We start from the raw sequence: 144,179 nt of genomic DNA on the forward strand, positions 1-144,179 counted from the left end.
ACACACAGAGGAAGCTGCACAGTTATGCTAGGCCCCATGCGGGTGGCCAATTGAATTACAGTTTACCCCATAGTAGCTATTTGAACTAGCCTATCACCTTGGTCAGAATTGGCACCCAAAAGGCGGGGCCCAAACTCCTTGGTTCCTAGGGAGATAGTATGCGTGCTTTACTGATTGGATGTCTCCACCTGACCTGACTCACCCTTGTATTTGGGCTTTGTTACCTGGGACTGGTTTCCTGGACTTGCTTTTAAGTAAGTTCCCCTGGGGGGGCAGGGGCAATTTAAGTTTTACTGCATAAACAACAAAATGGCTGTTCAACCGGGGTGGGGCCGCTCTGGCTGAATAGGCCCTTACACTACCCAGCTAGACCCACCTAGACACTTAATGATTTGGTTATTTGCTTGTTTTTGCTCTGAAGAGTTTGGTATTTAAACATTTTCATGGTGGTAATGATTTTGAAGGCAGGGAGCTATTTGCTTGGGATGTCGTTGGTTAAAATACTTTGGGCTGCCCAAGTTCTCAGACCTTCTAGAGCTATCTGATGACAGGGCAACCTGGAGAAGGATTGAATTACAGTGTGCTGGAGTCATAATTATTCTTGAGATAAGCACTTGGTTTTCCAGCTTTTCTTTTTAAATTCATTTTTCTTGCTTGGTTGTTCTTTTCCTCTGTTACACGTCTTTTTTTTTGTTGGTGGTGACATAAGATGGTGTGTTTTGGGTTTTATTTTAAGAGAAGGGGAAATGTAATCCAAAGATGTCTCTAGATTTGTGACCCAAGAAGGACCATGACATGAGCAATCTAGAAGACAAAGGTGATGCTAGATGCCTGCTGTGTATCTAATTCTGTGCACGACCTCTGGTAGGTGTCTACTGTGAGACCAGAGTGCAAAAAGGATTCAGAGCCTTGGGCTTCCTAAGAAATGCATCCTTACAAACAGCCCTACATACACTTCCCATGGAGTAGCACTTCCAATGGAGTAGCACTTCCAGGGCTTTGTCCTACCTGACCTAAGAACTCTGATAAACCTCAGAAGCACACAGGTCTGCACTGGATTGAGCATCATAAAGTTGAATTCTTGATATCTGCAGCCTTCAGCTGGGGTACAGCAGCAAAATGTTTCTCCCACTCCCACTCTACTCCCACCTATACTGATGTAGTCTTAGAATATAAGTGAGGTTTGGTTGAGTGAGGTCCAGAGCTGATGACCAAGAAAGAATTGTTGAGACATCTTTGGTGCAAAATTGTGGTTTATTAAAGCATAGGGACAGGACCCATGGGCAGAAAGATCTGCTGCCCCAGGGTTGTGTGGAGTGGTCCATTATATACTTGTAAGTGGGGAGGGGGTCAGGGATGGCATAAGTCTCTAAGGAAATTTTGGAAACAAGTTTACAGGACCTTGAGGGGCTAGCTATTATTGGGAAAAAGGTTATTCATCACTGGTAATAAAACCTTTGTCGTGAGACCCTTTAGATGTACATCAGTGGGCCATGTGCCTGGGAATGATTGTCAACACTATCTTGGAGGGTTTAGAGATAAAAGTAGTTTCCAAAGGAATTGTTAAAGTAGACTTACAGGATCCTGGTTGGGGGTAGGGGTAGGTCAGACTAAGGTTGCCCTTTGCCCTTAGCAAAGCCTTAAAGTGGAGGTAGTTGAGTCGCTAGAGGAATGTCACTCTGCCTGTTTCAAGGATTTGTCAGTGGGTAAGGAAATTTAATAACATTTCTTCTGTCTCTGTTTCCCAAATCAATACCCAGGACTTGAAAATGAAGTTTCCTCTGAGGATAAAACCCTAAAATCTACCCACACGGCAGCCACAGGAGTGTATCATATAGATCCCCCTTCAGGAGAGAAGCTGCTGTAAGGACTAGCATTAGTTGGCAGCTTCCAGGGACCATAGTTTCAGGCTCTGCTGCAGGATGTGTGCCAAGACCCCCTCTACCCAGGCTGCTCCTGGCCAATGGCTGAGCAAGGCAGGTGGACTAGAGCCATGCCATTCCTACCCAAAGCAAGGGCTCCTTGCTGGATCTCCTGTCACTGCCTACTCCCTCTTCCTCTTCCCTTTGTCCTCCACAGGCATTTCCCCCAATATATCCCTTGTACATCTAAGTCTGTGTTGATGTCTTCTTCTCAGAGGACCAACACAATACGAAATGAGTGGAGTCAGTTATTTGAAGAAATAACCTTAAAGAGCATTCCAGTCTGTGAAGATGCCAACTGAACCAGGTCTGCTCTACTCCAGGGCCTACCTAGGGCAGCCCTGGGGAATAAAGCAAGTTCTCGGTAACTTGAGAATGGAAAGAGGCTGGAGAGGGAAGGCAGCAGGGAGGGAGAGGAGAAAAATTTTGGATTAGCTGTGATTAAAACCTAATGGAGCTTTAGTAATGCATAGAAAAACAAAACAAAAGCTGTAGCATTAGAAGGAAAAAGTAGTAGAACTAGTAGATAAGACAGAAGAGGATGGTCAGTTTAGAATTTAGAAAACGGAACTTCACAGGGTGAAACTATGTTCGTATGCCTCCTGCACTGACTGTGCAAGACTCGTGTACACACACACACACATGCATATACATATACATCTCACGCCGGCATCCACATCTACATATAATAAATAATAACATGCAGGAAATAATATGTATATGACACATATGTGTATACCTCTTATTTTCCTCAGAACTCTCAATATACCCAAGTAATACCGAAATATGCCACAAATAAAAGGAAAATGAAACAAATACAAAAGTCTCTAGATGCTGCCAGTGGAAACGTTACCAATTGAGAAAACAGACACAACTGCCAGCTCCAGGCTGTGCTTCTCCTGCTACAACTTCCCATTTGTGCAATTAGTCCTACCCAGTGGGCCAGGACACTCCTGTCATTAGCGTCTGGCAAATATCCCTCCGTTAAGAAGGAGCAATTGCTGTAACCCTCAGAAAAGACTCTGGACTCCATCAAGAGATGTAATCCTATTAAATGCCACCAAAGTCGTCTCATGTTAATTTTTAAAATTAATAACCTCTTAATACCCACAATAAATATATGTTGATGTTGGGGCATTTTGGCTTTATTGAGAATTTACTGAAAGTGATGTTTCTCCACATATGTTTTCTTTTGCAATTATCTTAATGGAAAAATATGTATTTGGAGTTCTATTTGTTTCTTAGAAGCATGTTTTTGTTGGGGTTATTTCAAAAGCACTTACAGGACTATAAAATGTTTTTAGAATCCTAAGGGGAGGGGCGCCTGGGTGGCTCAGTGGGTTAAGCCACTGCCTTCGGCTCAGGTCATGATCCCAGGTCCTGGGTTCAAGCCCCGCATCGGGCTTTCTGCTCAGCAGGGAGCCTGCTTCCTCCTCTCTCTCTGCCTGCTTGTGATTTCTCTCTGTCAAATAAATAAATAAAATCTTTAAAAAGAAAGAGTATTAATTTCTTAAAAAAAAAAAAAAAGAATCCTAAGGGGAAAGGATTGAGGGCTTATATTTGAGACTAGTTTTATTAATACCATGGATTTAGGACTCTGTTCATAGCCATCATTTTGTATATATGTAAATTATATACACAATTTATAATGTAAATAGCCATTACTTTACATATATGAATAATATACATAATTTTAATTATGTATATATTTATATAAATTTAATTTTATATAAAATTAATATAATTTAATATAAATAAAGTATATCTGTAAATTTTAATATAAATAAAGTAATTTAAATATAAATTTTAATTTTATTATAATTTAATATAAAGTATTTTAATATAAATAATTTTAATATAATGTTAATATAAATAAAGTTAATATACATTTTAATATAAATAAAGCATATCTGTAAACAATGTATAAACTACATACATAAATGCTTTATATATTGTTTATATATAATTTTATCTATGTATTTAAAATTATATAATCTTTTACAGAAATTCTCATATTTTAATTTAATTTTAGTTCTTTAATCCTTAAATTCTTTACAGAATTCTTAAAAGAAATCCAACTGCAAAGGTATGCTTTTGTGAATTTTGCAGTTGGTTTTCTTTTAACCTCAGAACTCTGAAGAATCTCTTAATGGCTCTAGTGCTTTTGTTTGCATATAAATTTATTTGGATAATACCTTTTAGGTAGCTGTCTTATTTTTCAAAAGCAATAACCCTTTAGCAATCTTGCAACTCATAACCAGGCTCAAACTGGAAATGCAAACTCTTTTATTCAAGATGTTTAATGAGCAATGTGAATGGAATGTAAACGAATGTGCATCTATTCCTTGAGGTAGACTTATCAGCTCTGTCTGCAATTAGAATTGGTTTCTTTAAAGAACATTTAGAGTAGCAGTGAGTAAACAGGAAGTTACTCGTGAATGGTCTTTAAAAGGAAAAGATCCACTCTCACTCTTCTCAGGAAGTCATTCTTCAGTCAGCTGTGATTGCAGCAATGTTGACATTATAAAATCATTATCATTGATCTTCTTTATTGATGACTTGTCCAAAAGCAAAGAAGGACATGGAATTAAAGCATACTCTTCAAATCCCTAGATATAATTTTATCATAGAAGAGACACATTAGAAAGGAAGGGGAACTAAAATGGCACTAGTGTTGTCTTTAGGTGGCAAAGTCAATGGTTTTTCTTTTCTTTTTCCTTTTTTACATTTTCTAGATTTTATTTAATGAGCATGTATTTCCTTTATACTAAGGGAAATCCTTCCTTAAAAAAAAAAAAAAGAAAGAGATGGTGATCAAAAATGGAAACACACACAGCTTGAGAGAGCTTCCATTTTCATTCCTTGGTGTAGTTAGGGTCCAAGTGCTGATGCCAAACTCTTGCTTCGAGTTTTGAGAATCTGTGAGGAGGGCACAGGGAACCCCAGGCACTTGGGCATGTTTTGTTCCAGACTTCTGGATCTTTGTTAACAGGCAGTTTTGGTGGTCTTCCTCTCATCTTTGGCATCCCAGGACTTGCCCCAGTGGCCCTATTGCATTGTCTTCTTGCAACAATTACCAGCTTGGTATGACTAATAATTATAGTAGCATTCAGTCCTGGTGAGATAGCCAGATGAGCTAGCTATGGAAGAACCCAAATGGCTATCTGGGTCAATATATTGGATAAGGTTACTTAAATACAGGAAGTTTATCTAACAAATAAAAAGGTATTTCTTATCTACATTTAACACTAATCATTCATAAAGGCAAAGTTCACCCCAAAGGTCAACATAACAAAATGATTCCAAGGTGTTTTGGTTTGGTTTGGTTTTGGTTTGTTTTGGTGTTGTTAATTATTACATAATAAGTACTCCTTACTTTATGGTCCTTAATACTATCAATGGCTCATACTTTGAAGATTTTTTATGATCAAAAAAATTTTTTAATTAAAACTTTTCTTTCTTTTTTTTTTAAATTTATTTATTTGACAGAGATCACAAGTAGGCAGAGAGGCAGGCGGGGGTGGGGGGAGGCAGGCGGGGGTGGGGGGAGGCAGGCGGGGGTGGGGGGAGGCAGGCGGGGGTGGGGGGAGGCAGGCTCCCTGCTGAGCAGAGAGCCCGATGCGGGGCTCGATCCCAGGACCCTGAGATCATGACCTGAGCCGAAGGCAGAGGCTTTAACCCACTGAGCCACCCAGGCGCCCCTAATTAAAACTTTTCTTTATGTTTTTTCTCATGCCCAAGTCTCTGTATTATATGTTAGAATCTGGGTTCTCAAAAGACTCTTTTTCAAATTCTTATAGGTCCATCTCTTTGTGGAAGGGGGGTGACTTGTCACTCTGACCATTCACGTTGGCCTTTCTCCTCTTTCCCTAGGAAATGACTAGCTTACACACTGCTTCCAGTGGGAAAACAAAAGGAGTAACAGAAGAACCTTTTCCCCAATATGTCCAGTAGGAAAGTCCTGGGAGAGCCCTCTGATTGAACAGTCCTTGGTCATATGTTCTATCTAGGGTCTGGAGGAGCAATGAATGAAATTAGTGATCCTGGGGGACAAACAGCATAAGTCTGTCCACCACACCTAATGTTTCCATGTACATGGAGTATTCATGGATCCCGAGAGAGGCTCTGATGAGGGACTGGCATGCTGCAGTATTTTTGAATGCATGAGCTTTCTGGGCAGACTAGGTTCAAATCCTGGTATTTCATTTACACAATGCAGGTTTTGGATTAGTGGTTAACCTCTATATACCTCAGAATCTTCACCTGTGAAATGGTGATAATTATTCTCACCTCATAGGGTTATTGAGTAAATTAAATGAAACCTTATTAGAAAGTACTTATCACTGTTTCTGGTATATAATAAGTACTCAATAAAATTTAGGGATGATGGTGATGATGATTCATTATGAAATGGTTCCATTGGATAAAGTTTCATTCCAAACCAACTCCTTTGTCCAACACGGGCAGGTGAGTGGAGCTGATTTCATTCAACATCCATTACATTGTCTTAGCACACTTACAGATAAAGACCCCCTTGGGGCTGTTTCCCTCAGCAAGGGCATACAAGGAGAGGCTAATTGAATTTTATGGACCCTGTCATGGGCATTAATCATATTTGTGCCTGCCCATTATGTTTTGAGTAGTCTTTGAATATTAGGGGAAATCTCTACAGTATATGGCCCTTTCTCCCACAAACAGTTGAATTCTTAGCCTCTCTTGCAGCTGAAATACACTCGTGTGACATAGACATTACCAATCATATAGGATTCCATGTGATTTTGGATTTAAGAGATTAACATGAGGAAAGAGGGTCTGTATTAAGCTTTCCTTCCGTAGGTGGCAGCAGAGCTATCTGGCCTTTGAGGTAGAGGTATTACAAGGTTTAGTTTCCCAGGGCAGAAATGCATCTGATGTGCTCATAGCCGTCACAATTATAGTGAGCTGGAATACTTCCATTATTGCTTAGTCTTGGTAGCAGCAATGGCAACCGATTTCTCACTGGGCCATTTCGGAAGCCAGGTGTTGGCCATTAGCCTTGACATAGTTTCTTCAGTGCTCTTATTGCTTCTATGAACTACCTTCCATTTTAAAAAATGGATCCCTTTTATGGCCTGTACTAGCCAGAACAGACTCAGTTGTTTGTGGCTAAAAAGACTAACCAACACAATTCCCTTCCAATATTTCATTCTTGGAAGTGGGGGAGGTGTACTTACTAATGCATGTTTACAAACATCAAAAAAAATTGAAATAACATTTAATTCTAAAAAGCTTTGTTCATGAGAATATTTACTAATGAGTCTGTACACAAGAATTCAAAGATTCTGGGGAGTTCTTAAATGTTGACAGCATCCAAAAGCTGAATTCAGAAGAGGCACTTCTATCACTAAAGTATTAATATCATAATGCTACACTACTGTATTTTCCTAGTTAAAGAAAGCAGGGGAGGGGCACCTGGGTGGTCCAGTCCATTAAGTGTCTGTTCGGCTCAGGTCATCAAGCCCCGCATCAAGCTCCTTGCTCAGCGGGGAGCCTGCTTTCCCCTCTCCCTCTGCTTCTCCCCCTGCTTATACTCTCTCACACACTCTCTCTCTCTCTCTTTATTTATAAATAAATTAATAAATACAATCTTAAAAAAAATTTTTTTAAAGTAGAAGAAATTCCATTTTGATGGTTTTATAGAACTACAGATGTTAGGGAAATAGCACAAACACCATCTTGTCACATAGGCGACATCAAAGAATTTCCACACTAATTGTTTTCCAGATATTTTTCATTCTTTTTATACATTTGTAGCATTTATAAATCTAGAGCCCCATGTGGTACAGTTGGAGTAGTGTCACTTTCAAGGAAGCACAGACCATACCCAAGTTTCAGATAACGGTCCTGCCTCAAAGAACAATGGGAGTGACCCAAGGATAGAGTCCAGCCCCTCATTATCTCCTATCCTACCTTCTCCCCCTCAATCTGATGCACTGCCCTGGATTGTTGCTCAAGCACCTTTCAAGTTAATTGGAGATCATCCATATCTGAGATTAACTGTACTGGAAAAGGGCACTTAAAATGTACTTAACACAGGTTCCAAATTTTCAAAGATATTGAAAAAGTGTTCAGGATTTTATCTTCAAAATGGAAATGGAAATTCAAAAATTTATTTTGTATTTAATAAAATTTCATTTATATTTGCAACTATGTGCCAATTTTCATAATGAACAAACAATGAGTCAAATGTGGATTTTTTTTTACCATAATTTTCCCTGCAAAAATGCATTCTAGCAAAATACAAACATCATTTATTCTTGACTTTCACAGCACTATATTGTAGAAAATTAATTTTGAAAAATTATCATAGGGTTTCTTCATTTTTCTCATGGACACCTTTTTTTTTTTTTTTTTAAGACTTTACTTATTTATTTGACAGAGAGAGATCACAAGTAGGCAGAGAGAGAGGGGAGGAAGCAGGCTCCCTGCTGAGCAGAGTGCCCAATGGGGGGGCTCAATCCCAGGACCCTGAGATCATGACCTGAGCCGAAGGCAGAGGCTTAACGCACTGAGCCACCCAGGTGCCCCTCATGGACTCCTTTTTAATATTTTGGCATTAAAAATCATTCTTTTTTTAAGGGACTTTGGTCAGCAACCTTCTTTAGTTTTTTCCGTCAGTTCATCAGAGTAACTCATCCAAGTCTTCATTCATCAAAAGAAGCCCATCATCCTCCCACTTCTTTCAACCTCACTTGCAATCATTTTATAAATTCTGGATCTTTTACAAGATCAATACAGCACTATGGATTGAAAGTGCACTGTTATTTACATTGCATTTTCAGATGTTTACAAAGCTGATGAATTGACCAGAGACTAACCAACAAAGATGTTGACATATTGGGCCTAGCTAGATGCTAATGTTGTGTAGCAAGAAATGTTTGGGGACTAATTTTATAAGTGGTCGGTTCATTGGCGAATATTTCCATATTTCCATGACTTAGATTCTCTGTGCAACCTACTTAACTGCAGAGATTGGGTAATATATACCTTGGAAAATAAGGATCACTTCACTTAACACTCTGCTTTTCTTTCTAGAATCTACCACTGGGCTTTCATCCTCTCTACCCCTGTCCCTGACTAGGCCTGGAGTTCTTTGGCTCCCTGCCCATTATGCCAGTTCTGCATCACTAAAGTCCAGAAATCAGTCTCACAGAAATGGACCCTACACACACGTTCAAAGTCCACTTGGGTCTATCTCAATTTTAACATGTTAAGCTTCTCAGGACATTTAAGGGTTATAATTTTCATCTTGGAGCTGTAGTTCCAAGACAAATACGTTTTTCTAAGAGCAAATACTCTTAAAATCATATGGTAACATCAATGTCTTCCTGTGGGTCTCAACAACAACAGAACCATCGGTGTTGCAAGCCTGACTCTTTAGTGAGGATAGGAACACAGTCATCATTCTATAAATTAAGAAAAGAAAATACTGTTGCATACTTATGTTCAAATAGTTTTCTATGTATTGGGACAGGTTTAATACTTTGTTTTTGAATTTTAACGTTTAAAAACTTAGCTTAGTCCTAGGACTGAAGTATTTTCTGGCTATGATGACTTCAGATCATTACCAGAAAGTGAATTGAGCAATATTTTCACTTTATAATTTAAAACTTTGACTTTTTCACAAAATATCATCTAAAACACTTATGCTGTTGAATAGCATATTCTTGAAATGTGTGCAAAATAAACAATCATTTATTTTCCTTTTTGGTGTTTTAAAGCAATTTTTATTGGGTTGAGGGTGTAGGTTTTAGGATATAATGTAGTTTGCCAAATTCTGTAATCTTTTCTTTCTTTCTTTCTTTTTTAATGTCATAAACAGGGTGTGGTGCCTTTAGAGAACTTTTTACAAGTTGTAGTTCTTGGTCTTTTTTTTTTCCTTCATTTTTTCAAAAATAGTAAGATAATCTAAACCCCATAGGGAAATTCTGGTTTCTACTATTGTTTCCTGGGTTTCTCACTATTAAAAGACAAATTATTCCCTGTAGCTAGTTTTTACTTATTTTCTTGCTAGGAGTGTTTACATTCTTAACATTGTAAGTTCATTATTAGAAATGAAATCTTGGCAAGAACTATTTCAGTGGTGGTTTTTGGTTTTTGTTGTTTGGTTAGAAAGGCAAAAATAATTTAGAGGGAACAGCATATATGGGGCATCTAGATTCAGCTATATCCCTCTTGTGGTGATGTGGTTGTTGAGTATCTCAATGAATCCATTCTGTTCTTGTTTTTCTTTTATTAATTCCTAGCTATTGGAAAGCACTTAACAAAATAAGGTGTTTAAAATTCTTTTTCTTTAATTAAATAAAGTCTTGATTCCACAAGGCTGGAATTGTTCTTCTTAGAAAAACAAATTTTCTGTGAATTCTAACTCATTAATGTTACAGAAAGAAATTGTTGGAAAAGATTCTTTAAGAACAGAGAGATGCCGGCAACTAAACACCATTTTCAGAACAGAACATGGTGAGATCTCCTGATCTGGGTTCCATCTTCATTATCTGACACAGTTGACATAGTTAATGGCAATTCACTCACAAATCGCTTGGCTGAAAATACAGTTTTAAATCCCTGCACAGAAAACAGTTTCCCTATTCTCACACATCAGTAAAAACAGAGAAGAATCTATTGAGGGAGCGTTTAAAGTAAAAAGATAAGAGCAGGAGTTAAAATTTGATAGAACGCCCCTCTGGTTCCCCCTTTTCTTGCCTTAGATCTGTGTGTTTGAAGGCGACAGAAATAAAGAGGAAACCCCAGTTTTCCAGCAACCAGCAAGCGCTAACACTTTTTTTTTTTTTTTTTTAAGCAATTAAGTTAAACCACTCTCCAAAGCAAGCCATGACCCCCTCTCTGTGAATCGTCTGTGGATACCGAAGTCGGGTCCCGCTTGGGTACCACTCGGCAGGTTTCCCCCTCCCTTTCTCCCCACAGGCCCTGCGGGCGGGATGTGACAGGCGCTGCGGGTCCCGGGGGGCCAGAGAGGAGACGCCCGCCGGCCCCAGGAGAGGAGGCGGCTCCGGCCTGAGAGCCGCCCCCTCCCGCCGCCGGAGAACAAACGGGATATTCAGCAGTGGCCTGTGGCTGCCAGAGCAACTCCTCTGGGGAAATTCAGCGTCGAGGCAGCGTGCACCGTGATTGCCTTTAAAAGCGCCCCACCCGCCCGCCGCGCACACCCGGATACCTGGGCTGTCCCGCGGCTGCGTGCGCACGTGTGTGTGCTCGTGTGTGTGTGTGTGCTCGTGTGTGTGTGTGTGTGTGTGTGTGTGTGTACGTGTGTGTGCTCGTGTGTGTGTGTGTGTGTGTGTGTGTGTGTGTGTGTGTGTGTGTGTGTGTGTGTGTGACAGAGAAAGGGCGGGGAAGCGAGCCGGACGTGTGCGGCGCGCGAGCCTGTGTTTCTCCCCGTGTGTGCCAGAGTGTGAGCCTTGGGAGGTGCGACCCGGTGTGCGGACCGGCGTGCGCGCTGGGGTGGGAGCGAGCGGAGCGCGTCTACACCGGCCATGAGGGGCGCGGGCGCCTGGGCCGCGCTCTGCCTGCTGCTGGCCGTGGCCGCGCAGCTCTCCCGGCAGCAGCCCCCGGAGAGGTAACGCGACCCCCGCCCGGGCTCCCTCTCTCCCCGCCTCTGTCCCGCTGTCCTGCAGCCTTGCCCCGTGGTTTTACTGCAGCCGCGTAGGGGCGCCCGGGGATCCGGCGCGCGACCCCAAGCTCACCCGGGCTCGGGCGCCCGCTGCCCCCACGAGGACGGCCCCCCGCTCGGCCGCGCGCCCCCGGGGAGGCCAGCCCGACCTCCCGCCGCTGGCCGCACCACCACGTGGCGGGGGCTGAAGGGGACCGGCGCCTCCTCTCCCCGAGTGCGTCTGCGGGCGGACGGAGGCACGAGGGCCCGAGGCTGCGGTCTTTGCTTTTTCACTTCTGCTTTACTCCCCCGGGAGGCTTGGCCCAGAGACTGAAAGCCTCGGGGAAAACCCGAGTCGCGCGGCGCGCGGGGAGCCACTCCCGGAAAGTTAACCCTTCGTCAGCCCCCGTCAGGGCTGCCAGACCGCCCAGGACCTGGGCTGGGGGACCCGTCCCGTGCCCACCTTTGGCATCTCCTCTTCCACCTCCATCACCAGCAGCCTCCCTTTATAAATGCGAGGCTCTGCCAATGGTTAATGGTTTTCAGAAAAGGGGAGGAGAAGTAGGCATCTCTCCACATCTAGGAAATTAAAACTTTTTAAATCTATTGCTTGTCTGTCTTTAAGACCATGTACCTCGCCTAGCTCTCACCTTCTTTCACTCACCTCCACTCCCCGGTTAAATTTTCCATTGACTATTTCCCCATCAACTTTTACCCCTACGTGGAGCATTTGATTGCTTATGGATAGATGGATAAACAGATGTTGTGTTATGAGGATGGAGATGGCAACTGGACAGAATGTTTTATTAGACTGTAATTTAAAAATTCTCAACTAGCAAGTTTCAAATCCCTTATATTTCAAATCCCTTATATGGTGCAAACATTTATTAATCAATATTAACTTTATCCATATTTAGAAGCTACAACCTTTCTGAAGTTGACATTAGATTGTTAAATCCAGTTTCAAATTAAGTTTCCTTCTTTTATTTTCCCAGACCTGTTTTCACATGTGGCGGCATTCTTACTGGAGAGTCTGGATTTATTGGCAGCGAAGGTTTCCCTGGAGTGTACCCTCCAAATAGCAAATGTACTTGGAAAATCACAGTAAGCGTTTTTGGTTTTTTTTTTTTTTTTTTTTAAGGGTATTCTCCTGGAAGTGGGTATTGGAAACAGTGGAAGGCTGCTGCATTTTTCCTCTGGTGTGAGGATTTGGGTAGGGGGCAAATGCCTGAAATAGTAAAATGTTGGATTTACCTCAACTGTTTGGGAGATTTTTATTAATAGAACTAGTGGTGTCCTGCATTAGTGATTAGAAAGGGCACAAGATAACGGTTGAAGGAATAAATTCTTAAAGCAGATGTGTTCCTGAAAACCCATCCTGATCCAGCTGAGTTTCATGGATTCAAAATTAAGGCTGTTTTCAAAGTCCTGTCCTAATGACTTTTAGAATCCATTTGTTACCTGTGCATTACATAAATGTCTCCCAGTGGGGAATAGAAGAGCAAAGGTAATGCTCATCCCTCATTACTTTATACCCACTATGGGTGAAAGGGAAAAGAAAAAGGAAAAAAGAAAATCCCACTTAATGTCCCTGACTTAAAACCACCACTAAAGGCAGTTTAAGAATAGAGAATAATAATAATTGTGGGGTAGGGTGGGAAAGTGTAAACAGCAAACAAAGGCTAATAAAATGCCCATGCAGTGAGCAATGACATAGATTATGCTGAGTCAAAAACTCGGATTTCCAGACAGCCATCTTAAAAAAGAAGTCTGGATTTAGAATCAGCTAGAATGAGTCATCTTACCAGTCAGTGTGATAGTGAGTCTTCTTCATTTTTTCATTGTTGGGAAGTTATTTGGTAATTGAACACATTGGTTCACTGAGAGCTTTAGTCCATCAGATTGTGCTACCCACTGATTATAATTTTTAAAAGTAGCTACCTCTCTCTGCACACTTAATGTGTACTAGACACTGTACCAAGTAGCTAACAAGCATAACCTCACTGAATCTTTGAAATCACTCTGAGAAAGTGACCCTTATATCCCCATATTATAGATGGGGAAGCTGAGGCCTAGAACAGTTATGTAAATTGACTTGATCAGACATTTGGTAAGTCCAACTTTATGTATGAATGAAACCTGTTTTGCAGTGAGGCATTCTTACCAACAGGCAAATATTTGGGGTCCCCCTCCTTAATAGAAGGTGTGGCTTCTGTCTACACTGATACTTTCCTATAAAATATTGACTGTCTGATGAACTGATGCAAATTTCATTGTGTTATTGCAACACATGGGGCTAGGAGAGAATATGTCATAAAAAACAGCTTTGAAATATTGATATTAGCATAAATGTGAAATAAGGCTTCAAAATAAACATGTAACTTGGTTTTCATATTATAGTTGTGTTTCAGTTGCAATTTAATGGATTTAAGTTATAAACAGTCCAAGGATATTAATAACTGAGGGGCATCGTGTACCTAACAAGTAGAAATTCATGGTTGGCTATATATTTAGGGTATTATGGGCATTGTTGGTGTGGCATCAAACTTTGATGGGTGAAGGGTATCCAGGGGGCTTTCCTTGGTAAAGAAGTGGTAGGCTTCTGGAGAGGACTGACTGACTACCATATTCTTATGTGGGGGAAAGGAAAGTATAGTGGATGTTCTATTTGGATGCTGTGTAAAGGTAAGGCATATGGGCTCAACAGTCAGACTTCTCTGGATTCAAATTCTCATTCTGTCACCCATAAATTGTATGACCAGGACTCCTCTTTTTTAAACCTCGGAATTGTTGTGAAGATAAAATGGGTTAGTACATGTAAAGCCCCTTGGCTCAGTGTTGTGGTTGTAATAAAGTACTTAATAAATGTTAGCCATCACCATTATCATTTTCATTATCCTCATTATTGTTGGTATTGACTTCCCATTCCTTCTGACCCTTGGTCAATTTGGCAGATCACTGTTACCCCCTTACCTCACTGGCTAAGCTGTGCTTGGCATCAGCTCAGAATAGCTCAAATCTTGCCGAACAATCTACTTTGTCATCTATATCTAGGAAGAATTATTTCTGTGTTGGGTTCTCCTGTAATCTTACTGAAAAGATTCCGTGTGAGTCAGAATTAGGTCAGCTTCCAATAACAGTGGCCTAGAACAACAATGGCTCTGACAGAACTTTGGTTCTCTCTCACATAAGGGAATCTACAGGTAAGCAATCCAAGATTGGGGGGGCAGCTTCAAGCCAGTAGGCACTCTGTATCTTTGTCTCCCCCTGCTTTGCCATACTCAGATGTGTGCTCGAGTTCCAGCCATCATGTTTACATTTCAGCCAACAAAAAGGAGGCAAAGAAGAGCATGTGTCTTCCCTTTAAGGACATTGTGCATAATTACATGCAACTCGCTGCTTACATTTCATTGGCTGGTTCTTAGTTACACCGCCACTTCTCTCTGCAAGAAAGCTGAGAAAGGAATGCTTCATTTCAGGTGTCCATGTGCTCTGCTAAAATTCAAAAGCCTTCTTTTGAGTAAAAGTTTTCTATCAGCTGTGGAAAGAAGGGAAAACAGGCAGACGACAAGCAGTCTCTGTGGCATATTTATTTGTGGTTTTCTCAGGCTGTCTGAAGTGATGTTCATGAAGTTGAGTAACAAATATCAGCCTTTTTGGAAAAGAAAAAAATTTTTTTTAAAGAAAGTATAGGTAATATAGAAGAAAGGATTACACAATTTGCTTTTCTAGTCGAAAGCTTAATAGTTTTCACTCTTAGTCAGTTGAGTTTATTCTACTCCAAGGGGCTGGGTCTTCTATGTTTGCATGAGTTGCCACCAAGAACTTCCAGAGAAGCCCAGCATGTTCTCCTGGTTATAATTACTGCCTCTGTTGTGCACAAAGGCCATGGGTGCTCTCAAGGTCTTAGTTTGACAACATTTTTATTTCTTTGTATTTCACAGAGAATAGCACTAACTCATTTGTTAAAATCTTCTTAATTCTTCTTCACAGTCCTCTGGCTTGTCAGAGTAGCAGAAGGGAGCTCCCCAGCTCCCATATATCCTAGGGAACATAAAAAGAGGAGAACTGTGGTAGCTCTAAAGCTGGTGACCCTGAGGTCTCTCACTCATTCAACAAATGTGCTTTGAGTGCTGGGTGCTATTTGGGTTATGGTAGCAAACAAGGCAGCCAAACTCCTTACCGTCATGCAGCTAGCATTTTAGTTTGGGGATATAGGCGATTAATGTTTAAATAAACAAAAAAGAAAATATGAAGTAGTGATAAATGTATTATAAAAATAAAATAGATACTGCTTCATATCTATTAGGATGGCTATTATAAAGAAATAGAAAATAACAAGTTGGCAAGATATAGAGAAATTGGACCCATTGTGTATTGGTGGTGGGAATGTAAAATAATACAGCATGCTGTGGAAGGTATTTCTCAAGAAATTAAACATTAAAAAAGCAGAATCAGACCTGTACATACAGAGAACAAACTGATGTTTGCCAGAGGAGAGGGAAGGTGCGGGGGGGCAAAATGGGTGAAAGGGAGTGGGAGATACAGGTTTTCGGTTATGAAATGTTAAGTCATGGGGATGAAGGGTGCAGCACAGGGAATGTAGTCAAAGGTATTGTAATAGTGTTGTGTGGTGACAGATGATAGCCACCTAGCATGATGTATAGAGTTGTCCAGTCACTGTGTTGTACACCTGAAACTAATATAACATTGTGTGTCAACTATAATCCAACAAAAAAAAAGAAATTAAACACAGAATTACCATATTATCCAGCATTGCCACTTCTAGGTCTATACCCCAAAGAAGTGAAAGCAGGGACTTGAGCAGATATTTATACATCCATGTTCATGGCAACATTATCACAGTAGCCAAAAAGTGGGAGCAGCCCCAGTATTTATCCACAGATGAAGGAATGAACAAAACGTGGTATAGACATGCAAGAAAACATTATTCATCCTTAAAAAGTAAGAGAATTCGGGGGCACCTGCGTGGCTCGGTCGGTTGGGCGTCTGCCTTTGGCTCGGGTCATGATCTCAGGGTCCTGGGATAGAGCCCCGTGTTGGGCTCCCTGCTCATCGGGGAGTCTCTTCTTCCTCTGCCCCTCCTCTGCTCATGCTCTCTCTCTCAAATAAATAAATAAAATCTTCAGGAAAAAAAAGGGGAGGGGAATTCTGACACATGCTCCAATAGGGACGAACCGTGAAGACATTGTGCTGAGTGAAATAAACCATCACAAAAGAACAAATAGTGCATGATTCTATTTATATGTGGCACCTAGAGTAGTTAGGTTCATAGAGACAGAAAGTAGAATGATGGTTACCAGCCTGGGGGTGGGGAGTTAGTATTTAATGGGAATAGAGTTTCCCTAGGGGAAGATGAAAACGTTCGGAGACAGATGGTGGTGGTGACTGTTGCACAGCAGTGTGTAAAGCTTGTTCTGGCTGCTGTCTAGAGGATGCGTTGTGGGGAGTTGAGAATGGAGCAAGGAGACCAATTAGGAAGCTAATGTGGCATCCAGGAGAGAGAAGATGGTGGATTGAACAAGGGCGGTAACAAAGGAGATGAAAAAACATGGAATATTCTGCCCAGAGCAGCTCTCTCAGCAGTTATGAGTGCAGTTAGGATATAGTGGCTCCAGCCGAAAGGCTGGATACACCAGGCTTTGGGCCCTGGCTTGGCAGCTGCTCCAGATGCGGCTGAGCTCTGGTATGACCTCATCCAAGGCCGTCTATTAAAGTGTTTCCCAAAGTGGAGGATCTAGTCCATCTTCCTGCTCCTGCAGACAGTAAACCAAGAATAGAATTTCTACTGGGTGGTTCAGTATCACTTTTATTAAACATCACAGAGATGCTTCAGGGCGCCTGGGTGGCTCAGTCGGGTAAGCATCTGCCTTCAGCTCAGGTCATGGTCTCAGGGTCCTGGGATTGGATCCCACATTGGGCTCCATGCTCAGCCAGAAGTCTGCTTCTCCCTCTTCTTCTGTCCCTCCCCTCGGTACTCCCTCCAAATAAACAAATAAAATCGTTTAACAAAAACCATAGAGATGCCTCAAAATGGGAGTCTCAGAGTGGCCCTAAAATTCTAGTTCCTGTAGTTGGAGAAAAATATACTGCCTCTCACTCCTTACCTGCCTCTTATCCTATTCTCTCAGATTAGAGTTGTGTTCCAAGCAAGGTGGCTTTCCTCACCAAATGGTTTTCCTTGAACTATATCTTATCAGTAGGATATTGAGGAGAGTCTAACATTAGTATCTGTATGCTTTGAGAAAGTTGAATTCTAGTTGTCACAGCCAAACTTCCTAGCCAATTGTAATGGACTTTCTGGTATGAAAATATAGCCTACAGATTGGAAATTTAGATTTGTCCTTATATTATAGTACTTTAAAATTTTCATAGCTATTTCTTGGACAGCTACACTGTCCCATACACTGTCTACATTGGCTACTTAACTTAATTGACTAAATTAATTACAAATTCAGTGTCTCAGTCACTTTAGCCATTTTTCAAGGGCTCTGTAGCCACATGTAGATAGTGGCTATCATATTGGACAGTATATAATATAAATATTTCCATCAACACAAAAAATGCCTTTGGACAGTGCTGTTCCAGAGAACTTCTGAGGTTCATTTTACTCACATAAAGCTATGATGAGGACATGGTGCTCTATGCTGCTTAGTTGTACTTCTGTTTTGCAAGTGGGGAAGCTGACCCTTGTTCTGTGTGGTGTTGAAATTGTGACTGGAACTCAAACCTCATGACTTAGCTCTATCTTTCTGGGTACAACTCTTGGTGACCTCAACTAGTCTTAGGTTTTACTAATTAATTTTGCTGACTATGAAAAAAATTTGCTGAATATGTTCTCAAAAACATATGGTTAGACATTAAAGAGAGAATTTGAGGGTGAAGAAATTGTAAGATATTTTGTAATTCATGATGAGGTTGAAGGTTTCTTAGTTTCCTGTGAGGGTCAGTTTTCAGAACTGGAATTTAAGGGACATCTGCATAAAATACCTACTTGACGTGGATGATGGAGGCAGGAGTTAAGTATGATTTGAGAGCTAAGGTATGTATAACCCTTTGGAAAACAGTGGTTGATCTAAGCAGGTTTGGAAGGACAGCCAGACTGGGTTGAGACAAAGGTCACCTGAATTGATCTCCATGCCATTAATGGTGTCATTAAAAATTCAGTGCAAATGTGGCAAATCACCAATACCTTTTCTGTTCCTTGGTCTTTTCATCCATAACTTGTTCACTTTATAATCCCATAGTAGAATTACAGATTCGTATTGACGGTTCAACACAATTTTTGAATGAAAAAATAGGCATAGTAGCAAAGTAATACCTTGTGAAAGCAACTATTCAGAGTTTGATTTGGGCTACATATGTTATGGCTGGTTAAGTGGAACCAACAGAATCTTTGTTTATAGCAACTATGCAAATTAGAAGAAACTGGAAGCCTAGAACCTTCTGGGAAATCACCTTGAATAGGTATGTAGGAATTGTCATTTTAAATCAAAGTTAAAACTAAATGTCACATCTGAATATGTTGGGCAGTTGCTGTCATTAGGTAACAGAAACAGCAGTTGGTATGTAGGTTAAGGTGAAGATGATTTTGTGCTTGGAGTTAAAGCGGGGCGTGATTTACAAAATTTTTTAAAATGAGATACTTCACTTATGTTGTCCTGTTGTTACAGATCATTATTGAATTACAAAGTATTTACTATTTATATCTCTTCTTTAAATTTAAAAGTATTGAAATTAGAGAGCCAATTATTGAAGGCTTCAGTTATTTTCTTCAGTAGAAATCTGAAAAATCAGATTTTTTTGCTGATAAAAATCAGCAAACATTTGAGGAATTTAAAATTTTAGAGGCATTAGAGGTTCTTTTAACTCTGAATTAAATAATGTGGGAGGGTCGGAAAGTCACAGACCTTTGCCAGAAATGGGAGAACAATGATAACAATGAATGGACTCACTCCCATTTAAACTGGAAGTGTCTGGCAAAGTTTTCTTTATCTAGCTAATTCATGCAGAAGATAAAAAAGCATAAATTATCACATGTTGAAGATCTTTGGGCTCTCAGGTAATGCATATACTATTATTTTGATAACTTTTTTTTTCTATTGAGCTGGAATTAAATATACTAGTTATTATATAGATTATAGATATAAAGTAATATAGGATAATATAAAGTAATATATAAAGTAATAATGTGTGGTTTTCAGCATACCTTCAAATATATTGTATCATTTTATTTCATTCCCATCCAATTCTGTGATGTCAGAGGATGCCCATTTTGTAAGTGGTGAAACTGAGTTCTAAAGAACTCCTAATATTGTCATTCCTGCAAAGGTATGAAAAGACTAGAGAATTTTTCGACCAGTTGATACAAAGGCACTGTTACAGACTTATTGAGCAAATAAATGGACATTCACCCAACGCTTATTGAACATCTATGAGCTGAACATTGTGGTGGGCTCAGGAGGTAAAAAGATAAGGCATGGTTTCTGTCCTCGAGGAGTTTATAATCTAGTATGGAGTAGTTAGACGAGAAAACCAGTAGCAGTTATGTATGTAAATAACTATGATGCTCACGGTAAGTCATTTTAAGTACTGATCATGTGGAATGAGTCTTATTAACATTTTTAATTATTGAAATTCTTAGATTCAGTAAATGAAAATAATTACTGCCTCATGCTAAGAGTAAAAGATGTTACGACCCATTTTACATCTGTCTTACTCTAAGACTTGAGAAATTGTTACTGTATCCTTTGTTTGGCATCCTAGGGCCATTTTCAGTTAGCAATAATCGCGCCTCGGATAAACCTCAGTGGCTATGATACTGCCACTGCGCAAAGCTTCCTAGGACCATTTTATAGTGCTTGCCTTGATATTTCCAAATATGAGAATAAACAATTATATAAGGGCATTCCTGTACCATTGCCTTCGGGGTGATTGTGCCACTAAGGTATGTTAAAGTCATCATTCTGAGTCCATCCTCCAAAAGCCTGATCAAGTTTAAATGGCATTCACATTTAAAGAAATGATAGATTAAAAATGTGGTAGGGATATATATTTTCCCAATAACCTTCATATGGCTTCATGAGAAGAAAGACAGCAGTGGTGGGGCATGGGGTTGTGTGAAAATTGAAACAAATAATGATGTTCTACTAAGATCGGTACTAGGTATATAATTTGAGAAAACAAATAGTGGATTTAGACGGGAACTCAACGTTTAAGTCACTTAATTATACCTAAGGTATGGCAAGGGGTTCTAAAATTACTGTAACTATTATTTCCCTGGCATAACCACAGCAGGACAGATAGGGGAATGGAATTTTTGGCCTTAAACACATATTTCCTGGCTTTAAACTACATGTACAATTTAGAATTATATAGAGACTTAAATTCCAATCTTAACTATAGGTTTTTTTTTAAACGTACATATACATTTGTTGGACTAGGCTTGGTTATTTCAGCTGCCTTGAATAGTAATTTAACCCCCTGCTTGACTTAATATTATTTACATCTGATCCCTTAGTAAAGATGTGGATAATTAGCAGAATGTCTGTATACCCAAGATTGAGGACCATAAGAATGGGACGAGAGCACTAAAGCTGGTTTTTGTTTGCTTTTTTAATTAAGAGAGTATAATTCAGATACTTTGTGATTCTTAGGGCACTTAAACTGTCCCAATTAGGTTTCAGTTGGTAAGACACTGGAAGAACTAAATAAAATCTCTTTCTTGCTCCCTTAAATCCTCCTGGGAAGCAGGGAGAATATAAATCCTAAAAAAATAAGCAAATAGGTGACATTTTCCCACTGGGGCCTCAGTCTAGTTTTTCTAAACTTGTTTAGTTTTCTACTTGTTTTTTAAGGACCTTTATTGCTTGCTTTTGTTTTGTTTTTCTTTGTTCTTTCCATGAAAGTCAAATATATTTTTATTGATTAAAAACCTAATGTTTTATAAATGCTCTTATTTGTTCTGCCTGTATTTTTTGTGCAGGGGTGAACCAGAAGCCTTAGAAAGGGCCTAATGAGGAGGGAAGAAAATGAGAAACCATGAAAACAGTCTTCATGTTTTTCTGAAGAAAATTCTCTTTCATAACATCTTAATGACGAAAAAGTCATTCTTTCCTGAAACATCACTTTAATAACGGAGCACCAAAATAACACATTTAAAACCTCTCTATTAAAAAGCACTATAAACAGAAAAGGCATTTAACAGAGGTAGAACAGCCAGAAAGAATCTTAAGGCATATGTTCTTAAAAGGACAGATGGAATTACGTTCCCATTCCTTGCCCACCTCCAGAGTTCAATTTATGATGTGAAATTATGGGCAAGTTAGAATTGTTTCATAAATTTGCAGATTCCTTACAATCTATCATGTATTGACAATACAGAGAGAGAGAGAGAGAGAGAATTCTCATCTGTTGGTTACTCTGTGCTGGAGGCCAGAGAAGCATTTAGGGGGCTCCTAATTCTCAAGGTTTCTCTTTTCTCCCCCGCCTCCATTCTTCTGCTTAGGTAGGAAAGCATTTTTGTGACGGTTGCTGTCCCATGTTCCTGGCGCGGTGAAGTTTTATACGTATGGATTATTGTGTCTTGATCCTACGAGAAATGCAATCACTACCTTCATCTTACACAGTTGCACCTTATAATTTAGCAGCTTTAACAACAGTGGCAGTAGCTGTTTGGGGTACACTTGACTGTCTTACTCTAGGAACTTTGGAGAATAGAAGTGTTTTCTTCAGATATATTATTTGTTAGATCATGACAGTCAATGTGGCAAGTCTTTGGAAAACCAGTATAAACATCTAAAAATAAATGGAACACCCACAGAGGAGTGGGGAGATGGAATTAAACCAGTACAAGCTCTGCCACTAAATATCACCTCTCGTTCATCGCCTCACCCCCAGGACAGTCTGGAGCACCGCATATAATAAAACAGTGTTTCCCAAAATGTGGAGGGAGGAGAGACCGTTAGGTCAGAGATGGGCTGTTCTGTGGGTGAGACTGACAAGGACACAGGGAAGCCAGTGGACATTTTATCACTGCTTACTGTTCCTAGAAATGAATTGATAAGAGTCTGATTGCTAGACACAGATTTCTAAAGGCCCTAGGCTACAATTTACCTTTCCTGGAAAAAAAAAAATCACAATTTATTAATTCATTAAAACCATTTTTAAAGTACCTACCAGAGATCAGATGCTGGGTTGGGCCCAGAGATGGCAATAAGAAGAAAACCACATCCCTGAATAGGACAGGAGGAGATAAGGAGGCTCTTACTAGTCAAGGAGATGTCCCCAAAGTGAATGACCCTGACACAAGGTGACAGGTTTCATGGTTAAAGGTTGTAAATGTGGCAATACTCAGTGACTAAAGAATGGATATTGGAGAGTCATACTGACATACTGACATGTGGTCAGACCTGCCTTGTAGGGGTAAAGGGAGGATCGAAGGAGATAGTAGATGAAAGGTCCTTGGCTTGGTGCTTGATATAAGCATGAACTTGTAAACGGTGGTTATGGTGGCGATTATTTTTCTAACCTCTCTTCTAGGACTGTAATAAGGCATAAAAGGGTGATGTCTGTGTAGAACTTGTCTACAAGCCAATGCATTTCAAGCTGGATGGTAATCCCTTTGGGGCATGGCTAGCTCCCGTTGGAAATACCCACTCCTACTCACTATGTCCTTTCTTCATTTAAAATGTGATCTTTCATAAGACTTTGTCCACAGAAGTACTTCCAAACCTTTCCTGCTTCTCCTCAAGCCATGTCCCCTTGACCAAACACCTCCCATTCCAGAACCAACCCAAAATGCTCCATAACTTTTGAAACTAGGATGTTTAGAAACAGGGAAAGGATTGTCACTTAAAAATTGCCAATAATTTTCTATCTTTAGAGATCGGGACTTCAGTTTGCCTTCGAAGCCTCAATCACCAGAATAGTCTCCACTGGTCACACAAATTGAGTAACAAATTTATTCATTTATTCCTAATAGAGACACTTCATGATAGAGTGGTTAAGAATGTGTAATTCCCAGAGTCAGACTGCCTGCGTTCAAACCCCAGCTCCACTATTGTCGTGTAAGTCCTTAAAGATGACCCCCCAATACCACACCTCCTGGTATTTATGCCTTTTTCTAGTATTCCCAAATATTGAATCTGGGATGGCCCTGTGAAGCAGATAGAGTGGGGCAGAAGGGACATGCATGACTTTGCGGCCAGAGCATAAGAAGTCTTAAAGCTTTTGCCTTAGTCTCAGAACATGCACTCTCGGGGAACTAGTGGCCATGTGAAGACCACCATGCTGTGAGGAAGCCCAAGCCAACCATGTAGAGGGGCTTCATGATGGGGAGTGGGGACAAAGAGGGAGAGAGATGGGGAGAGAGAGATGCCTAGGCAGGCCCCGGTTATTCTAGTCTTCCCAGCTGAGGTGCTAGACACGGGCGTGAAGATGTCATCTTGGACAACCTGCCCATTTAAGCCTTCAGATGACTTAAGCCCTAGCTGATAACTGATGATAATTATGTAAGATGATTCAAGCCAGAAACCACCCAGCTGAGGGCAGTGAACTCACAGAACTGTAAAAAATAATTGTACAGTGCTCCTGGGTGGCTCAGTTAAGCATCTACCTTTAGTTTAGGTCATGATCCCAGGGTCAGGTCCTGTGGGGGGCTCTCTGCTCAGCAGGAAGACTACTTCTCCTTCTACCCCTCTCCCCTTCTCATGATCTCTCTCTCTCTCTCTCTCAAAAAAATAAAATCTTAAAAAAAGAAAAAAGGGTACATTGTTTTAAGCCACTGAGTTTTGGGGTGTTTTTTTTGTGCAGCAATAGGTTACCAAAACAGTTACTTACTAGCTGTATGGCCTTGAGTTTGTTAGTTAACCTCTCTGTGCCCCATTTTCCTCATATCTAAAATGTGACTAATGATACTCCCTGCCTCATGGGATAACTTTGGGGATATAGTTATTGAATGTGTGGTATTAAGGTGACTTCATAGGGAAAGAACCGGGGAAATAAATGTCCTGACCCAACTCCCTTTCTTATTTTCAATTCCTTTTGTGCTTCCCACAAGCAACTGGAGGACAACTGTTGATCCATTCATTCAGGTCAACCACCCAGGAAGGAGAGTAAAGTGGAAATGGAAGAAGAACAGATCTGGAGGGGCAAATAGAAGCTATTTGACACAGGAAGCCTATGTCAGGGTTCTCCAGAGAAACAGAACTGGTAGGAAATATATATGCATATACATGAAGGCATGTGCACATACAAACATCGACATGTGTCCTTCTAAATAACATATGCACAAATACATAGAAATACACATGTATATATACATACATACTTAAAAAGATTTGTTTGAAGGAATAGGCTTATGCAGTTGTGATGGTTCACCAGTCTGAAATTTGTAGGGAATCTGTCAGGCAGGAGCTGATGCTGCAGTCTTGAGGCAGAATTTCTTTTTCCTCGGCGATACCTCAGTTTTGCTCTTAAGGCCATTCAGCTGATTAGATGAGGCCCACCCATATTGTCATATAGTCTCCATAAAGTGAGCTGACTGTAGGTGTTAACACATTTATGAAATACTTTCACGGCAGTACCTGGATTAGTGTTCGAATAACCATGTCAACCAAGTGGACATGTGAAACCAACCATCACAGAGGCACTGCAGGTTTGGAGCAGGGGAGTGACAAGGGTCGCCCTGGATACTGTGTTGAGAGCAAAGATTGGGGTGCAGGAGTGATAATAGGAGGCTAGTTAGGAGTCAACTCCTGTAATTTAGATGAGGGAGGACGATGGCTTGAACCAGCATGGGAGCCATGGAGGTGGTGAGGGCTAGTCATTTTCTGGATATACTTTAAAAGAGAGCCAAGAAGTGTGGGTGGGTGAGGGGGGAAGAGGAACCAAGGATGGCTTCAAAGTTACCAGCCGGAGTGAACCAGAAGGATGGAAGTACAATCCATCAGCCGTGACGGGGAGGCCAGGGTACAGCTGCTTTGGTGGGGGAGGTCACATGTTGTTTTGACAGAGTTAAGAGGAGGTGTACATCAGATCTCACAGCAAAATGCCATTCCGAATACTACGTCTCCAGCAGAGAGACCAGGTGGCAGCTAACGGTTTACTCCCTATTCTTGAATCAGTGCTTTAGGAAGTAACAAAAGGTAGAAATGTGGTAAGATGGCAGTGGGTGAGCCCCTGTCTTTAAAGTGTGAGGTTCACAAAACTGGGTGCAGACATGGCTATGTTTAGGTGTGGTGGCAGCTGAAGATAAAGGTGCTTTTTGAAATGAAAAATGGTACATAGTAAACAGTGATAATGCCAGTAAAGGCCTTTCTTCTATTTCAAATACACCGGCTCTGGTGTATTAGAGTAATAAATCCTGTTTCTTGATAGCCTAAACCTGTTATTCAGAGCCAAAATACCACTATTTTATATTGAAAATAAGGTATTGGAATCTTTTGAGATTGAACCCTTTTACAAAGGGTTTGGTCGCTTGGCAGTTTGGCATGCTCCCAACACTGGATGTTTTTCTTCACTTTTCAGAAAAATAAATCAGTAACTTAATATGGGGCGTATTTTCAAGCCACACCTAAATGCTGGAGCAGAACATGAAAAATACTCTCTAGAGCTAAATGTTATCAAAGATGGAATCGGGAATCCATTCACTGTTATTGCCCAGATTGAAACAGTCAGCTTTCTAGGTCTTGATTGTGATCTGTCCATCAGCCTGACATTTTACAGAATGCTGTAGTTTATAATGAGAAATCACCTCATTATTCTGGGTCCTAATTTGATTTGAGTACCCGGAACTATCTGACAAAGCCAGAAAATACTTGCTGCCATTCTTGACATCCTGTTATTCTTCTCAGTTAGGCTTTTCTAACTTGTCGTGATAAGAATAAAAAATCAAACTGACTGCCTTTCAGACTAGTACCAAATGTATTGGCATACTTTACAATCATCTCTCTTGTTTATGTGAAAATACTATTAAGTGTAAATTAATTTTAGGCTTTTTTAGAAAAAGACTTTATGTAATAGAGAGAGAAAGGGAGAGAGTGAGAAGGAGAACACAAGTGGGGGAGGGGCAGAGGCAGAGGGAGAAGCAGACTCCCCACTGAGCAGGGAGCCCGATGCGGGGCTCCATCCCAGAACCCTGTGATCATGACCTGAGTCAAAGACAGGCGCTTACCCAACTGAACCACCCAGGAACCCCTTGATTTTAGGCTTTTAGAAACAGACCTAAAATTGGCTAACTGTGTATATTCCCAATATCCATTAAATGGTACATGGAGAGCAAAAGTTGGAGAAACACTCTCCTGAACAATGCTTTCCTTAAGAGCAGAAGCCGCAGTTACCTTTTTCCTCTCCTTAGACCCCAGCACAGGACCTGACACATAGTTAGGTAGTTGATAAATATTTGATTATATTGGAAAAAATTGGATCGCCTTTCTGGGAAAAACAAGAGAGTATCATTGTTTCCTTACGGTCCTTGCCCCACTTTCAAGGAACTTAGATTGATTTGTCAAGAGCTTTCAGCCATTGCACTTCTGAGTTTGACCGATGACAGGTTTTCATACCAGTCACAGTTGATGTTCTCATCAACATTCTGCTTCAGTTTTCTCACCTGCATCAAGTATTTCTCTGAGCAGAGACCAAGAACCACAAGTCACAACCCTCCATGACAATCCAGCTTTAGCTCCTTTGGGAAACTGTCAAATTACCCAATTGATATTTTCTACATTTATTTATATATGGAGTGGCTGTTATTTCTAATTAAGGTTATAGTTGATATTAACAAGACAGCATAAATTGGATGTGGCATGTAAAAACTTGTAAGATTTTTATGATAGGTCACAGGGTGATGGAGGATGACTGGGTTTCATAGTAATTCGTATCAATTTCAGACTTGTCACAAATAGCAGGTTTCACGTTTGCACCGTGATGTGGATGACACTTAGCTGGTAGCTTTGTTGTGATAGATAATACTTATAATTTTAACCAGCATTTACTGAGCATTAAGTAAGTGACAAGCACCATCCTAAATGTAGTAAACTGATAGAATCATGTTTACGTCGCCTGCACAGCACTCTATTTCTGCTTGTTTTAGTTTGGGGTTTTGGGGGGTATACTTTACATATAGTGCGCAAATCTTAAATTTGCAATTCAGTGTATTTGACAAATGCAAACATATGTCTAAATCACACCTGTATCAAAAGAAACATTTTCAGCACTCAGAACCCTCCCTCTTACTCCTTTCCAGCCAATTCCCCATCCCTCCAAGAGGCAATTAGCATAGATTAGTTTTTCCTATTCTAGAACTTCATAAAAATGGAATGATATTGAGTGTACTCTTTTTTTCCTTCATAGTTTATTCAGTATAATGTTTTTGGATTTGTCTATATTGTTGAGTTAGTAGTTTGTTCCTTTTATTGCTAATTACTATTCTATTGTATAAACATACCACGATTTATTTATCCATTCTCCAGTTGATGGACATTTGTGCTTTTTTCAAATTCGGGCTACTACGAATAAAGCTGCTCTGTACCTTCTTGTGCAAGGCTAATTATGCATGTATGTTTTCTCTTCTCCTGGACGCATACCTGGGAGTGGAATTGCTGAGTCATGGGATATGTATATGTTTAACTTTATAAGAACCTGCCAGATCAATTTACAAAATGATGGCCTCATTTTACCCTCCTACCAGCAATGGTAGAAATGTGTTTGCTCTACATTCTGGCATTTGGTGTTGGTCAGCCTTTCTGATTTTAGCTCTTCTAGCGGGTGAGTAGTTAATGTCTTATTATGATTATTGTAATTCTAGTTTGCATTTCCCTAGTGGGTACTGAGGTTGAATGCTTTCTGTGTGCATATTGGTCTGTGTTTTTGAAGTAAGTGTCTGCTCAAGTCTTTCACCCATGTTTTTTGGGGGGGTTATTTGTCTTATATCATTAAACTGTAGGAGTTCTTTATTCCAAATATAAGCTCCTTGTCAGATATATGTGTTGCAAGTATTTTCCTCCCATCTGTGGTTATCTATTCATTTTGTTAACAGTATCCTTCAATGAGCAAAAATTAGGACATTTTTGAAGTCCAGTTGATCTAGTGTTACTCTGTAGCTAGTGTTTTCTTGCTGTCCAGGATTATAAAGTATTCTTCTATGTTTTCTTCTAGAAGTCTCATAGGTTTAACATTTACATTCATGTCTGTGATCCTTCTCAAATGAATTTGTTTAATGGTTTGAGGTGGGAGTCAAGATTCATATTTTTTCTGTGTGGATTTCCAGGTTTTGCAACATCCTTTGTTGAAAAGACTGTCCTTTTACCCGTTGAAGGGCTTTGCCGCCTTTGCCAAAAATTGACCATGTAAGTGTGGCTCTATTTCTGGACTGTCTATTCCACACCATTGATCTATTTGCCTTTCTTGAGGTTTGCTATTGCTCGCAGAAGTCTTTTGAACGTCGTATTATGGTGATAAACAACAAATGAAGTGAACTACACTTTTACAAAGAGAAAAATGAGCCTTAGATTAAACAGTCTTAACATATCGACATTTTCATTCTTCCCAGTCACACAGATTATTCTAAGCTGACCACAGTTCAGTTTGATTTTGCTGATAACATTGTCGACCCTTGGACAATGCCGGTTTGAATTGCATGGGTCCATTTATAAGTGGATTTTTTTTTTTTTATAAATACAGTACAGTACTGGAAATGTATTTTCTCTTCCTTATGATTTTCTTAGCACTTTCTTTTCTCTAGCTTTATTGTAAGAGAACGGTGAATAATGCATAGGCAAAATATGTTGTCAATCAACTGTTTCTGTTTTTGGTAAGGCTTCCATTCAGTAGTAGGGCCATTAGTAGTTAAGTTTTAGGGAGTCAGAAGTTGTATGCAGATTTTCAGCTGCACAGGGAGTTGGCATCCCCAACATATAGAGTTCAACTCTATAATATCATGACTTAGCATGCTGATTACAGTGTTTGTATTTGTAGTTATTTCTAAAACTTTCCTATGTCTTTGAATTGTTGCTCTTTCATACTATCCTCTGCAAAGCAGTGAGAGGCTTCCCATCCTTAGCGGGGAGTTAGTTCTTTTTATACTTTGTAGAACGGTTGCTTGTGGAGAAATTAAAAAGTGAGAAGCCCATGTTCCTAACCAGTGGTTTCTCAGAGAGTTGTCAGCTCGCTGTTATTCTATGTAGAGTAACTTCATCAAACAGGCTTGTTAGGGAGGCCTCGCCTCTTCCTCTGGCCTTAAATTGGGTATATGAAGCCAGATTTTACAGTGTGACTTAGATGCTTATCTTTATTTTGAGACAAGTTTTGATGCTTTTCAAAGTGTTTTAGGATTGACGATTTAAAAAACAGCAAAAGAGGGGCTCCTGGGTGGCTCAGTGGGTTAAAGCCTCTGCCTTCGGCTCAGGTCATGATCTCAGGGTCCTGGGATCGAGCCCCGCATCGGGCTCTCTGCTCAGCGGGGAGCCTGCTTCCCTCTCTCTCTCTCTGCCTGCCTCTCTGCCTACTTGTGATCTCTCTCTGTAAAAAAACAAAAAACAAAAAACAAAAACAGCAAAAGATTTGAAGAGACATTTCATCAAAGAAGATATATGAGTGGCCAATAAGCAAAGGAAGAGATAGTCATTAGGGAAATGCAGCCCAAAGCACAATGAGATACTGCTTCACCTCTGCTGGCTGGCTGGATGGTTTATGGATGACCATAAAACAACAACAACAACAACAACAGATGATAATAAGAGTGGCTGAGGATGTGGTGAAATTGTAACTCTTGTACGCTAATGGTAGGAGTGTAAACTATTGTAGCCGCTTAGGAAAACAGAGTCTTTTAAAGTTAAACATTTACCGTAGGACCCAGCAATTGTATTCTTAGGTGCAAGAAGAATGAAAACATGCACCACATAAAAGTTTGCACAATGGTGTTCATAAAAGCATCATTAATAATAACCAAAAAGTAGATACTTCTCAAATACCCATCAACTGATAAATGGATAAATAGTAGTGGTATATCCATACAATGAAATATTAATTACCCATAAAAAGGAATGAAGCATTAATTAGCACTACAGTATGTATGAACTTGGAAACCCTGTGCTAAATGAAAGAAGCCAGATGCAAAAGAGCCCAGGTGATATGATTCCATTTATAGAAATGTCCAGAAAAAGAAAGTAGATTAGTGGTTGTCTGAGGCTGGGGGTGGGAATGAGGACTGACTGTGAACAGACAGGGATCTTTTTGCAGCAATGAAAGTGTTTGAAAGTTGGATTGTGATGATGCTTGGCCAAACTCTAAAAATTTACTAAAAATCATTGAAATGTATGCTTCAGCTAGTGTGTTGTATGGTCTGTAAACGTTACCACGATGAAGGTTTTTGTTTTTGTTTTTGTTTTTTCCCAAGCAGGATTAGAGGGAGGGCCAGAGAGAGAGAGAGAATCTCCAGCAGACTCCACACTGAGCACGGAGCCCTGTGCAGGACTTGGTCCCATGACCCTCAGATCATGACCTGAGCTGAAATTAAGAGTTACGTAATACTTAACCAACTGAGCCACCCAGGCATCTTGAAAGGTGTTTTTTGTTTGTTTGTTTAAGTGTTTTAGGATTGAAAAATTCTGTTCTGAATGGGGTCTGGGATATTAAGGAAACACCAAGACTCACCTGAGACATGTGACCAAGTGGGGAACGATGACGGCAGAATGGCTGTGTCTGAGGCATTATAGGACTCTCAGTTTTAAGAATCAGCTCCTTGAATTGAAAAACCACAAAATAATGCCCCCTCTTCAACACCAGCCATCACTTCAGGCTGCTGAGGAGAGGGGGCTTGGTGAAACTTGGGTTTTCTTATTTTATGAGCAATTCCAAAATCTGCAGTTGAAGGAACAAGGACAGATAGGACCTTTAAGGACCACGGAGGAAGTGCCAGGCATGTTTGAACATAATTACCTCTACCTCGCCAAAACTTTTCAAGCCATCTGTGCCAGTTACATGCATTCTAGACGAGTGAGTTCATTCGGAGCCTCTCCGATTTACTCTTTCGTATCTACTAATATCTTCTTTTTTATGATTTGTCCTAAATGTGTTGTTGTCACAGAACATTTAATTTAAATGTCACAGCATTGGAGCAAAATGACTCACTGTCTTTTCTCTTTCTGACTAAACTCTCCTCTGGGAATCTAAAGGTTTTTCTTAAATAGCATGTTAGTTTATATCCACTTTTCTTTTGTTTTTCATCTCATTGACATTTAAAAAAAAAAATTCTTCTCTTGGGGTGGTCTGAGTGGAAGAGAATTTGTAAACAAAGTTCTTTAGGTTGTTGGTAGGTTTGGGACTGGGTGGTTGGAAATCATGAAGGTGCCTCCTTTGTTTATGCTCCTAACCACCACTGGCAGCCGTGCCCTATGGGTTGTGGCTTCTGGCATCTCTGAGCCCTTCCCTTCACACACCCTCTTTCTCTCTTACCCTCTCGTTGTGGCTACACATTTGTGAGATGTCTGGCTATGGGAAGAGTCTTCTGTGGCCTCAGACTGTTTTCTCTTGTAAAAGTTTTTCCATGTCCTCTTTGCTGACAGAACTACACCTTTTAAAATCCTCCTTCCTCAAGCCATCATTCTAACTGACTTTTAATACAGAATTGCATACCTCTAATATCTTAAACTTGACCTATTCAAGACCAAAATTATTACACCCTCTGTCCTTCCACAGTACCTTTCTCTAAAACAAAACAACATGAAACCTCTCTCTCCTCACTGCCTTTCTAGTGTGGGCGGTGCCTATGGGACTTGAAACCTTGAGGTCGGTGTCGATGAGGCTTCTCTTACCAGCTGCCCCCTGTTCCATCTCCACCGCTTAAAGGAAGCCAGCTTCCCCTTGCTAATGCCTAGTGTGACATTAAAACAACCATGATGTCCCATTTTTTTTGCCGACCTGATTAATCACTGTTGGAGCATCCGTGCAGTTGAGGGTGTGAAAAATGGTAATGTGAATTAATTTAGCTTTTCTTGGGAGTGTGCTGTTATAATCTAAAATGCCTATATTCCTTGACTTAGCAAATCCATTTCTAGTAATTTATGCTACAGAAATATTCCCTTTAACAGAGGATGGTTTATATAATTGTGTTCATATTATATAAACATTGTTTATATAACAATGTCAGCATTGTTTATATTAATGAAAAATTAGAAACATACTAAATGTAGAAAAAAGATGTGATTGTTTCTATAAAATATGGTATAGGTGTACATTAGAGTAGCATAAAGTCATTAAAAATGGTAATATACCTGTCTTGCAGTTCTTTTGAATCCTCTGGCATCTGGCATCATTGCTGTTATTTACAGGTGCTTCATAGAATCTGGCTTTTATTTTTAAATATGCTCTTACATATAATTTTATAATGTTATACCTTATAAACTGTTATAAATAACCTCAGAGTATAGTGTTATATCTTTTTTTTTTTATTAATTTATTTGACAGAGCAGGAGAGCGAGCGAGAAAAAGCACAGGCAGAGGGAGAGGCAGACTCCCCGCTGAGCAGGGAGGCAGACGCAGGGCTCTATCCGAGGACCTTGGGATCATGACCTGAGCCAAAGACAGTCACCTAACTGACTGAGCCACCCAGGTGCTCCGTGTTAATGTTCTTATTACTTCTTAATAAAAATCACATTAGTGACTGCTGGTTAAGCATGGTAAATTAAACACGTGTGTTTATTTCTACCCTTTCTCAAAATCCCACAGAAATTTCAGTGAGGAAATGAAAAAGTTTAAACTCACAAAGACAAAGGGAACTGGATTGGAATTAACAGCAGATGAGAGATATCAACAAAATTTCAGAAGATAAGAAAACAAATGGTCAATGGTAACTGTTAGCAAAAGAGAGAATGAAAAGCAGTGTTGTCTGCCAGAGGGGAGGGGCATGCCCCAGAATCCCCGAAAGGCTCAGGAATTGGAGGCACCAGATTTCCTGGAAGGCAGCAGAGCAGGTGGGGTTGGAGTTATGATTAAAAACCTTTTAAGAGCAATTAGCCTTCCAGGTTCCCTCCTCCACTAAGAGCAGCAAGGGGCCTGTCTCCCTTCCCATTGTGGCAAGGCTTGTTTTCTGGGAACCAGAGGAGCTCCGGACTTGAGAACTTCGACGCCAGTGGATGGGGCTGGGCTGAGGTGTGGCACTGAAAACAGGTAATGAAATTAAATCCACATCCTGAACCCTGAGGCCCTCCCAACCTCCTCTCTTCCTGCTCCTCCCAGGAAAACTGCAGCAAAGGTTTAACCCTCAGGCAAGGTATTGAAGGATTTTAAAGAAAACATCCCTAGAGATAGGACCCCCAAATAATGACTATTGAGAGGCCCTGTGAAAACACCGGCCTGTCCCCAGTCACATGATGGTGACACGTCCTCCCATAGAGCATCCAGTCAGCCTCCCCTCAGCTCTGAATATGGATAGTCAGGGGTTACTGGACATTTGAGGAAAGCATCTTACATGAAGAGGTGGAGCCCCAAACGGGAAAACAGCAACAACAACAAAACACTCCAAGGAAACAGAGACAATACAGAGGGCTGAAGAAAATTTTAAGATGATTATTATTATCTTTAGATCAGAAGAGGTATAGTGCATGTAAAATAAAACAAAATGCCAAAAAAACAAACAAATACGTTATCAACAATAGCCAAACTCGGGAGAGAGCCCAATTGTCCATTGATGATGAATGGGTAAGGAAGATGTGGTGTGTGTGTGTGTGTGTATCATGGACTATTATTCAGCCTTAAAAAAAATGGAATCCTGGGACGCCCTGATGGCTCAGTCAGGTAAGTGGCTCAGGTCACCTGAGCCTTCAGCTCAGGTCATGATCCCAGGGTCCTGGGATCGAGTCCTGCATCAGGCTCCTTGTCCAGCAGGGAGCCTGCTTCTCTCTCTGCCTCTGCATGCAACTCTGCTTTGCTCTCTCTCTGACAAATAAATAAATAAAATCTTAAACAAACAAAAAAAATGGAATCCTGCCATTTGCAATCATGTGGATGGAGCTAGAGTGTATTATTCTAAGTAAAGTAAGTCAGTCAGAGAAAGAAAAATACCATGATTTCACTCATGTGGAATATAAGAAACAAAACAAATGAGCCTTTGAAAGGGGGGAAGGTGGGGGGACAAATCATGAGAGACTCTTAACTATGGAGAACAGAGTGAGGGTGATGGAGGGAGGTGGGTGGGGGATGGGCTAGATGGGTGATGGGTATTAAAGAGAGCACTTGTTAGGAAGAGCACTGGGTGTTGTATGTAAGTGATGAATCACTGAATTCTACTGAAACCAATATTGTACTGTATGTTAACTAACTAGAATTAAATTAAAATTTGAAGGAGAAAAAAAAGAAACAAGATTAAAAAAACACAATCAGAAATTAATAACTTGATAATGGAAATAAAAATATTGATAAAAGTACTGGAAGATGGGGCACCTGGGTGGCTTAGTGGGTTAAGCCGCTGCCTTTGATATCAGGGTCCTGGGATCGAGTTCCACATCGGGCTCTCTGCTCAGCAGGGAGCCTGCTTCCCTCCCTCTCTCTGCCTACTTGTGATCTCTCTCTGTCAAATAAATAAATAAAATCCTTAAGAAAAAAAAAAAGGTACTGGAAGATAAACTTGAAGAAGACACCTCAGAAAGTGGAATATTCAGAAGAGATGAACTATTAGAGAGGAAAGATAAGAAAATTAGAAGGGTGGGGGCACCTGGGTGGCTCAGTTGGTTAAGTGTCTGACTTTTGATTTCAGCTCAGGTCATGATCTCAGGGTCTAGAGATCAGCTCCACATTGGGCTATGAAGTCTGCTTGTTCCTCTCCTTCCCTGATGCCCCTCTCTCTGCTTGTGTGTGTGCACACACATGTGCTCTTTCTCTCTCTCAAGATCTCTCTCAAATAAATAAATAAAATCTTAAGAAAGTTTGAGGATCTATTCAGGAGTTCTAGGGAAAGAGAACAGAGAATATGAAAGGGAAGGAATAATCAAAAAAGTAATACTCAGCACAATGAAAGGAAAAAGACAAACACCAAGGCACATTTTTATTCAACTTAGATGAGAAAATCCTACAAGCTTTTAGAGGAGGGGAAAATCACAGAGAAAGGAAAGAACAACATCAGCTTATTGGAAGCTAGAAGACAGTGGGACGATGCCCTAAAAATTCTGATGAAAATTACTTTAAAGCTACAATTCTATACCCTACCAAACTGGTACACCAATGTGAGTACAATTAAAGGTGTTTTTAGAAATGTCAGATCTTCTTCTCCCTATTCACCCTTTGTAAGAAAATTGCAAGAGAATGAGCTCCAGCAAAATGAGGGAATAAAACAAGCAAGAAAAAAGACATAGGAGCCCTATGGGGACTTCCTGAGTTGAATAAAGCCAAGTCCCAGCCTCTTAGCTGTGTAGCAGGCATTGAGAGCAGCTAATCAAGACTGGACAGAGAGATGGCAGGAGGATGGAGAGCTCTAGATTGGATGTTTCCAGGAAGAAAATGGAAGTGACAGGATACCAGTTCCTGGCCATTATTTAGAGGGGTTTTTGTGATAGGTAGATAGAAAACTAAGGAAACTTAAAGAACAAGGCAACTATTAACCTTAGGAAAAGCAAAAAATTGTATAAGAAGTGTAACAACTCAGTTCAGCAGTGAATAATATTTATGTAGTAATGGATATATTTCCAGTAATGGAAATCCTGACTATTGATTTAACCAGAATTTTGATGAAGGATTTGGGCAATAAGAGGAAGCAAAGAGATGTTTAAAATGGATAAGTTAAGAAATAGCAGCACAAGTATGTTATTAAGCAAAGAGGTAGATGCCAGATAAAATAGCTGAAAGAGTTAAAATTGATTGCTTCTGAGGAGGGGGACTCAGGGACCGGAAGAGGGGTGAGGATTCATTTTTCATTAAAATCTTGTAGTACTATTTTAGATTATAAACTATAGACAAGAATTTCTTGATTTAAAAAATGGGTTTAAAAACAATTTTAGTTCCAGCTTGTAACAACCTAATGCTACTGTGTAAACCCTTGTCTCTTACTCATTCAGGAGAACATTGGCTGCTCACATTTCCATCTATTTTGCTTTAAATGTGTTGATTACCTTACTGTGATTCTTCTCATCAGAGCAAGGAAACTAGGAGCTGATTCTTTGAAAGAATTAAGATTAATAAACCCCTGTCCAGACCTATCAAGAAGAAAAGAGAAAAGACCCAAATAAAACCATGAATGAAAGAGAAGAGATCACAACCAACACCAAAGAAATACAAAGAATTATAAGGACATATTATGAGCAACTATATACCAAAAAATTAGGCAATCTGGAAGAAATGGGTGCTCTCCTGGAGACATATAAACTACCAAAACTGAAACAGGAAGAAATAGAAAACCTGAACAGACCCATAACCAGCAAGGAAATTGAAGCAGTAATCAAAAATTTCCCAACAAACAAGAGTCCAAGGCCAGATGGCTTCCTAGGGGAATTCTATCAAATATTTAAAGAAGAATTAATACCAGAGCACCTGGGTCACTCAGTCAATTAAACATCTGCCTTCAGCTCAGGTCAGGTTCTCAGGGTCCTGGGATCTAGCCCTGCATCAGGCTCCCTACTCAGTGGGGAGTCCACTTTTCCCTCTGCCCCTTTCCCCCACTTGTGCATGTTCTCTCTCTCTCTTTCTCTCAAATAAATAAGATCTTTAAAAAAGAGAGAGAATTAATACCTATTCTTCTGAAGCTGTTTCAGAAAGTTGAAATGGAAGGAAAACTTCCAAACACATTTTATGAGGCCAGCAACACCTTGATCCCAGAACCAGACAAAGACCCCATCAAAAAGGTGAATTACAGATGAAGATCCCTGATGAACATGGATGCAAAAATTCTCACCAAGGTACTAGCCAATAGGATCCAACAGCACATTAAAAGGATTATTCACCATGACCAAACGGGATTTTTTCCTAAGCTGCAAGGCTGGTTCAACATCCACAAATCAATCAATGTGATAACTACGTTAAAAGAAGGGACAAGAACCATACGATCCTCTCAATAGATGCAGAAAAAGCATTTGACAAAGTACAGCATCCTTTCTTGATCAAAACTTTTCAAGATGTAGGAATAGAGGGAACAAATATCAATATCATAAAAGCCATATACAAAAAGCCCACAGCCAATATCATTCTCAATGAAGAAAAACCGAGAGCTTTTCCCCTAAGGTTAAGAATGCAAGAAGGATGTCCATTCTCACCACTGTTGTTCAACATAGTACTAGAAGTCCTAGCCTCAGCAACCAGACAACAAAAAGAGGTAAAAGGCATCTGAATCAGCAAAGAAGTCAATCTCTCACCCTTTGCAGATGACCTGATCCTCTATGTGGAAAACCCAAAAGACCACCCCCAGATTGCTAGGACTCATACAGGAATTCAGCAACATTGTAGGATAGAAAATCAATGCACAGAAATCAATTCCTGTGAAGGAAATGATAATTTCCTTCAGTGAGACAGAAGGAAATTAAGGGGTTGATCCCGTTTCTAACTGCACCCAAACCATAAGATACCTAGGAATAAGCCTAACCAAAGAGGCTCTGTACTCAGAAAACTATAGAACTATAGTTCTATATATAGAACACTCATTAAAGAAATTGAGGAAGTCACAAAAATAATAGAAAAACTATATAGAAATCTATAGAACTATAGTTCTATATATAGAACACTCATGAAAGAAATTGAGGATGTCACAAAAAAAATAGAAAAATGTTCCATGCTCATGGATTGGAACAACAAATATTGTTAAGCTGTCTATGCTACCTAGAACAATCTGTACATTTAGTGCAATCCCCATCAGAATACCATCAACTTTTTCAGAAAACTGGAACAAATAATCCTAAAATTTATATGGAACCATAAAAGATACCGAATAGCCAAAGGACTATTGGAAAAGAAAACCAAAGCTGGTGGCATCACAATCCTAGACTTCAAACTCTATTACAAAGCTGTAATCATCAATACAGTATGGTACTGGCACAAAAACAGACACATAGATCAATGGACCAGAATAGAGAACCCAGAAATGGTCCCTCAACTCTATGGTTCAACAAAGCAGGAAAGAAGATGGAATGGAAAAAAGTTTCTTTAAGAATGATGTTGGGGGGCGCCTGGGTGGCTCAGTTGGTTAAGTGACTGCCTTTGGGCTCAGGTCATGATCCCGGAGTCCTGGGATCGAGCCCCACATCAGGCTCCCAGCTCCATGGGGAGTCTGCTTCTCCCTCTGACCTCCCCTCTCATGCTCTCTCACTCTGTCTCTCTCTCTCTCAAATAAATAAATAAAATCTTAAAAAAAAAAAAAAAAGAATGATGTTGGGAAAATTGGACAGCCACATGCAGAAGAATGAAACTGGACCATTTCCTTACACCATACAGAAAAACAGACTCAAAATGGATGAAAGATACCTCAAAATCCCAGAGGAGAACACAGGCAGCAACTTTTTTTTTTTTTTTTAAGATTTTATTTTTTTGTATTTGACAGAGAGAGACACAGCAAGAGAGGGAACACAAGCAGGGGGGGTGAGAGAGGGAGAATCAGGCTTCCTGCTGAGCAGGGAGCCCACTGCTTGGCTCAATCCCCTGGGATTGTGGCCTGAGCTGAAGACAGACGCTTGACAACTGAGTCACACAGGCGCCCTCACAGGCAGCAACTTCTTGCTAGATATGTCCAAAGACAAGGGAAACAAAGGCAAAAATGAACTAATAGGACTTCATCAAGATAAAAAGCTTTTGCACAGCAAAGGAAACAGTTGATAATATCAAACCAAAAGATAACTGACAGAATGGGAGAAGTTATTTGCAAATTACATCAGATAAAGGGAAAGTATCCAAAATCGATAAAGAACTTATCAAACTCAATACCCAAAAAACAAATAATCCAATAAAAAAATAGAAGATATGAACAGACATTTCTCCAAAGAAGATATCCAGATGGCCAACAGATACATGAAAAAGTGTTCAACATCACTTGGCATCAGGAAATACACATCAAAACCATACCTCACACCAGTCAGAATGGCTAAAATTAACAAGTTAGGAAATGACAGATGTTGGTGAGGTTGCAGGGAAAGGGGAACCCTCTTACACTATTGGTGGGAATGCAAGCTGCTGCAGCCACTGCAGAAAAGAGTATGGAGGTTCCTCAAAAAGTTGAAAATAGAGCTACCCTATGACCCAGCAATTGCACTACTGGATATTTACCCCAAAGATACAAATGGAGTGATCTGAAGGGGCACGTGCACCGGAATGTTTATAGTAGCAATGTCCACAATAGCCAAACTATGGAAAGAGCCCAGATGTCCATCAACAGATGAATGGATAAAGAAGATGTGGTGTATATATATATATATATATATATATATATATATATATATATATATATAGGAATACTACTCAGCCATCAAAAAATGAAATCTTGCCATTTGCAGTGATATGGATGAAACTAGAGGGTATTATGCTGAGCAAAATAAGTCAATCAGAGAAAGAATTATATGATCTCGCTGATATGTGGAATTTAAAAAGTAAAATAGAGGATCATAGGGGAAGGGAAGAAAAAACAAAACGAGATGAAATCAGAGAGGGAGACAAACTATAAGAGACTCTTAATCTCAGGAAACAAACTGAGGGTTGCTGGAGAGGAGGTGGGTGGGAGAATAGGGTACCTGGGTGATGGGCATTAAGGAGGGCACGGGAGTAATGAGCACTGGGTATTATATAATGCTGATGGATCATTTACCTCTACCTCTGAAACTAATAATACATTATATGTTAATTAATTGAATTTAAATTAAAAAAAATAAAATAGCCTAGGATGGGCTTGGTAGAGCTCACTTTGAAGTCGCATCTTCTGCTGTGGTCTTGTCTAGAGGTGTATCATGCACATATGTGGTGCCCAGAGTTCTCTGTTCAACACACGGTTCAGTGCTAAAGACAAATGTGACAACTCACGTCTTCACTTGACACAATTAACACATTTCAAGGACAGCATTTAAGTAAGACACTAATCACATGAAACAGCTTGGGCACTGGCCACTACGTTCCTGTCCTGGGGGGAGGGGTGATAAGGGTTCGATGCTGCTGTTCCCATCAGCCACGTGGTACCAGTGCTGTGGTTTGCACGCTGGTCAGGGAGATGCCTGATGCCACCAGGCTACCCGTTGACTGATTCAGTGGACAACGCGGGAAGTAAAGATTTGCTGTACAAGGGATAGATGCTGGGAAATGGAAGCTGAGCCTCCCTGTTGGGGAATAGTCTGACTGCTCTCGCTACAGCGGTTTTGTTACTTACTGCTTGGTGTAAATTTACAGCTCTTCGTTTTAGAAATATTTATTTTCTTGTGTGGCAGGGCTTTGAACAATTGTATTGTTTGGTAATGCTTTTTTTTATTTTGCAGTAAACCCTTTCGGAAACAAACAGGTAGAAAGCTCATGTTTAATGAAAATCAAATAGTGAATTTCCAGTTTTTCAAGGAACTTGACGATGCATGCATAGCTTGCTCAGATTTGTCATCCCTTATATCCAGCATCGGGTCCCTGTGATAGTAGCCACAGGGAAACCAGAAGATGCACCTCTGTGGAAAGAACACAGTAGTGTCCCTTATCTGCAGCTTTGCTCCCCATGGTTGCCCACAGTCAGCCCTGGTCTAGCAGCCTCCAGCTATGCCACTCGCCTGCGTCGTCCCCCACCCTCCCTCTCATCCTGGAGCCAATCTACCATCTCACGTCATCGTAGGAAGAGAAGATGACGGAGATATTTTGAGAAAGACCACATTCACATAACTTTTATTGCAGCTTATGTATAATTGTCCTATTTTATTATGAGTTTTTGTTAATGGCTTACCATGCCAGTTTATAAATGAAACTTTATCGTAGGTATGTATGTATAGGAAAACACATAGTGTAGAAAAGGCATCCACTGGGGGTCTTGGAACATATGTCCTATGGATGGAGGGGGACGACTGGACTCTACATTTAAACTTTATCTCCTCCCCCAAGCAAGACCTAAACCGCAGCTCTTTGCCCCATTGCTTGTCCCCCAATCCTGGCTAAAAGTACCTCGGGGGTCCCATTGTTTTGGTGTTCCAGTGTTTCCCATCTGTGTTTTCTCTTGGCAGGGTTGAGTTCGGCAACCCTCACAGCACTGGGGTGGGGGGCGCCAGCCCAGCCTCGATCTCCCCTCTGGCATTTTCTTCTTCACCCTTAGGCAGCATTTGCAAAAGAGGCATACTCTGAAGCCCAGTTTCTGGTTCATTCCACAGCCAAACCTCTGGCTAAAAGGTCCACGGCTTTTCTCAGTTCAAGAAGCACTCACAGCTGTTGATCGCCGTGTCACCCCAGCTGACTGGCTACACAGAAGGGACTCAGAGGGTCATGGTAGTGGTGCCAGAGGCGTGAGTTACACTTTTGCAGTGGCCACTGAAATTACAGATGTACCTCAGTGAAGCCGAGTTTACTCACTTTTGCAATCACTCCCAATTGCCTGCTGCCTCCCCTGCTGTTCACACAGCCCAAGACAGTCTGCCCTTTGGATAGATAGCTCTATTACAGCGTTGATTCATATAGAATTTATATGCAGCAAAAAGGACAGAGACGACTCCACAGTTGCTGTCACGGCGCTGGTGGGTAAGGACAACAGGTGAATGAACATAACTAACCGTTTGTTAACCAGGGTTATTAACACAAAGTGCAGAGCTGTAACAAATGACACCCCAAGTCTCAGTGGCTTGACTCAATGAATGGCTATGTCTTGCACCCTTCACAGCTCAGTGCAGGTGGATGGCTGTCCTGGGCAGCTGGCCTCTGAGCATTAACTCCTCTGTGGCTCTGCTGTCTCCTAGAATGTTCCTGTTTCCTCTGTTGAATTCTCTCCGTAGAGCAAAAAGAGAGCTCTAAAAAGATTGCACTGGACGTTCTGTGGCTAGGCCTAGAGGTGGGTGCGTCACTTCTACCTACGTGCCATTGACCAGGACCCAGCCCATGGCCCCGACCTAACTGCAGGGGAGGCTGGGAACTGTTGACTTCCTGTGTGCCCAGGCAGAGGAAACAAGATGGCTGAGCGTCTCCTCAGCCCTTGCAACAGGCCATGGAAAAACAGCTGGGTAGAAGTCAGAGCTGGGCTTTGCGGCTGATGTGCTGGGTGGCTTTAGGTAAGTCACCAGAACCACTCTGAGCTGTTTCTAACTTCCGGTAAGGGTGCTGACACTGCTTGCCTTGTTTCTGTAAGTGAGTTCACGTTGTTGTATAAATGTATGTGCTGGTAATAGGGGTTCTGGCCTGCACTCTTTTTTTTTTTTTTTTTTTAATTAAGAGTATAGGGATCCCAGTTATCAATTCAGTAACTACATTTTGAACTCCTATAATAGTCAGGCATTGGATTAGCTACTGGCAAACTCTGATCCCTGGATCTTACATTCTGGTGGAGAGACAGACAATAAATAATCTATAAAGAAATAACATGGTTTTGCGATCTACATGATCTAAAGCAACTGAAGGGCTCAGGATAGGCTTCTCTGGAAAGGCAGTGCTTGAGCTGAGACCTGAAGGATGGCCCAGAGGCAGACACGTGAATATTGGGAGGAGATTGTGCCCAGCGGAGGGGCCAAACTTCGCAAAGACCCTGAGGTGGAAAACCGGTTTGGAGGGATCCTTGCATGGCCGAATTGTTGTATGAGAGGGAAAGATTAGGTCAGAGATAGGGGCCATGTCATGCAGGGCTTTAACCTGTCTGTGCCTCAGTTTCCTCACCTGTAAAATAGGGCTAATAATAGCAACTTCATAGAGTGACTGTAAAGGATTACATGAGATCATGTGTAAAGCGCGTAGAAAAATATCTGGCATGTGATATATGCTAAGTGTGTACAGTGAGTGAGGATTTTATTCTAAGCACAGTGGGAAAGTTTTGGACACTTTATAGCAAGGAGTGTGACCTATTGTCCACAGGTGCAGCCAGGCTGGGCTTGAGGTGGGGGTGTCTTCCCTTCTTCCAGCATGAGATTGTAAAGGGTTTTTTTGGGTGAAATTACCAATCTCCCCCCACCCAGAATTTTCAAAATATCACGTTTCCATTAATGAAAATGTATGTTTTATTTTCTAAACATTTATAAGATTCCCTCTAAAGATATCTAAATATACAAAGTATTTAAATATACAAATAATATACATGAATAAGCTTTTGTAAGCTTCTGGTTTATCCCCTCCACACCGCCCCCCCCCCCCGAAATAGAGCCAAATATTGGTGCATAGTTTGCACGGAAATTTCTCTGCATTGCATTTGGGGGTATGTGAGATGACACCAAGGTGCACACCTCTTGAACTTCATGTACATAAAAGGCGGCCTTGTATTTTAGAGCATGTAGTTCCAAAGGTCTGTTTGTGGAGGAGGACAGTTTTAGGAGATTAAAACAATGGCTTTAAAAAAAAAATCAGACATGCTGCAGAAACAGATCTTTTGGCTCAAATTAGTAAATGGTGTGTTGGGGGAAGAAAAGCTGCAGACACGAAGGAGAATTACCATTTCTACAGAAATCGATTCCGTACAAAAGAGGCTGCCCTCTTTGCATTTTGCTCCCAGGATCCTGAAAATGCAAACCATCAGCTTAAAATTTACTTCCCCTATTGGTTCTCTGGCAGCAGCTCCCGCACTTGGCATGTTGGCCAGTGACAGTAAGGACATCCCAGGGGCTGTGGGGTGAGCTGAGGTCATTGTTGCAGCATGAATGAGGCTTTGGCCCACACAGGACTCAGCTGTTGACAGGGAAAAGCATGAATATAGAATTGTTTTTCTACAGGCAGATAATGAATCCCCTGGTCTATATAATCTCACAAAACAGCAGCTTTTTCTCCATTGCCACCAAAAAAAGCATCTTAATGGAGTTTCTGCATTAAGTATTAGCATCCCAGCAGATTTGAAATATAAGGTTTCCCAAAAGATCTGCATCTTCTTTTGTTTGTAAAGAATGACCTAGAAAGGAGAGCAGCCTTCTGGAACTCTGCTGCTCCTGGGGGTAGGAGATACTAGGACACAAGAGGTGGGGCTGCCTAGTAGGTGCCTTGTTCAGGGTTTGTGCAAAGAAGCTGGTGTTCCTTTGAGCACCTGGCAGATTCATTCACTTAACACGTCTTCATGAGACCCCTCTGCTTGGGGGCATACGCTGTCCAGAAGCTGGGATGCAGCAGTGACCAAGGCAGGAGGGAGACTTGCCTCTTAGAGCTCCATCTTTCAGGGAGAATAGACAGTGAGGGAGTAGGTGGGTTGAGTGACCTCATGCTCAGGGACAAGGGGCAGGTAGCTCACTGGGCAGAGCCCATCGTGGGAGGAGGAGCTGGGGTCTGGGAGTGCCTCCAAGAAGAGGTGACCTTGAAACTGAGACCCTCAACATCAGTGAAAGAAGGGCAGAAGTGGGAAAGTATTCTAGACAGAAGGAATAGCTTGTGAAGGGCCTATGAGTTTTTGTTTTTTAAGATTTATTTATTTATTTTGGGGAGAGAGAGGGGCAGGGGCACAGGGAGAGGCACAAGCAGGGGGAGGGGCAGAGGGAGAGGGAGAGAAGTCTTAAACAGACTCCACACTGAGCGTGGAACCTGGGCTCAGTCTCAGGATCCCGAGATCATGACCTGAGCCGAAATCAAGAGTTGGCCACTTAACCAACTGAGCCACCCAGGTATCCCCTGTGCGGTTTTGTTTTTATTTTTATTTCTCCCCCTTCTCTTCTTCCTCACCCAGAAAACTCAAGGATGCCCAGGCTGCAGAATATGTAGAGCATTATCCCATCTTCATTAATTTTTAATACAGACACAAAAACACAACCATGTATTTGGCATGAATACAGACATATTTATACAAAAGTATTTTGAATGGCACAGAAGGAAACCCACTGAATTTATGACAGTGGTCCCTTCTGAGAAAGGAGGGGGAAATGGGTCCTGGGATGGGGATGATAAACCTCATTTTATCTGAAAACTTGTATTTATTTTATTAAAAGAGACATTAAAAATGTGTTGCCAAGGGTGCCTGGGTGGCTCAGTTGGTTGGGCGACTGCCTTCAGCTCAGGTCATGATCCTGGAGTCCTGGGATCGAGTCCCGCATCGGGCTCCCAGCTCCACGGGGAGTCTGCTTCTCCCTCTGACCTTCTCCTCGCTCATGCTCTCTCTCACTGTCTCTCTCTCTAAAAAAAAAAAAAAAAAAAAATGTGTTGCCAAAATGTTAACAATAATTAGTTCTGGATGGCTGGTACCTAGGTGTTTGTTATATTACTCTATCATATATATATTATATATATACATTTGTTCTTTTAATATCCTTAACAAAGGAAAATCAAGAGTATAGACTGTAGATTCTTCAAGTGGAGAGGTCACCTTTGAAGAATATGCTTTACAAAGTCCTTTAGAATGACCCTCTAGGAGCTCTAAGCAAAGTTCACATGGGAGGGCTCCAGACAATCTTGATTACTCACATTAAAATGAAGAACAGCTGTTGTGTGGTCGTGAAAGGGTTCCCTGAAGTATGCATCTCACCTGCAACAGATTGCCCTTGGCCTTTGGTGCAAAATGGCGTTTGTTTCTGGTTACAGTAGACCCACAACTGATACCGACCGATTTCTGCGTCCTTCCTTCAAAAGGGTTTTTGCCAGGGGATGTTGTTGGGATCAGCAGGTGTTCAAAATTTCAGTGACGTAATCTCGTTTCTATTGCTGAACAAGTGCTGCTTTATCCCGTTGGAAATGAGTATCCAGCTTGACCTCAGAAAGGAATCAGCAGAGCTTTCTTAGCGCCAAAGAACTGAGAACTTGCAAGTGAAACAAGACTCTGCCCTCCTCTTCCCCTCTTTGCTCATCTTGTTGTAGAAAATCCCCAGGGCAGTTTTCCTCATTTCTTAAAAATTTTAGCCCCTGGCTCGCTGCCACTGTCTTCAACACTCTTCCTTGTCATAATTCATAGTAATTTGGGTGCCTACATGGGGGATCCTGTTGGGTCTTGCAGCTCCCATCCTCCATAAGCTTATCCTCCATTGTTCCTCGGCCACCCACTTCCATTGCATTGTCCTGTCTCCACCACAACCTAGGTTGTTACTGCCCTCACCCCACTGATTCAAGGTTTCTGTCCTTCCCCAGCTTAGATGCCATGGCCCATCATTATGGTCATTCCCCTGCCTATGTTCTCAACTCTCTTGGCTCTCCCTCCCTCCATAGTCCTTGCTTGGCAAACTTACCCACTCCACCAACCTCCCATGCTCTGCTGCTTAAGTCCAGCCCTCCACCTGCTCTGCATCTTCACCCAGGGACTGTGTGTGGCTGGGGGGAAACCACGACCATGCAAAGAGGCCTCACTTTTGGTTTATTTGCCTCAAGTGAGCTCTCAGCACTCCTGACACTCCTGCTACACTTCCTTAATCCATTTACACACCTCTCCTCTGCTCCCAGGCTCCTGATAGCTCCTCTCACATCCATGTTTGCTGCTGATGACCTTGTTTCCTATTTCACAGAAGAAAAATTTCATCTGCTCTCACAGCCTCACCTACAACCCCACCTGCAGGTGCCTTCCCTCCTCTCTCTAGGCACAACAGTCCATGCTCCTTTGGAAGGCTGACCCTCCCCCCACATCTGTGCCTTAGAGCAAATTTTCCCTTGCCTACCCAATGCCATTTCTCCAGCAACTCTATCTCTTTCCTACTTTATCAGTTTTGCCCTCTCTGTGGAATTATTCCCATTGGCATGCAAATGAGTCTTAATAGAGCCCATTTTAACTATCCTGCCTTGACCCCCACCCCCTCTTCCAGCTACCCACCTATTACTCTGTTCATCTTTCCAGCAAAGCTCCTTGAAAACTTTGTCCCTATTCCTCTCACCCATTTTCTCTTGATCCTTCTCTTACCAGGCTTTATCCCTACTGCTCCACCAACCAGAGACTTCTGGTTGATAAACCCAGTGGCCATCTTGCAGTCATCTTCCTTGACTCAGCAGCCACTCCTAACTCAGCAGACTACTTCCTCCTTGAACGCACTCTTTTCACTTGGCTTCTGGGCACCACAGACTTCTGATTGCGTCCTACTTCCTAACTCAGTTTGACCGTATCTGGAAGACCTGATGGCATCAGAGTCCCCCAGGGGTCAATCCTTACACCTCTTCCCTTTTTTACTCACTCTGTACATGGAAGAGTCTCAGAGCTTTGAATTACCCTCCATACAGTTTATCTACACATTTACACGGTCACTCTTCATGCAGGGACAACCAACGTTAAATTAATGTAGCTCAGAACAGTTTTGGGTTTTTTTTGAGCTGGAAACTTTTCAGTGATTGATAGCTTATATTTACGATTACAGATGTGGTGTCACATTTTTGTAATTTTCTGATCATAGGCTAACTAGAGATTGCATGCAAAAAAATAAATACAACAAAAAAACCCAGGGGAGTTCTCCAAGAACTATCGCAGTGAGAATGTTTAAAAGTTAAAATGCATTTTCTGCTATCAGCTTCATAGACTGTGGCTTTGGAACTTCTAATACACTATTAAGATAAGCTCCTAGCAATTAGAATACAGCCATGACAAAGCCAAAATATCCTTTTGAGACTCCTGCACTACGGTTTTTGCCATAGGGTGTATATGTCTTTGACACCAAAGGCAAATAGTACTGAAACACTGCTTCTTATCACAGGGGAAAAAAACAACAACAAACTATGGCACTGAACTCACCAGCATAGGAAGCCATGTTTATGTTAAAGCATCTATTGACCCTTGAATAGGAGATAATTACTTAAGATGAATATAAACCAACTACCGTTGGCTGTAGTGGGTTTGTCTTTCAAATCACTGACTTTTTGTCATCTGTAAAATGAAATTCTTACATCATACAGTGGAGAGCTCGTCGAGTTGAAAAGATAAAATGCATCTGGTTGTGAGACTTTATGATCAAATGCTTGGATGAGTAAATTAAAAGATAGTGTGCACTGGAAAAGAAATGGGGCTTTTGTTAGAATCCTGCCGAATGCTTTTGTAGCCATTTTTTCTGCCTGTTCAGGGAACAAGGAGGGAAGCATCATAAGAATTCTATGGAGGAAATTAGGTGAAGAAAGTTGTATAAGAAAGTGAAAACTCAACTTTTTCATCAGTGCATTGTGTTTCAAGGATACCTGGTATATAAAGTTTCCATGCGGAAAACAAAAACTCAGTGATTCTGAGAAGAGATGATTCGGTAATTACTCAGCGTCATCAGGATAAAGAGTTGATCTGGATTTTTCAGGACCCAAACTGAAGTATCTGTAAATTAACTGCACAATTGCCAAACAATCCAAACTTGATAGACGTATTCTACATATTGAGATTATCCTGTTGTATTATTTGTGAAGAATGCTATTTCAAATATTTCTTTGCCAAGCAATATCTCTGGGTGCCATGGTGTTTTACAATTTGCAAATGGGGTTGCTAAGGTCCAGTCAGAACTGGTATTCTTTGTAAGCAGTGACTTACAAATTTTAAGACTAACCCAACATTTTGCAACTTTGTTGAGATAAACTCTCTAGGAATAAGATTGTGTTCCCTCATGAATTGTAGCATTTGTCCAAAGACAATAAATACTTATATTTTATTAGGAATTCATTATGGTAGAAAACCTTTTCTGGGTTAGTTCAGATTTGTGGGAAGAAAAACATTGTCTTGGGTATATTATATTTTAATCTGCTCACTTCAGGCTAGATGGGAAGACTTCAGATACTGTTTTCATAACATGGTTTTCCAATTGGTAATTTCTCTCCAGGTTCCTGAAGGAAAAGTGGTAGTTCTTAATTTCCGATTCATAGATCTGGAGAGCGACAACCTGTGCCGCTATGACTTTGTAGACGTGTACAATGGTCACACCAATGGCCAGCGTATCGGGCGCTTCTGTGGCACGTTCCGGCCTGGAGCCCTTGTGTCCAGCGGTAACAAGATGATGGTGCAGATGATTTCCGATGCCAACACGGCTGGGAATGGCTTCATGGCCATGTTCTCTGCTGCTGAACCAAACGAAAGAGGTAGTGTTTCCACATAATAGCAATCACGGTGGTAATAATGGCTTACGGGTTAGTGGGTGCCTCCTGTCCCTGGCTGAGCCTCTGTCCCAGGCTCTTTGTACGTGTTTACTCCTTTAGCCTAAAGTTGAAGAGCAGTTCTTCTCAGGCAGAGCTAATAAATGCTGTTGAACCACCAAGAGACCATTCAAAAAAGTCTCTTTTTAAATTTTATTTATTTATTATAATTGTATATTATTTATTATTATTTATATTTAATATATAGCATTTATTATAATACTTATTATTTATTATTTTATTTTGTTTATTTTTATTATTTTTTTCAAAAAAGTCTCTTTTTTTAAAGCCCATGTGATTCTTATCAAAATTCAAATATAGAAATTCCTGGAGTAAAAATATGAAGCTTACATACACATACACACATACAGATATCAAAACATATCCCTTCACTCCATTATAGTCCCATCTTGGAAAGAGACGTGGTCGGTGATTGCCATCCCTTTCTAGGTACAATTCTGCAGTAGCTTTTTAAAAATCTAAGTGGGATCATACATTCATATTATTTCACAATTTTTTTTTTCACTTAAGAACTACATATTGGGTGTTTTCATGTCAGTACATATGAGCACCGATGGGTAGAAACGTCTACCCTGAAGAGATAAGTTTGGGCAAGATCTGTTAAATATGCAGCCTTTTCCCGGAGGGCATTTCCTAGTCTGCTCTTGCTTTAGGTTGTTGCGCTGCATTTCGGTTGGAGATGTCAGGGAACAGGCTCTGGGGCTGACAAGAGCAGCCAGAATGTTTGGGAGGAAATGCTGGCTGGGAGCTACAGAGGAACTGAGGCACAGAACGTACATGTAAAATCCACCGAGATCTCTCTTTGGGTGACAGCCAAACTCTGTGTATACAGAGGGGAGTCCAGCTGACCCGTCACAAAAGCATCAGCTGAAAGGTGAAAGTGAACAGAGATTACAGCTGCTGCGCGGCCAGGAAGACCCACCGTGAGCTTGAGTCTAGGCAAGTGAAATGCCTGCTGGAACCCAAATCCTTTTTCACACGAACACAACAGAATCTAGAGTCTCTGTAAGGTATCACTCATAATATCCAGTATCTATGTGGTAAAACCAGAAAAGTGTGTCTATATTCAAGAGGAAAAGCAGTCAGTAAAAACCAGTCCCAGGGGGCACCTGGGTGGCTCAGTGGGTTAAGCCGCTGCCTTCGGCTCGGGTCATGATCCCATAGTCCTGGGATCGAGCCCCGCATCAGGCTCTCTGCTCAGCGGGGAGCCTGCTTCCCTCTCTCTCTCTCTGCCTGCCTCTCTGCCAACTTGTGATCTCTCTGTGTCAAATAAATAAATAAAATCTTAAAAAAAAAAAAAACCAGTCCCAGGATAACTCAGATGTGGCAGTTAGCAGACAAGCACTTAAAGGAACTATTGTAACTATGCGTAAGGACTTCAAGGGAAACAGATGTGTAGTAAGTAAACAGATTGAGAATTTCAGAAGAGAAACAGAACTATGAAACTATAAACAAAACAAAAAAAAAAAGGAATAAAAGAGCAATTCTAGAACTGAAAGAGACAGAATCTGAAATTTAAAAATTTACCTGGTGGGCTTTCAAGCAGATTGGAGATGGCAGAAGAGCCAATGGATCTACATAGAAATGATCCAATCTGAAGAACCAGGAGGAAAAAGATTAAAGAAAAAGAGCCCAAGAGCGTGAGGCAATGTCAAGTAGGACAGGAAAAATGTCTGAAGAAATAATGGCTTGAAGCCACCCACATTCATTGAAGAACGTTAATTTTATAGAGCCAAGAAGATCAACACACCCCAAACAGGATAAATTTTTAAAAAGCCACACTGAGGAACATCAAAATTGCAGAACTTTAAATATAAAGAGAAAGTTTTAAAATTAGTGATATGGAAATCAAATCACATACAAGGGAAAGATGGTGTGAAGGATGGCTTTCTTTTCATTAGAAACAGTAGAGGCCAGAAGGCAGTAGAGCAGCATTCTTAAAGTAGCTGGAGTAAAACTATCAGCCTAGAATTATATACCTGGTCTTTAGAAATGAAAGTGGATTAAGGACATTTCTTGCATCCCAATAAATATTGAAGGAAGTTCCTCAAGTTGAAGGGAAATGGTCCCACAGGGTAACACAAAGGTAATAGGATTGACAGCCACTGGAAATGGTAAATATAAAAAACTACTGGGATGCCTGGGTGGCTCAGTCATTAAGCATCTGCCTTCAACTCAGGTCATGATCTCAGGGTCCTGGGATCGAGCTCCGCATCGAGCCCCACATCAAGCCCCACATCGAGCTCTCTGCTCAGCAGGGAGCCTGCTTCCCCATCACTGCTTGCCTCTCTGCCTACTTGTGATCTCTCTCTCTGTCAAATAAATAAAAATAAAATTTTTAAAACCACCCTGAGGAACCGTTACAAACCCACCAGATTGGCAAAAATAACTGACATCGTCAAAGTACGACCAAAGTGCTCGTACCTGGAGACGTACAAAATGCTGCAGCCTCAAGGGGAAATCATTCGTGTTTCTTCTGAAATTAAACATTGACAGCTGTTCTTGGCCCAGGAATTGCTTTCCTGGGTACTTGTGCAAGAAAAATGAAAATGCATGTCCACAAAGAGATATGTACAAAACAGTTCACAGCAGCTTTACTCACAATAGCCTGAACTGGAAACACCCAAAGGAATGTCCAGCAGAAGAAGAGGGAGACAAATTGTGTTTCCACACCCGCAATCACCCGGCAGAGTAAAACAACAAACTATGAATACAAACGGCAACATGAATGCATCTCAGACGCCGTGCAGGGGAAGCCAGATGCAGAAGAGTCCACAGTACATGAGTCCATGTTTGGGAAGCACTAGAATAAAACTAATCTAAGGTAAAATTTTTCAGAAAAGCAGTGTGACGAGTTGGCCGACTGGGAAGGAATACAGGAATTTGGTGGGAAATGGATTCTGTATGGTCACAGGAGTGTGGCTAACACAAGGAGATTGATTTTTCAAATTAGTACAGCTAATATTTGTGCATTTCACAGTACATGAAATTACCTCCCTGAAATCTCTAATAATAAAGCAGGTGGTGGGGATTGGATAATGGTATTAATAAAAAGAACAGTAGAATGATAATTAATTGTTGAAATTGGGTGACGGATACATAGAAGCTCATTATATTATTCTATTTACTTTGTATCTGCCTGAAATTTTCCATGATAAAAAGTTTTAGAAATTATCCAGCCTCAATTGTTATAGTGCATTTTCTTAGAGATGGCTTTTAAGAATGATTATCTTCTGTGTCAAAGAAATAATATAAAGTATATTAAGTTCTCTTAGTTTCAGTTCAGTTTTTGTTAGTTTAATTCAAATAAAATTAAATTTAGAACTTTGTATTAAAATACTGTTTTGGGGCACCTGGGTGGCTCAGTCATTAAGCCTCTGCCTTCGGCTCAGGTCATGATCTCAGGGTCCTGGAATCTAGCCCCACATCAGGCTCTCTGCTCTACGGGAAGCCTGCTATCCCTCTCCTACTCCCCCTGCTTCTGTTCCTGCTCTCACTATCTCCCTCTCTCTGTCAAATAAATAAAATTTTAAAAATATATATATATTGTCCTGAAATTTTTCCTGTTGACCTATCAGTATATATGCATGGAGATGTCTGAAATGATGTTTCTAAAATATTAATTGTGGTTAGTTTTAGGTGGTTGGATTTGGGGTAATTTTCTTTGATGCTCTTTTGTATTGCTGAAAATTTATAAACACTTTTTACAAACAAAATCTGTTCTTAAAATTATTAAAGATGCGTAGCATATAGAGTTTTCTGGTAATGAGAGTATTCTCTGCCAACATATTCAAATTTTGTCCGTGGGCATGCATTTTAATCCTATTAATAAACACCTCTGTCATGAAGGTTCTTTAAAGTCTTTATGATTTGTTGAGCCAGCATGATTCCTGAATGTTTCATGCCCAAATGTCTTGTCTTCACTTGCCCAAAAAAACAGAAAGAAAAGAAGTTATAGGCCTGACTCCACTCCTGTGTTCTCTTGTGCTCATGTGATAGGTCAGGTAACAGAGATCATTCAGTGTGTGGCTGGTGGGGGTGGGGTGTGGGGAGGAGAAGGCTGTGTAACCATGTTTTAGGAAAAAATTGAAGAGCTTCTGCCATTGGCTTTATTCACTGTATTATTACCAATATTCTAAATCCCAGTCTTCTTACAGTTGCATTGCCATAACCTGGATTTTTTTTTTTCATACTTTAAAAATTCAGGGGATCGGTATTGTGGAGGACGCCTTGAAAGACCTTCTGGCTCTTTTAAAACCCCCAACTGGCCAGACCGAGATTACCCTGCAGGAGTCACTTGTGTGTGGCACATTGTAGCCCCAAAGAATCAGGTAAGATTCCCTAAAAACATGAAGAAAGCGTGCATGTGTGAATTGCTTAGATGATGCAAGGGGCCCATCTCTCAAGAGCTTAGCATGCAGGGTGAGGAAGGCCCTGCTGGACGCAGGTATCTTTTCATACAAAGACCCAGATTAAAATTGCTTTTGCACTATTTGACTTACAAAAGTTGTGCATTTAATTTCCTAGTATATAAATATGATTTTCAAATTTCAATACAAATAGTAAGCAAATCCCTGTGAGATTTCTGAACCCTGGGGGAAGGTGTTATAAACAGCAGTGACTGAGTATGGGAGGACTGGAATCCCCAAGTATATGTAGGTTTCAGGTCACCATTTGTTCACGTGGCAGATAAACTGTGATGCCTTCACCTGGACAGAGCCGAGGCAGGCACACCACATTTTCCCCTCAGAGAATGAGTCTGAAGGCTAATCTGCCTTGCGGGTATTTTTTTTTTTGGTTGTTGTTTAATATAAAATTTATTGAGGTCCCCCACAAATAACTTCATTCATTGCTGTAAAACAACCAACAGAGAAGGTCTGGTTTTCCAGTGCTTATTAGTTTGTGGTTATATGAAATTTTACCATTTCTGGGAACCACTTTCAGATATGAATTGCAGGACAAAACTTAGCATGGGAATAGACCAAGTCTACTTTGTGGACTTGGGAAAATAACTTTTAAAAAATTATTGTTATAAACACTACAGACTTTACTCAAACACTAGAGGGTGAGTGTTATGATACTGTCTAAAAAAAACTTTTCTAGACACCTGAGTGGCTCAGTTGGTTCAGCAATCCACTCTTGATTCTGGTTCAGGTCATGATCTCAGGTTCCTGTGATGGAGGCCTCAGACTTCCTACTCAGCAGGGAATTTTCTCCTTCTGCCCTTCCACTCGTGTGTGCACACATGCTCTTTCTCTCTCTCTAAAACAAATAAATAAGTCTTTAAAAAATTTTCTAAGCTGATCTTTTGTATGACTTACACAAATACTATTTGTCATATATTGATTTTTTAATGGAAAATTATTCAGGCAAATATACCATGCAAGTTAGTGATTTGAACTCTCTCTCTCTTTCTCTCATACACACACACACACACACACACACACACACACACACACACACTTTGATCATAATCTCCAAACCCAGTTTTATTTTCAAGAATAAAAATATGGTCATTTACTTAATGATGAAAGATTCTACAAATTTATTGAACTTTTTAATAGTTTAACACTTAAAAATCACATTTCTTGATATTTAAGCTATTATGTAATTCTTTTTTTTTTTTTAAGGTTTTATTTATTTGACAGAGACAGCTAGAGAGGAAACACAAACAGAGGGACTGGGAAAGGGAGAAGCAGGCTTCTGCTGAGCAGGAGCCCAACATGGGGCAGGAGCCCAACATGGGGCTTGATCACAGGACCCCGAGATCATGACCTGAGCCAAAGGCAGAGGCTTAATCCACTGAGCCACCCAGGTGCCCCTCCATTATGTAATTCTTGAGATTGTGCTGGTCATTTTTCTCTCTGTGACATTTGGAAATGTATTAATTAGCCTAAATAATTTCAGCCTAGTTATCCTTGCAGATTACAATTCAGCATCTTTTTTCCATTGTTCATCTCTTTGATTATTTAAACTTAAATTTGGCTTTCATTTTACTAATGTGATTTTTGGCTTCAGCCAAGTTTTTTTTTTTTTTTTTTAAGATTTTATTTGACAGACAGAGATCACAAGTAGGCAGAGAGGCAGGCAGAGAGAGAGGAGGAAGCAGGCTCCCTGCCAAGCAGAGAGCCCGATGCGGGTCGATCCCAGGACCCTGGGATAATGACCTGAGCTGAAGGCAGAGGCTTTAACCCAGTGAGCCACCCAGGCGCCCCCAGCCAAGTAATTTTTAATGACTATTGCAATGCCTGAAATCATGGAAGCACTGTCAAAGAAGAATATAATGGGAGGATTAAGTCCTAAGTACTTTCTGTGCAAACCTATGAGCATAAGTTAAAGACTTATTTTCATTTTTTTAATCATAGCTTTCCCCTTTATTCTCCTTTTTATTTACTTATTTTTAATCCTTTCTCCAAAAGTTATTATGTGACTAATTTCTAAGTAGAGAAAATTCAGGCAATTTTTAATAATCTGGAAAACATTTTATTACTAACCGGTGAGAAATTATTGGACCCAAAGAGGAAATATTTTAATATAATTTAAAACAGTGCTAAATATGAATAAGCTGTTATTCAGCCATAACTGGTGCTGACTTTTTAAAGGTGGGTAAGTATGTAGATATGTGACGATTATGTTCAAAGCCAAAATTTACCACTGGTCCCTCTGTGGTGCTGTTGCTGTTACCATCTTCATCCAGTTATTGTGTGTGAGTCTCCTTTAGCTAATAACTACGGCCTGTCCTAACAGAAATTAATGCCCATTATCTTCTCTAAGCAGCAGGGAGGGTTGCCTGCCCACTTGCGTAGAACCAGCTATCTGGGTACCTTGGGAATTGATGAACCCAGTGAGATTTCCTTTGATTCACAAATTGGAGGTGCCTGGAAATCTGCTTGTGAGGGGAACATTGCCTATTAAAACAAAACTTCCTATTGACTTGAATAACTTAAGGATACTATTATTGGTACTAGTACAAAAAACTAATACTTAAGAAATCTAACACTGACTTTGTTTATCAGTGCTCTCAAGCAGCCTCTTCAAAAATCAACCACATCACCAAATAGGCTGTGCTCAACTCAGTAGGCACACGTTTCAAACAAACTTCAGGAAGACTCAGTCAATCTCTACTTCCTGAATCTCTGGTCCTAAAGAATTTATCTTCTTACATATAATAGGAATATCATTCTCCTTCCCTTGAAAGAGGAGCAACTCTGTCCAGCATCTCACCTACCCAAATACGTAACACATACACCACACCTCAACACACTCTAACATAGGGGACATGTCAGAGGAGAAGAATGAAATTGGTATATACCTCTGCTTCCCACTCCAACACGTATCCAGTTATGTTCTTAACATAGGTTGTTAGGGTTACATGGTGTTCCCATTCATTTGTAACTGTAGGTGAACAGATCTCTCAAGTTTAAGATCTTAACTAAGATTGATCTTTTGGAATTATTAAAATAAAAAATACCACAGTTTTGTTAATTAGAGAAGAAATATGAAAATAATAAGAAACAAATAATTCAAACAGAATGAATACATTCTTTACCAAGGAAAATCTTGCAGATCTGGGGAGAGGAAGATTCCCATTTGAGATTATTCCTCAGTGCTATCTTGATATTTCTAATGTTGTGCTTTCTCTAAAGCTTATAGAATTAAAATTTGAGAAGTTTGATGTTGAGCGTGACAACTATTGCCGGTATGATTTTGTGGCTGTGTTCAACGGTGGAGAAATCAATGACGCTAAAAGAATTGGAAAATATTGTGGCGATAGCCCACCTGCGTAAGTAGTGCCTGTGTTATTTCATTAATGTTTTAGTGGCTCTAGACTTCTTTTTTAGTCAATTACCCAATTATATTTATATTTATATTTTATTTATATATAAATATATTTTATTTATTTATAAATTTATAAATTTATTTATGTTTATATAAATATATAAATTATTTTATATTTATAAAATTTATCTATAAATTTTATTTTAAATTTTTATTTATAAATATACAAATATATTTATTATATTTTATTTATATATAAATATATGTATTATATATCTATATTTTATTTTCTGGAGGATTCTATGCTGTTGTTGTTTTGTTCACAAATTCTGGGGTTCCATGGCTGTAGAGTCCCATACAGCACCAGCACTAAGAGGTAGCCAGCCCAGAAAGCAAGGCAACATTGATGTGTGTAGTGAGGCCTCGACAGCCAGACAGATAAGAGAAGCAGGGTTGGTGATGCCCCAGAGGCAGCTGCTAGGTAGATACCTGGAGATGTCACTGCTCTACAAAGGTGACCTCAGGCATCAGAGTGGAATGGGGGAAGTTCTGAGAAAAAAAGCAGGCGGCTGAAATTGAAATTACTACAGCTCAGGGTGTCTAGCTTACTGAGTGGGTGGAGCTTGCAACATTTGACCTCAGGGTCATAAGTTTGAGCCTGTAGAGATGACTAAAAAAAGGGGGGGGGCGGTCATGGGTGGCTCAGTCACTTAAGCATCTGCCTTTGGCTCAGGTCATGATCCCGGGGTCCTGGTATCAAGTCCTGTGTCAGCTCCCCAGGGAGTCTGCTTCTCCCTCTGCCTGCAGCTTCCCCTGCTTGTGCTTTCTCTCATCCTCTCCATCTCTCTGTGTTAAATAAATAAATAAATAAATAAATAAATAAATAACGTCTTTAAAAAATTACTATAGCTTGCTGTCAAAGTCACCATTATGCCAATTGAAATACCCTTTCCACTTTGTTGCTTAAACATAATTAGATTATATGTGTCACTTGATTTTACATGCATGTCTATGATTCCCCTCGATGCATTTGAGTTAAAGCAAAGTAGTTTTCAATTTAAATTCATTTAGCTTAAGATTGATAATACAAAGAATTCTTAATACATGCAAGTTGGTTAACATTTGAACATTACCATACCCAAATTGGACTCTCCAGCTGAATGTGTTAGAGAAAGGCCCATTTGTAAGCTCTCAGAGAAGGTGTTCCTTCTGTGTTCTTCTCCTGTTGCTGCTCTAACAGATTAACACAAACCGAGTGGCTTGTAGCAACCCATTCATTCTCTTACAGTTTGGGAGGCCAGAAGTCTGAACTTACTTTCACTGGGCTAAAGCCAAGCTGTCAGCAGGCGGCTTGCTTCTGGAATCTCCGAGGGGAGAATCTATTTCCATGCCTCTTTCAGCTTCAAGAAGCTGCTGCATGTTTTGGCAGCGGTTTCCTCCTCCATCCTCAAAGCACGTCACTCCTATCTCTGCTTCTGTCCCGTATTGCCTTCTCCTCTTCTGGAGTCAGACCTCTCTTTTCTGAGGACACCTGTGGTTACAGTTAGGGCCCACCTAAGCAATCCAGGACACTCTCCCCTTCTTGAGATCCTTAACTTAATCACACCTGCGAAGTCCCTTTGCACATAAGATAGCGTATTGACAAGACCCGAAGATTAGAATATGGACACACTGGGGGGCCACTACTCAGCCTACCACACACTCCTTTATTCAAAGCCAGTCCTATGCCTATATCCTCCTTCTGACCTTCTCCTTTTCTCCCTTGATACTTCCCTCTGTCCAGTAGTCCTCTTCTTTTTCTCCATCATCTCCACCTTTTTAACCTCTGCCTCCTTTTTGTTTTTATTTCTTTCCCATAGCCTGTAAATTTAAGTTCTACTGAATTAAGGGGCAAAAAAAAAAAGGAGCCCTTTCTTTTTTTTTTTTTTTTAAAGATTTTATTTATTTATTTGACAGAGAGAGATCACAAGCAGGCAGAGAGGCAGGTAGAGAGAGAGGAGGAAGCAGGCTCTCCACTGAGCAGAGAGCCGAATGCGGGGCTCGATCCCAGGACCCTGAGATCATGACCTGAGCCGAAGGCAGCGGCTTAACCCACTGAGTCACCCAGGCGCCCCAGGAGCCCTTTCTTGACTCTATCCTGCTGTTGCTTTTTCTGCCATATCTCTCCTTCTCTTTATATTCAAATATTTTTAAAAATTTTTCTCAAGTTTCATTTTCTGGCAATATAGAAATGAAGATAGCCTTTAAAAATCATACAGGGATAAATACTAAACAGTGTTCCTAAGTTAAAAAAAATTTTTTAAGCATTGCTCAGTTGGTAAAAAATAAGAGAACTCATAAGAGGTCAAAAATGTTAAGAAACCCAAATCCAAAAGGATAAGTACTTGCAGGTGACATGTGCCAGTTCTTGGTAACCTAGAACTTCACTCACAGCAGACGAGGCTTCGAGATAGGAGACAGAGCTCAGGGTCCAGGCAAGGGGTGAGATTGGATCAAAGACCAGAACATAAGTAAGGCACCCATAGAAAGTGACACCAATGTGACTGAACTCATTCTCCTCCCCACCAAGAATCAAGGTAAGGAAATTGGCAGTTTGGGCTTTGGCATTTGGTAAAGGGAAGTAAAGGTATTCTCTCATGAGAATTCCTAACCAAAAACCAGTCCACATGTGAGTCTGAGGTTAGAATTTACACTACCTGACTGTACAAAAGACTGCAGCCCAGAATTTAAGGTTTCCCATTTGGTAGTGCCCAGAGGGACTGAGAGGAGAAAACACAAATCCTGTCTGGAAGAATGCATCTAACATACGCTTTAACAATTCCTATAAGTAAGTTTCAAGAAATATAAGTTCCCAATCTAAAGAATCACAAAACATAAAGGAAAAGTTAACATAAACAAGAACCAGCAGAAACAAACAGTATAATCAGATAATAATATAATAATATATAATATATAATATAATCAGAGGCCATATATAGTAATTATCATGCAGAATGTGAAATAAATATGCTTAAAGAAATTCATACAAAATGAAGGTGCAGATTATTGGAAGTCTGACAAAGAAACAAGAGACTTTGAGATATGACAGAATTAACAAAGAGCCTAATAAAATTTCTAGAACTGAGACATATGATAACTTACACAGAAAACTGAATACATGTGTTAAATAGCAGATAAGACATAGCTCCAAAAAGAATTAGGGAACTGAGAAATAGTTGTGAAGTAATTACCTGGAATATAGTATAAAAAGATAATAGATGGAAACTATGAAAGAGAGGTTAAGAGCCATAGAGCCTAGAGTGCAAGGCTCTAAAATACATTTAATTGGAGTTCCATAAGAAAAAAATAGGGAATATAGGAGATGTAATGTTTGAAGAAATAATAGCCGAGTTTTCCATTATAAATGAAAGACCCCAATTATCAAATTAAAGAACTCAATATATCCTAAGCAGTATATATATTAATATACCAATTCCTACATATATTATAGCAAAACCACAGAACAACAGAGAGATGTTAAAAACAGCAGAGAGAAAAGACAGATTTTCACAGAAGGAAGCCAATTAGCCTAACATCTGACTTCTCCATAGCAATAGTGGAAGTCTGAAGCTCTTAGAACAGTATCCTCAAAATGCAGAGACAAAATAACTGTCATTTTAGAATTATTTGCTCAGGAAAACCTCTCATTTATGAATAAAAGAAGTTAAAAGACCTTTTCATTTAAACAAGAGCTGAGACAGTTTTCTACCAATAGACCGTAACTAAAGAAGCTTCACATTCTGTACTTCAAGCGGAAAAGTAACGGTCGCTGGATAAAGGACTGAGCTGCAGGAGGAAACCCTGAGCAAAGATCCTGGTCCTAAGAGCTGAAGGACTCACGGGCCCTTGTGTCGTTTAGGAACAGGGCGAAGATATTATTAAGCTGTATAAGATGCTAAAGTAAATGTGGATGTTAAGTTTAGGGCAACCATTAGAGTCTTTAACTTCCAAAACAGGGGAGAGAAAACATGAAATGAGAAAGAAGTTCATTCCAAAGGAAGGCAAGAAAAGAGAAAAGGAGAAACATTTAAAAAAAAAAAAAAGGCAAGACAAAAAAAAAAAAGCACAAAATAAGATGGTAGAATTATATTTTGATCTATGTGTAATTAATATAAATGCAAATGAATCAAATCATTAGTGAGAAGACAAAGCATGTTAGACTGGACAATAAACCCAATATACCCAATATATGCTGTTTATAAGACACATCTCCAACAAAAATAAGAACACAGGACATTTGAGACTAAAAGGATAGAAAAAGATATTGGAACCAAATGTTGGTTGAAAGAAAACGAGCATAGTTTTATTGATATTAGGGAAAAGTAGATTTTAGGCAGAAGGCATTACTAAAAATATTTGCTATGTAATGATAAAAGGTACAGTTTATCAGGAAGGTATAATAACTGTAAACTTGTATGTACAGAAAAATATATAAAGCAAAAAATAGGTAAACAAAAATTAATAGATCTACAAAGTTACTATTACAGTAGGAGATTCTTAACACATCTCTTTAAATAGTTGAGAGATTAACTGTCAGTTGGAGAAAGAGGGAAAAATGGGATATAGAAGATTTGAAAAATAATAGGTTATCTAATGGATAGAGAACAACTACATTCAGCAACTGGGGAAAATATATATTTTTTAAGCAAAAATGGACACAGGGAAAAGAAAAACCCAGAATTGCCAAATAATCATTAAAGAAACTTAATTGGTTGTTAAAAGTCTTCCTAATTGGGGGGGAGGATACCTGGAGGAAACAGGCCCAGATTGTTTTTCTCCATGTGTGCCAACAAACATTTGAGGAACAAATGATACCAACACTATACAGATTCTTCCAGAGAAAAGCAGGGATTGTTCCACAATTGATTTTTTTTTTTTTTAAGATTTTATTTGTTTACTTGGCAGAGAGATAGATCACAAGTAGGCAGAGAGGCTGGCAGAGAGAGAGTGGGAAGCAGGCTCCCTGCTGAGCAAACCTGATGTGGGGCATGATCCTAGGACTCTGGGATCATGACCTGAGCGGAAGGCAGAAGTTTAACCCACTGAGCCACCCAGGCGCCCCTCCACAACTGATTTTATAAAGCTAGTATAAATAGACACCAAAACAAGTTAAGGACAGAATCCCCCCCCCAAAAGAATATTAAAGATTGATCTTACTTATGAATGTGATGAAAAACAAATCTTAAAAGAAAAAATATTAGGAAGTCAAATCTAACAATGTATAAAAAAGGCTCTCTAACCAGGAATTTGAGGTTGGTTTGAATTTAGAAAATACATTACTAGATTAAAGTGTGACTTGCAGGTTTAATTTTTTTTTTTTTGGTTGGAAACATTAATTATTCAAGAATACCTTTTCTTAAAAAGCTTGAATAAAAAATTTGGGGGTGCCTGGGTGGCTCAGTCAGTTGGGGAATCCAATCTTGATCTCAGCTCATGTCTTAATCTCAGGGTTGTGAGTTCAAGTAGGCTCCATGCCCAGCTTGGAGCCTTAAAAGAAAAGGTTGCATTTCTTAAATACTTAAAAAAAAAAAAAAGTTGGTATTTTTAGAAAGATTATTTTCATAGCGACTAAAAAGATATTCAAAAATAAATCTAATACTTCCATATAAGGCCTTAATGGAGAAAATTGTAAGACCTTACTCAAAGGTATTTTAAAAGACCTCAATAAGTGGAGTTATATACTTTCTCATGAATGGGAAGAATTAGTGTCATTTAAAAATAACAAAATCCGTTTTTCATTAACCATGACAGCCTGATTCTAAACTGTTCATGAAATTGCAAGGGGGTGGGGGAAGGGGATGACACTAAGGCAGTTCTGAAGGAGAACCTGGCAGGAGGATTTGCCTTACATGATGAAGTCATTTCAGAAAGCTGTCATAATTGAGACAATGTGGTTTTAATAGAGATAGACAAACAGACTAATGAAGACACCAAAGGGAGGCCAGAAACGTATCTACACGTGTCTGCAGATGAGGCACATCACAGAGACCCACATGTCCACTAGTAAAAAAATGGCCCACTGAAAAATGAGGCAGGGATAAGTCTTACTTTTATGGGTAAAATGAATCGTATCACACAAAAATCAACTACAGATGCATTGGAAACTTAAATGATAATTTCTACTCATCAAAATACACCTTCAAGAGAGGGAAAAGAGAAGGTACAAAACAGAAACTGGTATCTGTCACATATTTGGCAAAGACCCACGGGTCCAGGATTTCTGACAAGGAGTCAGATTAGTCCTTCCCAAGATTAGTCCATAGAATTGGCATTAGATGATCAAGGGGTCCTTCAGTCCAGTCAGGACAAGTGGTGAAGAGGTCAGGAGAGGTTTTTTGGAGGAGATTGTGCCTCTTGAAGCTTAGTCTTGAAGGGCAGGTGTTGGTCACAGGTGGAAGGGAGGACAGAGTCATTCCAAGTTAGAAGGAGCTCCGCTAATAGAGGTACACAGGGGAGGTATGTGCTATTTTGGAACCCAAACCTTGCGCTGGGGCCTAGGAGGAGAGAGAAGAGGCAGGAACACTGAACAGGGTTCCACATCCTGCAGACACAGGAACCTTTTGGGTGCATTTAGGCCGGAAATGATGGGACCATTGCCTTAGAATCTCCATCCTTGACAAGATGAGCAAGAGAGTCTGGTTAGAAGGCTGTGGCAGGGGTTCCCAGTGAAGTTGAGGAGGCAGGAAAGAATGGTAGAGATGGACAGGAGGTGGATCAAGAAATGCTCAGGGTGCAAGATTGGCAGGACATGGTAGTTGACTGGCCGCAGAGACTGATGATGAGGAAGGCTGGGATGACAAAGCAGCGACCACTAACACAGCTAGCTCTGTAAAACCAAACAGCCTCCTCCATCCCTTCCCGGGACCTGCCAGCATGGAATGAATCCAAGTGCGAGTTCCTCTTGCCTTTCTAGTGATTTGTAACATTAATTTGCAGATGCAACACATGGCCCTCAGAACATTTATGGCTCTGTGATTCTGTCACATTCATGCCTAAAGCTCAGTAGCAATGTAACAAAAATATGTCTTTGTTACTAAAATACTCTTCCTTGAGAAAAGTCAACTTCCAATTTAACGCTCCCAAGATTAGTTCATAGAAGAGGCATTCGTTGATGACTGTAATTTAACATTTGCCCAGAAGGCTGACCTGATTAGGTCTTGAGGTTTCCTTTGCCGCTTATAATAAGTGCTTTTTGTAATTTTATCATTTAAACAAGTTTAACGTATTTTATCGTAGTTGGGAATTGTGTTTCATGCACATTGTTTGTATTTATTTAATGGAATGTGTTTTCAAAAGCAAGACAGAATATTTATTTTTTTTTAATTTTTTAATTTTTTTATTAACATATAATGTATTATTAGTCCCAGGGGTACAGGTCTGTGAATCGCCAGGTTTATACACTTCATAGCACTCACCATAGCACGTACCTTCCCCAGTGTCCATAACCCAACCACCCTCTCCCAACCCCCCTCCCCCCGGTAACCCTCAGTTTGTTTTGTGAGATTAAGAGTCACTTATAGTTTGTCTCCCTCCCTATCCCATCTTGTTTCATTTTTTCCTTCCCGACCCCCAAAGCCCCCCACGTTGCATCACCACTTCCTCATATCAGGGAGATCATATAATAGTTGTCTTTCTCCGATTGACTTATTTCACTAAGCATAATACCCTCTAGTTCCATCCATGTCGTTGCAAATGGCAATATTTCATTTCTTTTGATGGCTGCATAATATTCCATTGTATATATATACACCACATCTTCTTTATCCATTCATCTGTTGATGGACATCTGGGCTTTTTCCATAGTTTGGCTATTGTGGACATTGCTACTATAAACATTCCGGTGCACGTGCCCCTTCAGATCACTCCATTTGTATCTTTGGGGTAAATATCCAGTAGTGCAATTGCTGGGTCATAGGGTAGCTCTATTTTCAACTTTTTGAGGAACCTCCATACTCTTTTCTGCAGTGGCTGCACCAGCTTGCATTCCCACCAATAATGTAAGAGGGTTCCCCTTTCCCTGCCACCTCACCAACATCTGTCATTTCCTGACTTGTTAATTTTAGCCATTCTGACTGGTGTGAGGTGGTATCTCATTGTGGTTTTGATTTGTATTTCCCCGCTGCTGAGTGATGTGGAGTACTTTGTCATGAAGACAGAATATTTCTGATAAAGGCTTAATTCTCAATGATCTCAATCACTTTCGTGACAAGGATGCTAGCTATAGGTCACAAAGCTCACTCTTAGGTTTGTCCCATCCCTTGGCTCAGGAGGTAGTAGCCTTCAAGGCAGAAAAGATCCTGCAATTTTTCTAGCTGGTTTGGTCATATACAGATCTACCTCCTTCACCGACATACACACAAACATTCCTACTCAAAGTAGCTGTCAGGTGTGTGGGGGAGGGAGCTGGGAGAGGGGATAAAGTGCCTCCTTATTTGCTGCCCATAATGCCTGAAAAATAGTTTGGCTGAGAAGATGCCTCAAAAAACTTTAGTCAAACCGCCAATTAACTCTGTTAAATAGCCTGTTCAGGTTTTGGTGGTTTTTTTTTTTTTTCCACTTTTCAATTAACTAGTCTTTAAATAGAATTAGCCACATAGCATTTTTAAACCATTGCTTAAATTATAATAGAAAAAGTTCAAATGAAACTCTTTTATGTAATAGTTATCCCCTAAGACTTACAAGTGCTGTGAGCCTCAGTTATCATCACCAGTAAATCTTTAGTGCCAGCTAATCAGCAAGCCCCCAAAATAGCTTTAAAATTAGAGTTCTTCATGATGTTGTTCATAACTACCAAAGCAATCACTTTCTCCTTCACAGCATTCTGCCACTGAGATTATAAACAGAAATGTTTCCATTTTGGGCATGTACCAGAGGTCTCATTAAATATGAAATGAAAGTCACGACTTTTTTATCCCCTAGTGACCAGCCCACTGAGATGATCCCTCTGGCTGAATCTTTATGGGGCGTGGGAATTTGTTCATCAGATTTCTTCATCTGACTCTCTCGGGCCAGCATCCCTAGCTGCCCGGCCAGCTTAGGTCCAGAGTCTTTGTCAAAAGAAGCAGTGTGGTTCCCAGGTCAGGCCCAAAGCTAAGGTGCTCATGAGGAACCAGCCACAGCTTCCATGTTTACATTGGTCCCAAGGTCTACCTGGTCCTACGTTCAAATCCTGCCTCCCCCACATACACTAGCTATAGGGCCTCGGGCAAATCACTTGAACTCTGAAGTTCAGTTGTCTTTTTGGTAAGAAAGGGATAACAATAGGGTTGCCGTGAAGGAGGAATTCGAGAGTTTGCATAAAGCATAGTGCTGAGCTGCACAAACACTCAGGAAATGTTAGCTAAGTAGCATTAATACTGAGCAGATTGAGACTTTTGCCTTTTGAAGTATTTAGCTTTTAAGTTTACATATACCGTAATCTATTGTCAAAAATGAATGGAGAGCAGAATTCTACATTTCAGAGAGGTGCCACTTTTTAAAAAAAATTTTTTTTAATGTTTTTCTTCTTTTAGGCCAATTGTATCTGAGAGAAATGAACTTCTCATTCAGTTTTTATCAGACTTAAGTTTAACTGCAGATGGGTTTATTGGTCACTACAAATTCAGGCCAAAAAAACTGCCTACAACTACAGCATCACCTGTTACCACCACGTTCCCTGTAACTACAGGTGAGTTTTTCTGTTTTGATGTTTGCACACACACTTCAGGAGTATAAGAAAAATTCTTTTGAAATAGAAAAAAAAATTAAAGATACTTGAAACTAAATTAAATAAGATGAAAACTTATCTAAGGGAATAATATGACTCCATTAATGAAAGAAAAGTATAAGGTATAAGTGTTTAGAAGCTAATAATTTTCAAATGTCATCTAAGAAAATTATGACCACTTAAAAAATATTAGGAACCTGACATAGGCATAGATCATTATAAGCCCAGTTTTTCTTTTCTGGTACTTACAAAATTATGACTTTATTACAAAGAATTGTAGTATTTTAGATTAAAGTTCTAGGGTCTTGATACCTGTCTATTTTCCATCTGCCAGTTTTTTGGGTTTTTGTTTTATTTTGCTTCCCTCTGAAATGTGTTGTGCAAAATACATTTTTTTCTTTCAAATTGGGGTTAATCAAACAGAAGTACTCAATGGGTTATAGTAGCCAGTTGGGAAACTGGAGCATGATCTAAGAAACGGAGCGGCAAGAGTGGAGCCCCCATGTTGAGTCCCTACAGCCTGTTAGCTCCACGCAGTGAGATTTCAGGCATCAGATCTCAAAATCTAAATCTGGAGAAAGAAAAAAGTGGGAATGAAAGATCTAAAGTTAGGATACAAGACAGGTTGAAAATGAGCCCAGCTTTATTGCCCACCATTTTCTGCTTGCACCCGAAGTCAGCCTGACCTGAGTACAGGCGCTTCTACAAAGGGCTCTTTCTTCTGACACTCCACAAGTGTGCCACCTTGTGGCCTAGAGATGTACTGCCTTACACTGAAGCCCTATTTCTTATTTCTCCAGCTCGTCTCAGGGGACCCTGATGTCCTTATTCCTTTCAGTGAATTAAATGGTTCCCTAGATTTTTATCTTCAGTCCTAAACCTCTCTGAAATTGCAAACATCAATTTAGGATTATCTCCTAGGGTTTTGTGACTGCTAAACATTTAAATTAAATTAAATTAAAACACATTTAAATTAAATTAAATTAAAACACACCAAACTCAACTTATTTTGATCACACTATTTTCTGCTTTAAATCAGCTTCTCCACGGCTTCCCCAAGCATGCCCACAGCATTAGTAGCCACACTCTTAGATCATCCTTGAGCTCCTCTCGCCTACCTCCCCACTGCATGTCCCCCTCCACACAAAGCAGATCATGTCTCCCACTGGAATTCATTGTCTACACCTGTGCTATCCAATACCATAGCCACTGTTGGACACTTGAAATGTGGCTAGTGATGCAGAGGAACTGAATTTTAATTTAATTAATGTAAGAAGCTTCATGTGGCGAGTGGCTATCAGAATGGGCAGTACAGGGATCAAGTTTCTTCATGCCATTTATAAGACCCTTCACACGTTGTGCTTAGCTTCTCTCTCTAGGTCCTACCACCTCTCTCCTTATGCTTCTAAGTATTTTAGAGTGTTAGGATTCTGTCCTAAGTGTGGGGATTTTTTAGAGTATTGGGATTTTTTCCTAATTTGGGGGGAAACTGTTGATGGATTTAGGCAAAGTTCAGGATTAGATTCTCACTTTGTGAATGTCAGTCTGGTCACTGTGAGGTGAATGGATGGGAGGGTCAAGAGGCCACAGGTTCTTGTGGTTATCCAGGGAAACTGTGCTGAAATACAGACAGAGTCAAGAAATGCTGGCTGTTGTACAAGGCAGGGGCCTTGGGAGATACTGACATGTCTTTCATTGATGATTCATTGGATTAGGGAGATGAGGGGGGTGTCAAGAATCCTTCCCAAGTCTCTGGCTTGCTCTGTTCCAAGGATAATGAGACCATCACTGAAGCAGAGAACTGGGTTTAAGTCTCTAGTCATTAGTTAAGCTGTGGCTTGTTGGGCCTGAGTGTATGACACTCAAGTGGACTAGTCAAGTCCAGTTTGATCCATGATCTCCTCCAGAAGAGATTTCTGCAAGAGATTTACATTTGCAGATCATCAGTATATACATGGTTGGTCCAGAAGGAGGTCATCCAAGGAGAGGTTAGGAGAGAAAGGTGGAGAAAGGGCTGGAATTCAATCTCTAGAAGTTCCAGCTTTTTAAAAAGGAAGCTATAATGGCAAAGGAGACTGAAAAGAGAAGGGCTTGAAGGAGAGGCAGCTTGGATGTCTAAGCTTGAGAGCTTGGTGATGAAGCTCTAGCAGGAAGACATGTGAGCCTGGCACTGAGTGACAGACACAGAGCAGAGGGAACGTCTGGGAGCGATGGAGCCACAGCACCGAGAGGACCGTGGAGGGGGGGTGCAGTGAGATGGTTGCAGGTGCACCTGGAGAAGAAGGCTGGGGACCACATGGCACCACATGGGAGTGCAGGGAGAGAGTAGACAGTGAGGTTACAGGGTCAGGGTGCTCTAACATTGATTTAAAACCAAGAGCACAGGGATCTACTGAAGGGAGGGGAGGAGCAGGGTGGGACATGCACCCATTTTGCAGACTGATGTTCCCAAGCTGAGAGGAGCAGTTTCCAGTGCCCACAGAAAGGATGCTCTTTCATCAGACAGAACCACTAATGCCACTACTTTTTGACGCAGTTAATAAGGTAAATTTAGGTGTCCAACTTTTAGAACTATGTTCCCTCTAAATGTTGTCTGAGCTCTTTGTCTTAAAAAATTTATACACACACAGATCCTATTATATGTACTTTAACATTAAATTGTACATATTTTAATAATGTGATTCACCTGAGGTCCTTTTTTGGAGTTACGTATAGGTACAAATTAAAACTAAATAAATAATAAATTCACAGAAGAGTTCACAGGACCTATTAGAAGGGCAATGTTACAACTGCAAATTCTTGCCCAACAAGAACAATTCTGTTACGGTTGTTTTGTTTAGTTCTTCCTCGCATTTTGCCACATGTAAGTGAATAACTAGCAAATATTTTGGAAACTTTTTTTGTTGATGATAATGGGAATTAACTACTTTGATTTTGTTAACTCACAGTTTCTCAACCTTGGCAGTGTTTACATTTTAGGCCAGATGATGCTTTGCTGTTGGGGACCTTCAGCAGCAATCCTTGGTATCTACCCACTAGAGGCCAGTAACGACCCTGTTGTGACAGCCAAAACTATTTCCGGACATGGCAAAATGTCACCCGAGAACAAAATCTCTTTTGCTGGAGAACTACTGTGTTTATCTATTTCATTTTATTTTTAAATTACTCAACTTCCCAGTTCTTAAGATCTTTATAGGCAATGACGGGCTCAAAATAAATGTTTAGTGACCAGTTACATCTCATTACAGGCATAACACGCTTTACACATGAGCAGTATTTCTACAGAGTCATACTACTCACATTTGGACAGTTGGGTATTTTTAAATGCACCAAGAAGGCTCCCTCCATCCTCAAGGGGAACACCACTCAATTCCTTTTCTAAAGTGAAGAATTAACATGTATTTTCTGAGTTCATATTTGATGTACTGGGTTTTTCTAAGCTGGGCGCATGGAGACTGCATCTATTTTTGGTTAGTGTTCGTTATATATAAAGGAAGAAGAGAATAGGGCTAAATTTGGGTTATCTTTGATCTCAGGTTTAAAATTCAGCAGAGAGCATTGAGTTACCCTGAGGAAATTAGAGCAGTAGTTAGTAGCATAAAGAATTTCTTTTGAATGTTTTCTAATTATTTCATTGCAATGACAGCTTGGTGGCTCAGGGAAATAGGAATTTTAAGTAGATGGATTCAGGTCTAAATACCAATTATACTTGAATTCATTTTCCTGAATCTTATGTCTGTCTGCTTTGAGTTTAGGTTTAAAACCCACCGTGGCCCTGTGTCAACAAAAGTGTAGACGGACGGGGACTCTGGAGAGCAATTATTGTTCAAGTAACTTTGGTAAGAAATAAAACCCAGGCTTTTCTCTTTAATCAGAAAGTTGAGACTGCATGCTTAATCTCAAAGGAACTGCCATGAATGTGATGGTGAAGTGTCAGTTACACTCTTCATTTACCCAAGAAAATATTTTCCTATACCCTGAGGTATGTTGACTAGTGCTGTTCAAAGTGTTGGATTTCACAACTGAGAATAATATGTATGCAGAAAATGTGCTTTTCCCACATAAACTTAATAATTTGACTCTGGAGTATGATACCACTACCCTGTGTGTTCTCGGTGGCTCGGTGATCCTGAAAAACTCTGCACAATTTTTCTCACATACTTTTCATGTCCTGAGCACTTTTTCACACATCTGTAATTCCACCTAAGTAAATTAGAAACATATCCAAGCTGGCCTTTCTCAGAAGAAATTCAAGTATTTCTTCTGTCATGTCCTTCCAAAGTACTAAATTAAAACTTGGGAACCTGAAATCTCTTTGGAAATGACTTGTAAATTGGAACCTAAGGAGATACTACCTAATGACTTAGAATTTCTAAGAGCTCTCTCCAGTTTAAAAAAAATGGCACTTCCTGTAAAAAAATCACTGAAAAGCAAGAGATACCAAATTTAATTATGTGGGTTTTTTTTAAAAAGGGATGTTGAAGAAAATTCTTGTCAGGAAAAGAAAGTTGCTAAAACCTAAGTATGTTACCCAGAATGAACAGTCTCCCGGAAAAGGCTATCTGAAGTGCAGACGACTATGTTGTAGCAAAGGCGTGAAGGCACTGAAGAACCCACTGGGCCCTAAATCTTACTGGAGTTTCCGTGCTGAAATTCAAATAACAGGCATAAAAATGAAAACAAATTGCTATCACATCCAGGTTAGTCTTCTGTGGGAGGTGCTTGAGGCAATCCCCTCCATGTCCTTTGGAGCCCCCCGAGTTCCCTTGGCTATCGACTAACATTTTGCAGTGCACACATCACCAGGAATCAAAGTAGGGCATGATAAACATTCTGATTTTATGAATTTTGCCTACTACCTAAGAAGTGACTTCTCACCTTAACCTCAAGGGTCGTGTCAGCCAAGTCCAAAACTTGATTTATTCCACTGTTAACTCTCTTACTTGGCAAAATGACCAAATACTATCCCCAGCGGCCCACTGGTTCTCCGCCTGCACTGGTAACAGGGACAGGGCTCTTAAAACAGTCTCCCAACCCAAGTCCTGCACCACATAGAATGGTCACCCACAAAATGCCAAAAGCATGCCTTTGAGAAACATAGCATCTTTCCTTGTGGCTCCAAAGTGAGACTCTTTCCTCTTACATTACAATGGAAGAAAGAGAAATTACATAATGAAAAGCAACTGAGTTTTGCTAGGGTTTTTTGGTTGTTGTGTTTTTTTTTTTTTAAGCAAGAAAATATTGTTTTACTCAGTTCTATACTTTATTAAATGAGATATACAAGGTAGATAAGAAAGACCCAGAAAAACACAGGTATTTACCGATAATTAGAGATGGGGACCCATGGGATGAACCGAAGTTGAAGGAGAGAGGACAGCTAAAGAGAAAGGGGGAAAGACACAGAGAGGTAGGCACTCAACCATACCAACAGGAAGGCTCATGTCTTAATGGCTTGAACCCCTGCCATGCAACCTCAGTATAGTATTGGGTCTAAAGACTCAAGATCTTATTGAGAATTAAGAGGTAGAGGCTCATAAGCCTCTGCCTTACCTGGTAAATGGTCCCCATGTTGGATAAAACATCATCAGGAGTCCCCATCTCAGCAGTAGCTTGCAGGGCAAGAGACATTTCAGTTTCTGTCATAGGTGACCTGGGTAACATTATGGCTTCATGGCCTCTTTTTTCCCAACCTGAATTTTGGGGACAAATGCACAGACTCAAATCCGATAGTTCTATTAGGGCCTTCTCTTGAACATTAAAACATTTCCTATCAGAAACTTAGAAGAATGTACAACAATTTTCAGTTCTGCCTACATTTACCTCCACAGTCATATTATTTCCAAATGTTTTCTTTGGCAGTATTGGCTGGCACCATGATCACAACTGTCACCCGAGGTGGAAGCTTGCATGCCACTGTCTCGATCATCAACATCTATAAGGAGGGAAATCTGGCAATTCAGCAGGCTGGCAAGAACATGAGTGCCAAGATCACTGTGGTCTGCAAGCAGTGCCCTCTCCTCAGGAGAGGTAAGGAGGAAAACTTTAGTCTTTCTTGGAGGGGAGCTCAGGGACAGAGAAGGGAACAAGAGAAAGTCTGAGTAAGTCACGGATATTTCCACGCCATGGCTGGGCAAGGGAACTAAAATCAAGCTTCATCTGTTGGCCACTTCTGGTGTAGAAGGCAGGCTTTGGAGTCAGGCAGAATAGGGCTCTGGTCCCAGTTCTTGTAACTTGTGGCAGAAGATGAGATAGTGGAAGTGATAAAAGAGTCCAAGAAGCATTTGAAGCTGGATCAACAAGGAACAAACACAGAAGGAGCAGTTCGGGGGAAAGAGAGTTTGTTTTTGCACTTCAAGTTCCAATACAGTTTTAGACGAAAATATCCAGCAAGGAGCAGGAAATTCGGAGCTGATATTCAGAAGACAGAGGTATATATGGGCTAGAATTAAAGATTTGGGAATCATTTTCGGACACAGAATCATTAAATCCACACATGGAAATCAAATTAGGAGAAATTATGGAAAAAGGAAAGTTTAAAAAAGGAAAAAGTCCAGAGCCCGAGGCACAAGATTTTTTTTAACAAGTTCTTTAACTTATAAAAGTAGTGTATGTTCTATGGTTTTTAAAAAGTTTAAGTAAGTAGGGATATAAAATAAAAAGTGAAGCCTTTTCCCTTTCCCCAGAGGTACTGTGAAAGTTCCTTCTAGAAAGTTCTATCTACAGAAAGCACCCACATACACACTTAGACAAATGAGATTGTGCTATAATATTCTACTGCAGCTTCCCCCACATGATGTGTGCGGACATCTTTCCACAAATAGCACCTATAGATAGATCTCTCTCTGGGATGGTAATAATGCCTGGTATTCCATTGTGTGATATACCATAATTTCTCTATCCAATCTCAGCTCATTCCTTTCCTCAGTCTTGTTACAATAACCAAACCACAACACACACACACACACACACACACACACACACACACACACAGAGAGAGAGAGAGAGCGCGCAAGAGAACATCCACTTCCAGAAAGCTTTACTATGCAGTCAGATTGTTCAGAAAAGTCTGGAGGCTAGCTAGCAGCGGTATGTTGATTCTTCAGAGGGAAAGGCTCTGTAAGAGATAACACTTCTCTTACAGGAGAAGCAAGTAACATACATAGAGATACTTACTGGAGGGTCTCCTCACAATGCCAGCAGTCCAGCCTTGAGGAGGGGCCCTCCTGCACAGCCTTCCATGCTTGCACAGCTCAAGATCACTACAGGACAATGTTAGCCCACGGAGGAAGGATTATGACAGAGAAAAAGGATATACATGTTTCTCTTATGACACACAGGAGAAAGGGAGAGTGAAGGAGACTGTAATACACGCTTGCTTTATGACATTTTTCTCAGACAGGGTAGGTCTTCAGAGTTGAACCCGACATACCTCAGCTTGAGCCCCAGTCTAGGCCTAACTTAGCCAGACACATTGTGATACAAAAAAGTGTCCATCTGATAGAAGTACTTTTTCGTAACTATTTGTTGCAAGAAACTGTGAGAATGCAAAGAAATAGATGATACAACCATGTCCTCAAGGAACTAAAGTAGTATAAATGCTCAAGGTGTTGAGAAGAGTTCAAGTCGACCACAGGAGCAGAAGACAACGGCCCATTAGTTGCCAAAGGCCTGGGAATCCAGAAGTGTTCTGAGAGGATGAGAGGCCGTCTGAGGATGACGTGTCGGGGAGCACTGCGGCCCCTCAAGGAAGGACAATCTTTACACAAACACAGGGGTCGTGCACAGCAGACACTCAGTAAATGCCCCAGACCCACAGCACCACAGAGCAGGACACGACAGGATCTCACCATTCCACCCATCTTCCCAGTGTTGGTAGAGCTGGAACATGTAACTTAGTTGAATTTAGATTTTTTTCTGATGAGAGGCTTAAACCTGATTTTATCCTGAATAGACTAAACGTGTAATTTTACCATTTACAGATCATTTATCTAGAGGTAGGTTATAGTCTAAATTTTATCAAAACAATACACATAGAGGGCACCTGGGTGACTCAGTCAGTTAAGCATCTGCCTGCGGCTCAGGGCACGATCCCAGGGTACTGGGATCAAGCCCCCCCCCCCCACACCCAGGTTGGGGCTCCCTGCTCAGCAGGGAGTCTTTTTCTCCCTCTCCCTTTCCCTCTCCCCCTCCTCCTGCACTTGCATGTGCTTCCTCACTCTAATAAAATCTTTTTTTTTTTTCTAGAGATTTTATTTATTTGACATAGAAATAGCAAGAAAGAGAACACAAGCAGGATGAGTGGGAGAGGAAGAAGCAGGCTTCCCGCTGAGCAGACAGCCGATGCAGGGCTCTGGGATCATGACCTGAGCCGAAGGCAGATGCTTAACGACTGAGCCACCCAGGCACCCCTCTAATAAAATCTTTAAAAATAATAATAAAAAAAATACACATGGAGAAAAAAATTAATTTATGTTCTCTTTTTTTTTAGGTCTAAATTACATTATTATGGGCCAAGTGGGTGAAGATGGGCGAGGCAAAATCATGCCAAACAGCTTTATCATGATGTTCAAGACCAAGAATCAGAAGCTCCTGGATGCCTTGAAAAACAAGCAATGTTAATAATGAACTGTGTCGATTTAAGCTGCATTCTGTCATTGCCTTTGAAAGATCTATATTTTTCTCTGTAGGAAAAAAAAGTCATATTAAATATTGAGCATTCAGAAAGATTTACTCTTCACATGATGTAGGTATGAGACCTCCGGTATCACTGGTGGGAGTTCTTTGCCTGCGCCGAGAGGAGCAGATACGTGATTGAAAACTTGCAGACTTGGTGCGGCGATAGGAAACTGAATGTATCAAGCACTGACAGTGTGGAAGCAGTTTATTTATACGTCTCTGTAAAAGGGTATTTTAGAAATGAGTGGTGTGAAGATGTAAAAAAGAGATTTTATAAGTGCAATATTTATAGTGATATTTGTTTTACCTTCAGGCAATTGCTGTGAGGGGTTATATTCTTCTCTTGCATTTTTTAAGTCACTGCTTAATAAAATATTTTTAAATGATTACGTAACAGCCATTACACTTGTTTTTATAGAAAATGGGGCACTGTGAAAAGAATATTCCCTACTTTTTACATACCAATTTGGCATGGATGTACACTTTGCTGAAAGAGTGCATTCCAAGAACTTCGGGGACCAGATGGATCCAGTAATGTAAGTAGACTAGAATTCTCTGTAGAACAAGAGAACGTGGTATCCCTCCGGGATCGAATTCAACTCCTTCAGTTTGTGACAGAAATTGAAGCTCAGGTCTAGTTAGTGACTTGTCTAGAGCACATATCACCTAAGGGACAGAGCTGGCACTCAAGCTGGGAAGTCCTGACTCCAACCCAGTGCCCTCCCCGCCCGCGAAGAAGCCTTCTCAGCCCCAGAGGAAAACCCTCGGATCCTGGCTCCGGATCCTGGCTCCACAGCATCTGCTCTTTGTTTCCTTTACAGCCCAAATCACAACTGGTCGTTTCATAGGACTTGAAACTAGAGGGGAGTCTGATGCCCCAGTCCTGTTCATCCCCTGTTAACTGATGCTTTCTGCTGTTGCCTTTGAAGACTCCCTTTTTACCCAGTGGTGGAAGAACTGGGAAAGAACTCCCCACATCTGCACACAGCTGTTTTATCTGCAGCTGTACCAGCCACGGCTGTGGCAACCAGCCCTTAGGAGGCTGCCAGCCAGGAGCTGTGGAAGAGGGCCCACCATCCCCGTCTGAGGAAGGTGGAAAGCACGTCAGGGAGGAGCAGAGACTTGGATCACAAGGTCTCTCATGGTAGAACCAAAGTTTTAGAAATAAGGAAAATATTCTTTTGGGTTAAAAACAATAATTCCCAGCCCTAGAAGTGACCAGACATTCAAAAGGCCAAAAACCCCCAAAAAACAAACAAAAACGAATTTCAAAAGGAAGAATCCCTCTCTTTTGGCAGCTGACCGAGCACATGCAAGCAATGAATGTGGGCTGGTTGTGGTGTCAGGAATTATTCCTAACCCCTGCCACTGGGCTGCCCCCATCGGTACCAGAAAATTCTCCAGCTGAGAAAGTGGATAAACTATAGGAGTCAGTGGCTGGCTTCCCTAGCCAGTGCCACCTTCTAGAAAGGCCCTCACAACCCTCTGGACATCACCGCTGTGCACAGCCAGGATATAACTGTGGAATCCTGACTGATTCTAACCTCCTTGAGGCAAGTGAGTTCCTTTCAAGAACACATGTTATGAGGCTTTGCAGTGATGACTGAAGATTTCAGTATTCGGGGGACATCTGGCTGGCTCAGCCAGGAGAGCATAGATGTGACTCTTGATCTCTCGAATGTGAGTTTGAGCCCCCGTGTGGTGTGGAGATTACTTTAAAAAAAAAAATGTAGAATTTCTTCTCCTTGTCTTCTAATTGGTGTGTTACAGGCAGCATGCCTGCAATTCTCAGCCTCCTGCACTTCCAGCAGAAAGACTGCCATTGGTTTCTGGGTCACACTGAGGTAAAAATCGGGAAGAGTAATCCAAACTATACCATTGACATCTCTGACACAAGACTTTCAACTGTTGAGGGAATTAGTGGTTAATAATGAACGGCACTGGTTTGTCTTTTAATTCAATTATTCAAAACAGAGATAAACTGAATAGTAACACTGCTCTTTTTGGTCCAACAACCATTTTTCTTAATTTCTTTCTTGTTTAATAAGTCACTTGTTTTGACTGAACTTGAGCTTCCTTAGTTATAAATTGAAGGAGTTAGACTATATGATTTCTGGGAATTATTTCTCTTTTAGGAATTCTTTTTAAAATTCTATTTTTTTTTTTAAAGATTTTATTTATTTATTTGTCAGAGAGAGAGAGAGAGAGAGCACAAGCAGATAGAGTGGCAGGCAGAGGCAGAGGGAGAAGCAGGCTCCCTGCTGAGCAAGGAGCCCGATGTGGGACTCGATCCCAGGACGCTGGGATCATGACCTGAGCCGAAGGCAGCGGCTTAACCCACTGAGCCACCCAGGCGTCCCAAAATTCTATTTTTTTAAAGTATAACTGACTAAGGTTTGTATTTGGTTTTAGTTCTTGTACGTGGGGAATCAAATGCACACGATAAACAAATGGGTGACCATACTAATATAAAACATTTCCAGACTCTCTGATGTGTTTCGGGGGGGTCCTGTTAGCTTAATTTTCCTCTTTTGAATTCAATTTCTGTAATAAAAATATATGAATCTTGCCAAGCTCCCAAATCTTAAATTCTGCGATATAACTTACTTAGTTAAAGGTTAACCTTAGCTGAAGAAATTTACCTTCTTTTTTTCTCTTTCTGTAGAAAAGTGCTGCCAGGCTCCCACTAGATCTTCTGACTGCTTTAGTGAACTAAACTAATAACAAAAATCTTCTTTAAAGAAAAGCCTTATAATAAAACATCTGAAGGGGCGCCTGGGTGGCACAGCTGGTTGAGCATCAGACTCTTGATTTTGGCTCAGTCATGATCTTGGAGTCATGGGATTGACCCTGGCCTAGGGCTGCATGCTCAGTGCAGAGTCTGCTTGGGATGCTCTCTCCCTCTCCCTGGCCCGCCCCCCCTACACTTGCTGGAGCTGTCTCTCAAATAAATAAATAGATCTTAAAATTAATTAATTAATTAATAATAAAAAACAGCTACTGATTAGTAATTCTTTTTTGTTTTTAATTTATTTGACAGACGGAGATCACAGAGAAGCAGGCAGAGAGAGAGGAGGAAGCAGGCTCCCTGCTGAGCAGAGCCCCTGATGTGGGGCTCGATCCCAGGACCCTGGGATCATGACCTGAGCTGAAGGCAGAGTCTTTAGCCCACTGAGCCACCCAGGCACCCCCTGATTAGTAATTCTAATATGAGTTAAGTAATATCAAGCAGAAACTCCTTTGGCTGGAATTCATGGATATATTTATATAAGTGAAAACAAATTTTCAAAAAAAAAAAAAAGTAAATTCAAGTAGAAAACAAACATTTAAAGAAGGTGGGGGAGGAGGGAGCTTGCCCTAAGTATTCTAAAGCCCTTATAATTGGAAAGAGAAAGATAAAAATATTAATTTAGAACTTTGATAACTTAAGTCTTTACATTAAAATATCTAGGGTAACTATAAAAGAGTTTGAAACTTTAAAAACTAGCAGAGAACGTAAATAGATTTGAAAATTTAGATGAAGTGAACAAACTGCTAAACTGTACCTACCAACTCAAACTCAAGTAGAAACAGAATACCTAAGCAGTCCTCTAACCATTAAAGAAATTCAAACAGTAATTAAAACTCTCTTCAAATTAAGTTCTAGGTCTGGATAGTTTGACTCAGAAGGACTATGAAATATCTAAGAGACAAATACTGCCAATCTAATACTTACAATTCCAGAGTATAAATAAGGAAGTAACATTCAGCGATCCTTTTTAAGAGATCAGCATAATCTTAATGCCCAGACTTCAGCAAACATAGGATCCAGTCTGATTTCACTTACAAACATAGGTACAAAAACATATTATCAGACAAAAATCCAACAAACAAAATAGGTCATGATCAAGTTGGATTTATCCCAGGAACGCATGATTGATTTTACATCAGGAAATCGATGTTCACACTACACTGCTTTCCTAGATCTACAATGCCAACTAGGCAGTCTGGGGCACAACTAAACATTGACACTCATGAGTACCACAGGCCTCTCTCACTACTAACACCCCCAGAGCTATATAGCACAGGGACCAGAGCTCAACAGGATAGGGCCAGACCAGGAGCAGTTCTCACAGCCACCCATGAGCTGTTTTCTTTGGTCTTCCTAGATAATGTCTCGGATGCCAGGGGCCTCGATTCACATCAGGTGGGTGCAGACACTCCAACTTGAAGTTCCCATCTCCTGGGAAACCAGGATCTCTTGTATTAACTCTGTAGGCAGAGTAGCTTTCAGGCTCCTCCTAGATGACACGCCTCATCGTAAGAGCTACACATACAGGAAAACCCAAAGGTGTGGCTGCCCCATCAGGTATTTAGAGCTCACTTAGAGCTCTTCCCAGTCCAGTGCAATTTACCAATCTGGGTTCACTGATACCAGAAGCAACTTTGCCCAGCCACACAGTCGACCTATGTAGTATCAGATTACTGGTAAATTAAGCCGGAGTCAAATAAAGGTCGTCAACGCAACAGAACTGGGAAAGTTTCTGTTAAGCCCTGTTCGCAATACATGTAAGGGGAGAAATCATTTGATCTTAATGCAGGAAAGCATTTGATATACTCCAACATTAATTCATGATAAAATAAACCTTGAGGAAACTAAAAATAGAAGAGAGCTTCCTTAAGCTGACAAAAAACCCCTGCAGCAAATGGTGACATATTGAAAACATTTTAATGTCAGCGATAAGACAAAAATGCCTAAAGTCAACATTTCTATTCAAAATTGCACTGGTGGGTCTAGTTAATGTAGTAAGGAAAGAAAAAGAAATGAATGATATTGGACAGGAAGAATGACTCTTCTAATGCAAAGAGTATATGCTAATTCAAATAGAAAAGCCAAAAAGACCCTGCAGATAAGTGGTTAGAATTAATAGAGATTTACAAGTTTGTTCCTTAGATGTATATGTAAACCCTAGCCCAAGGATAAAAATAATGATTTTTAAAAAAATCTTTTATAATTAAGCATCTTGAATTAAATATGTGAGGGCCATGATTTGTACACTAACATCCTCTTTTTAACATGGGGCCTGAGGATGTACAAGTATGGGAGTATACTTGGGTATTCAGACAAGTAGCTCTGGGACATACATAGAAATTTGTTCTGGATAATTTTGAAGTTGTTATTTAAAATCCTAACTTTTAAGTCATGGGGATGAAAGATACAGCATAGGGGATATAATCAATGGTAGAGTAAGAATGTTGTATGGGTAGATGGTAGCTACACTTGGGGGGAGCACAGCATAATGCATAACGTGTTGAATCACTTCACTGTGTTGTATGTACACCAGAAACTAATGTAACATTGTGTGTCAGCTAGTCTTCAATTAAAAACATTTTAAAAACTTGACTTCTGGGGTGCCTGGGTGGCTCAGTGGGTTAAAGCCTCCGCCTTCGGCTCAGGTCATGAGCTCAGGGTCCTGGGATGGAGCCCCGCATCGGGCTCTCTGCTCTGCGGGGAGCCTGCTTCCCCCTCTCTCTCTGCCTGCCTCTCTGACTACTTGTGATCTCTGTCAAATAAATAAATAAAATCTTTAAAAAAAAACAACAACTAGACTTCTATTTGTTTTTATAATTTGCTTCTTCCTCTAAAACACAAAGTCAACAATCAGGTTTAAAAAGGCTAAACTTTGATTATAAATTTGAAGTGTTATCTTTTGCTGGAAGGATATTCCCATGGCCTTCTGATACTAAGATTAGGTTACATTTAAACCGTGAGATAGAGCTTTTGAGTACAGAAATCTATTAAGAAAAGTTACAAACTTAAAGATTTCATACAGCTAGCTGCTTTACCTTACAAACAGGAAATTAATAACAACAGTGATATAATGTAATTAAAAGCCTCCTGGATGAGGCAGACAAAGACTTGGATTCTCCTTCACAGGGTAGCTGTGGGAGAACTTTAGTTTCTTTTTCTGTAAAATGAGAAAGGCAAATTGGATCCTTTCTGAGATCCCATATAGGTCTTAAATTGTTTCTAGATCCTTGAATAACCAAATTGATCAGGTTATAAAGTGGCACAGAAATAAAATCAAAGTGTCTCCATTCTGAGCCCTTGGTCCAATCTCCATGGTCCGGCTTGTTATTTTTTTGAGACTGACTCCTGGTTTTCTGTTTATGTTTACTACCCCACCGTCCCTCTTACCCTCTTATTCTTGCTCATCTCACTGGTCTCAGTTTCTGTCCTTGGTAATAAATTAAGTCTTGAATAAACTATTCATTTGGAGAGGCAGGGACTAGGTATCTTAAGTTCTGGTCTCTGACCAAGATGAACCTACCAAGAAAAATTAATTCAAAAATGCAAAGCTCTAGGAATATATCTTAATTGATACAATAAATTGGGTTTGGGCTCTCAAGTCAGACATGATTCCATCTTGGACAAATTACTTAAAATGCAATTTTCTTACCTATAAAATTAGAAGGTTGAAGTAGGTGATCTAAGTTTTCTTCCAATCCAAATGATGAAATAGGTTCTAAAGCATAAAACTGTTAGATAACTGTCTGAATGGACGTCAGTCCTAGTAGATAATGCTAAATTTTCATTCAGCAAACTTGTGCCATTCACCATCAACATTGAGAGAAATATTTCTGCCTAGTTTTATAACTTAAAAAAAGAAGCCTCTGCATTAAAATAATCATTATAAAAAATACAGTGACTGGGGACGCCTGGGTGGCTCAGTTGGTTAAGCAGCTGCCTTCGGCTCAGGTCATGATCCCAGCGTCCTGGGATCGAGTCCCGCATCGGGCTCCTTGCTCGGCGGGGAGCCTGCTTCTCCCTCTGCCTCTGCCTGTGCTCGCTCTCTCTCCCTCTCTCTCTGACAAATAAATAAAATCTTTAAAAAAAAAAAAAATACAGTGACTGTTTGCTATTTCCAATGAAATATTAAATGGGGGAGATGAGTTTTTAAATATCTGAAATTTAAAATATTAAAATAACCTTACAAAACTAATTAAGTTTCTGGATGAGTTACTGAGGCAGCTAGTATTTTCCTCCTCAAAATTCTTTTCAAATAGCACCTGATAATTTTTAATATCTTTCAATAGGAATAATTTGTCTAAAATTGAAGAATGGGTTAAATAACCTTTCTAAAGAAGAGAGAGACCAAGAAACAGTCACACATACAGAGGAAACTCTAGACTGCAGAATGAAGGAAATGGAGCTTACCTGTCATTTCTCTGGCTGAAACAGTTCTTTTTTTAAACATACATTTACCTCCTACATAAACCTGCTGTTTTGCTTCTTATATTACTGTAATCTAATTTACATCAGAAGTCATGTCTCTTAAATATGGTTATTTTTAAAGCATGTAGGTAGCACATAAAATTTTTCCCAATTTTGAATGGCATATCAAAAGTATTTATTTCAAAATGGGGACAAGGGGGGCAGGAAAAGAAAACAATGTGAAATTATCAAATGAAGAGAAATGCTGTAATTGGAAATTTTCCTAAGTATATCTTTAAGAAATACATGTTTATAAACAGGACAGTGATGCCAGAAAGCTAATAAACTAGCTTACAAATGAGAAATTCAGGGCAGCCATATCCCTGTTACCATTAATATTTTCTTAGTGTGATTCTGAATTAGACCCAACTGGTTTACTCCTCTGGGCCTGCCTATAACCTCAGTCTATCTGGATTTTATAAATGTATTTTCTGAGGAATACAAAAATTTCAGTGTCAGTGTAATTCCAATAAAAATCCCAACTAAGCCCTTTTGTAGAAATTGATAGGCACGTTCCAAAAGTTATATGAAGAAGAAAGAAGCTAAAACAGCCAAAATTATTTTGAAATAAATAGTGCAAAATAATTTACCTTGGGTATTTATTACCATACTTCACCCCACTGTGTTGTGTTAATGATGGATTACTAATGTGCATATTCAAGCATTGTTTTCTTTTGGAGTTATAATCAGTTATAAGAATCTACTGTTATTTTCTTATTTTAGTAAGTTGTAGCCTTAGGTATTTTTGTCAGGTTAATGAAGCATAATCTCCATTCATTAAAATTCACCCTTTTTGAGTATATAGTTTGATTAATTGTACAATCCATCTTCTCCTTCCACCAGATCTTAGTAACCAATAACTTGATTTCAGTTTCCATAGTTCTATCTTTTCTAGAATGTCATTGTAAATGGAATCACACAGTATGTAGTCTTATGTGATGAGCTTCCTCACTTAGCATTATCCTTTTAAGACTCACCTATGTTATAGCATAGGTGGGTAGTCTGTTCCTGTGCTAACCTGGGTAGGCTGTTTTATGTTTCCCAAAATTTTCTTCCGTGTATACTACCAGATAGGGTGAGCCACAAGACCCATTCTCGTGTGAAATTTGGAGGGCAGAAGTGAAGCAGCAGCCATCTTATTTTTTATGTAGGCATTTTGTAGTTCCCACATGGTATGACTTACCTGCGGGCTCACCTTTCAGGGCAGGGAGGAAGTTGGGCCTACATGGTTCTACCCTTCCTTGCATCCTCCTTCAGCTTCTTTGCCTCCTGGGTCAAGTATATGTCCAGCAACCTGTCAAAAGGCAACTTTTCTCCCAGTATACTCACATTATCAAAGCTGGAGACAGAAGTGACACGGGTGTCAGTCAGTCCTCATGGGTTCCAGCTTTGTCTTTCTGTCTTCCACTTTCCACCTACTGTCCCTTTCTAACTGCCTATCCTGTGAACTCCAGGCTCTTAGGTGCGGAAACAACAGCCTCACGGAGACTGCTTAAAGAACCCAGCTGTGTAACAGCAAGTCCCTGTACACAAATCGCTATACAAACATACAGGGATGCCCGCGAATATCCAGTAGTTCTGCTTCTCTGACTGAAGTCCGACACAATTTTGCATTACTGAGTAAATAAATACCCACTGTATGGATGTACGGTTTGTTTATCCACTCACCAGTTGATGGACATTCGGTTGTTCTCAGTGATCCAGTTTGGGATCATGAATCCATAAAGCTGCTAAAAATGGTCACATCCAGGTCTTTGTGTGAACATACTACTTCAAAACATGGTATTTATAAATATAAGAAATAGCTAAAAGAGTTCAATATGACTGCCTTTGGAGGTGAAAAGGAGAACAAAGGGGTCTGATGTTGATGTTTTATGTTTGAGACCCTTACCATGATTTATAAAAAACAAAAACACTGAATTGTACACTTTAAAAGAGTAAATTTTATGCTAGGTGAATTATAGTTCAATAGAAAAGTATAAAAGTACATGATAATACAATAAACAAACTCTGCCAACATATAATGTAATATCAAGTTTTATTTACCTTTTTTCTTACAATATGCTGTCATTCAAAATATACCTCATAAGAAACTCATGCATACAGTAGGCACTCTATAAATATTTTGATTTAATAATTAGGTATTTTTTAGAATGACTAAAAATCCTGATGTAAAATCCCAATTGGGAAGTGCATAATCCCATTGTAGACAAAATATATAACTTTACAATAAACATTTTATAAGAATTTTCCCCAAAGAGGGAACACTTACAATTTGGAAATTAAAAAATAAAGAGTAAAAAGCAAAATGAAGCACAATACTAATATATTTAGCCAATGATCCCTGGATCAGTGGTGCTCACAGACCAAGGGTTACCTGCACCCTGTGGCCTTAAGACCATCTGAAATTCAGTTAAGAAGACAAGCATATACCTTAATAACCTCTTAACTGGAAATACTGCATCCCTTACATGAACACAGGAAAAAAATTTAAACACATATTTTATTTTCCAATTTTAAAAAAATCAAGGCTTTTCATCTTAAGCAGCAAGAATGATCCATAAATAAGCAAGAAGTCACTTTTATAGAAGCTATGTTAAATTCTGTGGAAAATACTTTGGGAGATTAGTTCAAGAACCTTGGTCCAAATATGAAATAAATTCTTGCCTTACAGGATCTTCCAGTGTTTACCAAAACAAAACAGGCTGTGACCACATAAGGTAAAGTATCTTCTAAATCCTTATTTTGGGTTAGCTTTATAATTATTAACAGTCACTCCAACCTGAAAAAAATTATAGCACTATTATGATAAAGAAAAATTAAAAGCCACCAAATACCTAACCTTAGTGAAGTGCCTGTGCAAACCTATAAACATACTCAAATGCTTGATTGCTATAAAATGAAAAGTCTACTAACTATATTTTTCAAAAACTATATATAATCCTATAAAACTTTAAATATGTGGACTATAACAATACACGGAAATGTATATATAAAATACTATTAAGTGAAAAAACAAAATAAAAAATACAAAGTGATTACAACCATGTAAAAGTAAATATATTATAATAACAAAAACTGAAGTGAATTTAAATTTATAGAGACATAAATAGATTCAAACATCCATTAGGGGCTTTTCCTTGTTATGTAAGATTATAACAAAATAAAAAAAATAGACCATTATTTTAGATAAAACTATACTCCTGAACAATAAATACTGAACTGCATGTGAACTCCTAAAACAGAGATTTTAAAAACCATGACTTACTACATTTCAGGTGTGTCCTATGGATTGAGATCAGCCCACATCTGCTGATCTTCATTTTACAAAACCTCTGGCAATGTGTACAATTATAACTGCCCTTCTTAAACATAAGAAGAAAAAAATTTAAAGCACTGTTCAAGTAAGAAAACCAAGCAGCATGCTAACAAAACCTATCTACTTAATCTGTTTTGCTCCTGCAAAAAGCTACCAACAGAGGATTTTAAAAAATGAATTCTATATACATATTTTACATAATATATTTTGCTATAAATATTTTAAAGAATGGCTTTGACATAATTCTTCATTTTAATTTCAATAGATATCTTATTGATTTAATCGCAAATTATGCAAATGCAGTCTTTCAGATTTATTACTGAAAATTATTCTCTCCGTGGTTTAGAAAATGGTTAATTTCTTGGATAAAACATAGCATATTTAGAAGTCCGAAAGCCAAGTAAATCCCTTATTTCATTTCGGAATTTTGACAGATCTTGGCGTAGTTCATTTAGATTTTCCACAGTTGCCTGATCTGTACTTTGCATCTTCTGCCTCATGGACGTCAGGTAACGATGCACCAAGCAGCACATCACTTTTTGGTAGTTCTCATCCCTCTTTTGTTTCAGATTTCTCCATTCCTTCAAAACAAACAATTGCATGGTACGAACAATGGATATAAACCATATTTAAATGAGGTGGGTTTTTTTTTTTAAAGATTTTATTTATTTATTTGACAGAGAGAGAGTGAGCACATGGAGTGGGAGTGGCAGGCAGAGGGAGAAGCAGACACCCTGCCGAGCAGGGAGCCCAATGCAGGACTCAGTCCCAGAACCCTGGGATTACGACCTGAGCCGAAGACAGATGTTTAACCGACTGAGCCACCCAGGCGTCCCTAAATGAGGTTTTTGTTTGTTTGTTTTTATGAGGTGGGTTTTTAAAAAAAATATTCACAAACACATGCTTTATTAGTCTGTATTTTTGGCTTTAAGTGTTACAAAGTAATATCCAACACTTACTTAAAACAAATACAGCCTGAACATTTGTTTTATTCATTCATCTGGATGCTTCACTTGATTTAACAATAGTCTTAGGAATCTTCAGTTTATAGGAAGGATTAACAAACCACAACTCACAGGCCGAACATGGCCCACTTACTATTTTTTTATGGTCTGTATAAGCTAAGAATGTTTTTTACAGATGAATATTTGTAATTAATTTGAGGATAGGGAACACTAATTTTGAACCCCAATTAAGCAAAATGTTATTTATTCCCCAAAGTGGAATTCCATTCTTTATATTAGATCTGTATTACAAAAAGTTATTACTCAATTAATATTAAATTGTCAATTTCACCAATAAAAATTTTATGGATGTTTGTGTTCTTTCTTGTTATATTACTTGCTATATGCATAGAACATCTTTGATTTTGTCTCAGTCTGCAAAGTCCAAAATATTTATTATCTGGCCCTTTACAGGAAAGGTTTGCCAATCTCTGGTTTATAGCAACATGTATTGAATTATTTATGTAATGAGTAACTTTCAAGAAGAACTGGAAAAATATGAGATGGCTCTATGCTGACAGAATAGGTATTCTAAATATTTTCCATATTTTAAAACTGTGAGATAAGACTTCATGAAAAAAAAGTATAGCTCTCTCTCTCACATATTGAATCCTTACTTTACGTAGGATAATATGCCATGCATATGCCATGCATTAGGGATATATGAGTGAAAAAAAGTAGATAGTCCTAGGCCTTAAAGAGGCCTAGGACATATTTACATTTTAGTAAACATATGATATTAGGAGCTGTTAAAACTTCCAAGTTGCAATTTTAATTTCTTACCTTTAAACTGTTCTGACGTTTAACCTTGCCTTTTGATGTATGAGAGCAAATCCACTTACTGAGGCTACTAATCATATAGCAAATAGTCTTTGGTGAAGGAATGATGTTGAAAGGTGGGGGTAATGTACATTTGTCATCAAAGTAGCTAAGCCATAACTTTGCTCGAGCAAACTTCCATTCTTTGTCCTCATGATTCTGTAAGAGGAAAATGAAAAAGCAATACAGAACATGAACATGCACACACACACACACAGGGGAGGGGAGGGCAGAAGGAGCAAGAGAGAGAGGTAGAGGGGGAATGGGGGAGCAAAGAGAGAAAGAGATCATTTTAAACTGTCCAAATGTTTGCATACCTTGTATGTAAAAATTTGGTTCAAGATTTGCAGTTAATATACATTACTTACATTTTAAAAATCTATATTTAATTTAAAAACAGTACTAATTCTTAATTCTTATCATCTTTGGTTGCCTTATCTATTGCATACATTTGGTATGACCTGAAAGAATATAAAGTTTCTAGAAGAATGGACACTTACTGCTATCAGCTGGAAGCTCTTATGAAGCATTGCCACCAGCAGCTTGGTGAGCACAATCACAACCACAACATTGTATGTCCCAACAATAACTGCTCCAACAAAGGACTGCAATTCCTCTCCATAACTAAATCTTGTGACAAAGATTGCCACGTGTGCTAAAGAGAAAATATACCAGAACAAAGCAAAGCAAGTGCCAATGAACCTGTAAAGACAATTACATTTCTGTTTAAAAGGAAATTAAAGAAATTAATTAGCAAAAATGAAGAATTCGTTTATACCAACATTCCACAGAACACTGATAATCTAAGAATAATACTTTATAAAATGAATGAGGTTGAACCCAACAGTACAGGTATGTCTTACCTTAAACAAAGAAATAGACTCAAAAGGAGGATAAATTATTTTTGCTTGACCTCTTACTGCTTTTTTGTCTATTCTCAACAAAGCAGCCACTAAGATATTGGTAATGCCTAATTCAGTGTTGCCACTCCTCTGCTCAAAAACTTCAAATGGCTCTCGATCTCATTAGCCCAGAGTCCTTACAAGTATCAACAAAGTCCTACATCTCCTACAACTTTCCCTCAGCTTCCCTACATCCATCCACACTGGCCTTCTGGCTTTTCCCTGAACTTGCCAGCCACACTCCCATCTCAGGACATTTGCCTTTGCCATTCCCTCTATCTACTAATGCTCTTCCTCCAGCCATCTCCTTCAGGTCTTGATTCTTCGTATCTTTACTTGAATGTCATCTCTTGTGGGGCCATTCCCCAGTCTCCCATCTAAAATTGCACCCTCTCACACATATATCCTCCCTGGCCAAAGCTTTGTCTCTTTAGCCCCTTTTATTGCATAATATACTATACCGTTTTTTTCTCTTTTTATTGCCTATATCATCTAACTATGATATAAGCTCCATGAGGTAGTTTTGTTTACTAGGACTTCATTCACTCAGCACTTCGAACAGTGTCTGTTACACAGAAGGTGTTAAATACTTATTAGTCATTTAATCTTACTCCTTATATAAGATGACATGTGAATATCTAAAGAATAGTTGGTAAGTAACAGAAACACAACAAATGAGTAATTCCACACCCCCTCTCCATTATGTTATTTTAAAATGAGGGGAGGTATTTTCTCTGCCTCACAGCTGATTGTTCAATTTCTTATGATACAGCAAATCAGAGGAAAAAAATTGATGAAGCTCTAATGATTCTCAATTCTAGTGACCTCCTACTAAGTGCTGAAAATGCAAGAGATTGTTTTGGCTGTAACAATGATGGACAGTTATTACTGACATTCACTATAAGAAGGGCAGAGATGTTGAATGTCTTGCAATATACAGGACTGACAGAAAACTGTCCTGCCCCAAATGCTAACAGTGTGCAAAATGCCACAAGTTCCTCTGTTAAAAGATTACAGTGGGGGAAACAGTGTAATATCTTAGGCCTACTAATTACTTAAGATTCTATTTATATAAATATAACTATCAAATGATTCATGAAAAATAAGTATTTCTTATTAAAAAAGAATGTCTTAAAGAAAATGTGAAGTTCTAATTCTCTAGGTATTAATTCATTTATAATACAATAGAGAGAAATACATTTACGAAAAATTTTAAAAGACACTCACGAATGGAAGGTATCATTGCTTTGCTGCTCACAGAAGATGCCTACACAGTCCTTCTGTTCTTTTGGGGTATAGCCTTTATCATACAGTTGTGTCAGTCCAATTGTGAAAGAAAACAAAACAAGAAGGAACATCCCAAGAAATTTTCCAAAATCTTGTAACATCTGTCCCATTGAAATCTGTGGAATATATTATATCGCTGTTGGTTAAAATTATCAGGAAAACAAAATATTAAATATTAAAAGACCAGGCAATAAAAGTAAAACAAACATATGACCCACAGTCTACTCTTTTTATGCCATCTGGTTAAGATAATGTCGTACTTTTAAAACGTTAAAAGTCTCGTTGCCTAACAAAAAGCCATTCTAAGCATGCCATCACTCTGAGTACTGGATGGCACATTTCTTGAGTCTGGACCAGGTGTGCAGAGGACATTGCTGTGATGAAGTTAGGGGCTGAGACATGAGATTTAAGAAAAACCTAATTTGCGAGGAATAAAAGGAAAATTCTTTGCTCAAGCCTAGAGGGAAATAAATGCTCGTATTTATAGCTTCTTAAAATTTACAAATATAAAATCATATGATAAAGTATTTTATTTGATTTTTGTGACCAATTCTAAACCAATTCCCAAAAGATGGCATTTCCTCTCCAGGATTGCCCTAATCTCTTTTGCCAAGGTGGTCAATTTTCTTTCATTTTAGGTCAATTATAAGAAAAAACTACATGCAAGCCAGAGAGTAGGTCTAGTACATCGGTACATATTATAATGTACACATGTGAAGTGCATCTAGAAGCTTCATTCAAGTCTAATTTCATTGTCCTCCAATACTCCTTAAAAATCTGGGAAATAGGTACTTTTCATAAATTCTTGGTATTTAAATTAGCATACAAATTTGAAGAATAATTTGACATTAACCTTTTGACCCAGTAATTCTATCCCTTGGAATTTAGCCAATAGGAAATATGCAAAGATGTGTGTATATACAAGGATTTTCACTGCAACACTGTTAGAGGTAGCAAAAAAATGAGAACATCCTAAATATTATTAAAAAGAATGAAGTATAGCTCTATGTGCTGGCACAGAAAAATGTCTATAAAATATTAAGTCAAAAAAGCAGGTTACAGAACAGTATTATAACAGAACTTGTTTCTAATTTTTTAAAGGATAAATCAGATATATATTTTCATATAGACAGGATTTAATATGCACAGGAAAGTTCTGGAAGTTTACACCAGAAACTGTTAATAGTCCTTATCTACAGAAGGTAGGAGTAGGGATTAAAAGGCAGACTTTTTTCCTTTGAATTTTCTTTACTCTATGCATTTATTACTCTTATGATACAAAAAATAATGTTTAAAAGTAATCCCTCTTCAAGACTTACTGGTCAATTTTATAGAGTTAATTAAATCCAGCTTCAAATAAAGTGTCTCATTGCTTCAAGCCTACCAAAATAATACATGCCACTTACCAATGATACAAAATGGTAATGACAAGCAAGTGGCCAAACCCCTCTAACCCACTAAAAGTGAACCAGCTAGTTAAGCAGAAGAGGTGTGCTGCAATTATTTACGCACACCACAAGCTGCTGACCCGGACTCTGCAACACTGGGAAGGTCCAGTGTGCCTGAGGTGCACATGTGACTAGGCCATATGGTCCTTTCAGAAGTCTTCTGCTTCCCTCACCTCCCCTTGCAAAATTCTGAGAGAAGAAATAGAGAGCTTTTAGATTCAGCAAGTTTGAAATGTGTGAAAAAGAGAAGAAATATACTTCCCTCTTAGTCAACGATAGCTTTATACTGAATCCCCTTGGAAAAGAAATAATTTATTCAGACTGGGAGTGCTTAGATAAAGCCATGCCATCCACTAGAGAGCTTAATAAGTTAGGACAGTAAGAATGCAGAAACTGCTTTAGATAACTACGAAAAGACTGCCTTTGAAGAAAACTTGGGCACTGTAGGTAAAGTTATGAGTAAATAGGGTTTCTTAAGAGTGACCGTGTATGGTGTTATAATTTTAATTTAAAAAATTGAGTCCAAAAGAGAAGCCTGAATTTAACATTACTAAGTTGTGTTTTGGGGGAAGATTTATTTATTTACTTTAGAAAGAGAACGAGCGAGGGGAGGGACAAAGGGAGAGGAAGAGAGAATCCTTAAGCAGACTCCCTGCTGAGCAAGGAGCCATACACAGGGCTCAATTCCATGACCATTATTAGATCATGACCTGAGCCGAAATCGAGAGTCAGCCACGTAACCAACTGAGACACCCAGGCGTCCCTAACATTACTAAGCTTTAAAGGTAAGTATAATTCAATTTCAGTATCAAGATGAACAATATTTAATGAAAAAAAAAACTCCACAAACTTTAAGGACCGTTTTTAAAAGCATATTAGTTCTGACATAAGTTGGAAGAATCAGTACTAGCTACCGTGGACATCCCTGACGTTAGCACTAACTGAGTGAGCACACTAGCCCAACATGCCTGTGAAAGGTAAAATTCAAAAACACTAAATCTATTTTAGTCTGAGGCAGATCATTTATCTGTAAAAATAATAATTATGCTGTTGAAAATATTTACTTAAACTTAGCAGTTTTATTCAAGAAATAGGAAAATTAAGAAATGAAAAGAAAAAGGTAATTAAAATATCAGTACTGAAGTTTACATAGAGTTAACACTGCTACACACAAAAAAATATATACATCCTTCCTTGTAATCAGAAAAATGGAAATGAAAGAGGACTACTAAGATAGTATAACTTAGCACCAAATGCTATTGAATGTGGTGAAACAGTGTGCTTTTTATACTGCTTGTGAGATCAAAAATTAACACATCGTTTTGCAGAGTAACAGAAATACTGAGGCACTATAAGGATCAGATCTTTTGATATGTTAATGCTCCTGGAGAGTTATCCTTAGGAAATGATTTAAAAGAGGCAAAGTCCTCTATATAGAACAGCATGTAGAACAGCAAAAACAAGCCAAATGCCCAATAGGGCAAAGGCTGGTATCATTAGGGTTCATAGCAAGTGTTAAACTATAAAATTTGCTAACAAAGCAATAATAATGACAATCTCTAGTCATTCTCCTTCCAAATCTTTCTCCAGAAAAAGCCATAGTTACCTGTCTAAAAGTTCTTAAAAAAAAAAAAATCTATTTATTTATTTGAGAGACAGAGAGAGCACGAGAGCAAGCACTCACGAGTGGGAAGGAGGAGCAGGGGGACAGAGATTTCCAAGCTGATTCCTTGCTGAGCACCAGCCAGGCGTGAGAGGCTCATCTCACCATCCTGGTATCACCACCTGAGCTGATCAAGAGTCAGACGCTTAACTGACTGAGCCACCCAGACATCCTCCCTATCTAAAAGTTCTATTGAATCAAGAATTCATGCTCCAAACCTCCTTTGCATGTATGAAAATATTCAAATTCCTGGCACAGAGGCCCTCAGAGTCCAGCCCACTAACGGCTATCCACTGTCCAAGTACAAAAGACATCCTGTCTTATCCAAGCACACCATGCTTTCAGGACTCCACGTTTTCACACATGTAACTCTCTGGTCTTTGCCAGGCAAGCTTCTCATCCTTTTAAGGCCCAGATCAAATGTCACCTTCTCTAAGCTTTCCTGACTCTCTCCAGGCACCGCCTCAGTTATGCTCCAAAGTACTTTGCTCATAATCTCTAAAATACTATTTTTCACTTTATACCAACATGTAGGTTTGTCTCTTCCAGCAGTCTTTATGAGCAGGAACAATGTCAGTAAGCTCCAGAGCCCAGCATATTAGTTACAATGTTGAACACATAAATATATTTCATACAACTCTACCATTTTCCAAGAGGTATCCTATATTCTTATTTACCTTGCAGGATGGGAAAGGCTATCTCTATTTTTCCAAGTAACAAACTGCAGCTCGGGGAGATTAGTGAATTGCTCATGGTAGCAGAACTAATAGATGACAGAGGTAGAATTCAATTCTACCTCTTCTTCTAACTTCTTGCAAGAGCTTTTCTGAAACATCACTTTGTGGTTTGTTTTTTTTTCAAAGATTTTATTTATTTATTTGACAGAGAGAGAGAGAGAGATCAGGAGTAGGCAGAGAGGCAGACACAGAGAGAGGGGGAAGCAGGCTCCCCACTGAGCAGGGAGCCCAACTCGGGGCTTGATCCCAGGACCCTGGGATCACGACCTGAGCCGAAGACAGAGGCTTAACCCACTGAGCCACCCAGGCGCCCCCACTTCGTGGTTTTTATCTTAGCTCTCCCATTAAAAATTTGGGGCTATGTACAATTAAGAAGGATCTTGTTCTTATGTAACAGTTCCCCCACACAGCAGGGCTTATTGAATTAATGCATGAATAAATATCCTCAAAAAATGTAATTGTTAATTAACATTTTGCACCAAGTCTTTTTTTCTAACACTGTGAGCTGGGCCTTAATTTCCTGACCTATAAAATAGATGGTCATATGCTACAACAGACTTACTTACCTACATGCTATCAAAAATTTGCCAGACTTTACCCCAATCTATTTAATCATTATTTCTGAGGGCAGAACTCAGAAATGAAGGTTTCACATGCTCCCCGGTGATTCTGAGCCTCACCAATTTGGGAGCTCCTAGACTACATGACCTCTAAGTTTCCAGCTAACTATAACATCTACGCTTTTTTTTGTTGTTGTTTTTTAAGATTTTATTTATTTATTTGACAGAGAGAGGGACAGCGAGAGAAGAGACACAAGCAGGGGAATGGGAGAGGGAGAAGTAGGCTTCCTGCTGAGCAGGGAGCCCGATGCAGGGCTCCATCCCAGCACTCTGGGACCAAGACCTGAGCCAAAGGCAGACGCTTAACAACTGAGCCACCCAGGTACCCCAACATTTATGCTTCTTAAAAGAAAAAGGTCCATCCCCAGTATACCCTAAAATGCAAGGCACCTGAAATCGCTCTTTACTCATTGCAAAGGATAACAATATGTCATTTACGTGTTACAGACTAGTAAATCAAATCTAATAATTATCCAGTAAAGCCAAATAATTCCCTAGGAATAAAGCATGCATTCATGTGTCAGACACTACATTTACTTCCCAAGTTTCCCTGTATTATGTTTCAGGTCTGCTACAGTTAATTCCACTAACTAAAAAGGGAATGGAAGAATGGATCTAATCATTTATGTAAAACTAATCATGTGTCAGGGACTCTGCTATGAGATGCATCTTATATATCCATTTACTGATCCATTTAATCCTCACGACAACGACACGGAACCGGAGACTCACACAGATGAAGTAATAGTAAGTTACAGAATAAGATTTTTGAACCCAGTTGGTTGGTCCTGTCTTGTCCTTTCTGTCTTATGACCCAACTACAAGTGCTAAAGGTTGTTTAATTCATTTGAAACACGTGGATGAACCAGGAAGAATTTTTGAAATCTGTAAATTATTAAAGCCTACCCGAAGAAGTATTATGCAAAGAAGTTAAGGAGGGAATCATGTTACTCTGCAGCATTGAAACAGATGGGTGACTTAGCAGAGTGGTGAAGATCATTAGCTCTGGAGCCATAACCACCTGGGCTGAAAACCCAGTTTAACTACTTGCCAGCTGTGTGACCTTGTGCAAGTTACTTAATGTCTCTATGCCTCAGTTTCTTCCTCTGCAAAATGGAAATAAAAGAGTCTGCCTCTTAGAACAACTGTGAGGATTTAATGAGGTAATAAATGTACATAAAGATCTTGGAATAGTATCCACAGTAAGGGCTCAAATGTTAACTGCTATTATTATAATTGCCGCCTTTATTTTTAGATTCTATCTTCATGTCTTTTTTTGTTAAGATGTAGAACATTACTGATTTATGCCCAACCATGACTCATATCTGCTGAAGTGTATTAGCTGGGATCCTTCATAAAAGCAGAAGAGCTAACTTCAAAGAGCTGGTTGGTCTCTGGATTCAGACAGACTCAGGTTTAACTCTTGACTCTACCTTGATCTAGTTCTGTGAACCACTGAAACTCTCTAAGCCTTAGATCCTCCATTTGTAAAATGGAAATAAAAAACAGCAAGGGTTGTGATAAGGATTAAATAAGTGGAAAACAGCACAGTGCCTGGTCCACATGAAATGTCCAACAAATGTGGTCACTGAACAGATTTTGCATAAGCAGCTCCAGGGACAGCTAGGATATTGTCCTATTTCTCCATCAGCTTTTTTCTTTTCACACACCAATCAGCACTTGTCTCTACCCAAGCCCAGTCTAACCAGTTTTTCAATTCAATTTGACAAACAGTAAGTAACTAGTATGACCATGCAGTGAGTAATGTGCCCGCAAAAAAAAAAAGATATATTTCCCATCCTCAAGGACTTTTTAACTTAGAAATAACATCATCTAGAATTTAAGACAAGCTAAATTTTAACTGCCTTACAATTAAGACAAGCTTTAGGAAGTGCTCATTAGAGGTTCAAAGTATCAAGTTCATTGGATGGAGTTATTCATTAGCAGGGGAGCAGGAGTGCAGGAATGGATTTTCCAGTGGCAAGAGCCCTAAAGTTGGCACATGTTCCCTTCTCCCTGGGATGCCCTAATCCCGCCTCCTTCCCACTCATCTTTCAAGACTTAATTCTAGTGTCATCTCTTCTGGGAAGTGCCTTAAACTGAAGTGACTGCCCTTTCTCTGAGCTGTCTATGACAATTACCACTGTAAATGTCATGCTTGCCTGTCACCTTCAACGTACTGTGAGCTCCTTAAGGAGCTATTGGAGCTTATTCATTTTAGTATTCTCAGTGTCCAGTACCTACCAGGCACTCAATAAATGTTTGTTGAATAAATAAATAGAATTTCAACAAGCAGAGGAACAGCTAGGACATTCTAAACAGGGTAATAACATAAACAATGACATGGAAGTCGAAGAGCATGGGCCATGTGTGAGACCAGTGACTGGTCTTGGCCCAGATGGAGAAGAATTTCAGTAAGACACAGAGATGAGTATATAAGAGATATAAGCTATATATATATATATAAGATATATATAAGCAAGCAGGGCCAGACGTAGACAGTTACATTCCAAAGTCTACCTACAACGTAAGCTACTAATTTTAGTGGCTTATAAATCATAAAATCATAAAATTGTCAAGTACTAGAAGAGAGGATACAATCATTGCTGAATATAGAACCATTTTATATACTCTACTATATGATATTCCTGTGACCTTCATTTGCCTAGGATAGTCCCAGTTTCCACTTGTTTTCCCAAGTTAGTATTCCCCCAAGTGTCTCTATTTGGATGATAAAATATGGTTATTCTAACCAAGGGAGAGTTCTGTACCCCTAACACAGGTTATATATCCAGTTAAAATAAAAGTCAACTTCTAAATCTGCAAGAATCTGGAAGGAAAAAATGTTAGTATATGGAAATAAATTTAACAACCAACTGCAATAATCACATAAAAGCATTATTTGACATAGCAAGTTATATACATAAAGGAAAAAAAGTTACACTTTTGCTAAAGTAATTAACTTACTGTCAATTTTCTTTTTGCATTTCTTTTAGTTTTGTTTTTTTTTTAATTTTATTTTTTATAAACATATAATATATTTTTATCCCCAGGGGTACAGGTCTGTGAATCACCAGGTTTACACACTTCACAGCACTCACCATAGCACATACCCTCCCCAATGTCCATAACCCCACCCCCCCTTCCAACCCCCCCTCCCCCCATCAACCCTCAGTTTGTTTTGTGAGATTAAGAGTCACTTATGGTTTGTCTCCCTCCCAATCCCATCTTGTTTCATTTCTTTTAGTTTTACATTCATAACTGACTCACTCCATTTTAATTGAGTTCCTTACGATGAACATAATGGAAAAATGTATTACAAATATTTTCATTTTTAGAATATTTTGGCAGAATTATGCAATACAAATCTGTCATGTTAGTAAGACTACACTGGAAAACAAATGCCTTTATTTGAAAACTTCTTTAAGTAAAAGCCTGAAAATCTGAATCTATAGATTCCTATTCAATATTGATTCCTTGCCCTCTTATTAACTAACCAGACCTTGATTTCTTAGGGGGCAATATGCTCAATTAAAAGTACTGATCTCCTCAGACTTCCTTGAAGCTACGAAGGTTATGGTTATTGACACCAAATTTTGGCCAATGAGTTATAAATGGATACATCTGGTATAGGGCTCCAGGGAAAATGATTGCTCTTGATAAAAAGAGAAAGACATCTGGCCCATGCTTTCTGCCTTTTGGCCTCTGCCTTTCCCCCTTCTTCCTGCAGGGTACAGACTTGATATAATGACTTGGAGCAGGGAGCTTGTGACCATGAGAACCAGTAACACTAAAAAGACTGCAGACAACCTTCTGTCTGGGAAAATCTGCTTTGTAATACATACTAGTTCTATTTGTATTTCCAAATCCTTCAGTCTGAGACTAGCGTATCCCAGCAATGGTTGCCTGGGGAAAGGGCAAAGGGAATGCAAATGTAAATGCAAAATGTACCAAGAAACTTTTTGGGGTGATGCATATGTTCTCTATCTTGATTATAGTAGTGATTAAACAAATTTACAGATTTGCAAAACTCATCAAATTATACAGTAAAGATGCGTGTATTTTACTGTATGCAAAGTATGCTTTAATAAAGATAGGTTTTAAAAAAATCACTTGCTGAACTAAATCATAATATTTAAGCATATATTATGATTAACCTGCAGAGTTTTTAAAAAATAGGAACACTAAATATTTGTTGGCCTCACCTATATTATCTGTAGTTCTACAACTATTAGGATAATATAAATTATCATGCTGGAGGAGAAAAACACACACAAGAGCTGAAATGACAAATACCCACTTATGCAGTATTTGTATACACAACAATAGTTCTTTTAGGAAGAGACTAAGTCAGAAGACCCAACTCAATAGTTCTAAGAAAAACAAAGAGATAATTCACTAAGAAATAATAGCATACTTTTCCTTTTTAATTCTGTAGAAATCTATAAAAAAATTTCCAGTATATAAACTGGTGGTATCATCAATTTTTAGCTAAAAAAAAAAAAATGCATATAAAACATACTGTTGAATCTTGACTAAAACATTCATAGAGGATATTAGTGGCAAAATTAAATCAAAATAACAGTCTAAACTAGGATTTCACATACTATTGCTTTGGATAAAAACAAAGACTTGAGCATATCTAATGAAAATTGAGTATGACATTACATGAACTTATGTGATGATCATTTGAACAAGGTTAAACGAGTATCTTTACTTCTTTCTCATGAGATTTAATGCGCTCATATGCACTGTGAATTCCCAAAAGAGTTATATGGAATGCAGTGTTTCTGCCTTATTTCAGTCAGAGCACCTCACAGGACTTGGTTAAGAAAATCATGCCTCAGGAAACACCACTGCAGGATGATAGCACAAGCCAAATCAGATCAAGTTTTTCCTACATATTTTATTTTCATATCCCTATTTGGAGAAGGTAATCGTGCCCTCTACTTAAAACATCTCCTTTAAAAATGCTTTTAAAAATCTACATTCGTCGGGAGCCTCGTGGCTCAGTCAGGTAAGCATCCACCTCTGGCTCAGGTCCTGCTGCTCGGAGGGGCCTGCTTCTCTCTTTCCTCCTCGTTTGTGGTCTCTGTCGCTCTCTCTGTCTCAATCTCTCAAATAAATTAAAAAAAAAAAATCTTTAAAAATATCTACATTCTTAGTAAATTTTTACCTATTGAGAAAAAATTAGTATTATATGTAGAGCTAGTCATGTAGCAGAGTTGATTCCCACCTTCTAGAAACAATCACTACTACAATATGTGGAGTAAAGTCAACCAATCATGGGTCCTTTCTTTAATGTAAGGAGACTTAGAATTTAGTCCTGGACTCTCACTATAATCATACTACTCTGAACAAATCACATATCATCTCAAAAGCCCAATTTCTTGAGCTATAAATTACTATAAAGTATGAAGTTGGACTACATGAACTCTAGGAAACTTGCTAGTTCTAAATATGCTGTTTACCAATTTATTATATTTAATATTTACTAAACAAAGTGAAAGAGTATTTTAAAAATATAGCTTATTTATTTTCAAAATCATCATTAAGAATAAATTCTTTCTGCACAACACCTCCCTCATATTTATCACTTAAAATTTTAAATATGAGATTCATTTTGGTTAAAAGCAGATTTTCATGTTTCTCTATTGTCTGAAGTACAACTATATTTTAAATGAATCTACGTCTATGGGCTGCAGGGAGAGGGTCAATGGACCAGAGCTTGATAAAAACTTGAATAACTGAAAGCAAAGGATTATCATTCAGCTAAAAGCAAAGCAGATGAACATGCAGTGTCCTCTCAATTGTTAATTATTATCAAAAACAAAGTTTAACTTGAACATCATGAGAGAACAGTGTTCCAGTGGACCAACAAGAAGATATAATAATAATGACATCTAAGAAATTTCTTTAAGAAAAATGAATTATTTACCTGTAATGGACCCAATATGGAGCTTGTTGTATACATAAAAAAGAGACGAAGATAACTTAGAACGTTTGCAAATGCAAAAAGCCCTTCTGCCACCAGAGTAGGATGGAATGCGTCCCAGTCCTTCCGATCAGCAAAATCATGAAACTAAAGTTAGGAAGAAAAAGCCAAAGGTAAATAGCTCCCTCAACTTAGGAAAATAAAAGTAAATATTCTGACTATTGAAAGAAAACTAATAATTATATATCTTTTAGGGGCTCTCCTTTTATGTTTTATAAAGTCCTCTTCTTCTAATACAAATAACATTATTTTAAATAAAAGATCTTTACATATGTGAGGCAATATCACTTACTCTATATAAAGAGGTTTTCTTAGAAATTCTTAGGTTTTGGGGCGCCTGGGTGGCTCAGTGGGTTAAAGCCTCTGCCTTCGGCTCAGGTCATGATCCCAGGGTCCTGGGATCGAGCCCCACATCGGGCTCTCTGCTCAGTGGCGAGCCTGCTTCTTCCTCTCTCTATCTCTCTGCCTGCCTCTCTGCCTACTTGTGATCTCTGTCTGTCAAATAAAAAATAAAATCTTAAAAAAAAAAAAAAGAAATCTTGGGTTTTAAAAATTAAATAATTTTTTAAAAAGTCAAACTTTTTATGAATGAAATGTTTACTGGTTTTCCTTAAATTTTACAACATAAACTTTAAGTATTAAGTAAAATTTAAGTATGTTTTCCTTAGTTAATTAGCTATCATATTAAATTAACCTAGCCCTTTAACTCAGGTTTCTAGAATGAACCCTAGAAGTTCTTCCCCCTTCTAAATACCAAGAAAGAGAGTGTATCATTATACCCAGACATAGAGTGGCCACATGTTCCAGTTGCCTGGTTAGTCCCAAATTATATTCCAGTTTTCCTGGCATAATGATTAATGCCCCCTTTCACTCTCAAAGTGTCCCCACTTCTAGAACTAAAGAGACCAGTGTAAGATACCAATGACTCTCAGCCATTTATCTATGTTATGACCAATTTTTATTTTCTTAGTAATTTCACAACTCAAGTCACTGAAAATGCCTAACAAACATGTTCCATACTACTGATCATTTAAAGGAATAGAGTTTTTTTTAAATAAAGTAAAATGATATAAGATAACCGGTTTTTCTTCTATAAAGTAGTTAAAAAAACAGAAAATATATCTCTCAGTTCTTTGACTGTGATGCCTTAGAAGAATTCTAAACCCAAGGCTTAAACAAAGATAGTTAACATAAAATCTATTACCTTTTCTGGGCTTGGAAGAGCTTATATCTTCATAAAATTATAAGATGTGTATAAAACTAAATTTTTGTCAAATGCTAACTTTTAAAAATAGAAGCATCAGAAATTATCACATTTATATCACCTTTTAAGCTATAGAAGATACTAATCATGATTCTGAATGAGGTAAAACACTACAGAGTAAATTCTTAAAGATAAACTTTTTTCTAGCAGGTATAAAGATAACTAACACTTATTAATTTCAGTAACTTTGTGTTCTCATTTTAAGTATATATACACATTAATGAGGTATATGAACCTAGCTCAGATATAAGGAATTGGCATTTGGTAGAAAGAAAATGCCTAGACAGACCTGGATTTAAATCCAGTCTTGGTTTCTTACTGTGTGGTCTTGGATAAGTTACTTAATATCTCTGAGCTTCGTTTTCCTTATTTGCAAAATGGGGATAAGGACATCTGTCTCATAGAGTCCCTGTGAGGATAAAATGAGATAAAGTATAGCAAGTATCAACCATGGTGCCTGGCATATAATAGGTAACCAACATTAAAAGGTAATTAACATCCTTCAAACTATTGGAAGGGAGGAAACAATGCAGACTATTCCCTTACACTGGGATAGGTTTAAAATGAAAACACATCAGATATAGATTTGGGGCAATGTAACTCTGAGTTATACAGCTACATATCTCAGGCTTTTCCTAAACAAACTTCACTTGTGTCTGCAATTAACATAGCTAATAGTCACCTTGTTGTGAGCAACCACTTTGAGGGCAAAAGTTGCCAAATAAAGTGAATTCATGACAAAACTGAGTTGATTACGGGATTCTTCCAAAAAGTCTTCTAACCCTTCATACCAGAGTCTTTTAATGTCTGACCAAATCATCCCTAAAAAAAGGAAGAAAAAAAAATTAAATAATGCTCTTACTTTAATAATAAACTGAAAAATACTTTAAAACTCAGGATATTAAATAAATAACACTCATATCAGCTTAGCTTCATTTAGAAGAAAAAATAACTTTTTAGTAAAAAGTTCTCAAAATTTGAAAGAAAATAACTGTAAGTTTTATATGATAATATCTTTCTCAGAGAGGTATTTTAATAAATGTGAAACAAGCATAAGAAAACAAATAAATTGATGCTAAACACACACACACTCACACACACACAGACACACACCACAAAGACTCAGTTCCTGATTCTTTTCTTTTCCCTATTATTCACTCCTACAGAGACTTTGGCAGTCTAATCTAATGGCTTTAAATACAATCTATGGGCAGATTTCCAAATTTATCTCTCAAAAACTCAATCTGTATTTATAGAATCAATAACTCTAACCCCCTCTCCTAAATTCAACTTGTATATGAATTTGACTGTTCTACATCCTCAACGGGATATCCTAACATATTCAAACTGAACTTTTTAATCTCTGCCCCAAATTCACTGTACTTAGAACTCTTCCCATCTCAGTTGATAGAAACTTCATCATTCTAGTGGCTTAATCCAAACTTCCTTGAATCATCCTTGACTCTTATTTCTTTTAATTCACATATTCAGTGCAATAACAAATCCTGTTAGCTCTGCTTTCAAAATATATTTAGAACCTAATCCTTGTCACTACCTCTTCAACTTCAAGCCACCATACCATCTAGCCTGGATTACTGAAATACCCTACCTGGTCTCCCCGCTTTTATCCTGGTCTCCTTAAAATGTATTTACAACACAGCAACCACAGCAATCCTTGTAAAAATGCAAGTGAGATTGAAGAGGTAGCTGCCTATGGTTTCCTCTAGGATTTGATGGATTCCTTTCTCACACTTAGGTCATTCAACCATTTTAACTATTGGGACTTCATCAAGATCAAATGCTTTTGCACAGCCAAGGAAACAGTCAACAAAACGAAAAGACAACTGACAGTGGGAGAAGATATTTGCAAATGACGTATCAGATAAAGGGCTAGTATCCAAAATCTGTAAAGAACTTGGCAAACTCAACAGCCAAAGAACAAATAATACAATCAAGAAATGGGCAGAAGACATGAACAAACGTTTCTGCAAAGAAGACATCCAAATGGCCGATAGACACATGAAAAAATGTTCAAAATCTCTTGGCATCGGGGAAATATAAATCAAAACCACAATGAAACACTACCTCACACCAGTCAAAATGGCTAAAATTAAAAAGTCAGGAAATGACATATGTTGGCAAGGATGTGGAGAAAGGGAAACTCTCCTAAACTGTTGGTGGGAATGCAAGCTGGTGCAGCCACTCTGGAAAACAGTATGGAGGTTCCTCAGAAAGTTGAAAATAGAGCTACCTTACGACCCAGCAATTACACTACTTGGTATTTACCCAAAGATACAAATGTAGTGATCTGAAGGGGCACCTGTACCCCAATGTTTATAGCAGCAGTAGCCATAATAGTCAAACTATGGAAAGAGCCCAGATGTCCAACAACAGATGAATATGTAAAAAGATTTGGTATATATATATACAATGGAATATTACTCATCCCTCAAAAAAACTGAACTCTTGCCATTTGCAATGACGTGGATGGAACTAGAGGGTATTATACTAAGTGAAATAAGTCAATCAGAGAACGACAATTATCATATCAGCTCACTGATATGTGGAGTTTAAGAAACAAGACAGAGGATTATAGGGGAAGAGAGGAAAAAAGGAAACAAGATGAAAGCAGAGAGGGAGACAAACCATAAGAGACTCTTAATCATAGGAAATAAACTAAGGGTTGCTGTAGGGGAGTGGGGTGGGGAGATGGGGTAACTGGATGACAGATATTGGGGAGGGCATGTATTGCAATGAGCACTGGATATTATACAAGACTGATGAATCACAAACCTGTACCTCTGAAAACAATAATACATTATATGTTAATTTAAAAAATTGTAGAGAACTGAAATATCTTTAACACAGGATTAGGTTTTGTGGTCCTTCCACTCCATCATCCTAAGTGTATACTTATACCCAGATCTCTTTTCTCTTGCTACTGGGTATATGTTTTATACTGATCCAATAAACCATGTGATTAAAGCATAAAAAAAAAAAGCAAGTGGTACTTCCCTTCTCAAAACTCTGAAGTAACTCCCAGAGGAGAAAGGATTAACTACAGGTCTGAGCTCTTTCTCCACAGGAACACAACCTCATGTTACTGTCTTTTAAAGAGGTTTCCTTGGAAACATACTATGTTAAGAAAAATACGAAATGTCAGCTGTATTCAATACTGTTATAAAAACGATTGGGGAACTACATCTGGACTGGGAGGACTCCAAGTGGATTCACAGACCCTGAAAGTATACATAGCCAAAACTACAAAAAGACATGATGAAACTGATGAATCAGTGAAATCTACTTCTGAAACTAATAATATATGTTAATTAATTGAATTTAAATAAATTTTAAAAAATAATTCATAACGGAAGTATATAATAAATAGTATCATATATATATAACTGAATCGAATTCTGGTTTCTCTATTCTATTGGACTACTGATTTGTCCATTCCCTAACAGTATTTTTTATTACATTAGTGTTATGATAAATATGAGTATTCCAATTTTGCTATTTAAAAAAAATCACGGTCTATATAATTTCCTGGAGTACTCCAAATATGGTAGCTTCTAATACCTAGTAAGTTTCCAGGATGGTGAATCTTTACAATGTCAACTCATCAGCGAACAGGGTGTGCTTCTTTATTGACTTCAACTCTGTGACATTTAAAAAATTTTATCTATAAAGATTTTTTTTTTAGTCTTCTTAATAGATTAAAAAAAAAGATACGTTGAGAAATATAGGCCTTGGCTTCTCTGCGTGATGTCTCTCTTAAGAGTGTGCTTGCAGTGGGAGCTACACTCTTGGGCTTCATGAGACATAGCTGCCGCTAGAATCGAGGCTTTTCTAGCTGGGGGTAGCCCACACCCAGCCATCTGGCCTCATCCCGTACAAGTGAATGTGCCCACAATAGCGCTGGGAAATAGCCACAGACTTTTATAAGAACTGCCAATAAAGATATATTTGGAAGCTGTAATGCTGACATGTTGTACTTCCCTGTCTTGTCCCCTTGTACAAAGCTAGTAAGTAAACCAGGGCCAGGTTCTCACCTGTTGTGTACCGCGAGTGTGAATGTCAGTGAGAACCCAAGATCACTGCTGCTGATTGTGCAGAGTGGGTGCCGCACCTTCCCTTTTATCTCATGTCTCTCAGAGTCAAAAGTAATTTCTTGACCTACAGGGACATGTATCACTTCTGCCCTCTCACATTCTCTACTATCAGTTTTTCCTTCCACTGCTTGTCACACTGGCCTCCTTGCTTCCTTGCTGTCCTCTGAACACACAAGACTCCTGCTTTAGGGCCTAACATCAGCTTCCCTCTGACTGGAAGCTCCTCACTCAGATATCCATTTGATTAACTCCTTTACTGCATATCTTTGCTTACCATCTATTCTGATCATCTTATTTCAAATTGCAAACCTCATGTCCTCCATTCCCAACTCCTTAACTCTGCTTCTATCTTTCTCTTCCCTTAGTACTTAACACTTTTGAACATTGGGTATAGTGTACTTATTATGTCTATTATTAACTGACTTTACTCATCCCATTAGAGGAAACTCTTCAAGAGTAAGAATTTTTGTTTTTATTAACCAATGTCCTAAATGTCCTGGACGATTCCTAATACATAGTGGGTGCTCAAAAAATTTGCTAAATGAATAAATATACTCAAATAAAACCCAAACACACATACAAACAAAAATCCCTTCCCCTTTTTTGGCCATAAATTCCTCCATAGTTAATATATTCCTAGGAGTATCAGAGAATAGTATTATAACCTAGGATAGTTTTATGATAAATTCATTCATAAGATCTTTTTAAGGAAAATATGTAGTAATAAAAAAACAGAGTGCTGCAATATAACATATGGGTGGAGATCACATTGAGCCAGTCAAAAGCATCCTCTGGCTTACCAGTAGGCAGAATAATTCCCCTAGGAAGCACATGAAGCATTCTTGAAAAACTGTTTATAACATCTTAATTATACAGTACCCATATTTTATGTAGAGAACCATTTTTAAATACTTGCAGATCTGACACAGAAAATACTTTTAAAATTTCCACTTAAATGAGCTTCTATTTAAAGTGAATACATAAAAACTATCCAAAAATGTTAAACCAATTATTTTTTTAAACTCAAATGCTATCCACTGAAACATTAAACCAAAAAAGATGCTTCCAGAAATAAGTGTTTTATTTCTGTAAAATGCAGTATTATACCTAAAAGGAACTCTTGACCACAATTACAAAAGGAATTGGAAAAGATTTTTTTTTTTAAAGATTTTATTTATTTATTTGACAGAGAGAGAGAGATCACAAGTAGGCAGAGAGGCAGGCAGAGAGAGGAGGAAGCAGGCTCACTGCTGAGCAGAGAGCCCGATGCGGGGCTCGATCCCAGGACCCTGAGATCATGACCTGAGCCAAAGGCAGAGGCTTAAACCCACTGAGCCACCCAGGCGCCCCGGAAAAGATTTTTGATTAAAAAAAAAGGTAGACATGTGAAAGAACAATGACTACTGTCAGGTGGTTTCCCATCTTCATCTTCTGTGCAACACCCCACAACAAAATGAAAATAATACACTTGACATATTTGATATTTCTGAATTGAATTAAGAGAACAAAATAATTTTAAACTATTATAATTAATGCCTTTGAGTACCAGTCAATGTACTATATTTTAGGGTCTTTTTTGTTGTTATTTTTTTTAGAATTAGTAACCAACACTATAAGCTATAATCCCATCATTTGGGGATTCCTCAAGGCCTGCTTCTACCTTCTCTATTCTCATTTTATACTTTCTCAAGTTTCTCATCCATGCCCATAATTTCATATATAAGTAATATGCAGATTATTCACACATTGCTAACTCAAGCCTGGAATTCCTCTTGAGCTCCAGACCATGATGTCTAATTGTCTTTTAGATATCTTGAAGTCTCTTTAATTTCAACGTATCCAAAAACCATACTCTGGGTCTACCATCTCACAGATCCCCAAACCAAGTACTTTTCCAAAATACCTATACTGCTTAATAAACTCACTCTTCCTCACCTTCTATATACTGTGTATTTCCATATCCTATTGACTTTACTTTGTAAGTATCTCTCAGATCTGTTCCCTTCTTTTTCTTTCATAACAACTCTAACTCCAAGGTACCATCAGCTTTCATCTGTAACAGCCTCCTTCTGGTCTCCCTCTATCCACTCTTGCCACAGCCCTATCCTCCTAACAACCATTCTCTATTGTAGCCAGAATGATCTTTTCAAAAGGCAAATCTGAAATACAAAAACAAAAACAAAAGGCAAATCTGATCACGTCACTCAAATACTTAAAAATTTCAATGGTTTTCCGTTCTTCTTAGCATAAAGTCAAAATTACTTAACATGGCCCCCAAGCCTGTCCATGGTCTAAAGCACCATCCTACATTCTACAGCTTCATCTTGGATTTTGCTTCTCTTGTTCTCTCTGCTCCAGTATTTACTCAGTACCTTCTTTGTACTCAGTACAAACTCCTTCTTGCCATGGTGCCTCTGAATGTAACTTTTATATCAGCCTAGAATACTCCTCTCCTAATTGTCTTAGCTGACTCTTTTTTATTTTTTAGATCTAGCTCATTTATCAGTTCCCCAAGAAAGCCTTTCCAATTTTCCTGACCTGGTAAGATGCCCTTATAATATGCTTGCTCTCCTAGCTCCATGACCTTTACTTAGCAGCACTTAACTCATTTGTGCTTTTTCATTTATCTGTGCAATTCTCAAGTTTTTGCCTTAATTAGGCCATAAGTTCCACGAGTGTTGCACCTTATCTCATTCCTGCCTATGCTTGGACAAAGTAGATATACTAAATTTCAAAAAATGTATTTTTAGGGACAGCTGGGTGGCTCAGTCAGTTAAGCATCTGCCTTCAGCTCAGGTCATGATCCCAGGGTCCTGGGATCGAGCCCCGCAACCGGCCTCCCTGCTCAGCAGGGAGCTTGCTTCTCCCTCTCCCTCTGCCTGCTGCTCCCCCTGCTTGTGCTCCATCTCTCTCTGTCAAATAAATAAATAAAATCTTTATTTTTATATTTTTATACTAGCTATTCTATTATATCCTAACAGTAAAAAATTAAGTAAAAGGATACCACTAATATTCCATGTATTCACTGACACATTGTTTTCATTTTACCTATGTGTTTTTTATAATTTAACCCTACTTTTTCTGGAGAACCAAGGAAAAGAACAAGAAACAAATGTACAGAAGTCAGCCATCATAAGCCAAAAGTCACTGTGTTCACGGCATGAAATAATACATTGAATGAGTACGTGCCTTTAGATAAGCGGGCCAATGATCCCTACATGTTTCCTTAAAGCAAGTTCAGATCTACATATTTAAGGAAGCCCAGAGGGATCTAATTACATTAACAGGCTTAGAAGACATCCTTGGCAAGGTTTATTCAGATCTATTGGTTTCAAAGCAGAAGCTGGAGGCAAAACACCTCCAGGAATTTTACTAGCTTAATGCACATTATGCTCTTCAACTGAAGCAGAATATGTTAGAAAAGTAATCATATTGTGTGTGCATGAGTGTTCAATAATGTCTTTGAAAATAGGGCCATCATGATTAAAAAGAAGTAACTAGTTTTACCATTATTATGAAATTCCATTACAACAGTAATATTTACACTATCCAAAGAGTGTATAACTCTTTGAGTTCAGTAAGTTTCTACTTACTGCTAAGAAATATAAATGTTAATTTGATCCTTATACAGACTCAGGAAACCTGAATCTTAATTATATAACAAATAAAAGATTTTTTTCTCATGACTATTTAAACAATAGGTTACAGATAAATGATATAAAATTTCCTTTATTACTAAGACATATATAACAATCTTTTAGAAGTAGTTTAAATGAATAGAGGGAAAAAGTACTTCTTAGAGATTCCATTCAAAATTTTTTAAACCTATTCAAAAAACAATATAAACAAGTTTCACACTAGAAAGCTTTTATAACAAAGCAATTTGGAATTACACATGATAAGGTATAAATTACTTCCTAAATTAAAATATTAAATTTTAGATTAAAATAGCAGAAATACAGGAGAAGAAAATATTAACAAGAAATTACTTGGGGGGGCGGGAGGTTGGGTGAGCCTGGTGGTGGGTATTATGGAGGGCACATAGTGCATGGAACACTGGTGTGGTACATAAACAATGAATTCTGGTACACTGAAAAGAAATTAAAAAAAAAGAGAAGAAGAAAGTACTTAATTCCCTTTAACCTAGAATTCAGATGTGTGTTATTTTTACTTTATCTACTTAATTTTAAATGTTAATGCACAATGGTTTGAATACTTTTAAAAGTAAAACTCTGATCAAGTTGCTTAAAATGAACTAACTTCCAAATAAAAATTAAAATTCCAAAACATGCACATTTTTTTATAGCTGAAGGAGAACTAAAAGTGAAAATGATACAGTAATTTTCTCAAATTATTTAATAATTAAATCAATAAAGAACATATTGATCAATCAGTGCTTTATACCATAGAAAATACTAAATTTTAGTATCCTTTACCCTACAGCAAATAGCAAAAAGATGGGTGAGAAATGCTGAGTTTAAAAACAAGGCTGAAAAAGGAAACAATCAACAAAACTAAAACGCAACCTATAGAATGGGAGAAGATAATCACAAATGACATATCACACAGACAAAAGGCTAGTATCCAAAATCCATAAAGAACTTAACAAACTCAACAGCCTCCCCCAAAAAATCTAGTCAAGAAACAGGCAGGAAGATATGAACAGACCTTTCTCAAAAGAGGACATACAAATGGCCAACAGACACGTGAAAAAATGGTCAACATCACTCACCATCAGGGATATACAAATCAAAATCACAATGAAGTACTACCTCACACCAGTCAGAATGGCTAAAATTAACAGTATGGAGGTTCCTTAAAAAGTTAAAAATAGAACTACCCTATAACTCAGCAATTGCACTACTAGGTATTTATCTAAAGGATACAAACATAGTGATTCTAAAGGGCACATGTACCCCAATGTTTATAGCAGCAATGTCCACAATAGCCAAAATATGGAAAGAGCCCAGATATCCATCAACAGATGAACAGATAAAGAAGATGTGATATATATAATATATTAAAAATATATATGTATATCTATTTATATATTATATGATATATATAGATAATATATGGATATATAGACATATAGATAATTATATAGCTATCTATAGATGTCATCTATATAATATTATTATATAGATATCTATCATCTATAGATAGCTATATAATTATCTATATATCTATATAATACCTACATATAGATAATATCTATATATAGATATTATAATATCTATATATAGAAATATATGATATAGATAATAGAGCTATCTCGATAATCCATTATATTATATATATATAATCTACATATAATGAAATATTACTCAGCCATCAAAAAGAATGAAACATTGCCATTTGCAATGACATGAATGGAACTAGAGGGTATTATGCTGAATGAAATAAGTTAGTTAGAGAAAGACAAAAACCATATGATTTCAGTCATATGTAGAATTTTTTTTAAAGATTTATTTAGTTATTTGAGAGAGAGTGCAAGCAAGTGTGGAGAGGGGTGGAGGGAGATGGAAAGAGAAAGCTTAGTAGACTTCTTGATGAGCTCAGAGCCCCATGCAGGGCTCGATCTCACAACTCTGAGTTCACAACCCTGAGTTCACAACCTGAGTTGAAACCAAGAGTTAGTCACTTAACCGACTGAGCCACCCAGGGTCCCCTTACTCATGTGGAATTTAAGAAACAAAACAAATGAACATAGAGGAAGGGAAGGAAAAATAAGATAAAAACAGAGAAGGAGGCAAACCATAAGAGACTCTTAACTATAGGAAACAAACTGAGGGTTGCTGGAGGGGAGGTGGGTGGAGGGTAATGGAATAACTGGGTGATGGGCATAAGAAGGTCACTTAATGTAATGAGCACTGGGTGTTAAATGCAACTGATTTATCATTAAATTCTACCCCTGAAACTAATAATACACTATGTATTAACTAAATTGAATTTAAAAACAAAAACAAAACAAGGCTGAAGATACAGAAGGAAATAAAGGAGATGTCATTAAAAGACCATAAATAGACAATGTGATTATATCTCAACTCCCCTCCATCCCCCACAAAAAAGGGCAAGAGTTGTAACAACTGCAGGAGGTCATTTAAAATATTTATCATATAGCATAACACTCATAAAAACTATTTTCAGAAAATAAAGTTTCTTATATTTAAAAACCTGGTAATTTCTAAAAAGATCTGGTTATCATTACAAAGAACTGATTCATATTCAGTGAGTCACCAGGGAATCCTTTAAATCTAAATTCGAATAATGTTTCTATAATAAAGATAAAGATATAACCTCGTAAGTTCAAAGGTTCTTTTTTTAAAAGATTTTATTTATTCATTTTAGAGAGATACAGAGACAGAGATGGAGAGAGAGAGCACAAGCAGGGGGAGAGGCAGAGGGAGAGGGAGAAGCAGACTCCCCAATGAGCTGGGAGCCTGACATGGGGCCCCATCCCAGGACCTGGAGATCATGACCTGAGCCAAAGACAGACACTTAACTATCTGAGCCACCCAGGTGCCCCAGTTCATAGGTCCTTAAAAGGGAAACTAATGTTTTAATAAAACAAAATAGTTAACTCTTCAAATGCAACAAAGTATAATATATATTACATTTCAAAGTACCTAGGAAGATTCATACTCTTATACCAAAAAAAGCATTCATCAGCACAATTTTTCTGTTTTAATGATAATAAACAATTTTAGAGACTGAGAATAAAGAATTTTTCACTTCCAAATAATTAAGTAATATTAAATAAGAGATCTGCTCCCTTACCAAGTTCAGGATCATTTATCATTACAAAAATGTTAGTTAAGTCTTCAATGAACATGAAAGTGTTCAAATTCTTGCTGTGCAAACAGTTTAAAATTATAAAGTGAACGCACATGTTTGTAATGCCAGCAAGTAAGGGAGAACTAAGGGCTATATAAAAGCGGAATCTTTTGAATAAACTTGACACTTACCAATAATCCACAGTATAAGTAGATAGTCTATTCTTTCAAGGGCTGGCCCCATTGTGTTTTTCTTATCCTCATTGTAGACAAGAGAGTAGAGGTTTAGTAACAGCAGGAACGTGAAATACGATGCTCCATGAATAATAAATTTCATAAAAGGAGTGTGAATGATTCTGCCAAACTGAGATTTGGGAGCTATCAAATAACAAAGTGACAAAACTGGCCAAAAGATGCCAACTGTCAAAACTGTCATTATCTTCTTACAGGTGGGCTTACGTCGGTAACCTGACATCTGTCCAAACCAAACAGTGTTCAGGAACTGCTGGCAGTTAGACTGTGAGACAAACTAAAAAGAACACACACATATATACACAAAAATAAATAACTATTAATAACTATTCATTATATTAATAATTAACAATAAATTGCTTATAGATACAATTTGATAATATCATTATTTAACTGATATTCAAAGTATTAATAGTTTAAAATCAATTATATACAATTCACATAACTTTTTGTTTTTTGTTTTTCTTATATGTAATAAAAGAGTGTAGAGGTTGAGAGCATAGACTCTGGAGCCAGATTACCTGGATTCAAATCCAGGCTCTGCCACTTAATAATTGACCTTGAGCAAGTCTTTAAACCACTTTTAGCCTCAAATTTCCCATCTATAAAATGGGGATAATAACAGTCTCTACCCATAAACTTGTTACAAGGATTAAATATAAATATAAAGCTCTTAGAATAGTGCCTGATTTATAGCATGTAGTATTTAAGTATTAATATTAATAGTCTACTTAGTCATTTTGCAAAATTTAATTTATAGAGACTCTCATAATGTTTGTGAAATTTCAAAGTTAACAACCACAAACCAAAGGAAAAAACTTCTTTCTAGAAGAACTACTGATTCCAGTTAGGAGAAACCAAGATAATAGATAGCAAAGCAATCCAAGTCTAAACATCAGATACATTTATGCTCCATGAAAACACTTAGAATTTCTTTAAATGTATTATACTCTCAATCTGCTTAAAACTGAAGTCTGTGTAAGAAAAAAAGAAAATATATTGCCAAATAAGAGGGAAATTCTAGTTCAAGTATAGGAATCAATTTACCAAAATTTACAAAGCTTCTTAGTTTACTAATTTCAGAAGCAGTATTTTCCCAATATAATGCTCAAGTTGTGAAGTATAACTTAAGGATTCTGGTAACTGTGGGTACAATTATGTGATCAGGTTTGAAATTACCAAAGTGATCATAATGTCATTAACATATTAAAAACTAATTGGCCAATCTTCTGTTTTAAAATTATTTATCCTGGGTGCCCAGGTGGCTCAATCTGGTGAGCGTGTGACTATTGATTTTGGCTTAGGTCATGATCTTAAGGTTCTGAGATTGAGCCCCATGTCAGGCTCCCTGCTCAGCATGGAGTCTGCTTCCCTTCTCCCTTTCCCTCTGCCCCTCCCCACTGCTCATGCTCTCTCTCTCCATCTCCCAAATAAATAAATAAAATCTTAAAAAAAAAAAAAGGAATTTCCTATATACTATACTTATTTTTGGCAGTTAAGTCTTACTTAATTCTTCTGCTCAGATTCTAGTGCTCTTAAGGGATCTTAATTTGTCTCTCAAGATGAAATACTGGGGAGAGAAATAGTTTTTCCTCCCATTACCCAGTTTAGTAGCATCCCAAACTTAGTGGTTTCTCCTTTCCCCCAATATCAAAGGACCGACTGCTGTCCTTGCCATCCCTCTATATAATAACAATTTAATTAATAGCCATGTTAAATATGTAATTTGAAGGACAAGATTTCAACTAGAAATGTTTTAGGTCTGTGTTGGTTTTAAACCATGATACAAATTCTTTGCTACTCCTTTCATCAAGAGGTGGGTTATCATGTTTCATACCCTTCAATTCAACAAAACTGTGATTGGTTTAATCAGTAAATTCTGGAAGAAGTGATACCGTGTGACTTCTGAGGATTGGTTTTAAAAGGCTATGCACGTTCCACCTTGTTTGATTAACACCTGATTTTGATGCCATTATCTGTCATATAAAGCATCCTACTACCCAAAGCTACTATGCTGTGAGGAAGCCCAGGCTACATGTAGGCACTCTAGGCAGCCCTCGGAAGTTTCTTAGACCATCTCCTCACAGTCAACCCTCCATGATGACCATGCCCTTCCATGATTCCAGTAGCAACTGCTCAGGAGGCCAACCCTCAATGGATCCACTCAGCCCACTGGAGAGCTCCCTGCTGGTCTTCAGCTGCTGCTCAGACACCAGACATTTGAGTGAAGAAGCCTTCACATGACTGTACCCCCAGTCACCTGAGCTACCTCCAGCTGAGACCCTAGACACAGTGAAGCAAGGACAAATTATCCATGCTTGCTGTGCCCTTTCCTAATTCCTGGCCTACACAATCCAAGAGCAGAATAAAATGATTATGAAATTATTGTAAATGATTATGAAATACTGTTTTATGCCACCGAGTATCAGGAACTGTTATCCAGGACAGATTACCTAAACAAAGTCTACCAACTATTTGGGAAGATATTATCCTCCCCTTTGATCATATCTAGAAATCTAGCTTAAAAAACTACATTTTCATGCATCCTTAAAATTACAGAGTGTTTTCCTTTCAAATAAAAATATTACTACTAATTCTTCTTTCCTTTTCTTGCATCTTCCTTAGAATGGAACATTTGGTTACATCTGTTAGTCCTCAGGGTGATATATATATATCTCAATCATTAGGAAACTGGCTCTTAGTTTTTCCTTCCTTAACCAGGATAATCTCAGGTCTTTCCACCTTTCTTTGGGGTTTCTTTTTCCAATCACTTATATTGGAATTGATTTTGTAACTTGCTATCTCTTTATTCTATCATTTAATAGTATTTCATGTCTATTTTAAGTAATAGAACACGGAAGTAAATAAATTAACCTAAGATGTAGTCAAAATGTGTATTAGAGGACAATTATATCAGGTGTTCTATATTGTTTCTATTTATACACATTAGTGCTATACTTCCTTTTTAAGCATACAGGTATGTTGTTGATTTATAATCTAAAGTTACACTGATCCAAATTCTTGTGTTTAATTTTTTTCTATAAATGTTTTCCCTTTTTTTTTTTTTAAGATTTTATTATTTATTTGACAGAGAGACACAGTGAGAGAGGGAACACAAGCAGGGGGAGTGGGAGAGGGTGAAGCAGGCCTCCTGACAAGCAGGGAGCCCAGTGTGGGGCTTGATCCCAGGACCCTGGGACCATGACCTGAGCCGAAGGCAGACGTATAATCACTGAGCCACCCAGGTACCCCATAGATACTTTATCTTAACCAAGAACCTTAGAGTATTAGAAAAAGTATAGGATTTGAAGCCAGAAATCTGGGTAAGTGATATACTATGTAGGTAATATTAAAATAAACATCTTAAAATTCCTGTACCAATTTCCTCACAAACCATTGGGAGGCTCAAATTTTCAACCAAATAATAAAAAGTTCAGCTCCTAGCACCAGAAATCCTGTATCTTGCCTTCTACCATTATACGTCTCAGGTCACATTTTTATATTAATACAAATCTGATAACCAAGTTTTATTCCAACATCTATATTAATAATAAAAATAATGGGCCTTAGGGGCATCTAGGTGGCTCAGCTGGCTTAATGTCCAACGAGTTCAGTTCAGGTCATGATCTCAGGGTAGGGAGAATGAGCCCTGCGATGGTTGTGGTGTCTCTTTGTCCCTCTCCTTTTGCCCCTTCCCCTGCTTGTGCTCATGCTCTCTCGTGTTCTCTCTCACTAAAATAAATAAATCAAATCTTTTTTAAAAAAATAATGCGTCTTAGAAAAAATACCTTAAAAGTATCATTTACCAATACCTCATACTATCAGCTGGGTATCATTACCTACATACAAACACCTGTGTTTAGTAAATTATCTCAAAAAATGAAATTTAAAATGCATACCTTCCTTCTTCAAGTTCCTGAATCATGTATCGTGTGTGTATATGTGTGTGTGTGTGTGTGTGCGTGTGTGTATATGCGGGGATTAAAAATAGGTATTTCCCTTAATAGGAAAAGATGATGTCAGTAGAATCAGATTGAATTTAGTTATCACATCATGGGCCTCTCCACCTTTGGGCTTCAATGAATTAAGAAATAAGAACCAGGAAACACAGCATCTGATACTTTATGTTTAAATAGAAAGGTACTATTACTATAGAAAGCGCCATTTGTAACCAAATCAACAAACCTACGACAGACAAAATACAAGATAAAACCATCATTATGAAAATGTGGTCTTACCACACCAGATCTTATTTAAATAGCTACTATTTGGCAAAAATACTAAATTAACATCCTTACTATTACTATAATTAAAATTAATTGTCAAAAACAACTTGTATCAACAATACTTCATTTTTTTTTAAAAAAGGAAAGTAGTAAAACTGTCCTTGAACCAAAAATAATAATAATAATAATAATACTAGCAACTGCCATTTATTGAGTATTTGCTTAATGCCACCCTTGGGGTGCCTGGATGGTTTAGTCAGGTAAGCACCTGCCTTTGGCTCAGGTCATGACTCCAGGGTCCTGAAATCGAGCCCCACAGTGGGCTCCCCGGCTCAACAGGGAGTCTGCTTCTCCCTCTCCCTCTAACCCTCACCCCATTCATGCTCTCACTCTCTCTCTTAAATAAATAAATAACATTTTTAAAAAGGTGATGGTAGAGTACATATCTTTAATTCTCAATTAATTGCCCTGAACCACTATACTACTATGGAGGAAATAATTGTTTTTGTAAAAGATTTATTTATTTGAGAGAGAGAGAGAGAGAGAGAGAGAGAGAGAGAGAGAGCACTAGCAGGAAGGGTAGAGGGAAAGGGAGAGAAAACCCCAAGTAGACTCCACACTGAGCGAGGAGGCTGGCTTTATCTCACGAACCTGATATCACTACCTGAGCCGAAACTAAGAGTCAGACACTTAACCAACTGTGCCACCTAGGCACCCTGGAAATAATGTATATATATCACAGAAAGCCTCATACCTCCTTTTGGTTATATTTGATAGCAAGTTTTAGACGACTTAAATTCATTCTTTCTTCTAGTAATCCCCGTTTGTCAAGAGGCTCATCACTAGATGTATGGTTTAGGATAACTTCCAATTCTCGTGAATTCCGCGCTTGTGCAAGCAAATCTTTAGCAAACATTTTACATTGTCGGGCTAGTTCCTCATAATCATTCCTGCAAAATCCAACAGTTTATTATTAGACATGTCACTTCCAGCTTCTAATTAAGCTCTTTTCAATAGAAAATTACTTACTCAGTAACATTTTAATTCTGACAGGGCTCTTCAAAATCTGAAGTCATTTGTGCTGATGGTCAAAAGAAGCTACTGTTGCATAAATTCTCTACAGCTTTGGGGGAAACTGTAACACAATTATATTACCTGTGTTCACACGAATAATTTTAGAGGAGTACAGTATTTCCTTATACATACTGATATTCCTAGAAATTCTGTTTATAGTTTCCAACCAGCTATTAACTCATTTGCCATTATTCTCTGTCTGACGTAAAAATTCTTTCACATTACTCATCTAAACAATAGATAATAACAATGCTATCCAATAAATATTACTATGTAACTTTTAATGAGAGTTGTTTTCAATAATTGTCTACAACATGATATTTTGATATTTTGATATTAAAATAATATTCTCATTCACTTTTAAAGTGTTCGTTTGAATAAAATTCAAGTTGGAAAGAAAAGACACTGAAATACTCCTAGTAAAGAATTTTCTTTCATAATCACTATTCCCTGAAACTTAGGATTTAACTGCTGATTAAAGACGGGCCTAAATTGGGGTGCCAGGGTGGCTCAGTTGGTAGGGCAACTGCCTACAGCTGACGTCATAATTCCAGGGTCCTGGGATAGAGCCCCGCATTGGGCTCCCTACTCCTCGGAGAGGCTGCTTCTCCCTTTCCCTCTGCCTGCTGCTCCCCCTGCTTGTGCGCTCTCTCTCTCTCTCTCTCTCCCTATCAAATAAATAAATAAAATCTTTAGGGGAAAAAAAAAGACAGGCCTATATCAACAAACTTGTGAGAAACTGAGAAGTTTTAGCAGATAATTCTCTTTAAGAAAATCAGTTATATTAAAATTATGTCTGAGTGTATTAACTCAAAAATAAAGTTAGATAGGTATAAATATGAGTCAGTTGGGGTCAGATTCAGAAAATAATTTTTATTCCGTTTTTTTTTCTCTTTTTTTAAAAAGATTTTATTTATTTATTTGACAGAAAGAGAGAGATCACAAGTAGGCAGAGAGGCAGGCAGAGAGAGAGGGGGGAAGCAGGCTCCCTGCCGAGCAGAGAGCCCAATGTGGGCCTTGATTCCAGGACTCTGAGACCATGACCCGAGCTGAAGGCAGAGGCTTAACCCACTGAGCCACCCAGGTGCCCTTCAGTTTTTTGCTCCTTACTGGGAAAGGGAAAAACAGAAAAATTTCCCAATGGTTAATCATCTATATAATGGGATTTTCCATGAACAGAAAATTATCACTCAAAGAATTAAAAACTTTTCCTTAGAGGCTAACATTTTTCTATCTATTCTTTGGATTTACTATATAACCAAAACTACCTAAAAATAAGTAATTATATTTCTTTAACAAATGAAGTATTACTGCTTCTTAGTCTAGGAATCCAATTACAGATGAGAATATTCATCAAAAGTATGTATTATTACAAAAAGGTCTCATCTTTAGGTAAACACTGACAGACCACTGAATTCAGTAAGATTAATATATTTTATTAATCTAATTTTCTTAATCTTTAACAAATTATTATAAGACTAATAAGAGGCTGTGTATAGTTTAGATGGAAATATAGTAGACTAGAAGCCAGGAGTCTTATGTTCTAGTTATAATTCTTGCTAACTCTGTTCCTAATTAGATGCTGCTTATCAGTAAAATATCTAACCTATATAGATCACTTTCCCTGTCTACAAAAACAAGGGGGTTGGGGGCACCTGGATGGCTCAGTTGGTTAAGCGTCTGCCTTCGGCTCAGGTCATGATCTCAGGGTCCTAAGATTGAGCCCCACATCAGGCTCCCTGCTCGGCAAGAAGCCTGCTTCTCCCCCTCCTCCTCACTTGTGTGCTCTCTCTCATTATGTCTCTCTCTCAAATAAATAAATAAATAATTTTTTAAAAAATGGAATTAAAGTAAATGGTCAAAATCTAACTTTATTATCCGATGATTACAGAATAATCATAGCAGTTGCTTCAAATCCTTTTTGGAAGGAGCTGAATGAATTCTACTTTATATGGTAACTGAGAACTCCAATTATAAGATTATAATAAGAAGTTCTTTAGAATTAAAAGGAATAACTTATTAACAGCCTCATATGCTAATAAAGTTAAAAGTACCAACAAGTTACATTTTAACCATGTCTTATGTTTTTCTTGAAGTATGTACTTTGTGTCCTATAAAGTTTAAATAAAATAAAATTTAACTTATCCAAATTGAAATACAGGAGTTCCATACTTAAAAACTTATGAACAGGTTATTTAAAAAGTTTCTAGAACTCAGCTATCAAAAACACACTATAAACTGTTATCAAGGCATAAGAAAACTGCAAGCTTCTTGTCACCCTTCCAGGAAGAAGTCTGAATCTTTCCATCTTGTCAAGTCACTAGAGGAGTGCAATGCAAAGAGGGGGCGCCTCCCACAGCAGCTCTACTGAAAAGGAAAGGTAGAGATACCCCAAAAACCTTCCAGCAGGAAGAAATGATCAAGCTCTCCTTCAGGGGGCACAAGGGATACTTTAAAATAAGGGAAAGTCTCAAAGATTTTCCTCAAGTCTAAGAAATATAATTTTCTAAGGACCTTCATTTTTTTAATGTTTAAATTAAGTAGTTTAATAGGCTACTTTTCCCAAAGCCTTTTTTTGTTCCCCCACCTTAACTCTCTAAGGGAAATTGATAACAATGGTTCTTTATGTCAAAATTACATTTAACTCTTCATTTCAGAAGAAAACTCAGAATGGGATTCATCCCTCTTAATCAGCAGTATTTCATTTCTATGTAATAGTTTCTTTTTCCAAAGCCTTTTTCTGTCATCCCAACTTAACTCTCTAAGAGAAATTGATAAACGATGATTCTTTGTGTCAAAATTACATTCAACTCTTCATTTCAGAAGAAAACTCAGAATGGGATTCATCCCTCTTAATCAGTAGTATTTTATTTTTATATCTACATGTTATGTGTCTCCTAATAGAAAAATATCACCAAACAGTGAAAACAGACTATGTCTGTGTATATGGAATGTTCCTGAAACACAGAAAGCATTCTACATGCTTCTGAAAGTTATGAAGGACCAAGCTCTCAGGATGACTATAGAATCTGAGAATGAGGTGAGGTAGAATAGAGAACAGTTACAAATTTGCTCTTGCTTAAGGCTGCCACTCCCCCTACTCTTCACTGTCTTAGAACTCCTTTGGCAACATTCAACAAATGGCAAAGGGCAGGTGGGGAAAGAGTGACCTAAGTAACATCAAGGTCTATTCCACTGAGCCTGAAGGAAAATCCCAGGTAAGTGGCAGCAAGGTCTGGTCATCTTGGATCAAAAGTAAATAAATATAAACATGAATTTGGTTTATGGAAAAAAAAAACCTCAGGCTGAAGGGATTCTGGAAAAAAGGATATAATTTACAATTTCCACTCATTCTCACCTGAATTCCACCTCCACAAGACTTAATTCTTTTAAATCAGCACTAAGTTCAAATGCTCTCAGAATTGGATCCTCCTCCGTTAACATTATTAGAGCTGGACTGGCCAAACAGCGATATATATCAAGACGAAACCTGTGATAAAATTAGATTCCATAATGTAAAATAAATGGATTGTACACATATAATTAGTATTTTCAACCTATAATTTTCATAAATTTAAAATTAAAGTATTATAAAATTAAAAGAAAATAAAATAACTATAATATACTTATTACAGGATATACTACATAAAGACTTAAAAAATAAGTCTTTGTATTTTTCAATCCAATTTAATTAAAAAATTTCTATTCTTGAACCAATATTACTTTAAATGGAATAGGCTAATAGCTAATACATTTTGAATATGATGTGAATGGTTATTAAATTTTTCCTTCCTCAGTGTTAAGACTACATTAATACACTAGATATATATAACACATGACTCATTCAACCAGGTTATTTTTTTTTTTTAACCAGGTTGTTTTTTTTTTTTTTTTTTTTTTTAAGATTTTATTTATTTATTTGACAGAGATCACAAGTAGACGGAGAGGCAGGCAGAGAGAGAGAGGGAAGCAGGCTTCTCGCCGAGCAGAGAGCCCGATGTGGGACTCGATCCCAGGACCCTGAGATCATGACCCGAGCCGAAGGCAGCGGCCTAACCCACTGAGCCACCCAGGTGCCCCTTAACCAGGTTGTTTTTTAAAGATATTTCAAATCTTAGGAATGAAATCATTCATTTATGTATAATCTCTAGATAATGGAAAAGCACACCACTTTACCTTCTGTAAACTAGTTATGGTTCATATTTAATACCTAAATAAGAAGAAAACCAGAAAATTTTTGTAATAAATATTTCATTTATAAACATATAATTTTTAATTTATAAATTTAGTAGATATTATATAATGTATATTTCCTTCCAAACATAAATTTAATACACGCTTGTTATTAAAAAAAGCAAGCAGTTTTAGGGGTGCCTGGGTGGCTCAGTCGGTTAAATGCCTGCTTTTAGCTCAAGTCATGATCCTGGGTCCTGAGACTGACCCCTGTATCAGGCTCCCTGCTCAGCGGGAAGCCTGCTTCTCCCTCTACCTCTCCCTCTGCCTACTGTTTACCCTGCTTGTGCTCTCACATGTGCGCTCTCTTCTCTCTGTGAAATTAAGTAAGTAAGTAAATAAATAAATAAATAAAGCCATTTAGAAATATGACGGTCCCCAGTTCTCCTCCTTCCACCAACTCTTCTCCTCTAAGAATGATCAAATTACAGAGAATTATGAATATCCTTATTATTTTCAATTCATACACAAACATAATCAGACATATAAAGGAACAACTTTTTCTATGTTACTACATATAGAGTCATGTCATTTTTTTTTCCCAAACTGGATGTTTTCCATTTGATGGCAGCTCATCAGATCTCCAAAAATGGAAATTTCAGTTGCTTCTAATTTTTTACTTCTATAAATAACACAGCAATGAATATTCTTCAGTTCATATGTTCTTTGCACACTCAGAACTGCTGCATAAAATGGCATATGTATCTTAAATTCTAATAGATGCTTCTAAAGCACTAACAATAAAGAGAGCTCATTTCCCCCTACATCATTAATATTTTGCCACTTTCACGAATGAAAAATGGAATTTTATGTGAATTTCTTAAAAAGCTTAAGCATCCTTTCCTGTTTACTATCCATTTATACTACTTCTGTAAATTCCTGTTCATTTTCATTAGCCTATTTTTCTGATAATTGTTTATTTTTTAAATCAATTTGTAAGATCTACATATCAAAGAAATTAGCCCTCTGTCTAGTCAAAGTATTTTAAATACTTTTTTCCCAGTTTATTGTTTGTCTGCATTCCCCCAACTAACCCAGAGACTCATCAGGAGACAGCAGAACTCTTTTATAGGCTCAAAGTGTATTAACATAAATTCTACCCAAATCAGTGGCTCACCTATACAGACCTGAAATGACCCTTAGGAATCAAGGCTAAAAAATAAAAATAATCAGGGGTGCCTAGGTGGCTCAGTCAGTTAAGCATCCAACTCTTGGTTTCAGATCAGGTCATGATCTCATGAGTTGTGGGATGGAGCCCTGGAATCAGCTCTGCACTCAGCGAGGAGTTTGCTTGAAGATTCTCTCCTCTGCCTCTCCCCCTCCACTCATATGCATGCTCTCTCTTTAAAATAAATAAATCTTTTTAAAAAATAAGAATCAAAAACTCAAATAGGCACAGAGATCTATGATTATATATCACAGGGAGACAGACTTTTCAGGCCAGAAAAATAATAATAATTTTTAAAAATCTTAGAAAAGTAAAACAGTATTCGGAGTTTCTACAATATATACTAGACTGTCCAGATTACAAACAAAGAAATATTAGATGTGCAAGAAAGAGTCAAGCTGTGCCTCACTGAGGAGCAACAACAGAGGGGGAAAATAGACTTCATTAAAATCATCCAGCAAAAGGCCCAGAACAGAATCCTCCTTCACAACCCTCAGAATAAACCAACCCTGCCCATACCTTGATTTTGGATTCCTAGGCTCCAGAATTGTAAGACAATACGTTTCTGTTGTTTAAGTCACCCAGTGTGGTATCCTATTATGATAGCCTTAGCAAAATAATGCAGGGCTCAACAGTAGATCTGAACTGGCAGGAGAAAGAACTACCAAACTTGAAGATATATTGATAGAGATTATGCAAGCCAAAGACTAAAGAGAAGAAAAAGAATGAGGAAAAATGAACAGAAATTCACAGAGATATGTAATACTATTAAATACAAGAACATACTCACAATGGGTACATACCAGGAGAGAAGAGAAGAAAAAATATTTGCAAAAATAATGGCTAACAACTTACTATATTTACTGAAAAACAATAACCTGCATATCCAAGAAACTCAACAAATTCCAAGTAGGACAAATGCAAAGAGACTCACAAACAGAAACATCATGGTAAATGTGCTGAAAGTCAAAGGCAGGGAAAAAATCTTGAAAGCAACAAGAGGAAAGTGATGAGGCATTTACAAGGAAACCCCAATAAGACTAACAGCAGACTTCTCAGTCAAAACAATAGAAGGATAAAATATTCAAAGCACTCAAAGGAAAAAAAAAAAAAAAAACCAACCCTCAGACAAAAATCCTATAACCAGCAAATCTATTATGCAAAAGTAAAGGCAAAATAAGAACTTTGCCTGATAAAGACTAATTGAATAACATTCCTAGCAGACCTGCCTCACAAGAAATACTAAAGGAAGTTCTTCAGGCTGAAAGCAAGTGATCCAAGATGATAATTCAAATCCACATGAACAAAAAGAACAAGTAAAAGTAGTTATATAATTATAAAAGACACTATAAATGTATATTTCTCTCTGCCTCTTAACTGATTTAAAAAGCAATTATATAAGGGCATCTAGGTAGTTCAGTCAGTTAAGCATCAGACTCTTTTTTTTTTTCCATTTTGTTTTATTTTATTTCTTTTCAGTGTTCCAGAATTCATTGTTTATGTACCACACCCAGTGCTCCATGCAATGGCAGCTAGGGTCATGATCTCAGGATCATGAAATCCAGTTCCACATCAGGCTCCATGCTCAGTGTGGAATCTGCTTGAGATTCTCTCTCCCCCTCTCCCTTAAATAAATAAATAATCTTTAAAAAGCAATTATATAAAATAATATGTATACCATGTATCATTTGGCCTATAGTAACACAGAGAAATGTAATACATGTATAATGTAATCGCCAGTAATAGCACAAAATAAGTGGACAGGACTACAGCTGTAATAGACTAAAGAAATGATGACAGTAAAGTATACAACAATATGTATGTTGACAGTAAAATAAACAACAATATGTTGTTGGGTTTATAGATGAAATATGTATAATAACAATACCATTAAAAGGATGGAAAAGAGAATAGAGCTATATAGAATAACACTCTATATATTATTAGAATTAAGCTAGTATTAATCTGAACCTGATTCTGACAAGTTAAGACACATATGGTAACCCCTGGGGCAACCAGTAAAAAATAAAAACAAAATTTAAAAAACTTGTGAAAACATATAATAAGTAATTCATTAATGATATTAAAATGCCAATTAGAAAATATACACTCAATGCAAAAAAAGCACTAATGAAGGAACAGAGGAACAAGAAAGATGTAAGACACAAAGGAAACAAATGAGGAGACATGTGGAAAACAAAAGGCAAAATGACATATTTACAACTATATTAAAAACATTAAATGTAAATGGTTTAAACAATCCAATTAAAAGGCAGATGTTGTCAGACTAAATTTTAAAAAAGCATAATCTACAGGATTATGTCTACAGGAGATACACTTTAGATTCAAAGATACAAATAGACTGAAAGTAAAAGTCTAGAAAAATATATACCATGCAAACAGCAACCACAGGAAAGCTGGAAAAACTATACTAGTATCAAACTTTAAAACAAACCAAAAAAATATTACTAGCAATAAAGAGGGACATTTTATAATGATAAAAGGTCAATTAAAGAAGATATAACATTTATTTATTTATTTATTTATTTATTTTTAAAGATTTTATTTATTTATTTGACAGAGAGAGATCACAAGCAGGCAGAGAGGCAGGTAGAGAGAGAGGAAGAAGCAGGCTCCCTGCTGAGCAGAGAGCCCGACGCGGGGCTCGATCCCAGGACCCTGAGATCATGACCTGAGCCGAAGGCAGCGGCTTAACCCACTGAGCCACCCAGGCACCCCAGATATAACATTTATAAACATATTTGTAACTAACAACAGAGCACCAAAATCATGAAGAAAAAATTAATAGAAATGGAAAAATAGACAACTGAACAATAACAAACACTTTTAACACCCCACTTTCAATAGTGGATAGAACTAGACAAAAGATCAACAAGGAAAGAAAAGAATTAAGCAACCAACTAGACATTGACAGAATATTCCATCTGACAAGGATAAATTATATATTCTGATACATTCTGAGATTGAGAATTCCTCTCCCGGAAATTGATAGAATAAATAGATTGAAAACCGGAGGGATAAGGAAGATTCAAATACTATGAAAGAATATATGATTGAACGAAGTTTATTGAATGCTCACTCCAAGAGTACACAGAATATTCAAGAGTATTATTTCAAGAGTACATATAATATTGTCCATGTCAAATTATATGGTAGGCCATAGAACTAGTCTTAACATTTCTTTAAAGAATGAAATGATAAAAAGTACTTTCTCCAAATTAAGCAATGGTTTCTTAGCTATAATACCAAAAAGAGGTCAACTGGATGCCACCAAACTTCTTTAAAACTTCTGTGTTTCGGGGCACCTGGGTGGCTCAGTGGGTTAAAGCCTCTGCCTTCAGCTCGGGTCATGATCCCAGGGTCCTGGGATCGAGCCCCACATTGGGCTCTCTGCTCCGCGGGGAGCCTGCTTCCTCCTCTCTCTCTTTCTGCCTGCCTCTCTGCCTACTTGAGATCTCTGTCTGTCAAATAAATAAAATAAAAAATCTTCAAAAAAAAAAAAAAACTTCTGTGTTTCAAAGTACACCATCAAAAAAGTGAAAAGATAACTGATAGAATGTGAAAAAAAAATTACAAATCATGTATCTGATGAGGGACTTGTATCCAGGATATAAAACAAACAAACAACTCTTATAATTCAACAAATAAAAAAGCAGATAACCAATTAAAAAACTGGGAAATGGATTTGAATAGACCTCTCCAAAAAGATAAGCAAATAATAAGAACTTTAAAGATGCAATTTATATGAAATACTCAGAAGAGGCAAACCCATAAGAACAGAAAGTAAATTCAGTGGTTTCCAGTGGTTTCGAGAGTACTGGTAATTAGTATAGTGTTTCTTCTGGATGGGATGAAAGGTTCTGGAATTAGGTAATGATGGTCAATGTATAACTTCATGAATATTATAAAAGGGTGAATTTCAAAATATATGAATTATATCTCAAATTATATCTCAATAAAGTTACTTTTTAAAGATTTTACTTATTTATTTGAGAAGGAGAGAGAGCAAGAATGCAAAAGTGGGGTAGGGAGAAGCAGACTCCCTACTGAGCAGGGAACCCAATCCAGGGCTCCATATCAGGATGCTGGGATCATGACCTGAGCTGAAGGCAGACACTTAAACGATTGGGCCACGCAGGTTCTCCTCAATTAAGTTATTTTAAAAATACAGTATTCTCCAATAATTAATTAATTTAGAAATTAAATTAGAAATCACCAGAAGGAAGAAATCTGGGAAATCCCAAAATACATGAAAGTACAACAGCACAGTTTGAAATAACCCATGAATTAAAAGGATAAAAAGACAAGCCACAGGCTGGGAGAAAATATTTGCAAAAAATGTATCTGATAAAGGACCCTGCATATAAATTATATAAAAAACCCTTAAAACCCAACAATAAGAAAACAATCCAATTTAAAAATAGGCAAGAGATCTGAACAGACATCTCACAAAAGAAGATATACAGATGGCAAATAAGCATATAGAAATGTACATCATACATCACTAGGGAATGGCAATTAAAGCAACAATGAGATACCATACCAATACACACACATTAGAAAGGCTAAAATTCAACCCTGACAGTATCAAATGTTGATCAGGATGTGGAATAATATGAACTTCATTCATTGTTGGTAGGAATGCTGAAGTGCAGGCACTTTGCAAGACAGTTTGGAAGTTTCTTATATTCTTACCTTAAGATCCAGCAATCACACTTCTTGATATTTATCTAATTAAGTTGAAAACTTATGTCCACACAAAAACCTGTACGTGAATGTTTATAACAGCTTTATTTATAACTTCCAAAACTTGGAAGCAATCAAGCTGTCTTTCAATAGGTGAATAGATAAACTGTAGTACCTTCATACAATGGAATATTCTTCAGTGTTAAAAAGAAATGTAATGTCAATCCATGAAAACACATGAAGGAAACCTAAATGCATATTCCTAAGTGAAAGAAGCCAATATGAAAAGGCTATAAACTATATTATTCCAATCATATGACATCACAGAGAAAAGTTAAAACCAGAGACAGTTAAAAAAAAAATTTTAGTGTTTGCCAAGGGTTTGGGGGTAAGGGAGGAATAAATAAGTGTAATGTAAGGGATCTTTAGGGCAGTAAAACTATTTCCTATGATACTATAAATAGAAAATTCCAAATAGAAACTCCAGAACCAAGAATCTTAAGGCAAGGATATTCACTCTTACTAACTTACATTCAATATCACACTGGAGGTTCTAGCCAGTGCAATAAGGCAAGAAAAATGAAGGACTAAAGATTGGAAAAGAATTAAAACTTCCTCTACTTGAGAACATATAATCTTATATATAAAAAAATCTTTAGGAAGCTAAAAAGCAAACAAACAAAAAGCCCTATTAGAATAAATGAGTTTAGGAAAAACAAGATACAAAACCAGTATACAAAAAAATCTGTTTTATTTCTATATACTAGCAACAAACCATCTGCAAATGAAATTAAGAAAGCAATTCATGTGCAACATTATCAAAACAAATAAAATACTTAGGAATAAATTGTAAAAAAAAGAAGCACAAGATCAATACACTGAAGACTAGAAAACATTGCTGAAAGTAATAAGGAAGGTCTAATAAAATAGAGAGATATACCATATTCATAGGTTGAAAGATTAATATTATTAAAATAGCAATTCTCTCCAAATTGGTTTAATGGAACCCCTCTTAAAAATCCAAGCAAGTATTTTTGTAAAAATTGATAACTCATTCTAAACTTTATTTGAAATGCAAAGTGCACAGCCTAGCAAAAATAAAAAAATTAAAAAAAAAAAGATGAAAGATGAAAGACTTACATTAACTCATTTTATTTTGTTTCAAGTTTTTATTTAAATTCCAGTTAGCTAACGTATGGTGTATTATTAGTTTCAGAAGTAGAATTTAGAGATTCATTGCTTACATATAACACCCAATGCTCTGGGCTCCTGGGAGGTTCAGTTGGTTGGGTGTCTGCCTTCTACTTGAGTCATGATCCTGGGGTCCTGGCATCGAGTCCCACACTGGGCTCCCTGTTCCATAGGAAGTCTGCTTCTCCCTCTGCCCTTCCCCCCTGCTTGTACTCAATCTCTCTCTCACGCACACAAAAATAAATAAAAATCTTAAAAAAACAAACAAACACCCAGTGCTCATCACAAGGGCCTTCCTTAATACCCATCACCCATTTAACCCAACCCCCTGCCCACCTCCCCTTCAGCAACCCTCAGTTTGTTTTCTATAGTTAAGAGTCTGAGTAGACACTTCATCAAAGAAGATAGATTAATGGCATATAAACACATGATAAGATGCTTGATATTATAAGGCATAAGGGATATGCAAATTAAAACCACAATGAAATACTACTATACTTCTGCTAAAATGGCTATGATCAAAAAAACTAACAATATAAAGTTGGTGACCATGTGGAGGAACTGAAAGCATCACATATCACAGTGAGAATGTAAAATGCCACAATCACTTTGGAAAACAGTTTGGCAGTTACTTAAAAAATTAAACATAATACTTAACATACAACCCAGCAATTCCACTCCTAGCTATCTACCTAACAGAAATTAAAAAAAAAAAAAAAAAAAAAAAGTCCACAAAAAGACTTGTATGTGAATGTTCACTGCCAAAAACTAGAAACAACTCAAGTGTCCGTCAACTAGTGAATGTATAAACAAAAGATTCATCCTTACAATGATATACTACTCAACAATAAAAAGGAATAAACTGGGGCACCTAGGTGGCTCAGTGGGTTAAAGCCTCTGCCTTCAGCTCAGGTCATGATCACAGGGTCGTGGGATCGAGCCCCGCATCGGGCTCTCTGCTTAGCAGGGAGCCTGCTTCCCCCTCTCTCTCTACCTGCCTCTCTGCCTGCTTATGATCTCTGTCTGTCAAATAAATAAATAAATAAATAGCTTTCAAACTAGTATTACTAGAGCCTCATAGTTCACTGATTTTCTCAATGCCAAATCCTACTTTTTTAGCCAAGCTGTACAAATTCAATTGCTTTCAAGGGTGAAGTGGGTTATAATATGAGTAAAGTTGAGTATACTTTGGGCTTACAGGCATTCAAACTCAAAACTATAAAAATCACTATGCAGTTTAAACAAGGCACTTCTCAACTTTTTAAAAACTTTGTCTTTCTTTGATAGACAATAAAGATTTCAAATATTCCTTTAAAGTTATTCAAAATTTCACAACACATCGAATAATTGAGACTAAAACCAAATCATAGCAATTATATTACTGAAAATGTTTTTCTAAACTACAATGGTCCATAACCCTTCCCTACCCCATTTAAAATTATGGCCCCTGGGGCATCTGAGTGACTGGGTTGGTTAAGCGGCTGCCTTTAACCCCAGGGTCAGCAGGGAGTCTGCTTCTCCAACTGCCCCTCACCCCACTCGTGTTCTCTCTCATTCCCTTTCAAATAAATATAAAAATTTTAACAATAATTTAAAAAAAAGTAAGATAAAATAATCACCCCTAAGGGGTGCCTGGGTGGTTCAGTCAGTTAAAGGTCTGCCTTTGGCTCAAGTCATGATCCCAGGGTCCTAGGATCAAGCCTGGAGTCTGGCTCCCTGCTAAGTGGGGAGTCTGCTTCTCCGCCTTCCTCTACCTCCCTTCCCACCCCCTGGCTTGTGCTGTCTCTCAAATACATGAAATCTTTAAAAATAAATATATAAATAATAAAATAAAATTACTGCCCCTCGATCTTATCATCACCTGAAACTTCAGCATCTCTAAAATTTAAAAACCAGTAACTTTATACAGAATGCCTCACTTCTTTATTGCCAGGATATTGGCTCTTCAACTTTACCAAAACCTTCACCCATATCTCTTTTTACTCATGTTGTTACCCTCTTTTCTTCAGTAAGTCTACTTAGCAATTCCAAGAAATGACTTGTAGCCAAGATATTTGCCCTGTTTTCCCAAATACCAACAATAAACTCTCAAACTTTTCTGTAAACACACCATACCATTTGGAGTTCCCTGAATAAACCACAACCACATACTGTATTTTCTGCATAAACAACCTTTTTATTTTTTTTAAGATTTATTTATTTATATATTTACTTATTTATTTATTTGAGTGGGTGTGTGGTAGGGAGGTAGCAAAAGAGAAAATTTCCCCACTGAGCACAGAGCCAACATGGGGCTCGATCCCATGACCCTGAAAGCATGACCAGAGCCAAAATCAAAAGTCAGAGACTTAACCAACTGAGCCACCTAGGGGCCCCTCTTTTATTTTTATTCATACCTAAAGACCAAGCTCATGTCACCAGCTCCTCTAAAAGCTTTCAGAACAAAGCTTTTTCCCCACCTGAAACAGAACCAGGCTTAGTGTTCTCTCTAGCCCCAATTCCTACAACCTCAGCTGCTTCAACTACACACATATTTAATAAGCATACAATTTAGAAATACTTATATTTAATATTTTTTTTAAAGATTTTATTTATTTGACAGAGAGAGATCACAAGTAGAGAGAGAGAGAGAGGAGGAGGAAGCAGGCTCCCTGCCCAGCAAAGAGCCTGATGTGGGACTCGATCCCAGGACCCTGAGATCATGACCTGAGCCAAGGGCAGAGGCTCAAACCACTGAGCCACCCGGGCAGCCCTACTTATATTTAATATTAATAAAGGATTTTAAAACTAGAAGAAGCCTTAAAGATCATTTCTGCTTGTCATTTTACAGACTAGTCATTTTAAAACTCAAAATTTAAATGGTATAGCCTTAACTATCAATGAGATCTTAAACCCCTCCCCCCAAAATAGGTCTCATTGAAACTTGAAAATAGAAAAACTTTCCAGTTCAACCTCTGCAAATAAACATTAAATTGATTTCCAGGAGACTTTCTCAATTTATGGATCTGTGACTATCTGTCAATCCACCAAAGATCTGTCCTTAAGGTAAGGAAGGAGTAAGGGTGAATAGCTTGCAGCTTTAAGGCTAATTTCACATACTGTAAAAACAGTTTGTCAAGGGGCTACTTAGGACTTCCAGACCACATTTCCCATAGTAAATGTTATATTTGATGTAATTTCAACTATATTTGATTACTACACAGGTAATATATATATGAAGACTTAAGCTGAAAATGAGATTCTTAAGTCTAGGCCAAAACTTTATACAACATGCCCATGTGTGTGCTCTTGCTCAGCCTGTCTGAGTTGGGATACTTTCTTGTTCATTTTCTCCTCAGCTGCTCTTACTTTTTTGACTGGGGAGAAAGGGAAGAGAAAAAGATTTAAATATTGTGTGAAAGGGGAAGTAAAAGGCATAACAAGTTAAGTATTTAGTCAGATAGAACATACTTTTTATTTCCTTGTAAATAAGATAAGAAGGGGTATCTCCACCCCTTCCACTATTTGGAAATTCTCTTAGATTAATAAACTCTGCTTTTAAAAAGTAAATAGTGTCTCCAAGACCCACCAGCAGAAGTACGAGGTAAACCTTATTCAAATTTGAAGACTTTTCCTAACTACATATCATTTAGTAAACACTTCTAAAAAATGTGAAACTCATATTAACCAAAGAATTAGAAGTTTAGCTTTCATAAGCCATTCCAGTACCATATTTCTTAAAAGCCGCATAGAAAGAAAAACAACAAAAATTTCACGGACATATACCTTAGTAAATTGCACATCTATTTATCAAAACCTTAACTTTCTAACCTGGAATGTCGGAGGCTATCTTTTTTGTTTTTTGCAGAACACAACGTGCATTCACAGCCAACTGCATGGGGCTTGGGTAGAGACACATCCTGTTTTAACAGCATTGTAAGAATTTCATAGTTGTTACGATGAGCAGCCAAAATGACAGGTGCAACATCCATAGTTGTTGAATACTCAGGATTCTGAATTCGTTCCATTAGTTTCTGAAAAATATTTATATAAATGTATAAAATTATTATTTGTGACTTCAAAATAATATATTTATCTGAAAATGAAATGAAAAAATCAGAAGGCACAAAGAATATAAGAATTATTTTTAAAAATATGATAAACATTTTACCAGGACTCAACTTGTTTTGAAAACTTATAACTCAATATTAATTAATAAATGCAATATAATCATGACAGACAAAAATCTTCAATAGGACACATTCATACAACTAGAGTCCTGCTTTCCTAACAAAGAAGAAGTGAGGATACCTAGAGAAATACCTTAGGGAAAAGTGTTTCATTTTCACAAGATTATGGAAACATGCATGACAAGGATAAAGAACAAGAATCTTAGAAAAAGAATATAAAGGAAAAAACAGAAATGTTAAAAATAGGCAAAGTATAAATGCATGAGAAAAACTTAAAAATTCCAACTTTATGGAAACCTTGTCACATTAATAGCAATGAAGCTACCTGAAAGGAGTAAGTAAATAGGAAGCACTCTTCATTTTGTGTAATTCTCTACATATTCCCAATCACTACCTATACTATTTCCTGTTAAAAATGCACAAAAACACTAACAATAATAACTACTATTCATGAGTCCTGGGACTGTTAGGCACTTTACGTTTATCATCTCATTTAATCCCCAAAATGCCTGCAAAATTGAACATTATAATCCCCATGAAGAAACTGAGGCTCAGAGAAGTTAACACGCCCAAGCTACACAACAGAGTGGCAAAATGCAGATCAGAACTCATGTCCACATTATACCAGAGCCTGAGCTGCTTTCCCTACATGGGCTCATGGGCCTGCTGATGGCATGACATGAGGAAGGAAACATAAGTAAACAAAGAACCAGGGTTAAATAAAAAGATTGACTGATTTATGACTATTGCATATTCTTCCCAATACTTCTCACTTTTTCACATGGCTTTTCCTGAGAGCTGTTTGATTCCATTGCATAAACTTATCAAGTTCATAGGGTTTTTTGCGTAATTTTTATTAACGTTATAAAAGTAGTACACACATATTTTAAAATATCTGAAAAATAGAGAAAAGCAGAAAGAAGTATAAAAATTCCCATATTCCTACTATGCAAAATACATTTTACAGTGTCTCCTTCCAGTACTTTCTCTATTATACCTCCTTTTAAGGACATCTTTGGCATAAGTGATTTGGCATCGATGATTAAAAACAATGGTCCTTACTATTTTGAAATTCAATGCTTCTAATAATTTCATAAAACGATAGCCCAGAATTTCTGGGAAATAAAATTCATGTGTAGACCTAGCATGTAATTTAAGAAAATTCATAGACCTATGTTCAAGATATTTTGTTTTGCTTATTTAAATAACACTACCACAAACATCTTTATGAATACAGCTTTTTTGAAATTTAGGATAAACTCATTAACCACAGAACCCCTGAAGTGCAATAATAGGTCTAAAGGCCATGAACAGTTTTGAAGCTTTTGATATAGATCACTGAAGTTCTTTTCATAGTTTATATTACCAATAATATACGAATGTACCCATTTCACACTCAAGGTTCACTCACCAGCACTAGGCATGGTCATTCCCAATTTATGAGTGAAAAAATACTTTACTTTCCTTTGATTACTGGCTAAGTTCTAGTATTTTCCAACATCCTTAGCTTTTCCCCCTTCTTTTATGAATAGTTTCTTTATATACTTCCCATTTATTTCCTGGAAACTTCAAATTAAAGAATTTATTTAAAAATAACAAAGAGGGGCGCCTGGGTGGCTCAGTGGGCTAAAGCCTCTGTCTTCAGCTCAGGTCATGATCTCAGAGTCCTGGGATTGAGCCCCACATCGGGCTCTCTGCTCAAGCAAGGAGCCTGCTTCCTCCTCTCTTTCTCTGCCTGCTTCTCTGCCTACTTGTGATCTCTGTCTGTCAAATAAATAAATAAAAATCTTTTAAAAATAAAAATAAAAATAAAAATAACAAAGAAATCTAAAAATTTAGCCCTTTCTCCCCTTATTACTGGTTATAAAGAAAATTGTATCTAAATAATGTTCACATTTTTCCTATAAAATATACTTGACTACATGAAAAACCTTATTAGAAGATTAAAATTCATTATTTCATTGTTCATAATATAATCTACATACTATCAAAAAACCAACCTGTATTTGAAAATCAAAATTTATCAATAAATAATTTTGATAAGCTAAGAATACAGAATTCACTGAAATCATAAAAAAGTATATAAAAATATTTGACATTATCTGTCAAGAAGTATTAAGGCTCTTAAAATATGATCTTGCCATCACTGAAAGCACTCAAGCAAAGGCTGGATACCCCTTTTCGTTAGAAATGAAGTACAAAGTGTTCTTTCACTGAGTAGATGAAGACTGCCAGAGCCTTACAACTCAAGAGTCGACTGGTGGTGCTAATGGTGATGAAATAATGTCAGCCAGTTGCTCCAATACCCTGGCATACTACACCCCCCTCTCCCTGCCAAGAAAGTAAATGGATAAAAAGGCTACAAGGTGGAATAAGTATACCAAAATATAACAATGACTGCAAGACAGAGGACAGAAAATCGAATAGGATTCTAGGTATTTCTGATCATTTGGACAAGGGCTATATTCTTAGCCTTTTTTCCTTTTCCTTTTGGTTTCTTATCACCACTTAACCTAGTTGGTACTACCATCTAGAGCAAGTCATGCTTACACATACTTTCTAATACCTAAATGAAAGTAAAAGATTTCAGCTAATGTCTGATAAAGTATGCAATTTAGCAGAGCTTCTCATTGTTCCCAGACAATGGCAGATAATCCACAACTAATTTATAATTCTTTCTTAAAATGGTGTTTTTCTTCAGAGGATAGCCAGTTTACACTATCAGCAATTATTTAAACTACTTGTTTTACTACATCCTCACCAATAATGAATGTTGTAATTTTTTAAATTTTGAAATATAACAAATATCTCATTTTAGAGTAGAATTTATCTGATCATTAGTGACTGTCTTAAAAACTTAAAGCAATAAGGAAAATTAAAAGGAGTAAGGAAAAAAATCCTTAATTTAGCAATGAGATGACTGCTGTTAGATAACATTTTGCTACATTTGCATATAGTTCCTTGTCTGTGCATCTTTTTAACATTGGCTCATATTATATGTCCAGTTTACTATTCTCATTTTTTTCACCTTCCTAAGTCATATTTATTCAGGTTCCTAAATATTCTTTTAAAAATATCATTTTAATATATACTTTCACTATTTCCAATCTTTTATCTGGGGATGTTTAAATTGGGTCACATGGTTTTTTCATTGCTATAAGTAAGATCACAATTAACATTTTTCTCCCCATTTCTGACAGTTCCTAGAAGGGGAAGCACTAGGTTAAAGAACATGAACAGCTTTCTTATTTATGACACACTCTGCCAAACTGCTTTCCAAAATACCCTCCCCACCAATTTGTGTTAGACTGTACTACTCTTTTGCCATCAATGATAATTATTTTCAAAAATCTTTACTAATTTGCATTCAAACAATGACCAAACAATGGAGAGCCCAAATAGCCATTGACTGATGAATGGATAAAGAAGAGCTATATATATTGCAATATTACCCAGCTATTGAAAAGAATGAAAACGTGCCATTTGGAATGATATGGATGGAGCTAGAGCATATTATATTAAGTGAAATGAGTCAGTCAGTCAAAGACGAATACCATATGATTTCACTCATATATGGAATTTAAAAACAGATGAATGTATGGGAAGGGAGGGAAAAAGGCAGGAGGGAAATGAACCATAAGAGACTCTTAATGACAGAAAAAAAACTGAGGGTTAATAGAAGGATGTGGGTGGGTAGTGGGCTAGATAGGTGATGGGTATTAAGGAAGGCACTTGTGATACACACTGTGTTATATGTAAGTGATGAGTCACTGAATTCTACTCCTGAAACCAACATTACACTATATGTTAACTAAAATTTAAATAAATAAGTAAATCTTTGCTAATTTGATGAGCAAAATTTGGTATTTCATATCTTACTAGTAGTAAGTTTTAATGTCTTATATTTTCTTTTCTGAGACTTTTTTGGTGTCCTTTTCTGATCCTGGTGTTTTTCATCAATTTTTCAATTATTAAGATTATGAATTTGTGATATATTTTGAAAATATCTTTGCCAGTTATCCATCTGCTTTCTAAATTCTGCTCGATGTCTGAATTCCAGAAATTTAACTTCTATACAGCCAAAGGCTGTGCCATTGCTTTTTATGATTAGAAAGTCTTTCCACTCATAATCAGTTAAATATTCACCTACCAGTTTTATGGTTTCACTGTTTATGTTTAATTCTTAAATCCATTTGGAAACTAATCTGTATTTTCAACCCAATCTATAGAATATCCAAAACTAAAAATATTGGTCCACACTGACAAAATTATGAAAATATCACTAATTTTAAAAAGGTTTCCTGAAAGCAAAATTAATTATTCCTGCAAGTATCTACTTACTTGAAGGCAATATTTTACAGAGTAAAAAAAAAAATCTATTTCTTTAAAACAAAATAAATTTAGGGGAAGAAAAAAATGGCAATGGGGCAGGAGATCTATTTTGGTTCAAAAATCCAAATTAATAAATATTTAAGAGTACTAACTACTATAGTTGGTCTTGATGATCGTTTTGGTCGATGATTAAGTAGTATATCAACAGCTCCCACTACTTCAGAGTCGATTGCCACCAAAAGTGCATCTGCGGACTTTAAAAAAAAAAAAAGGTTAAAAATGAAAATGGGAGGATAAAAAGGTAAACTATTTATTTTTACTAATTCTTAAATAAAACTTTCTTTAAATTTAAACTGTAGTATATACAGTAATACTAAATTTTTTTAAATTTAGACTGTCCAAATAGTACATTTGCTTGCCTTAGCAGTACTTTTGTGTACCATAAAACATACAAATTTCTGTCCTGGTTTCACAAAAAAAATAAATGGTTGCTAAAAGTGTTTATTAGTGGAACAGTGCTGATCCATGGAGTATTCAAAGCTGAAATTTCTTTTTAAGACCTCTACTTGTGAACTTCGAAACAAAAAGAAAATCTTAACATTCCAGATCTTTAAAGAAATTGCCAAGAACTATTACTACTGATAAAGGATTATGTTCATTCTAATAAAAATGACCATCAGGGCAACCATGAGGATAGGGGAGCTCTCTGGTCTCAACTTTAAAATATACATGGCTAACTGAAATGTTACAAATTTGACATTAATATTAGCAATCTTATCAAGTAAAAGCTGTAAAAAACTAGACTACCAATGTCCTTGGAGACAAGAGGGAGAAGTGACTTTACAGTTTTACTCCCAAGGTATCATTCATTTTGAAATTCCAACTTTGATGGAGGAAAAAGTAAACAGAAGCTGAGCATTTGGGACTTTCCAACCCGTAACAAAGTCGACAGTCCTATTATGATACTTGGCAACTGTGACACCAGGTTTTTGGGTTTCTTTTGGTTTTGTTCTACTCTGTTTTGTTTTAAGGAAAACCATAAAGGCAGAAGGGAAACATGGGGACAAATAACGATTTAATCTAAGAAAGTGCCCTGATTACTTTCAATCTGTACATTTTAAAAACTGTTACAATCTTTAACAACCATTTACATCAACTTTCTCCTCTTGAAAATGAAACTATATCAGATCTTTAGTATTCTTGGAACCGAAAGAATAAAGCTTCTATATACTTTATCTAGATGTCAAAAATAGGACTAAAAACAACAGGCTTTATCTGGATACCTAAAAATAGGAAAGAGCACCCCAAAGAAAGAACTGGGGGCCACATTCAACTATTAGAAACCATCTATGTATTCCCACAGGAGAAACTCCCCACCCCAATGAGAAATTCTATTTTTTTATTCCTTAAAACTTTTAAGGTTCACTGGGCTGTAGCCTATTTAAATCTAGCATCATTATCCCGCTTTGCAAATATTTCTCTTCAATTTTTACCATACTTGGTCAGATGAAGCAAACAAAAAGGATTACATGTTCATTACTACTAAACATTTCATTTATGACAAATTTTAACTTATAAAGCTAACTATGGTAATGCTATGACTCTCCACGTCAAAATACCAGTCAACTCCAACAATTCAACACAGCCATGGATCTAACTGCAAATTTCAAAAAAAAAACAAAAACCCAAACTATACTGAGTTGTCACAAACTAACTTCACGGGCATTATTTCCCAGAAGGAATTGTCTCAACCACACTAAGAGCTGTCTATAAAGGCAGGATATTTTTTCCCCCAAATATTCTTCACATCTTTATTGAATAAAGAAACAGATTACAACTAACTAAGTAGAAAGAAATGAAGAAAAAATTACTAAAAGCCAACTACTGAAAAGATAAAGTATCAGTATAGCAAAACAACTATCAATACAGAGCAGTCAGAAGCAATTTAACGTTAAGGACAAACATGTTAATAGCTTCAGATTATACAAAGCAAAGTGAAACAATTATATTCTCAATGATTCCCACTTACGATGGTAAAGTTAAACTATATTCAGATACACTATTTAGCAAAGAATAAGGAAAGATTCATGTTAAATCTTCCAATGCTTAAAAGGATAAGCTTCAGGTATAAAATATTTGTGTAAAAAAGTCATGTAAATAAGGAGCTCCCATTAACTTATTCTGCACAAATTGGATGTTATTTGATAAATCAAAGGAAGTTCTGAATGTAAAAAAAAGTTTTAAATTATTTTAAAAATATCTATAGGACAAAATGTCATTGGTTTTGCTTCCCAATTTCTCACAAATATATGAACATCCCTTATTTAAATTTATTCAATATGTATACTTACTATGTATTAATGAGGTTGCTTACTATATTCCTTCCCACCTCAGAAAATGTCTTTTCATTTTCATTGTCATTCAAATCCCATACTCTTTTCTCTAGGCTCAGAGTAAGAAGCTTCTGATTTCCTTTCCGAAGTTAAGTTTTCTCCCTTGGTATTCTATTTAATGCTTTTCTGTCTTCTACAGGAACTTGGTCCTTCATTTACAGAAATACCACTCCCAGCCTCCATCTCCCAAAATACAGATACTTCCTCACTCTTTGCTACCTTGTCCTGATCCTGTCTTTCTCTTACCATTCAAGTTTTCTTCCTCTCACTTTGTCGAACTTCTCAAATCAGGTATATCATTTTCTCTAAATCTACTGATGCCAGTTTCAAAATCCAATGGCCCTTCCTACCCTTTCAATTTCTTTGATTTCTAAGCAACACATTAAAACTGTTTCTTTGTAATAAAAAAATAAAAAATTTGAAAAAAACTGCTGCTTTGGTTTTCAAAATGCTACACTATCCTAGCTCCTTTAATGGAACACTTTCCTTCTATTGCCTTTATTAATGTAGATGCTCCCTGAGAAAGAATCAGCACCAGCCATTCCCTCTCCTCTGTAATTTCATCCACTTTCACGACGCAGGTGATCATCCCATGTTGTGGACATGTACCTCTCCCTACACATTTAATTTCCATCTGTAACTATTTATTGGAGATGCCTGATATGCCCAAAATAAACAAGGCTAAAACCCAAATTCATATTTCTCTGCCTCGATCTTGACTTCTTAACTTCCTCTTTTTCTTTCATCCTTCTCCCAGCCACCTATGTTAAACATTTCCAAATCATCTTGGTCTCCTTTTCAATTCTTCCCTCCAAATTTAAATATTAAGTTCTCTCAATTCTTCCTTCACAGCATCTTTCACATCTGCCATTTCTTCTCCTATTCCTACAGCTACTATTCTAGTTCATTATTGTAAAAACTGCTCACCCAAGCTATTGCCTTCTCCCCTTTCCATTTTAACAATCTATACTGAACACAGCCACTAGAATACTTTTCCCAAAATACCACTGGACACAACACATCCTTTCTCAAAAATCATTTAATGATCCCATTATCTATAAACCCAAATTACTTAGCCTGGCATTCTGGCCCTTTTCATTCATTTTGTTTTAGTTCTTTTCCCAGATATTTCCCACTACTATCCAACCCAAATATTTTGTTCAACAGGCTAAGTCAATTCACTTTCTCAAAAATATACATTGCACCTGCCTTTGTTAACATCCTTCCCAACATCCCCTGTTCTGGAGCGATCTACACATTTTTGAGAGTAGTTTTGGGTAGTATGTAAAAGCATGGACTCTGGAGCCAGAACCTACATTCTAATTCCAGGTCTGCCATTTGTGGAGTGTCTTTGGGCAAGTTACCTAAACTTTGTGTACCTTGGTTTGCTCCTCTAGACTTGGAAATAATAATAGTACCTATCTCATGCACTGCTGTGAGGATTAAGGAAGTGAATATATTTAAGGTCCCTGGCACACAGTACCACTATAAAAATACTGGCAATTATTAACATTTAAAGGCTGAGCTCAACTGGCACTCTTCCGTGAAACCTTGATAGCTCAATCCAGAGGGACCTTCTCTTTCCTCTATTTCCAAAACATCTATTGCAAAGCACAAAAGCGTAAGTATAAAACATGGTTTCTCAACAGTGACAATATTGACATTTGGGGCCAGGTAATTCTTCACTGTATATGTTGTCTTGTGCACTGTAGGGTGTTCAGCAGCATCCCTAGCTTCTACTCACTAGATGCCAGTAGTGATCCATCCCCCAACTGTGAAACCAAAAATGTCTCCAGACATTATCAAATGTCCCCTGGCGAGCAAAATTATCCAGTTGAGAGCCACTAGGATAACTTAAGATAAAATAACACAAAATACTTTGTAACCTCAAAGTAATATACAAGGGTCAAGTATTACTACCCTCAGTACTTATCAAATACACATCTGCATTATTTAACTGATTTCAAACTCGAATGTACACAGTTGACCCCTAAACAATGCAGAGGTTGGGGTGCCCACCCCCCACATAATTGAAAATCTGCACATAATTTTTAATTCCCCCAAAACTCAACTACTAATAGCCTCTTGCTGATGGGAGCCTTACCTATAACATAGTCAATTAACACATATTTTGTATGTTACATGTATTATATATCGTATTCTAAAAAATAACCTGGAGAAAAGAATATTAAGAAAATCATTAAGGAAAATATTTAGTCCTATTCTATAAAAAATCCACATATAAGTGGACCCATGCAGTTCAAAACTGTATTGTTCAAGGATCAACTATACTTTCATTATCCAATTAGTTTTAATGTCCTTTAGTATTGGAACTCATGTTTTACTTATTCATTTCCACAATCACACCCAACGGTAGGTCTTGGACATCTGTTAATTGACAGGCAAGACAGAGGTAACCTGAGACAGAACACACAATGAACTGGAAAGAGCATGGGATTTGCAGTCAGAAGATCAGGTTCGTATCTTAGCTCTGCCCTCACTTATTTTAGAACTTTGGGCAATTCATTAAAGTCTATGAGCCTCAGTTTTCTGATCTATAAAATGTAACACCTATATAGGTTGGCTATGATGTTCAAATATGATCAGGAACCATGCGAAAGAACCATGTACACTGCAGAATTATTATATAGAGGAACATATATGTAAAAAGACAAAAATGATGATTATACCATAATAATTCATTTATCCAGAATCATCAGGGTCTTTCTTTATAACCTTGTTTTCTAGGTAACTGAAGCTTATGCCTTTAAGTGTTTAACTCTGAAATATAAACTATTTTGATGGACATTTTCTACTTTCAGAAATACCATACATATTCTTCTAACTTCTAAAACAATAGGTACTGAATATAATTTAACTTTTCCTTACTTATTCTGGCCATTGTTGTAAATATTAATTACCATTCTAACATACAACTCCCTCAGAGATGATCAGATATGTAAGGCTGTTGACCTCTTTATTAAAGAGAGTCAGAGGTACTATGCCCCATTATGTTTCACTCCAGCCCTCATGCCCCTTTTGTTGCCCCTCTCATTCTCTACAGATTGAAGACTAAGTACTGACATCTGCTAAAAGTTGAAGGAGAGCTCTAGTACTCCTATGACTGAAGTTCATAAATGGAAAACTTCATGGCAGCTACTGTACAGAGATGTTATTACTTTCTGATTCTCAAAGGTGTTCTGGGTAACTAAAATTGCTGGGAAGCAATTTCTTTTTCTACTGTAAATATGTAAACATACTATACTGTATATTGTACTGCATATATATGTACACACAATAAAAATGCACATAGAACCTACTTATATTTTAAA

At 38.0% G+C, this 144,179-nt stretch overlaps 2 protein-coding genes across 5 annotated transcripts in view; one reads left to right on the top strand and one right to left on the bottom strand.

Annotated features, from left to right (window-relative positions):
• Positions 1–11,297: 11,297 nt before the first annotated feature.
• Positions 11,298–76,200, top strand: LOC111150086 (procollagen C-endopeptidase enhancer 2). The gene is made up of 9 exons (XM_022507432.1): positions 11,298–11,535; positions 12,564–12,672; positions 49,371–49,626; positions 53,908–54,032; positions 57,348–57,484; positions 67,032–67,186; positions 70,981–71,064; positions 73,085–73,252; positions 75,714–76,200. The coding sequence occupies exons 1-9, from the start codon at positions 11,453–11,455 to the stop codon at positions 75,842–75,844; spliced, it is 1,248 nt and encodes a 415-aa protein (XP_022363140.1). The 5' UTR covers positions 11,298–11,452; the 3' UTR covers positions 75,845–76,200.
• An 8,977-nt stretch (positions 76,201–85,177) lies between these two features.
• Positions 85,178–144,179, bottom strand: part of LOC111148061 (transient receptor potential cation channel subfamily C member 1) — a 70,021-nt gene continuing 11,019 nt past the window's right edge. For 2 of the 4 annotated variants that reach the window (XM_022504466.1, XM_022504457.1), the window contains 10 exons: positions 133,764–133,966; positions 122,013–122,144; positions 118,335–118,530; positions 113,295–113,631; positions 102,897–103,036; positions 100,894–101,037; positions 90,428–90,603; positions 88,799–89,000; positions 88,263–88,457; positions 85,618–87,056 (listed from right to left, as the gene is read on the bottom strand). In XM_022504466.1, coding sequence (XP_022360174.1) covers positions 86,829–87,056; positions 88,263–88,457; positions 88,799–89,000; positions 90,428–90,603; positions 100,894–101,037; positions 102,897–103,036; positions 113,295–113,631; positions 118,335–118,530; positions 122,013–122,144; positions 133,764–133,966 — 1,953 coding nt within the window. In that variant the 3' untranslated portion in view covers positions 85,618–86,828. Of the gene's footprint in view, positions 87,057–88,262; positions 88,458–88,798; positions 89,001–90,427; positions 90,604–100,893; positions 101,038–102,896; positions 103,037–113,294; positions 113,632–118,334; positions 118,531–122,012; positions 122,145–133,763; positions 133,967–138,606; positions 138,709–144,179 lie in introns of all 4 variants that reach the window. The other 2 variants (XM_022504439.1, XM_022504448.1) reach the window with 2 other exon arrangements.

The sequence above is a fragment of the Enhydra lutris genome, unplaced genomic scaffold, assembly GCF_002288905.1.
Source record: "Enhydra lutris kenyoni isolate GAN:26980312 unplaced genomic scaffold, ASM228890v2 scaffoldscaffold2, whole genome shotgun sequence".
Classification (NCBI taxonomy): Eukaryota; Metazoa; Chordata; class Mammalia; order Carnivora; family Mustelidae; genus Enhydra; species Enhydra lutris.

Bases quoted from the DNA above. Each gene is read 5' to 3' on its own strand.
- LOC111150086 (XM_022507432.1), top strand. From the start codon at position 11,453: ATGAGGGGCGCGGGCGCCTGGGCCGCGCTCTGCCTGCTGCTGGCCGTG. The intron at 49,627-53,907 runs GTAGTGTTTCCA...TTAAAAATTCAG, and splicing joins TGCTGAACCAAACGAAAGAG to GGGATCGGTATTGTGGAGGA. The intron at 57,485-67,031 runs GTAAGTAGTGCC...TTCTTCTTTTAG, and splicing joins TGTGGCGATAGCCCACCTGC to GCCAATTGTATCTGAGAGAA.